Source organism: Amblyraja radiata, chromosome 2, assembly GCF_010909765.2.
Source record: "Amblyraja radiata isolate CabotCenter1 chromosome 2, sAmbRad1.1.pri, whole genome shotgun sequence".
In the NCBI taxonomy this organism is placed as follows: Eukaryota; Metazoa; Chordata; class Chondrichthyes; order Rajiformes; family Rajidae; genus Amblyraja; species Amblyraja radiata.
The window spans coordinates 11996020-12140198 of NC_045957.1; the positions used below are offsets into that span (position 1 = coordinate 11996020).

General features: G+C 44.9%; 2 protein-coding genes, 1 long non-coding RNA gene and 1 other non-coding gene across 4 annotated transcripts; 1 reads left to right on the top strand and 3 right to left on the bottom strand.

Moving 5' to 3' along the window:
• Nucleotides 1-336: 336 nt before the first annotated feature.
• On the top strand, nt 337-11217 carry gjd4 (gap junction protein delta 4). Its single transcript, XM_033042149.1, has 2 exons — nt 337-632; nt 9434-11217. The coding sequence occupies exons 1-2, from the start codon at nt 569-571 to the stop codon at nt 10672-10674; spliced, it is 1305 nt and encodes a 434-aa protein (XP_032898040.1). The 5' UTR covers nt 337-568; the 3' UTR covers nt 10675-11217.
• Nucleotides 11218-27750: 16533 nt separating this feature from the next.
• LOC116984035 lies at nt 27751-33115 on the bottom strand. The gene is made up of 3 exons (XR_004414863.1): nt 33106-33115; nt 29069-29074; nt 27751-27792 (listed from the first exon to the last, which is right to left on the bottom strand). It is a non-coding gene; the product is annotated as an uncharacterized LOC116984035 (long non-coding RNA).
• A 9344-nt stretch (nt 33116-42459) lies between these two features.
• Nucleotides 42460-59013, bottom strand: fzd8 (frizzled class receptor 8). Its single transcript, XM_033042150.1, has 4 exons — nt 56563-59013; nt 55449-55454; nt 48029-48034; nt 42460-42470 (listed from the first exon to the last, which is right to left on the bottom strand). Exon 1 carries the CDS (start codon nt 58348-58350, stop codon nt 56569-56571), a length of 1782 nt encoding a protein of 593 aa, XP_032898041.1. The 5' UTR covers nt 58351-59013; the 3' UTR covers nt 42460-42470; nt 48029-48034; nt 55449-55454; nt 56563-56568.
• A 13810-nt stretch (nt 59014-72823) lies between these two features.
• Nucleotides 72824-73015, bottom strand: LOC116970570. Its single transcript, XR_004411189.1, has one exon. It is a non-coding gene; the product is annotated as a U2 spliceosomal RNA (small nuclear RNA).
• Nucleotides 73016-144179: the final 71164 nt, after the last annotated feature.

Sequence of the window (144179 nt, forward strand, 5' to 3'; positions counted from 1 at the left end):
ATAACGGAACATCAAGAATATAAACTACCCTGCAAACGGAATTCACTCCATGGAAAGCATGCTCATTTCACCATGACTGACTTAACTGCCAAGGAAGGTTTGAAGACTCGGTTTGGGGTTTTGTCTGGGAAACGAGCTATTTTCTGTGTTGTGTGACGTTCATAGGGGAATACCCCAGTAATCCGGTCTAATCCCGCGGATTGTATTATTTTTTCCCGAAATGGGCTGCACCAAAATATCCAGGTTCTGTCAGGGTGCTGGAATGCCTTTGGTCGGTAAGAATAGCCCAGAGTGGGAGGGATGCGTGAAGTTCTATTGTCTGTGCAGTTGTCACCCGGGAGGGAGCCTGTGAAGGTGATGAGTGGAGTTGCTTTGCCTCTGCGGACTTTGCGGACAGATGCCACAGCGACAATCTCCCGTGACCCTGTACACCAGTACGAAAGAGCAATTTCCCAACCACGCTAATGCAAAGTCAGACCTCTTTCTCTTTCAGCTGCTGTAGTCCAGACGGGAGACATCACTCTGCAAGGACTATCTGTTGGACGGTGACCTGGCGACCCGCTTGGCGATGGGAAGGCTGGACAACCTTGGCTTGGTGACTCTCGCCCTTAGGCACAACCTGACCATAGTCGGTGAGTGAGACACAGTGAGATGCTGCCACGCGATTAACGGCAGAGTGTCTGTCCCATGTTATGGTCCAACTCTAAACCAGATTTGATTTAATTGTTGAAAATACCAAACTGCAGGTGCTGGTTTACAGACAAAAAAAGACACAAGGTGCTCGTGTAACTCAGCATCTCTGGAGTGTTTGGATAGGCAACATTTTGGATGAGGACGTCTTCAGACTGATTGTAGAAAGGGAGGGGGGTACAGGTTGGGGGGGGGGGGGGGGGGGGGGGCTGGAAGAGGGATGGGGTGGGACAAGGTCTGGCACTTGGTAACATGTGTTGGAAGGATATACAGATGCTGGTTTACACTGAAGATATACACAAAATGCTGGAGTAACTCAGGCAGCATCTCTGGAAAAAAAGGAATAGGTGACGTTTCGGGTCGTGACCCATCTCCAGACTGAGAATCAACGGAGAGGGAGTCTAGGGATGTGAAGAGGTACAATGGATGAAGGGTATGCAAAAAGGACAAATCAAAGCCAGCAACCATGATCAAGGAAAGGTGGAGCCCACAATGGTCCATTGTTGGCTGTGGAGAAGGTGATAACGAGTGAAGGCGGACCTAGCGAATGTACTCAGCTTTATAATGAAAGGATAAAAGGAGAGATGAGGCATTACTCCAACATTTTGGGTGTAAACCAGCATCTGTGATACCTTCCTACCCATTTGTTTCTTACTTAATAATAAATATTTAGCCATTCACTCATTTCATCACCATTGTGACTTCTGTCACAGCATAGTAGGAAAGTTGAGGATACTTTCTCATTTCTGTATTTATGCAATAAAAAAAATTAAAAATAGGAATTAAAATGACTATTTCCTACTGACTTGAAAGCCTGTTGTGGGAACTCAGCTCTATAAACTGGTAATGAGAGGATGTTTGCATTTGAGAGTGAAGGCGTTGAACGTTTGGTGGTATAGATTTAACCAGATGGATGTTTAACAGATGGGTGTAAGAATTGCCCAGTGTAGGGGAATCGAGGACCAGAGGACATAGGTTTAAGGTGAAGGGGAAAATATTTAATAGGAATCTGAGGGGTAACCTTTTCACACAAAGGGTGGTGTGTGCATGGAACAAGCTGCCAGATGAGGTAATTGAGGCAGGGACAATGTAAAAGAAAGGGTATGCAAAAGGACAAATCAAAGCCAGCAACCATGATCCAAGGTGGAGCCCACAATGGTCCATTGTTGGCTGTGGAGAAGGTGATAATGAGTGAAGGTGGACCTAGCGAATGTATTCAGCTTTATAATGAAAGGACAAAAGGAGAGATGAGCCACTCAAGGTGAAGCCAGATGGATATATGGACTAGTAGTTTAGTTTAATTTAGTTTAGGGATATGGCATGGAAACAGGCCCTGACTCCCCGCTGACCAGCGATCCTTGTACACTAGCACTAACCTACACACTGGGGACAACTCACAATCTTTACCGATGCCAATTAATCTATAAACCTGTGCGTTTTTGGAATGTGGGAGGAAACCAGAGCTCCCGGGGAAAACCCACAGGGAGAACGTACAAACTCATAAGGTCATAAGATCATGTGATAGGAGTAGAATTAGGCCATTCGGCTCATTGAGTCTACCCCACCATTCAATCATGGCTGATCTAGCTCTCACTCCTAACCCCATTCTCCTGCCTTCTCCCCATAACCTCTGACACCTGTACTAATCAAGACAGCAGACAGCACCCGTAGTCAGGATCGAACCCGGGTCTCAGGCGCTGTAAGGCAGCAACTCCACCCCTGCACCACCTTGTGGCTGTATAGTACTTGCCACCTAGCAGGGTGATACCAGCGGAATTTGTCAGCACCTTTAAAAAGGAGCTGGACAAACACTTGAAGAGTAGTAGCCGAGACTCAGGAGATGAGAGGAGCCTCCATCATTCAATATGTTGGCGCATGTGGACATGATGGGGTGAACAGTCTCCATCTGTGCTCTAAAAATTCCACTGTTTGTGCAAATTAATTATTGCACCAATGTTTTTTACTTGGCTGCTTGAGGAATGGTTCTGGTGATCAACATTTCCACAAGACTGTTCCCATGGATAGTGTTATCATGGTGCAACTCTTTCACAGGATGTTTTGTGTTTTTACAATAATTAATAAGCACAGCTGGAAATACTCAGGTCAGGCAGTAACAATGTGCAACAAAAAGAAAGTTTGTCCGCCAATGTAAGATGTTAACTTTGTGTGTGTGATAATATGTATTTTTGATTCTATTTAATTAAAGATAAGGACCCAAGTATTTAGAAAGTGTCAAGATTAGCGAGGATCGTTTTTGCAATATTATTGTAAATACATTTTATAATCTCCTGGGGTATTGAAGTCCTTCCCTCAACTGTTTTTTGAACCCAGTTTTCTGACTAGTTTCCCCTTTTGTAAGTCATTTTGTAGAATCATGGGTATGCCATTTAGGACTGAGATGAGGAAAAACTTTTTCACCCAGAGAGTTGTGAATCTGTGGAATTCTCTGTCACAGAAGATAGTGGAGGCCAATTCACTGGATGTTTTCAAGAGAGAGATTTAGCTCTTAGGGCTAATGGAATCAAGGGATATGGGGAAAAAGCAGGAACAGGGTACTGATTTTGGATGATCAGCCACGATCATATTGAATGGCGGTGCTGGCTCGAAGGGCCGACTGGCCTACTCCTGCACCTATTTTCTATGTTTCTATGTTCTAATCCTAAAATGACACCCACTGTTTTGTCTATTTTTTTATTATGTCAAGTTGAGATCAAATGTTTTTCCCCGATCTCGTTTGAATACACTCAGCTTCAGATTCAATGCTAGTACTGTAAATGGAACTGAGGGAAACACAAAACCCATTCCTCTCTTTGCTTTGTTGTCCTAGCCAACAATAATCTATTCTACAATTTCCTTGATTTACATCGCTTTTGATGTCTCATTTTGACACCTTACCCTTCCTTATCTCTGTGTCTCCCTCTCCCCTGACTCTCAGTCTGAAGAAGGGTCTCGACCCGAAACGTCACCCATTCCTTATATTCAGGGATGCCGCCTGTCCCGCTGAGTTACTCCAACATTTTTGGGTGTAAACCAGCATCTGTGATCCCTTTCTACCCATTTGGTTCTTCCTTAATATTAAATATTTAGCCATTCACTCATTTCATCACCATTGTGACTTCTGTCACAGCATAGTAGGAAAGTTGAGGATGCTTTCTCATTTCTGTATTTATGCAATTAAAAAAATTAAAAATAGGAATTAAAATGACTATTTCCTACTGACTTGAAAGCCTGTTGTGGGAACTCAGCTCTATAAACTGGTAATGAGAGGATGTTTGCATTTGAGAGTGAAGGCGTTGAACGTTTGGTGGTATAGATTTAACCAGATGGATGTTTAACAGATGGGTGTAAGAATTGCCCAGAGTAGGGGAATCGAGGACCAGAGGACATAGGTTTAAGGTGAAGGCGAAAATATTTAATAGGAATCTGAGGGGTAACCTTTTCACACAAAGGGTGGTGTGTGCATGGAACAAGCTGCCAGATGAGGTAATTGAGGCTGGGACTATCCCGACGTTTAAGAAACAGTTAGACAAGTACATGGATAGGACAGGTTTGGAGGGATATGGACCAAACGTGGGCAGGTGGGACTAGTGTAGCTGGGACATACTGCCCGATGTGGGCATGTTGGGCCGAATGGCCTGTTTCCACACTGTTTCATTCTATGACTGTGAGGTCAGTGTTGGCCTTTCCACCCATTTACAATGGTCGCATTGGCCCCCATTGGGTCCATATCCTTGCCAGAGTGAAGCCACACCCAAACTGGAGGAACAACACCTCCTATTTGTAAGGTGAGGGGGGAAAGATTTAATAGTAACCTGAGGAGAAACTTTTTTACACCAAAGGTGGTGGATGTATGGAATGAGCTGCAAGAGGAGGTAGCTGAGGCAGGTACTATCGCAACATTTAAGAAACATTTTGACAGGAACATGGATAGGTTAGGTTTAGAGGGATCTAGACCAAATGCAGGCTGGTGGGACTGATGTAGATGGGGCATGTTGGTTGGCATGGTCAAGTTGGGCTGAAATGCCAGTTTCCACACTGACTCCACAACTCTATGTCAAGGACTCTGGAAGAAGCAGAAATTTGGTAATGACTTCATGCATTAATAAGGGAGTGTGCACTCGAGCCAGTTAAAGTTAGGAACACTGCAAACCGACATGCTTACATGAGTGACCGTAATTAAAGCCTTCTTAATTTAGAGTAATTACATTATTTTTAAACTAATGCTGTCACCTCATGAATAGAAACATTAGCAGCAAAGCAACACTAAATTGCAACACTATAATTAAACAATCTTGTAGCCATCCAGAGTATGGGCGTTACATCTCTCTCTTGCATTAGGTTTAAGTACTTATTCAAAAGTCAGATGACTTCATCATTAACCTAATTTAATGTGTGAGCCAATTGCCATGAAATTCATAACAACCACCAATTGACCCACATAAAAAGTTATGAACAGTTGTAATTAATGTTACACCCTGTCGATCAAACACCTGATCTTGTGGTTTAGGCTGGTTTGATGCCTAAGATGGATGTTTGACTGATCCACGTGGCAGTTTAAGAAGGTTTGGACATTTTGCCAGCAGCATAATCAAGGACGAGTCGCACCCTGGCCACTCCCTCTTCCATCAGGCAAAAGGTATAGAAGTGTGAAAACCTCCAGATTCAGGGACAGTTTCTTCCCAGCTGATATCAGGCAACTGAATCATCCTACCACAACCAGAGAGCAGTGCTGAACTAATGTCCGTCTCTTTAAATTAATCTGCCAACAGTCATAAAACACAAGATATATGAAACATGAAATTAAAGTGACGAGTGGAAAGGATTGGGGGTGTGCAAAGATTTTGGGAGGGGGTTGGAGTGGAGTCAGTCTATCCCACGACAGAAGTTGTACAGTTTGATAGCTACAGTGAAGAAGGATCTCCTGTGGCGTTCTGTACTGCATCTGTGCAGCATTATTTCCCTTACCATGTATCTGTACACTGCAAATGGATCGACTGTAATCATGTATTGTCCTCCGACACGCAACAAAAGCTTTTCACTCTACCTCAGAACACGAGATAAGAAACTAACCTAAAACTAAACTTATGCTCAGAATTTTACTTTTACTAAACACTGTACATTTTTTTCTGGAGAAATACTCTGCTTTCATCGGGCAAATTTGTTGCAGTTTCTGACTCAATGAAGAACATTTTCAGAAATACCTAGTGAAACAAAAACCAGAACCAAATGATGTTCTGCCTAAGATTACTTTGTCCAGCTGCACATCTCTTCTTATAATCCGAGTTTGAAGAAAGGTCCCGACCCAAGACATCACACGGAGCTACATAACATTACTCAGGAGATAGACATAAAAAGCTGGAGTAACTCAGCGGGACAGGCAGCATCTCTGGATAGAAGGAATGGGTGATGTTTCGGGTCGAGACCCTTTTTCAGCTTTCTCAACACCACCCATTCCTTCTCTCCAGAGATGCTGCCTGTCCCGCTGAGTTACTCTAGCATTTTGTGTCTATTCCAAACATTACTCAGGCCCTGCTAAAGATCACAGGCCATTGCATCTCCTGCATTGCCAACCTCTTTGGGTGTTTCTGACTCGTTTTGCGCCCTGTCCCTGTAAATATTGGGGCGCCATTACCTTGCAAAATATTTATAACATAAATATAAGATGTAGATTCATTTTTGACAGAGTATTGAAGGGAATATGGGGAAAATTAAACAGGATTAACATAATAATAATAGTAAATTTTATTTATGGGCACCTTTCAAGAGTCTCAAGGACACCTCAAGGACAACATGGCTGGGTCTTTGGTGATTGGAAGAGACTCAGTGTCTTAAGGAGCTTGTTTCTGTGCAACTCTTCCATTCTAAATCATTTTAGTACTTTCCAATTGAAAATGATCCAGAATTTGTTGGGAAAACTTTTCTTTTATTTGTTCAAGTCGGCGGAAAAGCTAGCGTTTATTCTCCATCACTAATTGCTTGTAGTCCAGACCAATGGGGTGAGATTTGCAAATTTCTTTCCCCAGATTTGATTATTGAATAAGGTAGATTTTTTATTACCAGCTGCTTCATAGTCACTATTTCGGATGCGTTTATAATTAAAAAAAATACCCATGTCTTAAATCCCAAGCTATCATTATGGTTATCAAACACACACTGCCGGATCAGTAGTTCAGGATTCTAGATATTAAACCTTGTAACTTAGCCACTATCCATCCGACTGAATGCCACTGTGCTAACTCATAGAGGCACAAAGCATGGAAATAGGCCCTACGGCCCAACTTGTTCACACCAACCAAGTTGTCCATCTACAATAGTCCTATTTGCTTGCATTTGAACCATATCCCCCCTAACCTTTCCTATCCATATACCTGTTCAAATGCCTTTTACATGTTATTGTACCTGCCTTAACCACCATCTGCAGTTGCTGCCTACACATTGTGTCTATCTTTCCCTCTCTCTGGCAGTTTGTTCCATACACATACCATTCTGTGTATCAATTGTCCACAACACAACAGCAACGTCACGATAAATGGTTCATTAACTGTGAAACACTTTGGTGGATCTTGAGTATGTGAATGAATTATTTAAATCCCGGTTTGTTCTTATACCAAGCTATCACGCCAGACTTGTTACATGTATAACAACACCATTTGGGACGACAGATGGCACAATGGGCTAAGTGTTCGGCTGGCAACCGGAAGGTAGCCGGTTCGAATCCCGCTTGGAATGCATACTGTCGTTGTGTCCTTGGGCAAGACACTTCACCCACCTTTGCCTGTGTGTGAATGTGTGTGAGTGATTGGTGGTGGTCGGAGGGGCCGTAGGCGCAGATTGGCAGCCACGCTTCCGTCAGTCTGCCCCAGGGCAGCTGTGGCTACAGAAGTAGCTTACCACCACCGAGTGTGACTGAGGAGTGAATGAATAATGCGATGTAAAGCGCCTTGAGTATTAGAAAGGCGCTATATAAATCCCATCCATTATTATTATTATATGTATTCTGGTTGCTGAGTTTTCATCTGGCTCCATCTCAAGAATAGAGAACATTTTTCCAGTGAACATCTTCCATTGTCCACTGTGTCTGTGCCAGCACTTTGAATAAGGTTATTAACTGGCCCCAACGTCCTACCTTAGAAATCATATGTTCCTGGAAAGGTGCCTTAAGCATGCAGGCTAATGAGGGTTTCATCACAACACCATTGCTGTGAAGTACTGTGGCTCTTTAGAGCCCTGGGAATCTTGCAACAGACAATAGACCAGCAGCTGAAAGACATTCCTTCTATATGCCTGCCTTTGGGGAGTACTCAATGGAGCACAGGTTGGGTCTAAGGTTTGGTTAATAACCAGCAGATATGGGGAGTGGCTGTGGAGAAAGAGGATGGGAGAAGGTGAGGCATCTGCTGGGGGTGATCTGGACATTGAGGGTTAGGCCACCTCAGCAGGTATTTGCGATTTCAGATGGTGACCTGGATCAGCCTGGGAAAGCATGGAACAAAATGATCAAAGGGGATATGCGGATGTTGTCAGGACTCGAGGGCCTGAGCTATTGGGGGAGGTTGAGTAGGCTGGGACTCTATTCCTTGAGGTGCAGGAGGTGTAGATGCACAGAGTCTCTTGCCCAGAGCAGGTGAAATCGAAGACCAGGGGACATAGGTTTAAGGTGAAAGGGAAAAGATTGAATAGGAATCTGAGGGGTAACATATTCACACAAAAGGTGGTGGGTGTATGGAACGAGTTGCCATTGGAGGTAGTTGAGGCTGGGATTATCCCAACTTTTAAGAAAGATATAGAAAAGTCCATGGGTAGGACAAGTTTGGAGGGATATGGACCAAACGCAGGCAAGTGGGACTAGTGTAGCTGGGACATGATGGCCAGTGTGTGCAAGGGGCCGAAGGGCCTGTTTATATGCTGTATCACTATTAGTCTTTGACTCTATATGATAGAGGATCTGTGAGATTGAGGTAGTCAGGAAATAGGTGGGAGAACAGGAGTTTGGTTTGACATACGGGGTGTGAAGGAGAGTATTGCTCTGATTGGTGTCGAAGGCTAGGATAGCAAATTGTAGCTGGGCTGAAGGTGTTTGAGGAGTTTCGATGGAGTGCTGACATGGCAGGTAATTATCATGCTTAAATATTAGAGGCTATAGCTTTAAGGTGAATGGGGTAAAATTTAAAGGGGATGTGCAGGGCAATTTTTTTAAACAGAAGGTGGTGAATGGCTGGAATGTGCTGCCGGGGGTGATTTAAATGTTTGTAGCTGGTTAGTTGCATTAAAAGATTTTTGGATGAATGAATTAATGAAAGAATGAATGAAAGAATGAATGAATGAATGAATGAATGAATGAATGAATGAATGAATGAATGAATGAATGAATGAATAAATAGTTTATTGTCACATGTGAGGAATCACAGTGAAATTCTTTGTTTTGTATACCCAGGGTATGCAAAGAGTCGCTAAATAAAGGGCACCGACAAAGTTACAAAGTAACCCTTTATTTTTCCCTCCAACCCCACCTCCATCCATCCCCATCCCCAATCCTTTCCACTCGACACTTTAATTTCATGCTTCATACATTTTGTGTTTTATGACTGTTGGCAGATCAATTTCCCTCCTGGGATAAATAATGTTCTATCATATTGTATCATATGACATGATTGCTTCCCTATTTATTTTTGGATATCAAATGTCGTCTATATAAACAGTACTCTGAATGTAACAGCACAATATTTGCTCTGTTTTTTTTCAGGGAAGCTCTGGATTGCAGTAATCGTGTTTCTGCGTCTACTAGTTGTACTTGGCATTGGCTACCCCTTGTACCAGGACGAGCAGACTAAGTTTACCTGTGACTCCATGCAGCCAGGCTGCTCCAACGTGTGCTACGATGCCTTCTCTCCCATATCCCACTGCAGGTTTTGGTTTGTCCAGGCTGTGGTACTGTGTTTGCCTCTGGTGATCTTCATAACCTATGTCACTCACCGGCTGCCCCCGCAGAATGTTGGATGCCCTTGCCAGCATCCTCAAAACCCGGCAGAGCCTCCGCCCTTCAGAAAAGTGCCATCGGCAAGAGCGCCTTCAATGCTCAAGGTTGGCGAGACAAACCCCGACTTAGAGGAGTTCTGTGGTGAAATCCTGGTGATAAACGAAGACCTCGGCACAGGGCGAAGAGTTCACAACTTTTGTGAGGCGTATGTGCTTCAGTTACTTCTGAGAGCTTTACTGGAGGCTGGATTTGGGGCCGGACAATATTATTTGTTTGGGTTTATGGTCCCCAAGAAGTTTGTTTGTTCCAGGTACCCGTGCGCCAATATCGTGACATGTTACCCATCCAGACCCACTGAAAAGACTCTCCTGGCCAACTTTATGTTTGGGGTTACTGCCCTCTCATTTTTGCTGAACTTTGCAGATCTGATTCATGTCATTAAGCAGGCAGTGAAACAGGGCAAGAGGAGGAAGATGCTGATGAGGAACTTTTACCAAGAGGAGCCTTACCCTGACATGCCAAGTGACCCCCATGTGCTGCCCGAACACAAAGCGCTGCAAGATTACGGTTTGCAGGCTCGGCAAAGGCGCGAGAGTGGCGGGAGCGCTGGCGGTGGGTCGGTCTCCAAACCAGGGCAGGAGAGAGCAGCCTTGAAGCAACCGGGGGAGGGGGTGTTGGACCACATGGCCCTCTCCAACACCAACAGCAACAATGCGCACCTCAACGTGCTTGCATCCAACCAGGCCCTTGCGGGCAGAATGGCCGGCGAGTGCGGCGGGAAGTGTGCGGGTGACCAGGGACTTGCTGCTCGTTCTTCAGCCGAGAGGTGCGGAGAGGAGGTGCCGGATCAGCAGGGCTCCAGGTTACGCCAGCACGCATTGCAGTCCAAGTCCAGCGGGTCTCCGGCGAGCAGCGACAGTCGCCAGATGATAGAGGAGTACAGGCTCGTCCATATGCGGATTACAGACAACGTGGAGAGCAGGAAAAAGAAATCTGAGTGGGTTTAAAGGGCAGAGGTCAACATGAACAACTAACTTTTGCTGAAAATGCTTCTTTTAAACAGCGGTGTGCGGTGACAATAGTTAGGGATTTGGTTGCTGTAAATGGGATGGAAGGGCACTGTCCCAGTAGAACAACAGATGGTGCTGTATGTGTAGTAATGGCAAGTTAAACAGGGCCATAGCAGGCTGTCAGCGTGCAAGTGTCCAGTGAATGACCCGATGGTTATCTGCTTGAGTTTGTTCTCATGCAATGGAACTGAAGGGATTGCCTTAAAGTGCTTTTGAACACCAGATGTCTTGTAAGTAAATCTGGTTGTCTCAAATGTTAGCATCAAATTCCAGTGGAAAATAACACTGTGTGCTTTAATAGTGCAACTTTGACAGCCCCAGGACATCCTGTTGTGCTTCATAGTGATTAATGCAGCCGCTGAATTGTAATTACTGTTCTAATGTAGGAAATGCAGTAAACTCCCACAAGCGAAAATTGAATCATAAGTTCATATGTTATACAGTAGGAGCAGAATTAGGCCATTTGATTCATCGTCTACTCCGCCATCCAATCATGGCTGATCTATCTCTCCCTCCTAACGCCATTCTCCTGCCTTCTCCCCGTAACCTCTGACACCCTTAGTAATCAAGAATCTATCAATCTCCACCTTAAAAATATACACTGACTTGGCCTCCACAGCCTTTCGTGGCAAAGAATTCCACAGATTCACCACCCTCTTTCTGACTAACAAAATTCCTCCTCATCTCCTTTTTAAAGGAACATCCTTTTATTCGGAGGCTACGGCCTCTGGTCCTAGACTCTCCCACTAGTGGAAACATCCTCTCCACATCCAGTCTATCCATGCTTTTCACTATTCATTGTTTCAATAAGCCCCCCCCACCCTCATCCATCTCAACTCCAGCGAGTACAGGTCCAACACTGTCAAATGCTCACCATATGTTAACTCAATCATTCCTGGGATCATTCTCGTAAACAACCTCTGGACCCTCTGAGGAGTGTCCTCAGATATGGGGAATGGCTGCAGATCTGGAATTTCCGTCCTCTTCTTGCAGATGCTGACTGACCTGCCGAAGATTTCCAACATTGTCTAGTAGTCCATAGTGGGCACCTTTCTGTATTAACATCTCCCAGCACTTGCACAAAACCTTCTACGCCATAACATTTTGTGCTCGTCTGCGGTGGAGTTACTGCCTTACAGTGCCAGAGACCCGGGTTCGATGCTGCTTATCGCTGCTGTCTGTATGGAGATTGCACGTTTCCTCCCACACTCCAAAGACGTAAAGGTTTGTAGGTTAATTGGCTTTGGTAAAATTGTCCCTGTTGTGTGTGGGGGGTAGTGTTAGTGTGTGGGGATCGCTGGTCGGCACATACTCGATTTGCAGATTTAGGAATATTTGACCGGTGGTCCCAAAATTGCAGTGAATTTGATTCACATTGGCTCACAATGATAACATTGATTTTCCTTCACAAATCAATTGAAGATATGGGGCTGGGGATCCTTGCCCTAGTTTGCCTCAATGTGCCAGTGTTAATGGGACCTGCTCCAGACCTCCAGTCAATATATTCACAACAACACAGGGCAACTGGGCCACTTTATTATTTCCTCTTGACACCGAATTAGTGAGTGAAAATACATGTGTATTTTACACCATTTTGACCCAATCACTTCTTACAGAAACAAGAAATAACTTTTTTTTAAATTGTGTAGGAAAGAACTGGTTTAAATCGAAGATAGACACAAATTGTTGGAATAACTCAACGGGACAGGCAGCATTTCTGGAGAGAAGGAATGGGTGACATTTCGGGTCGAGACCCTTCTTCAGACTTTTAAAACATTCTTCAGACTTAAAAAAAAATATTTGGCTGGGTGCATAGAAACATCAGCAGATGTAGAAACGAGGGGAATTATATAGGTGGTCATCAATTTAATTCTGCTAAAACATGCCCAGAGCAATACTTACAATGTATAATATAATCGTTATCTCAAACTGCTTTGAAAATGAGTGCATGTTCCCCTTAACTGCATTGCCAACAGATCATCCTGCTCTATGCATCCTTTAATAAAAACATTTATTCAAGCCTGCAGTATCCATAACAATATATATTTCCAACACTTAGCAAGGATTATTAAGCAGTAGGTCATGACTCAGAAATGCTTTCAAATGACAAAGATATATCTCAATGTTTACATTGTATGCAAAAATGGTGCTGTATTTGTTAATTGTGCAAATATAACAAAAGCTTTCAGTGGTATTCCTTAGTACTTTCATAATAAAATGGCGTCAAGCAGTTTTCAAGAGACCTGCTTATTACATATGGAGATGGAGTTAAATATTCCTTTCTGTTACAGTAGATTCCTGTGGATCACGCAATGTTTGAACTGGCACAAAGGGTCTTGAGAATCAGAGTCAGAATGGAAGATGGGCACAAAAATCTGGAGTAACTCAGCGGGTCAGACAGCATCTCTGGGGAAAAGGAATAGGCTACTTTTCGGGTTGAGACCCTTCTTCAGACTTCTAGCACAACTCATCCATGCCAATCGACCTGTCTAACCAAGACACTAGTCAATGGAAACTTTTAGCCGCATATCAGTGATTTACAGAACATAGGTATGCATCAAAATCCTAATGGACCTTATCTACCCTTGTCAGGAAGACCGCAGCTATCAAATACTGTCTGTGATTGGGCATGGAACCTGAGCCTTTGCATTTGATTATATAAGTTTCTCTTCATCTCGTGGCGCAGCGGTAGAGTTGCTGCCTTACAGTGCTTACGGCGCCAGGAGACCCGGGTTCGAACCCGACGAAGGGTGCAATCTGTACGGAGCGTGCACGTTCTCCCCGTGACCACGTGTGATTTCTCCGAAATCTTCGGTTTCCTCGCCCACCCCAAAGACGTACAGGTTTGTACGTTAATTGGCTTGGTAAAATAGTAAATTGTCCCTAGTGTGTGCAGGAGAGTGCAAGTGTGCGGGGATCGCTGGTCGGCGCGGACCCGGTGGGCCGAAGGGCCTGTTTCCGAGTTGTATATCTTAAACTAAACTGAACCAAACACTCCAAGTGGCAAAACCTTATTCTGAGACCTTGAACCCTATTCCAGACATCACATGTTCACCTGGGAAAATATTCTCCCTGCTTCCAATTTGTCAACCGAAAAGGCTCAGTGCAATCACTTTCTATTCTTCTGACATCTAGAGAATAAAGGCAGAGTCAACCCAATACCTCCAACAGAACTATTCTCCACCCATGATCATCCCACTCCTTTGTGCCCCACACTGGGGCAGTATCCGTGAGCTTTCATTGTACTCCCTCCACCATATATGTATCTGGAATGGCAATTTCTTAACTTTCCAATGTCCAACTTTTGGTTGCCATTACAACTCGGAGATGAGGTGGAGATTAATCAAGAAACAACGACTGGAAGATTTATTTTGCACTCGCCGACAGCAAAAACGAAACTTCCAGTCGTTGTTTCTTGATTAATTAGTCTTTTTTTGAAGTAGTACAAAACTAAAAAATGATTCATATAACTAGTCGTTCTAACTAACTGTTTCATCCGTGTTGTGTGGTGTAAAGTACAAGTGAGTCTTATGTTAGGCATCGTGGTAAAAAACTGTTGTCTTCACCATCCCTCGAAGCTAAACTGAACTCCCAATCTACGTTTAAGAAAGAACTGCAGATGCTGGAAAAATCGAAGGTAGACAAAAATGCTGGAGAAACTCAGCGGGTCAGGCGGCATCTATGGAATGAAGGAATAGGTGACGTTTTGGGTCGAGACCCTTCTTCAGACTGATGTGGAGGTCGGGGGGGGGGGGCGTCTGGAAGAAGAAAGGAAGAGGCGCAGACAGTGGGCTGTAGGAGAGCTGGGAAGGGGAGGGGAGGGAGGGAGAAAGCAAGGACTACCTGAAATTGGAGAAGTCAATGTTCATACCGCTGGGGTGTAAACTGCCCAAGCGAAATATGGGGTGCTGCTCCTCCAATTTGCGGTAGGACTCAATCTATGTGTCTGTGCTAGCCTCCTCAGCTATAGACACGCTCTTCTACGTATCAAACCACACCCACAAGCCTACAAAAAAGATAAAACTAGAAATATCTAGATATGGCTATAATGTACTAACAGTAACTAACTTAAGCATAAATGGCTCATACAGTATCTTTTATTCCGAAGAGACTAAACATCTCACAACCAATGGATCTGTTTAAAGCTGTTTAAACATTGGAAAATGATCACCAATGTGCACGATTTCTAGAGCCACTTCCTTAAGTACCCTGGGATGCAGACCACCAGGCCCTGGGGATTTATCAGCCTTTAGTCCCATCAGTCTACCCAACACCATTTCTAGCCTAATGTGGATTTCCTTCAGTTCTTCCGTCCCCCCAGATCCTCTGGCCACTAGTACAACAGGAAGATTGTTTGTGTCCCTCTTAGTGAATGCGGATCCAAAGTATCTGTTTACACTTACACCCGAGTCTGAAACGTCACCCATTCCTTCTCTCCAGAGATGCTGCCTATCCCGCTGACTTACTCCAGCAATTTGTGCCTATCCACACTTCCTCATATTGCACATGTTATAGAAAATGGAATGGAGGTGGAATCTGTACTTTGGGAGAAACTGGGCATGAAAGGCCTGCAGCCAGGGATGGGTGAGATGAGTGGACATTTCTGCTCTGCATTATTCCAGTCGAAGTTCACTTAACTTCACGCACAGACACTTGCCAATGTGACACCTGGTAACGTTTGCCCTGACGTCACCACGGAATCATAGAAAATGAAGACATTTACAACACAAAAGAAAACCTGTTTTGGTCCATTGTGTTCATGCTAATCAATAAGATTAAATATCTGGCTTAATGCCTTTTATAGCACTTGGTTTGTAGCCCCACAGGGCACAGACATTCAAACCCACATCCAAGTGCTTTTTAAATGTGTTGAAGGTTTCTGCTTCTCCCACGCTTTCAGGCACTGTTCTAAATTCCAAAGATAGACACAAAATGCTGGAGTAACTTAACGGGACAGGCAGCATCTCTGGAGAGAAGGAATGGGTAACGTTTCGTGTCGAGACCTTTTTCAGACCCAACCTGAAACATAGAAACATAGAATTTAGGTGCAGGAGTAGGCCATTCGGCCCTTCGAGCCTGCACCGCCATTCAATATGATCATGGCTGATCATCCAACTAAGTATCCTGTATCTGCCTTCTCTCCATACCCCCTGATCCCTTTAGCCACAAGCGCCACATCTAACTCCCTCTTAAATATAGCCAATGAACTGACCTCAACTACCTTCTGTGGCAGAGAATTCCAGAGATTCACCACTCTCTGTGTGAAAAATGTTTTTCTCATCTCGGTCCTAAAATATTTCCCCCTCATCCTTAAACTGTGACCCCTTGTTCTGGAGACGTTCCTTCTCTCCAGAGATGCTGCCTGTTCCACTGAGTTACTCTAGCATTTTGGAGTACTCATATCTTTGGTGTAAACCAGCATCTGCAGTTCCACATTTTCAAATCCCAACCATGCTTTAGTAAAAATATCGATGCCCGTCGGGGAATGTTGTCGAATGGCCCATTCTAGACTGCATGAGTACGTGCTGTGGGACGTACCGAAGCTCGGTGCAGCCAACGGCAAGGCTTAGTGGGAGAGGACCACAGAGTTACAAATGTGAGTGTTTTTTCAGATACAGTAGTGAAGATTGCAGCAAGATTTGGATCAATGGGCAGAAGAAATAGTTGATGGAATTTAATACAGAGAGGTGTGAGGTGTTGCATTTTGGGACGTCGAACAAGGGCAGGACCTACACAGTAATTGCTAGACCTCTGGGTAGTGTTGTAGAGTAGAGGGATTTAGGAGTACAGGTGCATGATTCCTTCAAGGTCAAGTCACAGGTAGGTAATTGGTCAAAAAGGCTTTTGGAACTTTGGCCTTCATCAGTCAGAGTATTGAGTATAGAAGTCGGGAGGTCATGTTGCAGTTGTAAAAGACGTTGGTGAGACTGCATTCAGAATATTGTGTTCATTTCTGGGCACCACGCGCAGCACATCATCGGTGCCCCGCTGCCTGCCATGGATGCCCTCCACCGAAAACGGTGTCTGAAACGGGCTGGGAAGATCATTAAAGACCCCTCCCACCCCAACCATGGACTGTTTGCCCTCCTCCCATCAGGGAGGCGGTACAGGAGCCTCAGGTCTCGTACCAGTAGGATGAGGAACAGCTTCTACAATCATACCGTCGCATTGCTGAACTCGGAGTCCCGCCGATAGATTTCTCCGGTCCCTCCGTCCCCATTGTTTAATTATTCTGTATTTTTTATTATTCTGTATCCTCTTTTTTTTTTTTTTTCTATATTGCACTACTGCTACGGACTGACGCAAAACTGCATTTCGTTGTACCCATACTCAGTATTTGTGCAATGACATTAAAGTAGAATTGAATTGAATTGAATTGAATTGAATTGATGTTGTAGGAAAGATATTGTCAAGCTTGAAAGGGTTCAGAAAAGATTTATGAGGATGTTGCCAGGGCTAGAGGGCCTGAGCTATAGGGAGCGTAGGCTGGGACTCTATTCCATGGAGTGCAGGATAATGAGGGGTGATCTTATAGAGGTATACAAAATTATGAGGGGAATAGATCGGGTAGATGCACATAGTCTCTTGCCCAGAGTAGGGGAATCGAGGACCAGAGGACATAGGTTCAAGGTGAAGGGGAAATGACAATATGAATCCGAGGAGTAACTTTTTCACAAAGGGTGGTGGATGTATGGAACAAGCTGCTAGGGGAAGTAGTTGAGGCTGGGACTATCCCAACATTTAAGAAACAGTTAGACAGGTACATAGATAGGACAGGTTTGGAGGAATATGGACCAAGCACAGGGAAGTGGGACTAGTGTAACTGGGACATGGTTGGCCGATGTTGGGCAAGTTGGGCTGAAGGGCCTGCTTCCACACTGTATCACTATGTCTCTACGGTCTTTCCGCTGCTGGACATTGGGGGGGGGGGGGGGGCAGAGTGTGGTGGCGGGTAGGGATATCACCCCTGGGGGGGGGGGGGGGCACATGAGTGGCAAGGGTGCCGGGTATAATGATAGTTTTTGTGAACACTACCAAATACAACGCCAATTAATATAGCCGCTGAGAATATAGGAAGATTTTTTGCACAGTTCTTGTTTTGGATGTATCTTTTATTCTGAATAAAGTATATTTCTTGAGGGAAAAAAAAATTCCAGGGTTTTGATATTTCAGATTTGATAGGCAGAGATGTGAAAGAGTGCAGGTTTCAATGGGTGGAGGTTGGATTACTCATTAGGGAGAATGTCACAGCTGCACTAAGAGAGGACATTTTAAACTTCCCCCAATAATAACTGATACCCCCTGTGTGCTAGGGCCTATGGGGCAGAACTTGTGAGGTGCTTCCAAGACGGATTCTTTTTTTAAATTTTTTTATTATTTTTATTAGAAGTACGGTAAGTTACAATAATACACAACACATATGTCTTAATACATTTTTTTGTACCGCTTCATGTTTTGAGCTTTAAGAAAAAGATAGAAGTAAAGGAAGTAAGGAAAGTGTGCAAGAGTCGTGAAGGTGCAAGAGAGTGTTGAGAAAAGAAAGCCCCTTAGAAAAGAAGTTAGAGAAGGAAGTAAAGAAAGAAAGTAGACCCTAGAAAAGAAGGAAAAAGAAAGGAGAAACAATCGCTCTATTATAACATTAAACTCCGCAGAAAGGGGACTACCAACCAAGTCTGTTTTTGTTGTTTTACCCCCTGTTGCCAGATCCTAGTATCATTTATTTATTTATTTATTTATTTATTTTTAAAATTACTATTGCACCTCATGCTTGTAATAGTTCCAAAAACGTAGATCACGTCTTTTGGAATTGGTCTGCTTTGCCTGCTAAGAGGAATCTCATCTCTGACGGATTCTTGAAACTGTATGCAGGCAGTCAAACTAGGACCAGACAATGTAATCGAAGATTCAGTGGGGGAACATTTGTGGAACAGTGATCATAATTCTTATATTTTAAGACAGTTGTGGAGAGGGATAGATAGGGACAGGGCAGTCTCAGAGGGACAGACAGCACCTCTGGAGAGAAGGAATGGGTGACGTTACGGGTCGAGGCCCTTCATCAGACTGAGAGTCAGGGAAGAGGGAGACTTGGAGATATGGAAGGGTAAGGCGTTACTCCAGCATTTTGTGTCCATCTTCGGTGTAAACCAGCAAGTGCAGTTCCTTCCTACACCAAAAACCACTTGGTTGCCTGAACAATCTTCTTCCAGATGAACTATTCGTTTTATCCATTTTCACAAATCGGTCTGAAGAAGGGTCCCGACTCGAAACATCACCAATCCATGTTCTCCAGGGATGCTGCCTGACCCGCTAAGTTACTCCAGCACTTTGTGTCATTTTTTGTTTAACCGGCTCATCATTTTGACTGCAACTTTAATATGAATTTCCAGCATTTGTCTGCACCTGACTGCCTCAGCCTAGCTGTTTCTTATGCTACTGCTTGCTATAGACAGAAGGTACAGCTGATAGTGAGTGGTGAATATCTTCACAGCTCTGTTGTCAATGCTTAGAACATTTCCTACATCCCTTATGTCTAGAAATCTTTTTCATAGCTTATTTTTACTTGAATTGGACTGTTGCCAGGACTCGAAGGTCTGAGCTACAGGGAGAGGTTGAGCAGGCTGGGACTCTATTCCCTGAAGTGCAGGAGGATGAGGGGTGATCTCATGGAGGTGGATAAGATCATGAGAGGAATAGATCGGATAGATGCACAGTGTCTCTTGTCCAGAGTAGGAAATCAAGTCAAGTCAAGTCAAGTCAAGTCAAGTTTATTTGTCACATACACATACGAGATGTGCAGTGAAATGAAAGTGGCAATGCTCGTGGACTTTTGTGCAAAAGACAAACAACCAAACAACCAAACAACTATAAACACAATCATAACACACATATTCTTTTACATAATAAATAATGGAAGGAAAAACGTTCAGTAGAGTTAGTCCCTGGTGAGATAGGCGTTTACAGTCTGAATGGCCTCTGTGAAGAAACTCCTTCTCAACCTCTCTGTTCTCACCGTATGGCAACGGAGGCGTTTGCCTGACCGTAGCAGCTGGAACAGTCCGTTGCAGGGGTAGTAGGGGTCTCTCATGATATTGTTGGCTCTGGAGTTGCACCTCCTGATGTATAGTTCCTGCAGGGGGGGCAAGTGAAGTTCCCATAGTGCGTTCGGCCGAACGCACTACTCTCTGCAGAGCCTTCTTGTCCTTGGCAGAGCAATTCCCAAACCAGATGGTAATGTTCCCGGACAAGATGCTTTCCACCGCCGCTGCGTAGAAGCACTGGAGGATCCTCGGAGACACTCTGAATTTCCTCAATTGCCTGAGGTGGAAATTCAGAGTGTCTCCGAGGATCCTCCAGTGCTTCTACGCAGCGGCGGTGAACCAGAGGACTAGATTTAGTAGGAATTTGTTTTTGTAACTTTTTCACATAAAGGATGGGGGTGTATGGAATGAGATGCCAGAGGAGGTAGATAAGGCAAGGACTTTTGCAATGCTTAAGAAACAATTAGACATGCACATGGATATGACAGATTTTGAGGGATATGGGTCAAACGCAGGCAGGTGGGACTAGTGTAGATGGGACAAGTTGGTCGGCATGGGCAAGTTGGACTGAAGGTCCTATTTGCACACTGTATGAAGCTATGACACTGTGAATTAACACAACTGCTAAACTTCCACAGACCTTTGAGATTGATGAAGAATTCTAAAAGTTTAGTATTGTCTGACTATCTCTGCCATATAAATATTCACTGACTTGGCCTCCCCAGTCTTATGAGGCAAAGAATTCCACAGATTCACCACATTCTGACTAAAGAAATTCCTCCTCATCTCCTTCCTAAAGGAACGTCCATTAATTCTGAGGCTGTGACCTCTAGTCCTAGACTCTGCCACGAGTGCAAACATTCTCTCCACATCCACTCTATCCAAGCCTTTCACTATTCGGTAAGTTTCAATGAGGTCCCTCCCTCATCCTTCGAAACTCCAGCGAGCAGAGGCCCAGTGTTATCAAACGCTCATCATATTAAAACCCAATCATTCCTGTGGTCATTACTGTAAACCTCCTCTGGACCCTCTTCAGAGCCAGCACATCCTTCCTCAGATATGGTGCCTAAAATTCCTCACACTACTCCAAATGCAGACTGGCCTGCGCCACTGTGCCACACCAAGTGCAATGTTTCTTGGCATGGCTGTGACCCAAGAAGTGGTAACATCAATGTTACTTTAACACAAGACCCAGAGGTGAGATTGTCCTCGTGTCACCGAAAAGTTCTTGAGCGCCATTTCTTGTTGCAATCCCATTTTCCTCTGGCAATGTCTGACACATCAGCCATGACCATATTGAATGTTAGGGCAGGCTTGAGGGGACAGGTGATCTACTCCTTCTCCTATTGTGTTCTTGTGTTTTGTAGATTCCCTCTCATTGTAGACATTGCATTGGTAACATTGTTTTGATTTGTTGCTCTGTGTTTGAATTTGCACGCTGTTGCTATGTACCCTCTCTACTGGCACATTTAGCATCAAACTCTCTCACTGATGTCTCCATACATGTGCATTTTCAAATAGCATAATTGTACACCTCTGTTCTACTGAAATAGCTTGTCTGACCTTGAGTCACCATTTTGACTTGATCCTTGTCAGGCTGAAGAAGCATCTGCAGTCTCTTGTCTTTTTTTCATTTGGGGTCCCCTTGGTGACCAACACTCTGGTTCCACGGAAACAATGTTAACCGGTTTTTCATGCGGATCTGTTTCAGTAGTTTATGAACTATTTTCACAACACTGGTATACACTAACCTTAATAATCCCTGATAGACAACAAGTGCTTCAGATGACTTTACCGCATACCAACACCAATTGACAATTATGTTTCGATCACATGGACAATAACATTATTATATTCACAAAACTTTGTTCCATATTTATCTGTTTGTATTTCACACAGAGGGGAAATTAGACCTGGGGACTGTGGGCTGAAATTATGTTTGATCCACATGATTAGCTATTATCTTATTAAATGACAGATGGACACTGCTTGCGTGTAGGAAAGAACACCACAGATAGACACAAAATGCTGGCGTAACTCCCTGGGGCAGGCAGCATCACTGACGTTTCGGGTAGAGACCCTTCTTCAGTCTGACCCGATACTAAACGTCACCCATTCCTTCTCTCCAGAGATGCTGCCTGTCCTGCGGAGGTACTCCAGCATTCTGTGCCTATGGATGCTGCTTCTATTCCCCATGTTCTTCTGGTTAACAGTCTGCAAGTGAGGATTGTAACATTATTTGAAGATAAATTGGATAAAGATTTGAAAAATCAAGAATTTAAGTGGGTATGGGAAAGGCGAGGAAATGGAATTAAATTGTTTCAGCTGCAGCTTGCCCAATTATACTAGTCTGAATTACTTCCATCTCTGCTGTAGTTTTTATGATTCCACTTGAAGTACGGGGGAAAAAACTGAATCACGTCCCTTCAGCTTTGCAAAGGGAAGTGTTGGTTTAATGTGACAGGCGTAGTCCCATTAGAATTCAAGTGGAGAGTCTTGCCAATGAGGAGACCTGGCACCTAACGTAATTGCAAAATTCTGCTGCTTTTATTAAACGCCTCGGAAATCTCGAAGCGAGAGCAGTAAATAACCGACTCGGTGGGATGAGTCACAGATGTGCAGTGGAGGGACACTAAAATAACTGGAGTTGTGACTGAATACACCTATGACCATTCATTATTTAACTCCATGTATAAAAGATACCTCACTCTGCAGTCTCAGTCACAATTAATCGGAAACCCAGCTGTTGTGGACTCAGCTTCGATATTAACCACCATAGGAGGCAGAGATACAAAATCACGTACACGTAATAACATCTATGATTACATTGTGCTCACGTGGCTTCCACTATATATTTCTTTGGAAATATTACTTAGTTTTGTCGCTATATTGTGGTGAGTAATGATATTATCATAAGTAATGATAAGAAAAATACGCAATTTGGGGGAACAGCATCTCATATTTTGCTTGGGCAGCTTACAAACCCAGCGGTATGAATATTGATTTCTCTAACTTCAAGTAACCCCATTTTCCCTTCTCAGGGCGGCACGGTGGCGTAGTGATAAAGCTACCGGGTACTGGATTTGATTCTGACCACGGGTGCTTGTCTGTATGGAGTTTGTACGTTCTCCCCATGACCTGTGATGGTTTTCTCCGAGATTTTTGGTTTCCACCTACACTCCAAAGACATAGGTTAATTGGCTTGGTGTAAATGTAAATGTAAAAATTGTCCCTAGTATGGTGGGTGCACACCCAGGAGGCCGAAGGGCCTGTTTCTGCGCTGGATCCAAAAACTAACCTATGCCCCCTATCACTGGGCTGCTCAACCCTGTGGCTCTGCTGGTTTTGTGTTCATCTATAAGTTCACCCCTCAGCAAACGATGTTCCAGGGAAAACAGTCCTGGCCTAAACAGCCTCTCATTATAACTGAAGTGACTGTGTCCTGGTGACATCCAAGTGATTTTTCTCTGCACACTTTCCAGCTTTGTGACATCTAGAGGAGGAGCCATCTTGGTGAACGGCTGCTAGCCAGCAGCCGTCCGTCTTAAATTCGTTTTTTTAAATAGTTTTTAGTGAGTCCTGTTTTTTTGTTTGTAGGGGATATGGTCTTTTAATGTAGGGGGGTAGGTGTTACTTTATTTATAGGTCCCTACCTGGTCGGTGTGGCAGCCTTTTTTCCGGGCTGCCCGTCGACCCGTCCTCGTGGCCTACCAGCGGGCTTGGAGCGCCGTTTCTTGGCGGGAACCACCCAGCACCTCGGCCTGCGTGGCGGCACTGCATTGGAGTGCTGGAGCGGAGCGGGCGATGCCTTGCCTGGGTCGCCGCGCTGGAGCTCTGGCGAGCTGGACCGCCGTGAGCAACATCTCCGGGCTGCGGGTTTGCGGAGCGGAGAGGCGGCGTGCGGAGAGACGGCATGCGTAGAGGCGGCAAGGCGGCAGTGCGGAGAGCGGGCGCCGACTTTTTCATCTGGAGCCTGGGAGCGCCAAACCGGCGCGGCCTTGTCGGCTTCGGCAGCTGCGGGCTCCAACCAAGAAGCGGCCGTTCCAAGTGGCCCAGCCGCCGAAAGGACTCTCCCGACGCCGGGGCAAGACCACCCGGTGAGAACGGCCAGGGACATCGGGCCTCCGTACAGGCAATTGCGGTGGCCTCAATAGGCCTGACTTTGGGGTGATCATGGGGTGGGGACTGGACATTGTGCCTTCCTCCACAGTGCTATCCACTGTGGGGGGATGATTTTTTTGTCAAATTGTAGTCCTGTAGGTCTGTGTCCAAGATGGCTGCCATGAAGAGAGAGTGGACGCTGGCGCGCTTTGGCTGCTGCTGCTCTCTTTTCACACTGTGTTTTTGATTTTCTGTTTTTGGATTGAATTCTGTTTTTAATTTGTGTCACTGTGATGTCTTTAATTACTTGTTTAATTCCGATTATATGTTTTTATTCCGATTACTATGTAAGGTGTCCTTGAGATGTATGAAAGGCGCCCATTAAATAAAATTTATTATTATTATTATTATCTATCCATAGCACGGTGACCAGAACTGTACATAGTACTCCAAATTTGGTCTCACGAGCATGCTGAATGGGTTGTATTGTAGCATCCCAACTCCTATACTCAATAGGTAGACACGGAATGCTGGAGTAACTCAGCGGGACAGGCAGCATCTCTGGGGAGAAGGAATGGGTGACGTTTTGGATCGACCCGAAACTTCACCCATTCCTTCTCTGCAGAGATGCTGCCTGTTCCGCTGAGTTACTCCAGCATTTTGTGGCTCATCTACGGTGTAAACCAGCATCTGCAGTTCCTTCCTACACTCAATACCGCTACCAATGAAGGCAAGTATGTCAAATGCTTTTCTCACCTGTGCTACCTGTATTGCCACTTTCAGGAATCTATGTACAAGTCTCTCTGTCTCTCTGTTCTACAACACACTTTAGGGCCCTTCAATTTACTACGTAAGTTCTTCTCTGGTTTAACTTTGGAAATTGCATCACCTCATACTTGCCCGGGTTAAATTCCATCTGCCATTCCTCGGCCCACTTCCATGGTTGTTCCAGAGCCTTTCCTAAACTTAGAGAGCCTTCCTCAATGTCTACCATATCTCCAACTTTGGTGTCATCGACAAATTTACCAAACACTTAGCTGCGCTGCCATCCAAATTGCTGAAGGTAGAAAAAATGCTGGAGAAACTCAGCGGGTGAGGCAGCATCTATGGAGCGAAGGAATAGGTGACGTTTCGGGTCGAGACCCTTCTTCAGATTGATTGATTCAAATTGCTGATATGGATGGCAAATTTATAGTAAATATTGAATAATTGGAATGTTGCCCTATCAAAACATGAAATTGTGTTTGCAAGTAGCCAATGGAATCAAACCTGGAAAGGATAACAGAACAGAGAGAGTTGGATTGGAAGGCAAGGTTGGATAAATAATACACTGGGAATAACAAACATTAGGAAGTCTGAAGAAGGGTCTCGACCCGAAACGTCACTCATTCCTTCTCTCCTGAGATGCTGCCTGTCCCGCTGAGTTACTCCAGCTTTTTGTGTCTATCTTCAAGGTAAACAGAGTGTCAAGTAAACCTGACAAAAGCTTCACTGGCCAAATGGGAAGGAGATTCCTCAACCAGCTCTGAAAAGGCTTCTAATTTGATGTGAGATACAGCAGCAGAAACATGCAGGAAAAAAGCGAGTTCTGCAGATGTTGCAAGATGGTAATAGAACTCTACAAAGGAAAGCTTCCCTCAAGGAGCATTAATAATAAATACATCAGGAAAACTTACATTGTGATCCAATATGATGAAGAACGGAATATTTCATTGTTCAAAGATTTTCAGGGGAAGGAAGACCTCGTTAGGACCCCATTAGTTTGCCAGCTAAAGAAATAATTCTATGGAAATTCAGTTTAGTCTAGTATAGAGATACAGCGCGGAAACAGCGCGGAAACAGGCCCTTCGGCCAAATGAGCCACGCACATTAACACTATCCTACACACATTAGGGACAATTTACACTTATACCAAGTATAAGTTTCTTGATTAGTACGGGTGTCAGAAGTTATGGGGAGAAGGCAGGTGAATGGGGTTAGGAGGGATAGATCAGCCATGATTGAATGTAGACTTGTTGGGCCGAATGGCCTAATTCTATTCCTGTCTCTTATGATCTTATGATCTTATAAGTGTACACTTAGTCCACACTTATACCAAGCCAATTTCACTACAAACCTGTACGTCTTTGGAGTGTGGGAGGAAACTGAAGACCTCGGAGAAAACCCACGCGGTCATGGGGAGAAGGTAATAATAATAATAATAAATTTTATTTAATGGGCGCCTTTCAAACATCTCAAGGACACCTTACATAGTATATCGGAATAACATATAATCGGAATATAACAATAAAGACATCACAGAGACACAAATTAAAAACAGGATTCAATCCAAAAACAGAAAATCAAAAACACAGTGTGAAGAGGGAGCAGCGGCAGCCAAAGCGCGCCAGCGTCCACTCTCTCTTCACGGCAGCCATCTTGGACACAGACCTACAAGACTACAAATAGACAAAAAAAAAATCATCCCCCCACAGTGAATAGCACTGTGGAGGAAGGCACAATGTCCAGTCCCCACCCCATGTTCACCCCAAAGTCAGGCCTATTGAGGCCACCGCACTTGCCTGTACGGAGGCCCGATGTCCCTGGCCGTTCTCACCGGGTGGTCTTGCCCCGGCGTCGGGAGAGTCCTCACAGCGGCTGGTAAAACTCCACACCCGGATCTCTGGCGCTGCAAGCGATGTGAGGCAACAACTCTACCGCTGAGCCACCGTGCCACCCTTAAATTTAAGCAAGTGATGCTGAGAACTAAACTCCGATAGTGTTTATTGTCGGTGCACATTATGTGGACTTTCGAGTCAGTACTTCTGGTGCAATCTTTGATCTTTCATCCCACAAGCCTCTGCATTCAATTATTCTAATCTTTCTCTGACATTTCGTCCACTTCAAACGTGATCCCTCCACCAGTCACATCTTCCCATCCCCACCCCTTTCTGCCCTCCACAGAGACCACTCACTCCGCAACTTCTTGGTTCACTCATCCCTTCCCATTCAAACCACCCCTTCCCAGGTACTTTCCCTTGCGACCACAGGAGATGTTGAAACCTGTCACTATAACTCCGCCCTCACATCCATCCAGGGACCCCCGCAATCTTTCCATGTGAGGCAGAAGTTCACATATACTTCCTCTAACCTCATCTACTACATTCAGTAATCCCAATGTGGCCTCCTTTACATCGGCAAGGCCAAGCATAGCCTGTGTGAGTGCTTCGCCGAACACTTGCACAAGGTCCACCAAGGCCTGCTGGGGATCTCTCAGTTGCTAACCATTTTAACTCCCATTCCTATACTGACCTTGCTGTCCTGGGCCTGCTGCATTGTTCTCCATAAATAGAATTAGGCCAAACTGGAGAAACAGCACCCCATATTTCACATGAGCCCCTTACAATCTAATGGTATTGTTGATTCAGGATCTAATACTTTCTCCCTAGTCTGGTTCAGTAAACCACTGAGTCGAACACTGGTGTCCAAACCCTTCTTTATTTGGATACAACTCCGTGGGGCCAGCCTCGATCCACTCACTCGAGCCCTCAGCAGCCTCTCGCAAACAGAACAGAAGGAAAGACAACCGACACGCCCAAACAAATTACATACACTTTTATACCCCTAAACGGAAGCAGGGACACTAAAAGCACGAAAGTGCAATGGGGTGGCCATCCCTACATGCCAATCACTTCTTACAGATAAGAGATCACATTACTTTGCTTACTTACAATACAATGTATACAAAAACCTTTTAACGCCCATATACTATGTATAAACACAAAATCCACTACCCAATCACAGACTTGGGTTTAGAGTCTGTTTAACAGAAACCTAGATCTAACTGTGAAAGTTTAAAGATTTAAAAGTCACAAAATGGATTCTGCTGTAGATTTAGAAGCAATAAAATGGATGCTTAACCTTTCTCCTATTAACACTAGTGAGAGTTCAGAACAATAACAGAAATGTTTTCGCCCTTCTTCTATAACACTAGCGAGATTACAGCACTATAACACTCGATATTTTTGCTCTATGATATAATCAATCAGAAGAATGTTCAGACAATGGTTCTTTCCCTCTCCTCTACAGATTGCAATGTACAGACAATAATAGATCAACAAGGTCAAAAAACAAGAGTGCTCGAATCTGCAAAATATAGCTCCTTCAGCATAACCATATATGGGCTAACCTTTCCTCTATCGGATGAACCTGTCAATCCTAACAGGCAAGAGGCTGTACAATGCTCTGTAAGATAAAAACTTGCTGAAATGCTGATTATTGGGGTATAAATATATCTGATTGAACATTACCTCTGTGTGTGAGGATAGAGTGACTCTATAGTCTGTATTTTACATACTGTGAGAGTTGTCTGCCACACCCAGCCTGGGCGAAATAAAGATTTTACTGCTTTATTACAATCTTTTGTGTTGTTATCTGTTTGAAGTAAAAACGAACCTTAACAACAGCACCTATGGCTTCACACGAACAGAAATTGTTGGGAGCTTCTTCGGAAACCCAGACTTGATGGCACCATTTAGATCACATGGGCCTCCTGCACCTGGTGTCCCTTTGTCACCTCAGCAAAGCTTGTCCTTTTTCCACAGAAACCTGCTGTTTCCAAAGTACACAAACCCCTAAATATTAAGTATGAACATTGAATTCTCCAATTTTAGGTAACTAACCCCCTCCCCCCTCCCACCTTCCAACCTCCTATTTTTCCTTCTCTTATTGTGTCCAACCTATATTCACAAGCATTTTTTCCCTTCTCCCTGCCCCCATTCCCTTCCACCTACATTCCTCTGGATTTACAATCTCACTTCAACTCCTTGTATCTTTTCATTTCTGGCCTTTGTCCCCCCACCAACCACCCTCCCCCCCCCCCCCCCCCCCCCCCCCCCCACATAAAAAAGCAAGAACTCCAAAAGCAAAAAAACTAAACTAACTAAAAATAAAAAAAGAGAGAAAAAACGGACAGCTGCAGGCTGGGCAGCCATACCCGTACAGGATGGCGCCCCCATCATCTCTTGCACATCTTGCTGAATTGCTGAATTGCTGATTATTGGGGTATAAATATATCTGATTGAACATTACCCCTGTATGTGAGGATAGAGTGACTCTATAGTCTGTATTTTACATACTGTGAGAGTTGACTGCCACACACGCCTGGGCGAAATAAAGATTTTATCTCCCCCCCCCTGTCACCTGTATCCTACCTATCACTTACCAGGCTTTAACCTGCACCACCTCTCCTCCAGCTTTCTTTGCCCTACCACACTCAGCCTTGAAAAAGGATCCAACCCAAAACGTCACCTATCCTTGTCGCCCACTGATGCTGCCTGATCCTTTGAGTGACTCCAGCACTTTGTGTCTTTTTTTTGGATTGGTAGGTGAATTACTTGACAGTAGGCAAGTGGCAGAACCTGGGGGAAGAGACAATTGATGGGAATGGGAGGAGAACAAAATGGACAAAGTGTAGATAGACACAAATAGCTGGAGTAATTTAACGGGACAGGCAGCATCTCTGGGGAGAAGGAATGGGTGACGTTTCAGGTCGAGACCCTTCTTCAGACCAGTCAGGGGAAAGGGAAACGAGAGATATAGACGATGATGGAGAGAGATAAAGAACAATGAATGACAGATAAGCAAAAAAGTAACGATGATAAGGGAAACAGGCCATTGTTAGCTGTTTGTTGGGTGAAAATGAGAAGCTGGTGTGACTTGGGTGGAGGTGGGATAGAGAGAGAGGGAATGCCGGGGCTACTTGAAGTAAGAGAAATTACTATTCATACCACTGGGTAAGCTGCCCACGCGAAATATGAAATGCTGTACCTCCATTTTGCGTTTAGCCTCACTCTGACAATGGAGGAGACCTAGGACAGAAAGGTCAGTGTGGGAATGGGAAGGAGAATTAAAGTGTCCAGTTACCGGGAGATCTGGTAGGTTCAGGCGGATTGAGCGAAGGTGTTCAGCGAAACGATCGTCCAGTCTACGTTTGGTCTCGCCGATGTATAAGAGTCCACACCTTGAACAACGGATACAGTAGATGAGGTTGGAGGAGGTGCAAGTGAACCTCTGCCTAACCTGAAAGGACTATCAGGGTCCATGGACAGAGTTGATGGAGGAGGTGTATTAGTGTAAATAGGTGCTTGATTCCATGACTCAGTGTGTTGGCCTGTTGCTGTGTCGTGCTGTGCCTCTCTGTGAGTTTGGAAAGAGGCCAGAGGTGTTTCAAAATACTTTGACTTCATCTCGGACGATATCTACAAGTGAGCCCCTCTGTTGAGCTGCAAGCTATTCTGCTCCTGATTTTCATTGGGTCTATTTTAGGCTATTTTGAGGCTGTTGCATCATTGCTGTTTGGATCAGAGAATTTCAAATGAGATTTTGGTCAATAATAAGATTATAAAGTTTAAATTATTTTTTCAGCTGTCAAGATAAGATACATATTCTCTAAAATATTCTTTAATATATAGCAAGCATTAAATAATCTGTCTGTGGAACTCAGATCCAGTTGAACCAGTTGTGGAGAAAGTTCACACCCAAAATACAAACCTGTCGCTCTGACACACTTTTTCCAAATTTTCAGATTTGCTTCACAGAAGCATCATCTACACTCGTCCCACCCGCCAGCGTTTGGCCTACTTTCTCTATAAAGATTTCCCATCCATGAACATGTCCATATGTTTTCGTCACCTATGCCTCAGGGACCGGTGCTGTTTGTAGTTTATATCAGCGGTTTGGATGAGAATGTACAAGGCATGATTAGGAAGTCTGCAGGTGACAGCAAAGTGGGTGGTGTCATAGACAACGAAGATGGTTATCAAATATTGCAGCAGGATCTTGATCATTTGGGCAAATGGACTAAGGAATGGTTAGTTTAGTTTAGTTTAGTTTAGAGATTTAGTTTAGTTTAGTTTAATGGAAACAAGCCCTTCGGCCCACCAAGCCCGCACTGACTAGCTTAACTTACCTCTGCCTTTGACTCTTAAACCTTTGTACTAAAATCCCCATTGAAATCAGTGAGGTTATGATCCTCTGCCAGATCTGATGCAATGCATGCTCGAACAAACAATTTCTCATGGTAATGATGGGATTTAATTGCTTCTGACACTCAAAGAAGGTTGACAATGATTAAAAGTAAAGTTAAAAAAATGTTATCAAAAATTGTTGACTTTCAAAAAACATAGTTAACTAAACATAGTCAGATAAAGCACTTCCAAAAACATTAAAGGACGGAAAGATACTTTATTAAATGTGAGCTAATCCCTTGCCCTATCATCCGCATTGAAGTATATGGATCTTCAGTCGGGTTCATCAGTTCGTTAGTGATTGGAGCAGATTTAGGCCATTCGGCTCATCAAGTCTAGTCTGCCATTCAATCATGGCTGATTTATCTCTCCTCCTCAACCCCATTCTCCTGTTTTCTCCCCATAACCCCTGACCCAAGTCTGACCCAAGGTGGGATCTGAGAGGCAGTTGTCCATTGTAATGTTGAGGAGTTGTTAAGAGGAGAAGAGTCACTGAGCAGATCCGACTTACTGCAAATGCTGGACTTTTGTGCTTTGCAGCATTTCTCTCGAAGGACTTACTTTAGCTGAAACAGGTGAGCATTGCTAGGTTAGATCAGATTTGTCTTCAACAAGATCTGGCTTTGCTTTACGATCTGTAATATCTTAATTACTCACCTGAGGATGAATGGAAAACAAGTTGCAGAAATGCATTTTGCTGACAGTTTTTGTTAAATCTTCTCCTCAGAATCCCCATCTGCGCTTGCTTCCCCTAAAAGTATTGACTCCTTGCACTGATTTGCAATTCAATTTGGTAGTAAGGAAGGCAAATTCAATGCTAGCATTTGTATCAAGACTGAAATACAAAAACAGAGACAAGAAGCTGAGGCTTTATAAGGTGCTGGTCAAGCCGTATTTGGAGTCCTGTGAGCAAATTTGGGCCCTGTACCTGAGGAAGGATGTGCTGGCTCTGGAGAGGTCCAGAGGAGGTTTACAAGAATGATCCCAGCAATGAGTGGGTAGCATATGATGAGCGTTTGACAGCACTGGGCCTGTACTCGCTGGAGTTTAGAAGGATGAGGGGACACCTCATTAAAACTTACAGAATAATGAAAGGCATAGATAGAGTGAATGTGGAAAGGATGTGGAAAGGTGGGAGAGTCTAGGACCAGAGGTCATAGCCTCAGAATTAAAGGGCGCTCTTTTAGAAAGGAGGTGAGGAACAACTTCTTTAGTCAGGGGGAAGTTAATCTGTGGAACTCGTTGCCACAGAGGGCTGTGGAGGTCAAGCCAGTGGATATTTTTAAATGGGATTAGGAGGCAGAGATCAGCCATGACTGAATGGCGGTGGACTCGATGGGCCGAATGGCCTAATTCTACCCCTATAAACTGTGAACGTGAACTTCTGGGCCAGTGCCTTTTTATATCTTGCCCAATGGCCCGATCTCATGCCTGAAAGGTGTTTGTGAACACCCTTTATTATTCAAACAAGCAAACCTCTTTTCATCTGATATTCATGTGACGTCACTTTACCATACAGTTTAATGATCAGGACTTCCAACTGGAAAGGCAAAGGCAATTTCAGGGCCTCTAACAAGATAATCTATCACAGCACATGCTCGGAACTGGACCTAACACAAGCTTTGAAATTACTTTAGACCTTACAGTACAGAACAGGCCCTTCGGCCCACCGAGTCTGCACAGACCAGTGATTCCCATACACTAGCACTATCCTACACACTAGGGCCAATTTACAATTGTACTGAAGCCAATTAACCTGCAAACCTGTACGTCTTTGGAGTGAGGGAGGAAACTGGAGCACCCGGAGAAAACCCACGCAGTCACAGGGAGAACGTACAAACTCCGTACAGACAGCACTCCTCGTCAGAATCGAACCCAGGTCTCTGGTGCTGTAAGCCAGCAACTCTACCGCTGCACCACCGTGCCTCCTTGCCACTGGATAAATTTGTGCACACAGTGGAAAATTTGTTTTTTCCTATTTTATTATATCACAAATGTTATTGACTTTTTTTGAAAAAAATTAACCAAGAAGGTTGAAGGAGGCAGGTTAGTGGACTTAGTACATATGGACTGCAGCAAGGCCTTTGGGAAGATGACACTTGGTAGTTTCAAGGTGTTTTTATTATCACTTGCACCAGGTACAGTGAAATACATTTTACACAAACAGCTCAGCAGGACTATCCCCGTGCAGAAGTACAATCATCCTAGTTAGTCGAGGATACAGAATACAGCCCACCAAGTCCATGTGAAAGACGTACCATTTTGGCGCCATTTTACAGTCCCAGCTGCATCTGGCCATAAAGGCCCGTTGCAGCCTTCGCCTCCATCCCATGAACTGTCGGCCCTCTCCACACCTGCCCCTGTTCAGCCCTCATTCTCCTGGGAAGGGCGACCCTCCAGCAGCCAACCTCGAGGGTGCGGAAGGTCAGACCTTTGTTTGTTCTGGAATGTTCGATTGCATGGGATTGCTGCAAGTAAGGATTTCATTGCTCCGCTTTGGGACATATGACAGTAAAACACACTTGACTTTGTGAGGGATAAGATGATTAAACCACCACCATTGTGAGGGGCCGAGTGATTGTAGTCACCGACCTTGTGATGGGCCGAGTAGCTGGAATCACCAACCTTGTGATTCGAACAAACAGTCAGACCTTCAGAGCTGTTGATAACATTGTAGAATAACAAGATGAGGTAAGGAATGTAGCTGACAACACAGAAGCTATTCTTTAGGTCAAAGGCAATTAAATAGGTTAGGCCAACAGATACCGCGCATGCTTAATAAGTTAAATGAATATTAACTTTACGCCCCTCATGACAAAGAACCTAATTTAAATGTACATGCGATGTATGATGTGGGAGGAGAGGGAATGATTGATGACGCACGGAGGGGAGGGTTGGAAGATTGTGAACCTCGGTACCCTGATTGGAAGGGGTCAGAAGGGGAGTAGTCCGATCAATAAAGACTGTATACTGAATTGTATAAAAATAGACGTTTTTCCTTAGCTCGGTGTGTCTCAACTTGGAGAGGCACCCGATTCTGCAGACTCGCAAATAAAACATTTCTTGTTTCCATGATTTAGTCTCTGAGTAGTGATTGTGAGCACAAACAATATATCTCACAACTTCAAGGAGAGCTGCTAGACAATTAGATCATGTGATCAGGGCCGGCGTTAAGCCGATTTGACCGATTGCTCCCAATTGGGCCCCGCGCCTAATGGGGGCCCCGCACTAATGTTCAGTATTTCGTACGGAAATACGAATTCTCTTTGTTAAATAAAGATTTTTTTTAATTCGCCATCCGGATTTTTTTAAACGAACATGCATAACAACCGCTGCATGGCTATCATACACAAACGATTTGTTAACTAGTGCTGTTAGCACTTCTTAACGGTAAGTAGTTAACACCTTGTTATGCGATGTCATGAATCTGCATCTATCCACATTCCTCAGTAAATGTTATAGTGTTTTGAACAAGTATTAATGACGCCGTGTTCAAAAGGGAACTGCAGATGCTGGAATATCGAAGGTACACAAAATTGCTGGGGAAACTCAGCGGGTGCAGCAGCATCTATGGAGCGAAGGAAATAGGCGACGTTTCGGGCCGAAACCCTTCTTCAGACTCATTTAATGACGCCGTGTTCCTTTGAATAAAATTCACGCGGCGTCATTAATACTTGTTTAAAACACAATTACATTACTGAGGAATGTAGATCGATGACACGTTGAGAATTTCATTTAACTCACCATCATGAGTGAGGGCCCCGGACCGCGAGAAGGGGCTTCTTCCTGGTGTGCAGGTTAGTCATTCACCTACCGACCCACGTTGTGTCTCTGTCTTTTGCTCACTCCCTCCCTCCCTCTTTCTCTCGCGCTCTCTCTCCCGCTCCCCGTCTCGTCTCTCTCTAGCTCTCCTACTCCCTCTCTATCACCCTGTCCCCTCAGCATTCCCGGAATCATTGATGTTTAGCGGTAGACAAAAATGCTGGAGAAACTCAGCTGGTGAGGCATTCGCCTGGCCCGCTGAGTTCCTCCAGCACTCTGTGTTTTTTGTTTGGCTCTGAAGTTGAAGGTGGCTCAGCGGGACGGGCAGCGGCTCTGGGGAGAGGGTTGTGTTTCTGGTCGAGACCCTTCTTCAGACAATCACAAGTACTCTCACCGACGCGAGTTCAGTTCGGTCTGAAGAAGGGTCTTCTCTCCAGAGTCGCTGTGCTGCCTGTCTGCTGAGTTACTCCAGCTTTATGTCTATCTTCAATTTCAGAGAAATACAATTTCTCACGGGGGGCTTATAACGTCTCTAAACCCCTCTGGGACCCTCTGCACACCTCTAAACCCCCTCTAGCCCCCCTATTTCCCTCTATTCCCCTCTAAACAATTGTAAACACACCTGAACCCATCTGAAGCCCTCTAAACATCTCTAAACCGTTTAAACCCCCTAAGGCCGGCCATGCACGCACACACACAGACGCATACACACAAACACACACGCTCAGTCACACAGACACAGAGACACAATCGCATACACTCATAAACACACACACACACACACACATTCAATCTTTCAAAGTGCCGCTCATTTTATTAGATGTGTGACACTTTCATATAGTTTTTCAAAATTTTAGTATATCAAGCATTTAATGTTTTTTTTGGTTAAAGACGAGCATACTACACGAAATATAAACATACATAAATTTTTACTTTTCTAGAGTAGGGGCCCCACCATCAATTTTCTAATTGGGCCCCGCAATTCCTAGCACCGGCCCTGCATGTGATAGGAGAAGAATTAGGCCATTTGACCCATCAAGTCTTCTCTGCCATTCAATCACGGCTGATCTATCTCTTCCTCCTAACCCCATTTTCCTGCCTTCTCCCCATAACCCCATGACACCCCTGCTAATCACAAATCTATCAATCTCTGCCTTAATAATATCCATTGGCCTCCACAGCCTTCTGTGGCAAAGAATTCCACAGATTCACTAGAGAAATTCCTTCTTCCGAAAGGAACGTCCTTTTATTCTGAGGCTATTACCTCTAGTCCTAGACTCGCCCAATAGTTGAAACATTCTCTCCACATCCACTCTATCCAAGGCGTTCACCTTATGTATGTCTCAATGAGGTGCCCCATCAACCTTCTAAACTCCAGTGTGGAATAGTCAGTGAAGAAAGCGAATGGCATATTGGCCTTCATAACAAAAAGAGTTGAGTATAGGAGCAAAGAGGTCCTCCTGAAGTTGTACAGGGCCCTAGTGAGTATTATGTGCGACTTGAGGAAGGACATTCTTGCTATTGAGGTGGTGCAGCGTAGGTTCACGAGGTTAATTCCTGGGATGGCGGGACTGTCATATGCTGATAGATTGGAGTGGCTGGGCTTGTATACTCTGGAATTTAGAAGGATGAGAGGGTATCTTATTGAAACATATGAGATTGTTCAGGGTTTGGGCATGCTAGAGGCAGGAAACATGCTCCTGACGTTGGGGGAGTCCAGAACCAGGGGCCATAGTTTAAGAATAAGTGGTAAACCATTTAGAACAGAGATTAGGAAAAACTTTTTCAAACAGAGAGTTGTGAGTGTGTGGTATTCTGTGCCTCAGAGGGCAGTGGAGGCTGGTACTCTGGATGCTTCAAAGAGAGAGCTAGATAGAGCTCTTAGGGATAGCGGAGTTGAGGGATATGGAGAGAAGGCAGGAACTCCAGCTTTTTGTGTCCAGCTTCTGTTTCCAATTATAGTCTGCCTCACTTCACCTACTTACACAATGTTTTTTTTTTTAAAGCACAAACATAATTACTGATACAATGCACTGATATAAAACAAGACAGCACTGTGGCACAGCCAGTAAAACTGCTGCTTCACAGCTTGAGCAATCGAGATCAATCCTGACTTTGGCTGCTCTCAGTGTGGAATTTGCATCTTCTCCTTCAGAATTTCCCCAGGGTGTTTTGGTTTCCTTGCATGTCCCAAACATGTGATGGTGGGAAGGGAGATTGTCCACGGTTAATTACCCCAAACGTGCAAGTAAGCGGCAGAATCTGGGAAAGAGTTGGTGAGAATAGCGGAAAAATACGAGGTTATTGTAGAATCAGTATAATTGGGTACATTCTCTGCCACAGATTGTAGTTGAGGCCAGTTCATTGGCTATATTTAAGAGGGAGTTGGATGAGGCCCTTGTGGCTAAAGGGGTCAGGGGGTATGGAGAGAAGGCAGGTACAGGATACTGAGTTAGATGATCAGCCATGATCATATTGAATGGCGGTGCAGGCTCGAAGGGCCAAGTGGCCTACTCCTGCACCTATTTTCTATGTTTCTATGTTTCTATAATAGGCACGGACCTGGTGCTCATGCTATATGACTCTATGACTCCATATCTCTACTGCAATTGAGGTTGGTGTAGAAATGTCCTTTCCCCTGACTCTCAGTCTGAAGAAGGGTCTCGCCCCGAAACGTTACCCATTCCTTCTCTCCAGAGATGCTGCCTGTCCCGCTGAGTTACTCCAACATTTTGCTTCTGTCGTGTACGATTTATAAAATCGCATTAAAAGTAAAGATTTGAAATAATTCAGAATTTCCCATGACATCAGCAAGTTGATGAATTGCACAGGAAAGATTGAACATAAATATAGCAATTCCATTTCTACACTCAAGGGACATGTGAATTGATTGCCAACGTTTATAAATCTGTTGTACATTGCAGGTATCTGAAATGTTTGAATAAACTGGGCTTTATTTTATTTGGATAAAATCGACTGCTGATAAAGCATACAATTACCCAATAAAGGTTAAGGAGTGAGCAAGCACTAATATTCCAGCTAGTGTATTATTCTATTTGTTGGTTACTTGGCAGAATCCTGTTCCTTGGATGCAATCCATGAGAGGAAACCACTGAAAAGCAGCAGGATAGTGGTGTAATTAACTGCAGCGGAAACTAACTTTGCGTTGTATGGCAAGATAACAAGGGAGTTATGAACTTGTCTAAGAAGGAACTGCAGATGCTGGAAAATCGAAGGGAGACAAAATTGCTGGGGAAACTCAGCGGGTGCAGCAGCATCTATGGAGCGAAGGAAATAGGCAACGTTTCGGGCCGAAACCCTTCTTCAGACTGATGTAGGGTGGGGAGGGGCGGGAAGAAGATAGGAAGAGGAGGAGCCAGAGGGCTGAGGGAGAGCTGAGAAGGGGAGGGGACAGTGAGGGCTACCGGAAATTGGAGAAGTCAATGTTTATGCCGCTGGGGTATGAACTGCCCAAGCGAAATATGAGGTGCTGCTCTTCCAATTTCCGGTGGTTCTCACTCTGGCCATGGAGGAGACCCAGGCCAGAAAGGTCGGATTCGGAATGGGAGGGGGAGTTGAAGTGCTGAGCCACCGGGAGATCAGGTTGGTTATTGCGGACTTGCCAATGTGATATGTTCTTCCTTGATGCAACAAAAATGTATGGTGGTGCAGCGTTAGAGCTACTGCCTTACAGCGCCTGTAGCCCGGGTTCGATCCTGACAACTGATCAGATATGTCCGAGGACATTGCGGAAAACTAGAGAGCAAATTGCGGGAGCCCTGGTTGAAATTTACGAGGCGTCCTTAAATACAGGAGAGGTGCCGGAAGACTGGAGGGCGGCAAATGTCGTGTCTCTTTTCAAGAAGGGCTGCAGGGAAAATGCCGGGAACTCTAGGCTGGTGAGGTTAACATCTGTAGCTAAAAAGTTACTATAGAGTACTCTGAGGGATAGGTTATTCAGGCAGTTGGATGGGCAAGGTCTGATTACGGATAGTCAGCATGGTTTTGTACATGGGAGGTCGTGTCTCACAAATCTGATTGTTTTTTTTTGAAGACATGACCAAAAAGGTTGATGGGGACAGAGCTGTAGACGTTGTGTACATGGATTTTAGTAAGGTATTCAACAAGGTTCCACATGATAGGCTGCAGTGGAAGGTTAGATCGCATGGGATTCAAGGAGAGATAGCTGAATGGATAGCCAATTGGCTTCATGGAAGGAAGCAGAGGGTGATGGTGGAAGGTTGCTTCTCGTACTGGAGGCCTCTGACTAGTGGTCTGCCTCAGGTTTCGATGCTGCGCCCATTACTATTTGTCATCTACATCAATGATTTGGATAAGAACATACAGGGCAAGATTAGTAAGTTTGCTGATGATACAAAAGTTCTGTGGGGGGGGACCACAGAGTTACAAAACTGAGTGGTTTTGCAGATAGTGAAGATGGTTGTGAAAGATTGCAGCAGGATCTGAATCGATTGGCCGGGTGGGCCAATGGTTGATGGAATTTAATACAGAAAACTATGAGGTATTGTATTTTGGTACGTCGAACAAGGGCAGGACCTACACAGTAAATGCTAGGCCTTTGGGTAGTGTTGTAGAGCAGAGGGATCTAGGAGTACAGGTGCATGGTTCCTTGAAGGTCGATTCGCAGGTAGATAAGGTGGTCAAAAAGACTTTTGGCACTTTGGCCTTCATCTGTCAGAGTATTGAGTATAGAAGTTGGGAGGTCATGTTGCAGTTGTATAAGACGTTGGTGAGACCACATTTAGAATATTGTGTTCAGTTCTGGGCACTATGGTATAGGAAATATATTGTCAAGCTTGAATAGGTTCAGAAATGATTTACGAGGATGTTGCCAGGACTAGAGGGTGTGAGATATCGGGAGAGGTTGAGGAGGCTGGGTCTCTATTCCATGGAGCGCAGGAGGATGAGAGGAGATCTTATAGAGGCATACAAAATCATGAGAGGAATAGATCGGGTAGATGCACATAGTCTCTTGCCCAGAGTAGGGGAATTGAGGACCAGAGGACATAGGTTCAAGGTGAAGGGGAAAAGATTTAATAGGAATCTGAGGGGTAACTTTTTCCACACAAAGGGTGGTGGGTGTATGGAACAAGCTGCCAGAGGAGGTAGTTGAGGCTGGGACTAACCCATCGTTTAAGAGACAGTTAGGTAGGTGCGTGGATAGGACAGGTTTGGAGGGATATGGACCAAGCAGAGGCAAGTGGGACTACTGTAGCTGGGACATTGTTGGCCAGTGTGGGCAAGTTGAGCCGAAGGGCCTGTTTCCACACTGTATCACTCTATGACTCTAACTGATGCTGTCTGTACGGAGTTTGTACTTTCTCCTTATGACCTGCGTGGACTTTCTCCTGAATCTTAGGGTTCCTCCCACATGCCAAAGATGTACAGGTTAGCAGGTTAATTGGATTGGTATAAATGATAATTGTCCCTAGTGTAGGATAGTGTTAATGTGTGGGGATCGTTGGTCGGCGCAGACTCGATGGGCCGAAGGGCCTCTTTCTAGGCTCTATCTCTAAACTAAACTAAACTAAAACAGGCAAAACACTTCATAATCATTTTTATATTTTGCTTAGTCCCATGATTCACAAAGACCGAGTGAAATTATATTTCCTCTGCACAGCCTAAAGTTGTAGGATAACTTGTTCTATTTGATCTTATTTGATTGTGCACGCCGGGTTGATTGCATTCATCGAAACAGGGCGGACCACGTGAAGGTTGCAATCTCTCACCCCATCATCTGCATGTTGTTTCAGAGAAAATGGGAAAGGCTGGTGTAAGTTCTTGATCTAGGGCACTTTGAACCATGAACAACTTTAGAGTCAATATTAATAGAGTATTTCTCCATATACTGTAGAACCCCATTCCTTTCCTTCTGTTGAATTGAGTGTGTTGTCTTATGCCCCATGGTTTCCCTGGTTTCCCTGGTATGGAAACATTTAATGTGTAGGAAGGAATCGCAGATGCTGGTTTAAACCGAAGATAGACACACAAAGCTGGAGTAACTCAGCGGGGCAGGCAGCATCTCTGGAGAGAAGAAATGGGTGACGTTTCGGGTCAAGACCCTTCTTCAGAAACCTTTAATCTAATTAAAACGATAGTGGGCTTTGTCGGGATATATCACCATATCCTTGTAGGCGTCTTCAATGCGACATGTCACATTTATGATACATTGGACCAGTGTCTCCCAAAGTTTTGATACCTGTGTACCCCTTCATAAATTTTCGTAACGATCTTGTACCCCTCGTTAAAAGCAATCGTATTTCATTGTAAAAGTCAATAGAAAATTGTCGTGTGCGTGTCTGCAAAGTACCCAAATGCAGCAGCAATCACAACTTGAGTAGGAGAGTTCATACGAAATATATAATTTATTTGCAAATATGTATGTATAAAATAATTCGTAGCCACTGTGTTTTTTTCTAATAATGAATCTATGTTTCAGTAGTAACCACATAGCTGAACCCCCTGAAGCCCTTTCGCGTACCACTGGGGGTATGCGTACCCCACTTTTGAAAACACTATATTAGACCACTCGAGAGAATATAAATGCACTGAAGATTTGGGCTTGTGTACTTTACAAATCAGTCACTAGATGGCACTATTGACTAAACATTGAATCCTACTTGCTCAGATAAACTTTCCCACAGATTCTCATAGAACCGTTTCCTGGATGCTGGAATGACCAATTGATTGCTTTTATTCTAATGTAACCAGAAACATTTTTATTATTAGTTTTCCCACTTTCAAATTCCAATGCTCTGTTCAGTGTCTTACTCGACAGGCCGTTTGTCCCTCTCACAGTGGTCATGTGGGACATCGTCACACCCGTCTTAGCTTGCAACAGGAGATCAACTCAAGAAAATGTCTTTCTAATTATAGCCATGAAAAGTTTATCGACGACCTAACCTTAAATCTAGAAAGTACTGGCAGCAACACAAGCAACCTTCATCTTAAAGGTCAAGTGCGAAGGTCTGCCGTTTACTTTTCTGCAAGAGTTAACTCCTTTCTTGCTGTACATTCTTGCTCCCTAAATGTTACATGCAATAAATGCCATTCCTAATGCAAGACTAGCATATTGCATAGTGCATATTGCATATATTGCAGCAAGTCTGTGAGAAGGATCCCAGGAATGAGTAGGTTAACCTATGATGAGCGTTTGTCGGCACTGGGCCTGTACTCGCTGGAGTTTAGAAGAATGAGGGGGGACATCTCATTGAAACATACAGAATAGTGAAAGGCTTGGATAGAGTGGATGTGGAGAGGATGTTTCCACTAGGACTAGAGATCATAGCCTCAGAATTAAACAATGTTCTTTTAGGAAGGAGATGAGGAGAAATGTCTTTAGTTAGAGGGTGGTGAATCTGTGGAATTCTTTGTCACAGTAGGCTGTGGAGGCCAAGTCAGTGGGTATTTTTAAGATAGATTCTTGATTAGCATGGGTGTTCGAGGTTACGGGGAGAAGGCAGGAGAATGGGGTTAGGAGGGAGAGATAGATCAGACATGCTTGATTGGTGGAGTACACCTGATGGGCTGAATGGCCTAATTCTACTCCTGTCATTTATGACCTTGTGACCTTATGTTAAATCTGGGGGGGGGTTTACGCAGCCCGTCCAACTATAATGTTTTGCACCAGTTGATGAAACAATGTCAGGCGATCTGACAAGATAATTATTTCACAATCGTATGTCAGTTTACATATCAGGAGCATTCATCTGTTTATGTGAACCAATGCCAATAAATTGTTCTAAACAGGAAACAAATACCTTAGGTTTTACTTCCAAACAACTTGCTGGCTTGGGGTTTGTATCTGGGAATCACAAATATGTGTGATAATTTGTCTAGCAGTCGAGAGCATCACACACACACATTCATTCAAGCTCACACCATTTACACACACACTCTCATACAAGCTCACACCCATATACACACGCACATTCATACAAGCTCACATCTGTATATACACACACTCTCATACAATCTCACACCCATATACACACACACTTTCATTCAAGCTCACACCCATATACACACACACTAATTCAAGTTCACACCCACATACACACACACACTCATACAAGCTCACACACATATACACACACTCATACAAGCTCAACCCATTTACACACACACACTCATTCAAGCTCACACCCATATGCACACACATACTCATTCAAGCTCACACCCAGTGGCGGACTGGCCAGGGTGTCAGCTTGCCCGATGGCAAGTGTGCCCCTGATGAAGTGGGCCCCCCTTGTCTCCTGGCGACCAATATTTTTAGACCCAGTCCGCTACTGCTCACACCCATGCACACACACACTACACTGAATATCACTCCTACAGTCGTTAAACAGAAACATAGAAAATGGGTACAGGAGTAGGCCATTCGGTCCTTCGAGTCAGCACCGCCATTCAATATGATCATGGCAGATCATCCAAAATAGTAAGATTAAAGGAGAACTTACCAGTTTGATCTTGATTTTATGAGGAGTTACGATGAGCGATTACGTGAAGAAGGGCCGTCCGTCTGCGTGCGCGTCAATCTTCAAAGCAGCGGTGTTAAATCACAGATAACTAAGAAGACCTGAGAATAGTAAGATTGTGAAAAAAAACTAGAACTTCCATGTGACCTTGATAATATGAGGGTGGGAGCGGAGGGCACGTAATCGCTCATCGTAACTCCTCATAAAATCAAGATCAAACTTAAAACTGGTAAGTTCTTGTTTAATCTTACTATTTTACTTCGGAGTCACGTGAGTGACTACGTGAAGATTTCAAAGCTCTGTGATTTTACGCCGGCTACGAATCCAGGCGTCACTCACTGAATGGATTGACCATGGATGAGATTATTGTTAAAGCATTCAGACATAACGTAGTTAGTAATGACACTGATGCTTTAAAATAAAGGAAAAAATAAATGTTTTATTTGCTTCCCCTCCGAACCTGTGGGAAAGCTAGGTCTGGGCGGCGCGACTTTCGTCAGCAGCGGCCTCTGCAGTCCGTCTGCGTTTTTATTATTTTATGTCTTATGTTTTTATGTAGTTTTTGTTATTTTTGTTGGGGTATGTGTGTGGGGGGGTGGGGGTGGTGTGGGGGGGAGGGGGTAACTTTTAAATCTCTCCCTGCACGGGAGACCCGACCTTTTCTTTGTCGGGTCTCCATTGTCGTTGGGGCTGCAACGAGGAGCGGCCTCCAACAGGAAGACCGGGGGCTGTGGTGCCGACTACTCACCTCACCGTCGCGGAGCTGGCTGAGTCCAGAGCGGGTGGAGCTGTGGTGGACGCTGCTGCGACCCGACCCCCGGAGATTCGGTGGCTGCAACTGCGGGTTTGGCGGGCGGCACCAGGAGCCCGCGGGTCCCTGGAGGGAGACCGCTTTTCAGGGCTTCCGCAACGGCGACTTCTCCCACCCGAGTTGCGGGGTTGAAGAGCACCTGAGCGGGGCTTTACAGCACCGTCCCGCGCGGCTTGGAATGGCTGCGGGACACCGGGGGCTCTAACACCAAGAACCCGGTGTGCGACCTTGCATCACCCGGCGTGGCTTTAATGGCTGCGGGACAATTCGCCAACGCCCGCCGGGGGCTTTGACTTTGACTTTGACTCTGACATCGGGGGGGAGAGTGCAGTGGAGAGATAAGTTTTTTTGGCCTTCCATCACAGCAATGTGATGGATGTTTATGTAAATTATGTTGTGTCTTGGGTCTATTTGTTTGTAATGTATGGCTGCAGAAACGACATTTCGTTTGGACCTCAAGGGGTCCAAATGACAATAAATTGAATTGTATTGTATTGTATTGTATTGTAACAGAACTTAAGATGGCACGAGCAAATACCCCTGGTCCGATTATGGGTTTATTATAAAACCGCTGGAACGTTCTTTCGTTCACCCATCCTGCAGCTGCTAGGATGTCATCAAGGGGCACGTCCATCGTTCTTGCTGCCGACGTAGATGCAGCCCTGGTGGAGTGAGATTTAAAGATATGAGTATTTATTCCCGCTACCACCATTACCTCCTTTAACCATCTGGAGATAGTTTGTGTCGACACCTTTCGGTGTGGTTTCTTGTGGCTGATGAGGAACGATTGTTCTGAGCCTCTGAGGTTTTCCGTGACTCTCAGATAGTGGTGTAAATGTGTTACCACACACAATCGTTGGTCCTCTGGATATGCCAGGAACTGGATCTTCATCCCTGGCATTCCTGGCCTGCTCTGTTTGATCAGGTCCTTAACAACGAATGTTATATTATTCGTGTTGCTGGTCATGTAGTCCAGTCGTAGTTTTTGTAGTGTCTGGACTCTTTGGGCTGTTATTGGCGCCATCAGCATTACCACTTTCAATGTTAGTTTAGACAAAGATAAGGCCGTTGGCTGTCACCACTGACGAAGTAAGGTCAGTACCATGCTCACATCCCATGTGTCCGTGTACCTAGGCCTTGGGGGTATCGAATTGTAAATTCCCTTCATTAATTTTATTACGAAGGGGTGCGTTCCTATCGGCCCGTGCCCTGCCTCCAGTGTCAAATAGGAGGATAGTGCACATCTGGCACTGTTGATTGCGCTATAACTTAATTTATAGTCATAGTACAGGGTTGATAGGAACTCCAAGACATCCGTTATCCGAACTGTGTTGTATGCTATATCGTTTGCATGGCAGAAAGCTTCCCACTTCTTAATATGAGTGGCGTACTGTTTTTTGGTACTGTCCCTCCATGCCTCACGTGACTCCGAAGTAAAATCAGTACCCCGCATCTGCTTTCTCCCCAGGTCCCTTGATTCCGTTAGCCTTGAGCGAAATCTAACTCTCTCTTGAACACATCTAGTGAATTGGCCTCTACTGCCTTTTGCGGCAGAGAATTTACAGGCATTCCCTCTCTCTATCCCTCCCCCACCCAAGTAGCACTAGCTTCTTGTTTTCACCCTACAAACAGCTAACAATGGCCTGTTTCCTTCATCATCATTACCTTTTTGCATATCTTTCATTCATCGTTCTTTATCTCTCCACATCACCGTCTATTTCTCTCATTTCCCTTATCCCTAACCAGTCTGAAGGGTCTCGACCTGAAACGTCACCCATTCCTTCTCTCCAGAGATGCTGCCTGTCCCCACTGAGTTACTCCAGCTTTTTGTGTCTATCCACAGATAGACAGTCTTATTTCAATTTTCAAACAGTTTCTCTCTTGAAGTGAGACTCTACTTCGGCCCTCGTATTGCCATAACATAGAAAGATAATTCACTGGGAGAAAGGCATTGATGAATATATGGATCTGCAAAGGCCAGAAGATGGTATTACCAGTGGTCAGCAATGTTAAGGCACACCGCACAATTAGTTCCTTGTTGCAAAGCATATCATCAGAAATGAGTGTCTCCAAGGCGCCCCATGTACAACATGAAAAGAATCACATCATTGTAGAGTGATACGTTTGTCGAGAGTATGTTTACAGCGACTACATTTTTCACATGATTAATTTTGACAGTAGCTACAACTTGTTTAAACAAAACTAATTGCATCGCCTGTGTGCCAAAAAAATGCCTCCACTTATCCCGCCTGTGATTGCTTGAATGTACAGTTTACAAATGCTTTTACCATTCTGGTTTGTTTTTTAGTTACACAGCAAATTGTAAATATACAGCCAGTTTTTCAATGCAAATAACCAATGGAAGAATGAGGAGGTTGTAAAATATGACTTCTCGCAAAGTTTAATAAAGGTATAATTTAACTCCCGGTCTGGGTTATTTATGAATTGAACTGTTTGTTAAATGCTTTGAACTCTGGGTGACACGATTTGGAATGTGCGTGAATGTAAAGAACTTTCACATTACATCATGGGTTTAGCTCATATTGAAAGCCTTTAACCTCCTGTTAATGAGTAAATCATGTATTGCTTCTGTTGCTTGGGTCACTGGGATCATCATTAGTATTTTGAGGGTCGCTGTGCTGCAGTTTGCAGTTTTCCCCACAAAATTCCCCACAGGGCCATTGCTTGTGACATCTCGACGTTCGTTCTTTCCATTTTTCGCAGGTTGCTAAAAAGACAACACGGGGAGAAAAGATGAAATACGAAGGTAAGCTAGCCAATAACATAAAAGAGGATGGCAAGAGTAGTTTCATTGTATAAAGGGCAAGAAAGAGGCAAGAGTGGACGTTGGGTCGCTGAAGAATGATGCTGGAGAAGTGATAATGGGGAATAAAGTAATGGCAGAGGATTTGAATAACTTTTTTGCACCAGTCTTCACAGTGGAAGACACCAGCAATGTGCCTGAAATTCAAGAGTCAGCCTTGATTGAATGACGGAGTAGACCTGATGGGCCGAATGGCCTAATTCTACTCCTATTCCTTATGACCTTGCAATTGTAATGCATTTTTATGGGATCTGACCATACCTGACAAGGCCAGCATTGCCCACCCCCTAACTCTGCTGAAGATGGTAATGCTAAACTCCCACCTTAAACTGATGTGGTCTTTCTGTTTGGACCAGGGACTCACCCGGAAGATCTGGTTCTCCCGCCACGGACTGAGGGCCCTCTCGCTGTGGACAGTGGATGGAGGACCCTCCTGGTGGGCCCTGCTCGCCCACCCAGAGTGAAAGGAGTCAGGCAGAGGGCCCTGTAGGCGGACTGGCTGCGGGACGGGTTGCAGTGACTCGACGGTGGAGTGGGCCGCTGGAGGCCCTGCAACAGCCTGGTGCTTGGCTGGTCTGGGCGCCGCTCCAAGAGGCCGAGCGAGCGGACCACACGCGACGTCCCGCCATGGAGCACTGTGCGGCTATGCTTAGCCAGCCGGACCCCGCAACACCACTTGGTCGATGGACCTTCATGGTGAGGTCAAGAACCTTGCACTTACAAACAGGCACGGAACTCGCTATCAAAACATGGAGGGGACCGGGGTACAGGAGGGACACAATTTTTTGGCGGCCGCACGCGCATGCGCACACTCGCACACGAGGCTTCAGAGGCTCAGTCCAGCGCTAAATGCAGCTCAACTCTGCCTGTCTCGCCGGGTAAACCTACAGCCCTGCCTGTACTGACGGGCGCTGCTTCTCCGCGCTGGCCATATTTCCCACAAGCCCAGGCAGGTTAACCTGGCGGGACAGGCAGAGTTGAGCTGTGGGCCTGGGGGTACAGCTCGCGTCTGACTCCCGACCTCTCTTGCCACCTGTGTGGAGGGGGGAGGGGGCACTCGGGTGGGGACGGGACAGCGCCGGAGACCCGGCCGGGATCAATCCTGGCTGCGGATGAGGCGCAGGTCTGTGCCGCGTCTCCCTCCTCCAATCACCGCACTCTATCCTCAGTCCCACCCCCCCCTCCACTCCTCCCTCCTCCAATCATAGCGCTGAATCATCATGTCCCGCCCCCATTGCCTGCTGACCGACGTCTCTCTCATCCAATCGGCGCCCTCGATCAGCAGTCCTACCACCACTGTCACGCGGAAAGCGGAGATTTTAAAATCCGGATGACAAAAACTTGGGGGGATGTCTCCCCTCATCACAAAACATGGGGGGGGGGACGTGTCCCCTCTGGTCCCCCCAGGTTTTCCGCCCCTGCTTACAACAACTGGGACTTGAAAATGGCGCCAAAAACTGGAGACTCTGTACTGTGTCTCAGTGTACCACTGCCACACACCTGTACTGTATCTGGGATGCTTATGTAAGATATATCTCAGTGCTCAGTGTAGAGGAGGAAGTGGGTTTAAGTGTTAATGTGTACGTGACTGGGGGGGTGGATGACAAAATGTGTTGCTACAGATTGCATGGTGCGCGTGAGTCTGCTTTACTTACTTAGAATTGCAAGCTCATGAATAACAGGAGGTTTTTCAGAACTGCAAAGGGCGTTGTGACTAAAAAGGGACGATGCCCGATACCAAGTCGAACCTCAGAGAAAAACAAATCTGTTCTGGACATGATAAGAACCGGTGCAGGAAATGTGCTGACTGGGTGATTTGCTGGACCTGCGACTACTCATGTACTGTGTCCTCCATAATGTTTGCGACAAAGACCTATCATTTATTTATTTGCCTCTGTACTCCACAATTTGAGATTTGTAATAGAAAAAATTACATGTGGTTAAAGTGCACAATGTCAGATTTTATTAAAGGGTATTTTTATACATTTTGGTTTCACCATGTAGAAATTAAAGCTGTGTTTATACATAGTCCCCCCCATTTCAGGGCACCATAATGTTTGGGACACATGGCTTCGCGGGCGTTTGTAATTGCTCAGGTGTATTTAATTGCCTCCTTAATGCAGGTATAAGAGAGCTCTCGGCTCCTAGTCTTTCCTCCAGCCTTTCCATCACCTTTGGAAACTTTTATTGCTGTTTATCAACATGAGGACCAAAGTTGTGCCAATGAAAGTCAAAGAAGCCATTATGAGACTGAGAAACAATAATAAAACTGTTAGAGACATCAGCCAAACCTTAGGCTTACCAAAACCAATTGTTTGGAACATTATTAAGAAGAAAGAGAGCACTGGTGAGCTTACTAATCATAAAGGGACTGGTAGACCAAGGAAGACCTCCACAGCTGATGACAGAAGAATTCTCTCTATAATAAAGAAAAATCCCCAAACACCTGTCCGACAGATCAGAAACACTCTTCAGGAGTCAGGTGTGGAATTGTCAATGATCACTGTCCGCAGAAGGCTTCATGAACAGAAATACAGAGGCTACGCTGCAAGATGCAAACCACTGGTTAGCTGCAAAAATAGGATGGCCAGGTTACAGTTTGCCAAGAATTACTTAAAAGCAACTACAGTTCTGGAAAAAGGTCTTGTGGACAGATGAGACAAAGATTAACTTATATCAGAGTGATGGCAAGAGCAAAGTATGGAGGAGTGAATTAACTGCCCAAGATCCAAAGCTTACCACTTCATCTGTGAAACACGGTGGTGGGGGTGTTATGGCCTGGGCATATATGGTTGCTGATGGTAATGGCTCACTTATCTTCATTGATGATATAACTGCAGATGGTAGTAGCATAATTAATTCTGAAGTGTATAGATACATCCTATCTGCTCAAGTTCAATTAAGCTTCAAAACATTGGCCGGCATTTCATTCTACAGCAAGGCAATGATCCCAAACATACTGCTAAATCAAGTTTTTCAAAGCTTAAAAATTGGTCAATTTTGAGTGGCCAAGTCAATCACCCGATCTGAACCCTATTAAGCATGCCTTTTATACAGTATGCTGAAGAAAAAACTGAAGGGGACTAGCCGTAGACTGAACACTGCTATAATTTATACACGGTGAAACCAAAATGTATAAGAATGTATAAATATTGCCTTTATTAAAATCTGACAATGTGCATTTTAACCACATGTGATTTTTTTCAAAATGACGGGTCTTTGTCCCAAACATTATGGAGGGCACTGTATAAATGTACTGCCTGTGCACAAAATAATTCAGTGGGACTGCAAGCAGCTGGCAAGTGTGTGACTCTCCCACTTCCATTAGCTTAATAAAGTTGTGTTTTTACTGTGAGCATCAATGTCTGACGGCATTTATTACTCCAGAGCTCGGGCGAGCTTTAACATCTACAGTGATACTTGCACTGAACTCTATACAAAAATGAATTTCACTGTACATCGGTACATGTGACAAATCAGGTACCATTGAACCATTGAAGCATTGAAAGTGCTGCTGGATTTGGATCCACCATTGATAAAGGGATAAACTTGTATTTCTGAAGGCATACTGCCACAGTAATAATGGCAGAAGAGTTCCAGGATTTAGACAAAATGATGATGAATATCTGGCATACATTTATAGACTTCCGTTTAAACCAGCATCTACAGTTAATTTCCTAAACAAAGGCCCCAGCACTGAAATCCGCATTAGACTAGAAATCACAAACTTCGAATCATAAAAGCATCTTTCTACCACCATCCTTTACCTCCTATCACCAAGCCAATTCTGGACCCAATTAAACAACCTTTTGGGAAGTCTAACATGGGCAGGAACTACACAGTGAATGGTAGGCTCTGGGGAATGTTATAGTGTTATAGAGCAGAGGTATCTAGGAGCGGTGGTATCTTGTTCCTTGAAAGTGGCATCACAGGTATATAGGGTGGTCAAAAAAGTATTTTGGCACATTGGTTTCGAGTATGGAAGCTGGGAGGTCATGTTGCAGTTATATAAGACTTAGGTGAGACCGCATTTGGAGTATTGTGTTTAGTTTTGAGCACCATGTTATGAGAAAGATGGTGCCAAGCAGGAAAGGGTGCTGAGATTTACAAGGCTGTTGCCAGGACTTGAGGGCCTGATCTATAGAGAGGTTGAGCAGGCTAGGGCGGTATTCCTTGGAGCGCAGGAGGACGAGGGGTGATGTTACAGAAGTGTACAGAATCAGGAGAGGAATAGATCAGGTAAACTCACAGACTCTTTTGCCCAGTGTAGAGGAATTGAGAACCAGATGACTTTGTTTTAAGGTGAGGAGGGAAATATTTAATAGGAACTTGAGGGGTACCATATTTAACAAAGGGTGGTGGGTGTATGGAACGAGCTACGGGAGGAGTTCATTGAGGTAGGTTATATCGCAACGTTTAAGAAACATTTGGACAGGTAAACATAGAAACATAGAAAATAGGTGCAGGAGTAGGCCATTCGGCCCTTCGAGCCTGCACCACCATTCAATATGATCGTGGCTGATCATCCAACTCATTATCCTGTACCTGCCTTCTCTCCATACCCCCTGACCCCTTTAGCCACATCTAACTCCCTCTAAAGATAGCCAATGAACTGGCCTCAACTACCTTCTGTGGCAGAGAGTTCCAGAGATTCATGGTACATGGATAGGATAGGTTTAGAGGGATATGGGCCAAATGCGGGCAGGTGGGACAACTTTGTAGTTGGAACATGTTGGTCGGCGTGGTCATGTATGGCTGAAAGGCCTGTTTCCACGCTGGATGACCTGTCTTGGATGCTATGTGCATTAGCCTTCTTGACCAGCCTATCTTCTGGAACCCTGTGAAATGCCTTACTAATGTCGATAAAGACGACACGCCATGACTTTGTAAATCTTCTTAGAGTTATCTCCTCAAAAAACTCTTTCAAATTAGTGGTGGGATTCACCACAAAGCCATGCTGACTATCCCTAATCAGTCGAAATGTAGGAAGGAACTGCAGATGCTGGTTCAATCTGGATGGACACAAAATGCTGGGGTAACTCAGTAGGTCAGACATCGCAGGAAAGAAATGAATTGGTGAAGGAGGGTTTTGACCTGAAACGTCACCTAATCCTTTTCTCCAGAGATGCTGTCTGACCCGCTGAGCTACCCCAGCTTTTTGTGTCTAATCCTGATCAGTCCCTGCCTTTCCAAATGTACATAAATCCTATTCCTTAGGATTTTCTCCAATAAAGTTCCTATCACCATGCGAGGCTCACCAGCCTGTACTTTATCTGTCTTATCCCCACAGACCTGCTTAAATAAAGGAACAACATTAGCTGAGTTACTCCAGCATTTTGGGTCTGACTTTGGTGTAGCAGTCTGAAGAAGGGTCTGGATTCAAAACGTCACCCATTCCTCCTCTCCAGAGATGCTGCCTGAACCGCTGAGCTACTCCAGCATTTTCTGTCTAACATTACTTTCTGACACCTTACCTGTGGCTAATGAAGATGCCACAAATCTTTGTCAGGGCCCCAGTTATCTGTTCCCTTGCGTCCAGTACCATCCTGGGCTAGATCTGGGGATGGGGAATTGTCACCCGCTGTATATCCCACAACATCTAATGAGATGAGAAAAACATTTTTCACACAGAGAGTGGTGAATTTGTGGAATTCTCTGCCACAGAATGTAGTTGAGGCCAGTTCATTGGCTATATTTAAGAGGGAGTTAGATGTGGCCCTTGTGGCTAAAGGGATCAGGGGGTATGGAGAGAAGGCAGGTACAGGATACTGAGTTGGATGATCAGCCATGATCATATTGAATGGCGGTGCAGGCTCGAAGGGCCAAATGTCCTACTCCTGCACCTATTTTCTATGTTTCTATGTTTCTAACACCTCTTCCTTAATCTGAACTGCTCCACATTATCCAGGCACCCATCTCCAATCTTTATTTCCCTTGGTGTAGAGAGGCCGGGCGTACTTACTTAGGACGTGGCCCACTTTGCCTGGTTCAACACCAGCATTACTCCTCGAAGGTCCTACTATTTCCCCTGCTACCTTCACACTCCTGATATACTTTAGAGAACATCTCGCAGTGGCAGCCAGGAAGAAGGCTGGAGTCAAGTGGTGATGCTTGGGCGAACTAAACAGAGTGCCTTGACTTTGGCTGACATTCGAGCGAAGGAAGGAAGTTTGTCTCACGGCGGGCCGGTGGTGCTTGCGACAGCTGCAGAGGCTTGGTGACACTAGCGTGCGTGTGAAAAGTAACCCCCGGCCCCCTTCCTCCAGGTGAGAAAATGCCAAAAGCCAAATCAACGGCTGGCGAAAGTGACACGATATTGATGTCGGTAACCGTAGAGAAGGCAAAACCGTTGAGAAGGCAAATCCGAACTATTTTAAAGAACGCACGGCATGGAGTTGCTGCTGTGGAGGAGATTCATCCGACCAGCTGGCACTTGGAACAAGGGAGGCTGCAGCTTTAAGAGATTCGCACCGTTGAAATTATATCCACCGATATGCAGAGCCAGCAAAGGCGCTCAATAAAGTCAGTGGCTCTCTCACCTTCTCGGATTGCAACCCCTATCAGTGTTACCGGGGGTCATCTGAGTTCTTGATGTGCACGTTAACACGAGGCTTTAAGGTGACCGTAATTATTTCTAAGCACAAAAAAGAAGAATCAATGATCCCACAGTATTCGAGGAATGCAGCTGGCTGGACCTAGATTTTGGTGGAAGTCCATTCTCAAGATTCCCCACATTGCATAAACTAACATCGCCACGCCAAGCGGCGACATGGAATGTAAATACTGGAACTTGCCTCCAACGCAAAACCTGCACACGGGGAGGGTTGCAAAGCCTTTACACAGAGTGGGGGGTTTTTTTTTTTTGGAAGGGCGAAATTTTATCGTTTTAAGCTGATAATGCGGTTATTGATGCGGAAGGAAAAGTTAAAAACAAAAATACTGGTCTATTACCTGTAACCAGAAAATGGAAGAGTTAAGCAGTAGGAAAATAAAGGATTCCCTCCCCTCCCCTTGCCTGTTGCCATTCTCCCTACCATTAAAAACAAGACTGCAATGCAGAGCAGACTACCATCTGCATTTGACGAACTGAAACACATGGGGATCACGTTCACTCTTTTAGATGTACTTTCGTGCAAACTGATGACTTTGCATTCATTATTGAGCTGGGAACTTCCAAAGACGTACAGGTTAACCAAGTAGGTTCTTTTACTTTAGTTTGGTTTAGAGGTACAGCACGGAAACACCACCGAGTTCGCGCCGACCGGCGATCCCCGCACACACTAACACTGTCCTACACCCACTAGGAACAATTTACACTTACACCAAGTTAATTGTACGTCGTTAGACTTGTCTTGTGTAATTTACAAGTGTAATTTGTAAAGTACAAGTGTAATTTGTAAAATAAAATGTGTAATTTTTTCCTAGTGTGAGTAGGGTAGTGTTAATGTGCAGGGATTGCTGGTCGGTTCCCTTCAGCCTGTTTCCGCGCTGTATCTCTAAACTAAAGTAAACTATCCTCAGGGGTGTGCAACTGTAATCACCTTTGAGACCGACTCGCGAGGTCGCAACCTTTAGACTGCAAAGACCAAGGAACTACTGCACGTTACGCCGATCGCCAGGGCAAAGAGCCGGAGAGGAAGTTTCAATGTAAATAGGTCAATTAAAAAAAATAAAGGATTCTTCAGAGCCGCCATTCCAGCTCTTCCGCCGTTCGTTCCAAGCCGGCTTGTGTTTGTCATTCCTGAGTAGGTCTTTATTTACTTTGCCGACTGTCTGATTAAATAATGTGGTAAAATGTACACGCGCCACCCACAGAGCTGTGTGCACTGCTTAGCTTCACAGCGCACATAACACGGCAAGAAAACTGTTAATATGCAAGAATTGAGAGGTTTAACACACATGTCGTTGTTAATTATGGAACATGAGTACCAATTTTAAAAAAAAGGAGTAAATCGTCTCGTTCGCCGAACTGTAAAATGGTCAGTGGCGCAAGCCCATAGTATGAGTGAGTTCTTATAGGAATTTTACATTTTAACATTTTTTATTTTTTTTAAATTGACTTTCAATGAACCCTCTCCTCCCCGAAAATTCAGGTAGAGTAACCTCGTACTACCACTCAAGTTTACGGTAACATTGCCTTGTTAAACTTGAGGAGGCCATAAAACCGTCGTATGTGCTGGATGAGCTGCCTTGATTAAGTGAGACTGACCCACAGAGATGGGTCTAACTGTCCCACTTCTAACCCTGATTGACAGTCTAATGCTGGTCCCGGGGGGCATCTTTTCAGCACTAATGTGCAGCCTTCCCAATTACTTTTAAATTATCCCTAATCTGCCATAAAATTACTGTGTGTATTTGGGCAGAGTTTCTTTTTATGTCGGCCAAAAACTGCCGCTAAATTAAATAAAAAAAGAATAAAATGCCCTTTTATGAGGAGCGTACATATGCCTGAACAAGGCTGAACTGCTTGCAACTATAGGTCGGAGCAATTGCCATGGAGTTTTTTTTTACAGCTTGTAGTCTATAATACTTGTCCATCGCTTCAATTAGGAGCAAAAAAGAGAGGGCTTTGTAACGCAATTGTCTTGCTAAGGAGAGCGCCTTAAATTGGGGGATTATGTGAGTTGGACCACCTGTAGGGCATTCATGTGTATTTCTATATGTCCGGGCCTGTGCCTTACTGCCTGCAGTCTGGTCAACAATACAGAAAAAAACTGTTTAAAAGACTGTCCTTCGTTCCCTTCATGCTCACTAACTGTTACAACTCGTCCCCCCGTTTAAACGAGTTAAGTCCAAAAAAAAACCCCGTCCCTTTTACTACATTTGAAGGCACCACGGTGGCCTTGAAAACAAGCAGGAACCAAGGACTGATGAGAGAGAAAGACGGGAGGGGGGAAGTACTTCAAGCTTGGAAACGAGACATCAAAGTTATTGGATTCAAAAGGCTCACCTACAGATTAACCCTATTGAATTAGCCCTCGTTTAAGAAATTATGTACTCAGGCACTGGGCAGGCAGGTAAAAAGTCCAACAAATACCAAAACAGTTTTCCTCCTAAACTAACATTCCTCCACATCCTTCTCCCATAAGTAAATGTACAGGTTTCCCGCTGAAATAAGAGTCTCCAGAGAGGATGTCTGCAAACGTGATTAAATCAAAAGATGTTTTATTGTCAAAATAGAATAATTGCTTCAAATATTTCTGTTGCTCTGGCTGAAGTAACCACTAGATTTTTTTTAATACAAAAAAATTTACATACTCTGTATATACTTAAAAAAACACTTTTGTTATGTACACAATTTACAAGTTTGTGTTCATAGTACAAATAATTATATAAATACAACTTTTTTGCAAGAAACCCGTATTACATGGGATATTTTTTTTTAAACAGGATTTTTTAAGGCCGATTGATGCACCCAATGTGTTAAGATATGTCAAGCACGCCATTTTTATTGTCCCTCGGTTTAAAGTTACTTTAGCAAATAGATGCCAGCAATTACGAGGGTTTGACTCTGCAGGATAAAACAGAACTCCAGATAGTTTTTTTTAATATATAAAGTCCCTGCTCAGGAGCAATACGCAGCAGACAATGCTTGTCCTCCGACATTTTAACATCTCGTGGATGTCCTGTGCATATAACACGGTTCTAAGATTTAGAAGCATTAGTTCTGGTCAGTCCTTCACTTCTGACTAATGGATACCATTAGACGTTCATTAACGTGTTAATAAAGATGTTGGGTGAGAATCTTCGAGGAGAGTGAGGGGGGTTAAAAGGGTCTTGTGACGAGGTGTCAGACCTGGGACAGTGGCACTTGCTTAGGGTAGGACATTGAGCTCGCCGTGCCTGACCTCCAGGTTAAGCCGGTGCTGGCGTCGCTGTACAAGGATCCGCCTGTCCCTTTTCTGCCCCAACAGCAACGCGTGCAGAAAGCCCTCCACGACTCCAGCGTCTTGCCCGACCAGATCCACACGCCCGACGTGATGCCCACCAGTAGACACATGAAGTACTTGAGCATGAAGACGGCGTAGTCGGGTTTCCTGGCCGCTTCCCCTCCCTGCCCCCTGTCACCGGGGCACCGGCAGTTGTGGCTCAGCTCCCAGCTCGGCCGGTTATGCTGCTCGTAGAAGTAGCAGGCCACCACGATGGTGGCGGGCACGGTGTACAGCACGGTGAACACCCCAATGCGGATCATCAGCTTCTCCAGCTTGTCGGTCTGGGCTCCCCCTCCTTGTTTGATGACCCTCCGGATGCGAAAGAGGGAGATGAAGCCGGCCAGGAGGAACATGCTGCCGATGAGCAGGTAGATGACCAGCGGAGCCAACACGAAGCCCCGCAGGTTGTCCAGGTTCTGGTTGCCCACGTAGCAGATGCCGGCCACCGGATCGCCGTCCACCGAGCTGAGAGCCAACACGGCGATGGACTTGACGCTGGGCACCAACCAGGCGGCCAAATGGAAATACTGCGAGTAGCCGGCGATCGCCTCGTTGCCCCACTTCATGCCGGCAGCCAGGAACCAGGTGAGGGACAGGATGACCCACCAGATGGAGCTGGCCATGCCGAAGAAGTAGACCAGCAGGAAGACCACGGTGCAGAGGGCCGGCCCCGTCGTCTCGTAGTGGACGTGCTGCTCGGAGCCGAGCTGGCGGCGGCCGCAAGCCACACTCTCATGCCCCGCCACCAGCCTCACCAGGTAGCCGGCCGACACGAACAGGTAGCAGGCGGAGAGGAAGATGATGGGGCGCTCGGGGTACTTGAAGCGCTCCATGTCGATCAGGAAAGTGGCCACGGTGGTGAGCGTGGAGGCGAAGCACAGCACTGACCACAGGCCGATCCAGAAGGCGGCGAAGCTGCGCTCGTCCGCCGAGAAGTAGGGGTCGTAGCACGGCACGGCGCAGTTGGGCAGGCGGCCGGTGCTCACCCGGTTGTAGAGCGGGTGCCTCTCGCTCTTTAGCTGCACCATGGGGGGCCGGCACAGGCAGCCCGCCTGGCAGGAGGTCGGCGGCTGCGGCTGAGCCTGTCCTCCACCACCACCTCCACCCCGGCCTCTCTCCGGCTTGTCCGGCCTCCTGGTGGGTTGTAGCGGGGCGGCGGGTGCGGGTGCGGCCGGGGCAGCGCTGCGGAGCTCGGTGCGGTTGTAATCCATGCACAGGGTGTCGGGGCTGTCCTGCCGCGGCAGCCGCTCACACCTCATCCTGTCGGGCCAGGCGAAGCCGTACTGCCGCATGAGGGGGGCGCAGCCGGCCTTGGCCCGCTCGCACACGCTGCGGCACGGCGGCAGCGGCTTCTTGTAGTCCTCCAGGCAGATCGGCGTGTACATGCTGCACAGGAAGAAGCGCAGGTCGGCCGAGCACTGGATCTCCACCAGCGGCCAGAACTGGTGCACCTCCAGACCCGCCTCGTCCTGCGAGTCGTGGTTGAACTGGTTGGGCATGTAGGTGTAGTTGTAGCCGATGCCCTTGCACAGGGGCACGGTGATCTCCTGGCACGATAGATCCTTGCCCGCGGCCCCGCTCGATCTGTGCATTAATGCCAAGACGTACAGCAGGTAGACCTCCAGCAAGCAACTCTCCATGTCGCCAACAGCCTCTCCCCGACTGCTCGCTGCTTATTTTCTTTCTCTCTCTCTCTCTCTCTCCTCCCACCCCTCCTCCTCTTTTTGCCCGGCAGACTGTTTATAAACACCACCAATATAGATCCTTAAATAAACGCAGAGTGTGACTGTGAGCGTCCCCCCACCCCCCACCCCCCCCTGTTCCCCCCCCTCCGGATCTCAGCACAACATGCGGATCAGATTCGGCACATTTTAACTCCTTCAGACTTGGCCACGGAGCGACAGTCCACTGTATACATTGGCGACAGGCAGGGGCGATCAAACATTAGCCTTGCAGGCGTGAGAGCAAGATGGCTGGACACCACCTCTTCTCGAATTTTTTTTTTGTTTAAATAAAAAGCACAACTTCACACAGTTCCTCTCCTAACTTTGTGTTTTTTCCCCCTTCTTTTGCTTGGAGACTGGGTTTTCCCTTTCGTTGGAGCCGGTCAGTGGCGATTACAAGCGGAACCTCGGTGGTGCAACCTTCCTGATGCACAGATCCTCGCTGCCTGCACTCTCTCGCAGCGAAATAGAAGAGCTCTCGAAATCAATTTCAGCGCCGCGTCTCATTAGTGTGCTCCGAGTGTGCAGAGTGCCAGCGACTGCTGTGTATTTATAATAGCTGGCAGGCCAAATCCCTCCTCTTCCAGAAGCAAATCCCCAATCGCAGGGGGACAGAGGCGGGCAAATCCCTCGTCTCAACCCTTACCCATTTTACAGGGTGACTGGCTGTTCCCAGAGGTTCTAGGCGTTTAGCAGGTTAATTTTCGCTTGTTAGGTCTTCGCAGGGGGTTGTCCTAAATCTCCACCCCCCCCCCCCCTCTCGAACGGGAGTTATGCGTTTTTTTTTAACATTTTAAGTGAAGCACTGATGTTTCATTTGGCATTGCCTGGGATTTCACGCCAGGGTTGGAGTTGTTGGATCAGGAGACAGGAACCCTCCAGGTTTGTCGAGAAAGCGAGTGGCGAATTTGAACAAAACAAAACAACAAAACAATAACAAAAACGCCACACAAAAAAAAGAAGTGGCGGGTTTCGCTCGTCGCTCTGCGAAGTCGCGGGGACTCCAGTCCGAGACGAAACACACACACGCACACACACACACACAGTAAAAGGCGATAGAGAGAGAGAGAGATTGCAAAGAAACGGATCGATTATCCCGCCAATCTTCTCGTGATTCTCCCTGCCTCTGCACATTGCTCACTTTATGATCGGACGAGTTTCAGTAAAGGCTTTTTTAGGAATTCAGAGTATGATTTCTAAAACAAAAAAACCTCGGCTCGCCTCTGTCACCAGTGAATCAACTTGACTGGTAAAACTTTATGATAAAATTAAAATCTTGTTTATTTTAATATGTTCTTACATTTTAAATTGCCCTCGAAGGCGAGGACCCCCCCCCCCGTGTTATATGATGCAATGTACATATTACTTTAAAACATGTTCCCATTATATCGTTATACTTCTGAAAGCGCAAAACAACAGCAGACATCTCTTGACCGAGCATGTAATTGGGCGGTTTGGGTGGTTAGGTTAAGGGTCCCGAGGTTATCCGAATATGACATCTTTATTTTCTTTGTTGCAACCTCCCAGCGCATAAATAGAACTGATTTTTTTCTTTCAAACTTCCAAAAAAGCTACTGAAATTTGCAGAGCAACATTTCAGTCTGAAATCTCCAGAGTCTTGTAATATTATTAGAGTTTTTTATTAGAATACTATTAGAAGCATGCTAGTAAACATATCTTGAGCACAAATATAGCTTAAAATTGGGCATTCTGAATAGTTAACTGCACCCATGTGTTTAAGATTAAAACAAATATATTTACTCAATCTTGTGGTCAGGAGCCAATTTAAAAAAATAATTCTGCTGCACTCCCTCCAACTGAAATCAAGTGACTGTGAACCATAATGTTTCCTTTAATTTTTAATTTTTGCAGAAATATTACAAAGGATTTAGGTTAATGATCCTGAATACTGTAAAACATGCTGGTATAATCCATTGCCTGTGATTAATAGGAGCCATGCTGCTCAGACATATTACTACACAGTTAGTAACATTAGTGGAAGCGCAAAAATAGCAAGGCTTTGCAGTTTGCAGGAGCAACAGAAGACTCTTGATTCCTGACGTCTTAATCTTTGAAGCAATATTTTTAACAGACCTACACTTTTTAGCCTGGACTGTGGATTTGATAGCTGGTTCCACCCAAGTACTTCTGCATTGATATGTTGGGGACACATATTCTACAGTCACAAAAAGCTGGAGTAACTCAGGCAGCATCTCTGGAGAGAAGGAATGGGTGATGTTTCGGGTCGAGACTCTTCTCCAGATTGTAATGACTCTCACATTATGACAGAAACTGTAACACTACCGAGTGGTAGGATTTTGGAAGGGTGTCGGAGGTTTTGGGGAGAAGGCAGGAGAATGGGTTTAGAAGGGAGAGATAGATCAGCCGTGATTGAATGGCGAAGTAGACTTGATGGGCTGAATGGCCCAATACTACTATCACATGATCTTATGACATTTGCTACAAAGCAAAGAAATAAGCCCTATTATTTGAATGTGAGTCTGAAGACAGTTTCCAACCTCAAACATTGTCTGTCCCTTCCCTCCTCAGATGCTCCTGATCCGCTGAGTTCCTCCAACATTTTGCTCAAGATTCCAGCACCTGCAGTCTCGTGTGTCTGTCTCTACGGTCATAAGTGATTGGAGTAGAATTAGGCCATTCGGCCCATCAAGTCTACTCTGCCTTTCAATCATGGCTGATCTATCTCTCCTAACCCCATTCTCCTGCCTTCTCCCCATAACCTCTGACACCCGTACTAATCAAGAATCTATCTATCTCTGCCTTAAAAATGTCCACTGACTTGGCCTCCTCAGCCTTCTGTGGTAAAGAATTCCACCTATTCACCAGCCTCTGACTAAAGAAATTCCTCCCCATCTCCTTCCTAAAAGAACGTCCTTCAACTCGAGGCTCTGACCTCTAGTCCTAGACTCTCCCACTAGTGGAAACACCCTCACCACATCCACTCTATCCAAGCCTTTCACTATTCTGCATGTTTCAATGCGGTCCCCCCCCCCTCATTCTTCTATTATTTAAACAGGCTCATCTATACCAATCATCAACTAATATCAGTCTTAGTTTTCCAGTAAGTCATTTTGGGACTCTCAAGGAGGGAACACGAGATAAGAGGGAGACTGGAAGTTTTTTTTAATGTAATAAAATTGTTGATTTAAAGTACATTGAAGATCAATACTGGATTTCCTGCTTTAGGGTCACAACTTGGTTTTGGACTGAATTGTTTATACATGAGGTAAAATGGCAAACTTTCCAGACTTCTCAACGTAAACCTCTGAAAAAGCGTTTCTGCAGTGTAGTCAAAGTTGAGTCCTCTAAGGTTAAAATGTTATGTGTTTTTTCAGGATGAGACGAGGCCAGTGATGTATGTGGATTGTTCCCCAGTTTTGTTTGGATTAATTATTGCCATCAAATAGTCCATAGTTCAACCCAAAAGGTTCAGTTTGCATTCTGGTTTGATGTAGCTGAGATTAGGCAGCATAGCAGGTGGGAAACTACATTTGGTATCAAAACCTGTGGCTATCAAACTGTACAACTCCTCCTACTTCTGTATGGTATCGTATCGTAAAACTCATATGGGAGGATTCGGTTCAGATCAAACTCAATTAAATGGCTTTCTCATTTTCAAAATCCTATGTCTGAAAAAAAGGGATAGTTTGCAAAAAAATCCGGAAGTGAAACATGAAAAGAGATTCTGTTGCAATACTGTCATAGATTATTTTATATCCTTGACTTGAGAATAAAATATCTTTTATGGTGGCATTCATTTAGTAGCTCTCCCTGACACATACATTGTCCACATGCAGTTTAGGGAACTAACTCACAAAGTAAAGTGATAAGGAGAAAGATTAATTTATACGATGCATCATATAAGGCTTGGATAGAGTGGATGTGGAGAGGATGTTTCCACTAGTGGGAGAGTCTGAATAAACGCACGTCCCTTTAACAATATTTGTTTTACTTTGTGCTATGGCAGTGGGTAGTTTTGTATTGCAAATATTACTCTTGTAAAGAATTGATTCAAATTATTTTTGGTTAAAAAAAAAAGGAGGAATTTCTTTAGTTAGAGGGTGGTGAATCTGTAGAATTCTTTGCCACAGAAGGCTGTAGAGGCCAAGTCAATGGACATTTTTCAGGTAGAGATAGATAGATACTTGATTAGCATGGATGTTAGAGGTTATGGGGAGAAGGCAGGAGAATGGAGTTAGGAGGGAGAGATAGGTCAGACATGATTGAATGGCGGAGTAGACTTGATGGGCCGAATGGCCTAATACTACTCCTAACACTTATGACCTATAACCATATGATTATTATGACCTTACAATCTATTTGGTGTACAGCGATTAGATAAATATTTATTAATTTCGTACTGGTTGAATATAGAACCTGGTCACCAGGGAACTTCCTACGTTTTCTCAGCTAGTTTCATATAGTGTCCATGAATCAGCAACTGGACCATAAAGTCAACATCTCTTCCAAAGAACGATGTTCTGATAATGGTGCACATGATATCAGCCTGGAATATATCTTTTTGTTTACTTAATGGGATGTAAACCCACACCCTTCATAACTCTATGGTAAGGGTGACAATAAAATAATCAAACTAACAACAGTGCATGATAGATAAATTCGATCCTGACTGCAGATGCTTTCAGTATGGAGTTTGTACTACATTCTCCCTGTGACTCTGTGGGTTTTCTTTGGGTTTCCTCCCACATTCCAAAGGTGCATACGAAGAAAGACTGGATAGACTCGGTTTGTACTCGCTAGAATTTAGAAGATTGAGGGGGGATCTTATAGAAACTTACAAAATTCTTAAGGGGTTGGACAGGCTAGATGCAGGAAGTTTGTTCCCGATGTTGGGGAAGCCCAGAACAAGGGGTCACAGTTTAAGGATAAGGGGGAAGTCTTTTAGGACCGAGATGAGGAAAACATTTTTCACACAGAGAGTGGTGAATCTCTGGAATTCTCTGCCACAGAAGGTAGTTGAGGCCAGTTCATTGGCTATATTTAAGAGGGAGTTAGATGTGGCCCTTGTGGCTGAAGGGATCAAGGGGTATGGAGAGAAGGCAGGTACAGGATACTGAGTTGGATGATCAGCCATGATCATATTGAATGGCGGTGCAGGCTCGAAGGGCCGAATAGCCTACTCCTGCACCGATTTTCTATGTTTCTATGTATCTATGTGCAGGTTTGCAGGTTAATTGGCTTCTGTAAATTGTCCCTAGTGTGCAGGATAGACCCAGCATACGGGTGATTGCTGGTCGGAGTGTACTCGGTGGGTTGAAAGGCCTGTTACCCTCTGCATCTCTAATCTCTACACTAAACTTTGTGTAGGAAGAAACTGCAGATGCTGGTTTACACCAAAGATAGACACAGAATGTTGGAGTAACTCAGTGGGACAGGCAGCATCTCTGGGGTGATGTTTCGGGTCAAGACACCTCTTCAGACTGAGAGTCAGTGGGGAGGGAGACACAGAGATAAGGAAGGGGAGCAGCGAGAGAGGATGTTGCAGAACTCTCGTCGGAGAGAGGAGAACTTCTTCGAAGTAGGTCTACCTTGAGGAGGCTTTGCAGTGCAGCAGACAACACGTGTAGGAAGGAACTGCAGATGCTGGTTTACACCAAAGATGGACACAAAATGCTGGAGTAACTCAGCGGGACAAGCAGCATCTCTGGAGAGGAGGAATGGGTGATGTTTTGGGTCAAGGCCCTTCTTCCGACTTGCTTATCTGTCTCCCTCTCCCCTGATTCTTACTCTGAAGAAGGGTCTCGACCCGATATGTCTCCCATTCCTTCTATCCAGAGATGCTGCCTGTTCCGCTGAGTTACTCCAGCGTTTTGTGTCTAAACTAAACTAAACTGCCTGATTTGATTGCAGATTGACGTTCTACACTTTCGGGACGACAGATGGCACAATGGGCTAAGTGTTCGGCTGGCAACCGGAAGGTAGCCGGTTCGAATCCCGCTTGGAGGGCATACTGTCGTTGTGTCCTTGGGCAAGACACTTCACCCACCTTTGCCTGTGTGTGAATGTGTGTGAGTGATTGGTGGTGGTAGGAGGGGCCGTAGGCGCAGATTGGCTGCCACGCTTCCGTCAGTCTGCCCCAGGGCAGCTGTGGTTACAGAAGTAGCTTACCACCAACGAGTGTGACTGAGGAGTGAATGAATAATGCGATGTAAAGCGCCTTGAGTATTAGAAAGGCGCTATATAAATCCCATCCATTATTATTATTATTACACTCCCACATATTCCGAGTAAAATTGAAGACTTGACTGAAGCAACGTTCTGGATATGCAATGAATCACCGTAATTAAGCAGCAATGGCCAGTTAAGAAGAACAATATCAAAAAAGTATGGGGGAGGAACTGGGAAACGAGTTTTGAGTGGAGAGCTCTGCGTTAGGATTAGCACTCACATTGTCCCAGATTATTGACATTTCTACTTCCAAGCTGAAATGATCAATATGCATCGAATTCCATCTAAAACTGTATCAAAAAGGAATCACGAGTATCTGAACTAATTTGTATTCATTGGATTCAGGAATTGCAGCTTATGAGAAGAATATTGAAAAGTTATGACATATTGCTTGCTCTGAAAGCTAGGTGTTCCATCCGTGGTTTTACCCTTGCAGCGTTGCTGCTCAATAGGTTGGAAAAGCAACTAAAGAGAAAAAAACACAATATCTGCAAAAGTACCGTTTAAAATTGACTGTGTCTTCAGTGAACTGCGTATGTCATTCAATTTAACATTAACTGGTTTGTAAACCTTTAACTTGGTGTTTGTGATCTCAGTGGCATCAGTCTCACATATGAGTTCAAAGGCTGTGGGGGTCAGATCTCCATATGGACTGACAGTCAAATTTGACGTGCCAGCATCTCACTGTTGTGAAAGCCGGCTTTTAGCTGCGATATTAAATTGAGATTACAACCGCTATTGTGGGTGGACATAAAAACCTCACAAATGAAAATCAAAAAAGCTGCAAATCTGAAATAAAACCATAAACTGCTGGAAAATAAATACATTTCATATTCACAGGCCAGTGCATAGGTCAAATACTCCTCATCAGAACTAACCTTCTGAGTGTTTCCAGAACTTTGATTATGTTCATTATAAAAGTCCCACAGCTTGGTTTCAATATTTATTGGTTAATCAACATCTCTTAAGGGCATATTTGCTCCCATTTCCACATTACCTTACCACATAAGAGGAGGCTATTTTGATCTATCAGATCTATCCCAGCATATGGAGTAATCTTACTCCCCAATAATTTTCACTATAACATAAATTTTCCATATTCCCATCAATTTGCTTCAGAAACTTTTTATTCTGCAGTATCATACCCAGGAATGAGTGGATTAACACACAATGAGCATTTGATGACACTGGACCTCCACGCGCTGGGGTTTAGAGGGATGTGGGGGGACCTCATTGAAACTTACCGAATAGTGAGAGGCCTGGAGTGGATGTGGACAGGATATTTCCTCTAGTGGGAGAGTCTAGCACCAGAGGGCAGAGCCTCAGAATTAAAGGATGTTCCTTTAGGAAGGAGATGAGGAGGAATTTCTTTAGTCAGTGGGTGGTGAATCTGTAGAATTCATTGCCACAGAAGGCGGTGGAGGCCAAGTCAATGGATGTTTTTAAGGCAGAGATAGATAGATTTGTGATTAGTACGGGTGTCAGGGGTTATGAGGAGCAGACAGGAGAATGGATTAGGAGGGAGAGATAGATCAGTCATGATTGAATGGCAGAGTAGACTTGATGGGTGGAATGGCGTAATTCTGCTCTTATCACATGAGCTTCCGATCTTATGTAACTAGCACTCGCCAGGGCAATGTGCAATGGTCAATTTGCATATCTTTGGAATGTTTGCTGCTCCACATCCTCTACAAAGTCTCCTACAATAATAACCAGAGGTCATAGCCTCAGAATACAAGGACGTTCCTTTAGGAAGGAGATGAGGAGGAATTTCTTGAGTTAGAGGGTGGTGAATCTGTGGAACTCATTGCCACAGAATGCTGCGGAGGCCAAGTCAGTGGATGTTTTTAAGGCAGAGATAGACAAATTCTTGATTATAATGGGTGTCAAGGGTTATGGGAAGAAGGCGGGGAAAATGGGATTAGGAGGCAGAGATCAGCCATGATTGATGGCGGAGTGGACTCGATGGGCCGAATGGCCTCATTCTACTCCTCTAACTTGTGAACTTGTGAAGATAGTGACTGCAGTACGAGCTCAAATGAAAACCCAGCTGATGGTCGAGCAAGGCTTGTGTCCATCTGCTGAGAGGACAGCTGACAAATACGGAGTTTCCAGCAAGAATAACATTTGCATAATTTGCACAATTAGGGGGCGGTTATGAGGTTATGTTAAACCAGTTAGGGCAGCACAATTGCAGCATCAGAGACCCCGGTTCGATCCGGACTACGGGTGCTGTCTGTACTGAGTTTGTACGTTCTCCCTGTGACCTACTTGGGTTTCTCCGAGTGTTCCGGTTTCCTCCCACACTCCAAATACGCACAGGTTTGTAGGATAATTGGCTTGGGTAAAATTTGTAAATTGTGCCTAGCGTGTCGGATAGTGCTAGTGTATGGAGCGATCGCTGGTTGGCACAGAGTCGGTGAGCCGAATGTTCTGTTTCCCTGCTGGATCACTAAACTAAACTAAAGTAAAGAGAGCTGCAGTCACATGGAGCTACCCATTTCGGAGTCTAAAAATAATATGTTACTTGTATAGGCATGTAGTAGCTTAAAGGGGTAACCAACAAAACTGGTTTGTTGCTATGAACTACACTTGTTGATGAACGGCAAAACCTTGAGGTTCAAGCCCATTGTCCCCTGAAAGTGGCAACACAAGTAGGATAGTGAGGCAGGGCATAGAATATAAAACGTGGACATTATATTATAACGTTACATCTTTATAAAACACTGGATAGGCTGCACTTGCAGAACTGTGTGCAGTTCTATTCATCATATTAAGGATGGTGAGAGTGCTGGGGAGTTTCACTAAGATATTGGGGGAATTGGTGGATTGGGGTGAGATTGGATAGGCTGGGCTGGTTTTACTGGCGTGAAAGGAGGCTAAGGGGTGACAGATAGGATAGATAATCTGAATGGTTTTCTCATGATAGGGATATCAGAAACCAGAAGGGCGTTGGTTTAATGTGGGGGGAGGGAAACTATTTTGCACAGAGTTGATATCTGGAACTCATTGTCAGAGGAGGTGGTGGAGCTAGATACAGTTACCATGTTTAAGAAGACAAGGCATAGAGCAGACAGATGGAATGAGAGCAGATGAACAAACAAAGGTCGCCATGTACTGTATGGTGGGCCAGGGAGGCTGCGAGACTCTACAACTCACTGCGAGACTGGCCAAAGTTGAATTTAGGTTGTGTGGATGGAGAAAAGCTGTTCCCATCAGTTGAGGGTTTAAGGACTAGGGGGACATAGATTTAACATTTTGACCAAAGGAGACAAGGAGGAACGTGAGGATTATTTCTTTAAATTCAGTGACCTAGAATTGATTGCTAGCAGTGATGATGAATCAGAATCAACCCCAACCAAATTGGATGTGAGAATTTGCTAGGCCCTGGGGAAAGAGTGCAGAACTGGTACAGGTAGAACAGTTGCAGTCGGTGTTGGCATAAATCCAATGTGTCGATAGACTCTGAAGAATCCTATGGGTCTATAGACTCTGAAGAAGGGTCTCGACCCGAAACGTCACCCATTCCTTCTCTCCAGAGATGCTGCCTGTCCCGCTGAGTTACTCCAGCATTTTGTGTCTATCTTGGGTCCATAGGCTCCTCATGTGTCCTGATATTTATTTGATTCAATGTTAAAAGCTGTCATGTTTTGGCATGTAGATCGGAGGAGGGCAGCACTGTCAGGGTTGAAGAACACGAGCTCAAAAAAAAAGGCAGCATCTTTGCCAGAAGATGCCAGCACATCAGCAAGACCACACCTCGCAGAGTAGGTCAGGCCTCAGGCAAAGGAAGAGCGTTACCTACATCTTGTGAAGTACATTGTACAAATTAGGACAGCTAATTGTTCCAAGATGCAGGACAGAATGCCACAGGAGATCCTTCTTCCCTGTGGCTATTGAAATGTACACTCCTCCCCCTTCTGTCGTGGGGTAGGACCAACCCCCCCCCCCCCCCCCCCCCCCAATATTTGCACATCCCCGAGCCTTTCCACTCGTCACTTTAATTTTATGTTCCATGTAATTTGTGTTTTTATGACTGTTGGCAGATAAATTTCCCTCCTGGGATAAATAAAGTTCTATCGTATCATATTGTATGGTATCGAAATTAATGCACCTGAAGAAAACCCACGCGGTCACAGTGAGAATGTACAAACTCCGTATAGACAGCACCCGTAGTCAGGATTGAACCTGGGCCTCCGGTACTGCAAGCGCTGTAAGGCAGCAACTCTACCACTGTGCCGCCCGAACTTGCACCCACTCTGTGGCCCATTGACCCTGCTTCAACATCAATGCACACCTTGGTTTCTGATGGTGGAAACATGGCTCATGTACTTGCTTTTTTAGAACATAGGGCAGTACAGCACAAGAAGAGGCCTTGAGGAAAATGCTTGCCTTCCATGTCCGTCACGACTGCCTTCCCCTGGATGCGTGCCGTCATGTGCAGGTATTCCTTCTCACTGGTTTCCGTGCAAACACCTCAATAAAACCCGACATGGAGTTTAGTGGCATGGTGTGTGCACCTGATATCACAAACTCCATTCTCCGTTTACTTATGTTACCTCCCTTGGTGGCACACAGAGGCAATTTCTACCTTTTCTCCCGTCTTTTCTTCAAGGAAGACGGCTTATAACAGGCAGACATGCTTCTTTTGCCAGACCTTACACCAGCTATGCAATGAAAGTAAATTGTGTCTCACTCAATTGTTGATGAAACTCAAAAGAAATGTTGATGCTGGGGATGTGAATTTGAATGAATGGTCTTCAATATCCGTTTCCTTTTCCACGGATGCTGCCTGACCTTCTAAGGGTTTCCTGCATTTTCTTTTATTTCTCTACCTCAGCCTATTGTTTTGGAATTAACACGTCGGAAGATGGGCACTGCAGACTAACATACTAGGAACAATTTAACATTTTATACCAAGCCAATTAACCTAAAAACCTGTATGTCAGTAGCGTGTGGGAGGAAATCGAAGATCTCGGAGAAAACCCACCCAAGTTACTGGGAGAATGTACAAACTCCATACAGACAGCATCCATTGTCAGGATCAAAGCCGGGTCTCTGGCGCTGTAAGGCAGTAGCTCTACCATTGCACCACCGTGCCGCCCAGCTTATTGTCAACTAACATAAACTTAATGCATGTTTGTATTGAATAAATGGTCTTACCACAGTGATTAGAGAACCAAAATCTGCAAAGCACACGTAACAATGTTCCTCACTGGTCTAAATGTGCAGGCAGTTTGTACGTGAAATTGATTATCCTGGCATTTAGAACATAGAACAGTACAGAATAAGAATGGGCCCTTTGCACAATGTTGTGCTTAGTTAAACAGATCTCATCTGCCTGTACATGATCCATATCCCTCTATTCGGAAGGTAGCGGGTGAGGAACAAGTTGTATGAAGATTCAGCGATATGATTGTATTATTCTAAGCAGAGATGTATCTGTATTTAGCTGGCCCCTTATGTTTGTTCCATTAATGTATTGATAGTTATAGGGACGACGGATGGCACAATGGGCTAAGTGTTCGGCTGGCAACCGGAAGGTAGCCGGTTCGAATCCCGCTTGGAGTGCATACTGTCGTTGTGTCCTTGGGCAAGACACTTCACCCACCTTTGCCTGTGTGTGAATGTGTGTGAGTGACTGGTGGTGGTCGGAGGGGCCGTAGACGCAGATTGGCAGCCACGCTTCCGTCAGTCTGCCCCAGGGCAGCTGTGGCTACAGAAGTAGCTTACCACCCCCGAGTGTGACTGAGAAGTGAATGAATAATGCGATGTAAAGCGCCTTGAGTATTAGAAAGGCGCTATATAAATCCCATCCATTATTATTATTATTATTATTATAGGATAAATGTAACTGTAAATCAATAAAACAAGACAACTGACGCATCAAAATAGTAAGATTAAACGAGAACTTACCAGTTTGAAGTTTGATCTGTATTTTATGAGGAGTTACGATGAGGGATTACGTGAAGAACCCGCTCAGTGCGCAGGCGCGGCATACTTCCAAGCAGCGGTGTGGAATCACAGATAGACACAGTTATTTGAAGTAAACATAGTAAAGATAAGGAGACATCAATTTATTAGTTTGATCCATATAATGAGGGTGGGAGCGGAGGGCACGTAATCCCTCATCGTAACTCCTCATAAAATACAGATCAAACTTCAAACTGGTAAGTTCTCGTTTAATCTTACTATTTTACTTCGGAGTCACGTGAGTGACTACGTGAAGACTTCAAAGCTCTGTGATTTCAAACCGTGTAACAGTTCATACTTCACTCGCTGCCGAAGTCATTCGAGGGAGGAAGTATGTTATCGTAATCAACCATGAATCTGTTTGTAAAAACAATAATGGTGTTATTAACAACAACAAGACCAATTGCTCCCCCGGGCTTAAATTATATATTTTTTGCAGATTCTTTTTCTGCAAACGATACAGGTTCTGTCAGTGGTTTGTTATAAAAGTTTGGAACGTATACTCCCTAGACCACCCTGCAGTAGCCAGGATGTGGTCCATAGGCTCGTCCATCCTCTTAGTTACTGACGTGGAAGCTGTCCTGGTGGAATAAGATTTTATACACGTTAGTATTTACTCCAGCAACTCCCAGTACCTGCTTGAGCCACTAGAGATAGTTTAGCTCGTCACCCGACCATGAGGTTTCCTGTGGCTGACCCATAAGGCTTTTTCCTCTCCCTCGGTATTCCTTATTGTGTCGATCTCTAAGTGGGTCATGACACATAAAACGTGGTTCAGGTGGGTATGCCCGGAATTTCATGACTGGACCTGATGTTCCTGGTCTGTTCTGTTTGGCCAACCCTTGAATGGGCATGTGACACTATCTGGTGTTATAACCATGTTGTCCCATCGCAGTAGATGGGAGAGCTGGCTCTTTGTGTTGATGTAAGGCCACCAGCATGTCCATCTTCAGGGTAGGCTGTTCCAGGGTGAGTGACCTGGCTGGTGATCATCCCCTAAGGTATGTCAGGATTTCACTGACATCCCAATTTGGGTGTACCTATTTCTGGGGAATGGATTGATATACCTCGCCTGTATCTGATCACCAGTGAGCGGTACCCAAGTTGAGTAGGCTGACAGAACATGTCCTTCATTGTGGTGAAGACCTGCCAGGAGCTCCAGTACAGTTTTTTGTTATAGTTGAATGTGTAATTCCTGTTTTGGAAAACAGTGTACCATTTCTTGATGCTCCTCAGGTATGTTCCCTAGGATATGCGACGGAATGCTGTCATCAGGTTGATAGTGCTCCTGATCCAAGCACAGCAATGGTCTTCCCAATTCTGCAATTCTTTTAATGACCATGTCGAGGATCACTGGGAACCATGCTTGTGGACTTGGTCCACTGTAATTTGCGTAGTACCCAACTGATGAAGCCGTAGTACCTATTGAAGAGGTAGAAGGAAAGGAAAACATAGAGATTAGGTTCCCCCCACCCCTCAATACGCGGGAATGTCTCCATTGCCGCTGCCTTGAGATTGGTTTCATGTGACGTAAGTTAGTACGTGGTGATTTAATTGGATATAAGGAATCGATATCTGGTGTCCATATTGCTTAGTGATTTCAGCAAATATTTTTGGTTTAAATGTATGTTTACAGTATTTAGCTCACCTGATAGGTGAGTTACTGATGGTCAAACATGTTTGACGACATACGGTTTGCAATTGTTAATAAATTGTCACCTAATATCGATGTTCTCCGCCCAAGTGGTTTGTCATATGCCACCACTGATGTTGTTATCTTATAAACGAACATGCAAATTTGGTGGATTACTGAGCAAATGCTTCACTAGAATTAAGTAAGTTAATATATAATATGTTTAAGTCAATTCATATTGGCATTAAGTATTACAAGCTCAGTAACACATCAGGACACATAAGATGTTACTCAAAACAGGTGGAAGTGTACAACCATAATCCTTCCTGCCGATAAATTCCATGATAACACTACAGATTAATCCATTTGCCCCCATATTACAGGTATGGAGATAGTTTTGAACACTAGTATCTCAGCTCATAGGAAAGGTACAAAGTTCAGTAGCTGGTAATGCTGCTATATCCCAATTACTTTGCCACGTAGTTGATTGGTGGTTAATGCACCATGACTGATAGTCTTAATGAATACCAGATAACTACGTTGTGGATGGTCAACGTAAATATCTGGATATATATTTTGTGCACCGTTCCCAGAGGCACTGCAATACTGGGTCGATGCGTGGAGTGGACGGAGCAAGCCCCTATTCCATCTCCCTGTTCCAAAATTCAATTTAATATATGGTCCCTAGATAAGGGACGTATCAGATTATTAAACTGATAAGAACAGATACTACACTTGATCTTAGCCAAAAGGCCGAGAAGCGATGCAGCTAAAGCTGTATCCAAGGATAGTTTGTCGTTAATATATAGACATGCCATGACGGAATGTTTCTAAGTGTCAGGGCTAGTTGATTCTGGATAACTTTGACTTAAATGCCGCAACGCTCATCATGGTTACTCCATCCAGGTAATTGCGGTATCCGAAACTTATATGAGAAGGTACTGAATAGTGTGCATCTTCAAGGTCGATGTCTACCATAAAGTATCCTTGGATCCATGGTAGTAGTTACAAATCCCATGAATGGGTATACCTGGTGAAATACTCAAGTGGTTTATCAACGATGGTGCGACATTCACCATCGTGGGAGGGTAGACCACTTGGGGTGCTTGCTGAATTGGTGGCAAGATATTAATTCTATTCCCCTTGTATTTATTTTTTGGTATATAACCACCAAGAGTGATAGCTTCCTAACCAGGCGTGATTCATCCACCCCTTGTTAGTACAACCCTTAACCTTTATGTGATGGTAGGAACCATACTTATCTGTCTTCATTGTTGTTTTCTTCGGTTTCTGGTTCCTTGTTCTTGTAGGGACGATGTTTGTTGGGGGGTGGCGCATTTTCCTCTGGGGCCTGCTCTGGGCCGTGGCCTAAAATGCTACGGGTTTGGCATGCAGGCCCCGAGCTTTCACCAGTACCATGAGGTAGGCGCCCCTGGTGGACACGTAGAGGTACTGCTGTCTGGTTTAGTGTGGTGCTCATTCCAGACTCTGCCCTCTTGTGCCGAATAGTTTGAACACTTCGTCCAGTTTTTTTAGGACTGGTTTGGTAAGTGCCAGGTAGCAGGATCTGTGCTTGTGAGGTCGGCGTTCTCATAGTCCTGTTAATTTCATAGATTGAGGGCAGGTTTGTGAGTTCATTTCAGAAGTTATGAGGTATACCGTTGAACAGTAGGGTCAGGTGTTTTGCCATACTACCCTGCCCTTCTGGAATGAGCAGGTGGACATGATAGCCGACGTCAGGGTACCAAATGCATTTAAAAAATATTTAGGTTAAATGCGCTGCTCAATGTATCCCCCAATAATGGCGGGCACTTTGAGTAAATGCAATTTAGGGGAGGCGTGATAAAACCAACGCCTCATGGCTACCTGTCTTGGAGAGGTTTTTTGGAAAAGACAGGTAGTAAGCTGGCCATCAGTTGAGACTGAAAAGCCATCTCGCTAGTGGTGGAGCCACATAGCGGCCACACCCAGCAGCTCTTCCTGATCCTGTACCTCAAGCATACTCCCGATATTGTTCAGCCAGTGACCCCTCTTCATGACCAGCCCAGCCACTGGTCACCCCAAAGCTAACCACACTAAGGAGGAAGCGATGGGCAGTGCCTAGGCACTGTGGAGGGTATGCCTGAACCCTCCAGCGAGACTGCCCCTCACGTAGCGTGTCTCGCAGGAGCTCCTGCTCCAGGAGCCGCTCCAGCGGCTCAGGCGGCTGTCTCTCTCCCATGCGGGTGGAGAGACGTTCCCTCCGACAAGTCGGAAGCCACCGGCCGGATGCCTCTTCGGATGGCTGAACATCCAGCCCGCAGCTCAGGCACTAGCGGGACTGGCTTCGGCGCGGCGTGGGGATAGCGGAACGCCCGGTAAATGTTCCTACCGCCTTCTTCTGGAGCTTTTGTGCCTTGTATTAGCGAGAGCGCCCCTCAAGCAGCGCGTCTCGCAGGCACCTGCTCCGAGAGCCGCTCCAGCGGCTCAGGCGGCACTCTCTCCCCCCGTGCGGGTGGAGAGACGTCCCGTCCCAAATCGGGAACACCTGCCGGATGCCTCTTCGGGTGGCTATACATCCAGCCCGCTATCGGGCTGGCCTCGGCACGGTGTCGGGGAATTGCGGAACACCGGGTCGCTCCTACCGCCTGTTGCTGCCCCCCTTCCCCCCGACGGGAAACGTTCCTCCTCGAACGGGGGACAGTTTTGTTCCAGAGCCTTTTTCTCTGCCTGTAAAACACAAGCAGAAAAAGGGGCTCCCCTGTAAAAGAAACCCGACCTCAGGATACTCACCTGATGGTCCGTTTCTCTGTTGCGGGACAGCGTAACTCCCGCTGCCGCTGTTGCACTGCTGGCGTAATGCCGCACCTGCGCACTGAGCGGGTTCTTCACGTAGTCACTCACGTGACTCCGAAGTAAAATTGTACTATGGCCTGTCAGGTTACTGAAGTTTGCTCCGCGTACTCAAATGAATTGCTGCTATCTCATGTGACTTCACGATATTTTTGTGGTTAATAGTTGACACGAATGTCACTAACTGAAAGGGAGTGAGGGATACCATTTTTAGACAATAGCCAATTGAAGCTGGACATGCACTGAGAAAGACAATGACTGCTCTCTAATCTGTGGCTGTAATTTCCATGTCATTAATTTCAACAGTTCAGAAGATTGACTAAACCAAGCAGAACTAATCAGAGTTGTTTTTGGCTCCCCCCACAAGAATGAAGCCCTCTTTCATTTTCATATTTACAGTCACAAGGGTTTAGTGTGCATGCAGCTGCAAAAAAATAAATAAAATGAAGATTGAAAGAAGTAAGGTTTGCAAGGACATCACAATCTGGACAACAGTTCAAAAGAAGGGTCGCGACCCGAAACGTCACATTCCTCTCCAGAGGTGCTACCTGTCCCGCTGAGTTACTCCAGCATCTTGAATCTATCTTCAGCCCAAATCAATTTCAGTTCAATTAATTGTATTTGATTTTAAGTAACAACCAAGTTTTTCATCATTTCACGAGCAACATAAAATGCTGCTTTCATAATAATTCATAGGATTGGCATTTGGATGTTTTGTGGATTTAATACTTTGTTATAAAAAAATGTAATTGGACGAATATGTAGAAAATTTGCATAAGCACAAATAAGAAAGGTTAAGGTCTAAAATATGTTTGAGTTTTTCTATGAAAAACTGATCAACAAATATGTTATGCAGGCTTAGAATATTTTTCACGTGAAAAAATTAGCGACACCATTGTCGTAACTATTGCTTCCAAATAATCTTTGAGAAACAAATATATGAGGATATCAAAGCATGTGGAAAGAAAACAAGCAGCTACTGATAATCCTTGGTACTGCCATGTTAACTGGATGACAGATAGCCTTGATAATGCCAACAAAAAAGCTACTATTCATAAATTAATCTTTGTTTCTAAATAAATGAAAGTTCATAAATGATCCTTGAGTATGAAGAAGGGTCTCGACCTGAAACGTCACCCATTCCTTCTCTCCAGAGATGCTGCCTGTCCCGCTGAGTTACTCTATCATTTTGTGTCTATCTTCCCTCTAAATCCTTCCCATCCATGTACCCGTCCTAATGTCTCTTAAACATAATTGTACCCACTCTACCATTTCCTTTGGCACCTCTTTCCACGTATCCACCATCCTCATGCTCCTCAGGTCCCCTTTAAATCATTGCCCTCTCACCTTAAATCTATCTAGTTTTTAGACTCCCCTACCCTGGGGATATGACTGTGACCATTCACCTCACCTCTGCCCCTCATGATTTTATCTACCTTTACAAGGTCAGTCTCCTATGCAAGTTGATGGATATGTGAGGGTGAGAACAGGATACGTGGCGGTGTGCGTCTGCCTGTTTTGGGTTGGATTAGAGAGTTCCTGATAGTCATAATCTTTTTCGAGGAAGAAAAAAATCAAATACTAGAGGACATAGTTTTAAGATGAGAGGGGCACACAGAAAGACACAAACTGCTGGAGTAACTCAGCAGGTCATGCTGAGTTCATCTTCAGTGAACCTTTCGAGTCATATCTTACCTATGCTTACCTAATATGCACACAAATTTACTCTTAGTGTTACTGGAGCAGAAATCGTGATCAGGTTTTCCTTGACAATTTCTATAACACTTTTCCAGTCATTAATTTACATGGTATAGAGGTCACCAGCTTTAGTTTAGTTTAGTTCAGAGGTACAGCGCAGAAACAGGCCCTTCGGCCCAGCGATCCCCCGCACATTATCACTACCCTACACACACTAGGGACAATTTATACTTTAACCAGGCCCATTAACCTACAAACACGTACCTCTTTGGAGTATGGGAGGAAACCGAAGATCTCGGAGAAGACCCACACGGTCACGGGGAGAACGTACAAACTCCGTACAGACAGCACCCGTGGTCCCGTAGTCGGGATTGAACCCGAGTCTCTGGCACTGCAAGTGCTATAAGGCAGCAACTATACCGCTGGGCCATCATGCCGCCCAAGCTATGGACATTGCCCATGTGTAATTGACCCATGAATATTTCAAAGAGCAGTAAAAATGTAATGAACTTGTGGGTCTTGAATCACCTACAAGACAGATGGTGACCATGTCAGATTCACTTTCCTGAAGGACATTAGAAAAGCAGATGCTTTTTTAAAGACAACACTGCCATTTTAAAGCAGCTTTTTTTTTTGTTCCATTTTAACTTAAATGATTGGAGTTAAATTCCACAACTGTCAGGTTGGCATTTGAGGTCATGTCTGCTATTAAGTCACCCAGCCCTTTAGCTATAAATCCAGTAACTTAACAACTAATATATTTAAAAAAACAGTAAACGCTGGAACGCTTGCAGAAAGGGAAACTGAGTTAATGCTTCAGGATCATGTCCTCCCACCAGAACTTAACTGTCAATTTAATTCAGGATAGACACAAAAAGCTGGAGTAAATCAACGTGTCCTTCCTACACAAATTAATTCAGGAAGAGCGGAAGCCAGTTGGTGCACCTTTACAGTGACTGCAGGTCAAAAGTATTTAACTGAGTCTTTGGTAAACCCAGAGGCTGTGAAAAATCCTATGTAAATGCACAAGTTTCTTTTATGCCACGACACCCTGTTTAAATTAGATAGTGGAGCATAGACCAGAAAGCCAATGTATGACCTTTGTTATTTGTATTACTCAACTACTGACTCAATAAACTTGCTGGGTTTACATGGAATCTCAGCGGCCTTTTCAAGTATGTGCATAGATCAATAACTCTCAATCCTGATCTCATGTCCATCTGTGATCCCGGTGCAGATTTCAGCATTGATGCACACTCCAGTTTAAACCTGTTTTTTTAAAAACTCCATCCTGTCAAGATTCAGGCCAGTATCAGTGGCCAAGCCTGCCACAACTTTGGAGACAAGATAATTGGGCAAACGCCACTGATGAAACTGTATGTTCTACTGGTCAGATAAACAGAAAATGCTTGAGTAACTCAGCGGGACAGGCAACGTATCTGGAGATTATGGATAGGTGACGTTGAAAGGGAAACAGGGGGAAGGAGGAGGGTGAAAAATGGATGTGAATTCAGAAATGTATTGCTTTTAGGAGCGTTCCCTACTTCGGCTTGTAGCACATGATGGTATTTAGGAATCGTCACGGTCACTTGGCATCTTGGCATCCATGACTTGTGGAGATCATAGACACAAAATGCTGGAGTAACTCAGCGGGACAGGCAGCATCTCTGGAGAGAAGGAATGGGTGACGTTTCAGGTCGAGACCCTTCTTCAGAACCATAAATGGAATCCTCACGCACAAGGGTTAGGGTCAGGGTTCAGTTGCGTTCAAAACAGGATTGATACATTTCTTCTCATCCAGGTTTTATTTCTGCCCACCCATGCAATCTGTTTGAAGAAAGGTCCTGACCCAGAACACCACCTATGCATGTTCTCCTGGGATGCTGCCTGACCCGTTGAGTTACTCCAGTATGTTGAGGGGCTGCCCCACTGCGGCGACCTAATCTGCGAGTTTAGAAGAGTGTCTTCGACCTTCAAACTCGCAGCATGGTTGACACGTGGACCTAGGAGGTCCTACGAAGTCGCTGGAACTCTCCTTCATGCTCGAGGGAAGTTCCCGAACACTCGTGGCCTCAGCTAGGTCGCGGAAAAAATTTCAGCATGTTGAAAATGTTTCCGTGAGTAAAATTTAGTTTGCATGGTTCTTTTGAACTTTATTATACTTCATAAAAGTGGCTCCACTCCTTTTCCCCCCCTTCTCTCCCCCTCTCTCCCCTTCTCTCCCCTTCTCTCCCCCCCTCCTCCGCGCTCTCTAAAAGACTTACCGTACAGTGTGGCAGCCGTTTACCTTCCTCTTCGTTGCGCAGAGAGCGCTCCCCCGCTTTCCCTGGCCCCCGCCTTCGTGATGTGTGTGTGTGTGTGTGTGTGTGTGTGTGTGCGGTCGGTCGATCCAGCTTGATGCTGCCTGACCCGTTGAGTTACTCCAGTATGTTATGTCTTTCCTTGGTAAACCCAGCATCTGCATAGACTTCTTGATCATGTTCATCAAGACACTAACATTTTGAATAAGGAGCTGGGCTCAAGCCGCTAAATGTTCTGCTCCAGATCCTGTTTCGTTTTTTCCTATATCACTACCATTTCAGAATTGATTTAGTTTAGTTTAGTTTAGTTTCTTGTCACATGTACCGAAGTGCTGTAAAAAGCTTTCGTTGCGAGCTAACCAGTCAGAGGGAAAATAATACATGATTACAATCGAGCCATTTACAGTGCATAGATACATGATAAGGTAATGACGCTCAGTACAAGGTAGAGCTAATAAAGACCGATCAAGGATAGTAGAGGGTCACCAACAAGGTAGATAGTAGTTCAGGTCTGCACTAGTTGTGGTAGGATGATTCAGATGCCTGATAACAGCTGGGAAGAAACTGTCCCTGAATCTGGAGGTGTGCGTTTTCACACACTTCTGTACATTTTTCCTGATGGGAGAGGGGAGAAGAGGGAGTGGCCAGGGTGCGACTCAATAGACAATAGACAATAGACAATAGGTGCAGGAGTAGGCCATTTGGCCCTTCGAGCCATCACCGCCATTCAATGTGATCATGGCTGATCATCCTCAATCAGTACCCCGTTCCTGCTTTCTCCTCATATCCCCTGACCGCTATTTTTAAGAGCACTATTTAGCTCTGTCTTGAAAGCACCCAGATAACCTGCCTCTAACGCCCTAACGAGGCAGAGAATTCCACAGACTCACCACTCTCTGTGAGAAAAAGTGTTTCCTCGTTTCCGTTCTAAATGGCTTACTCCTTATTCTTAAATTGTGGCCCCTGGTTCTGGACTCCCCCAACATCGGGAACATGTTTCCTGCCTCTTAACAATCTTATATGTTTCAATGAGATCCCCTCTCATCCTTCTGAACTCCAGAGTGTACAAGCCCAGCTGCTCCATTCTCTCAGCATATGACAGTCCCGCCATCCCGGGAATTAACCTTGTAAACCTACGCTGCACTCCCTCAATAGCAAGAATGTCCTTCCTCAAATTAAGGGACCAAAACTGCACACAATACTTCAGGTGTGGTCTCACTAGGGCTCTGTACAACTGCAGAAGGACCTCTTTGCTCCTATATTCGATTCCTCTTGTTATAAAGGCCATTCGCTTTCTTCACTGCCTGCTGTACTTGCATGCTTACTTTCATAGACTGATGTACAAGGACCCCCAGATCCCGTTGTACTTCCCCTTTTCCCAACTTGACGCCATTTAGATAGTACTCGTCATTGATTATGCTACTGGCCTTGCCGAGGCAGCGTGAGGTGTAAATAGAGTCAATGGAAGGGAGATTAGTTTGTGTGATGGTCTGGGCTGTTTCCACAATTCACTTGTTAACATCTGGTAACCATGGTGGCATGGTGGTAACTATGAAATTAATCAACACTCACAGACCCACTCAGGATTTGAATCCTCAATATTGGTGGAATAGTATGGTTATGCTGATGCTGTAATTGGCCCACTGTGCCCAGGACTTATAGGTTCATAAGGTCATAAGTGATAGGAGCAGAATTAGGCCATTCAGCCCATCAAGGTCACTCCACCATTCAATCAAGGCTGATCTATCTTTCCCTCCTAACCCCATTCTCCTACTTTCTCCCCATTACCCCTGACACCCAACTAATCAAGAATCAATCTATCTCTGCCTTAAAAATATCCATTGACGGCCTCCTCAGACTTCTGTGGCAATGAATTCCATAGATTCACCACCCTCTGACTACAGAAATTCCTCCTCATCCCCTTCCTAAAGGAACGACTTACATTGGCTACTAGCGCTATGGTGACAAAATTAACTCACTGAGTTTACATGGAATCTCAGCAGCCTTTTCAAATATGGGTATAGATCAATCTCTCAATCCTGATCTCATGCTCATCTCTCAGTTTAGGTCAAAATTAACCATGTGTGTGAAATGTAGCTAATAAGGCCATAGCGTTGTACAGCACAGACACAGGCGTTTTGGCCCAACTCATCCATGTCAACCAAGAGGTCTAACTAAGTTAGTCCCATTTGCCTATGTTTGGCACATATCCCTCTAAACCTTTACAGTTCATGTACCTCTCGAAAAGTATATTAAACATTTGTAAATGTACCCACCTCTACAGCTTCCTCTGGTAGCTCGTTCCATATACCCAGCACCGTCTATGTGAAAAATCTGCCCCGTAGGTGCCTTTTAAATCTTTCCCCCATCCTCTCAAGCCTCTACCTTCTAGCTCTGGACTCCCCTATACTGGGAAAAAGATTGTAAACATTCACCTTTTCTATGTTTCTCATGGTTTTATTTATCTCTATATGGTCACCCTTTAGCCTCCTACACTCCAGGGAAAAAAAGACCAAGCTTATCCAGCGTGTCCATACAACTCAAGACCTCCAGCCCTGGTCACATCCACATGAATCTTCTCAAAACCAAGGAACTTGTGGACTTTGGAAGGGGTAGGATCGGGACCCACAATCCCATTTATATCAATAGGACGATGGTGGAAAGGGTCAACAACTTCAAATTCCTGGGCGTGCATATTTCCAAAGATCTTTCCTGGTCCCAGCACACTGATGCAATTATAAAGAAGGCACATCAGCCCCTCTACTTCCTGAGAAGATTACGGAGAGTCGGTATGTCAAGGAGGAGTCTCTCGAACTTCTACAGGTGCACAGTAGAGAGCATACTGACTGGTTGCATCGTGGCTTGAACGTCCAGGAGCGGAAAATAACGCATAAAGTTGTGACCACTGCCCAGTCCATCACCGGCTATGACCTCGCCACCATCGAAGGGATCTATCGCAGTCGCTGCCTCAAAAAGGCTGCCAACATCATCAAGGACCCACACAACCCTGGTCACTCACTCATCTCTCGTTGCCATCGCGAAGAAGGTACAGGAGCCTGAGATCTGTAACATCCAGGTTAAGGAACAGCTACTTCCCCACAGCCATCAGGCTATTAAACACAACTTCAAATGAGCTCTGAACAATAACAGTCTTTTATTATTATTGCACCATATCTGTTTATTTATTGTGTATATATGGTGTATGGTCCACAGACACACTGAACTTTCATTTCCCGTTCTGTATTATGTTTACATATTCTGTTGTGCTGCAGCAAGTAAGAATTTCATTGTCCTATCTGGGACACATGACAATAAAACATCTTTTGACTCTAGACTCTTGCACCATTCCAGATTAGTGACATCCTTCTTATAGCTGGGTGATTAGAACCATGCATATTACTCCTAAGTCCAGTCTCACCAATGACTTGTACAGTTGTAACTTGCCATCCCAAATTCTCTACTCAGTACTTTATCCAATGAAGGCAACTGTGGTAAATGCCTCCTTCGCCACCGGAGTTATCACTTTTTTTGCACCTCTCGATCTCCCTTTTTGACATCACTTTCTAGTCCCTACCATTTAACTTACGAAAATGCAACATCTTGCACTTGCCAAAGACAGACACAAAATGCTGGAGTAGCTCAGCAGGAGAGGCAGCATCTCTGGATAAAAGGTCTGGGTGACGTATCGGGTCGAGACCCATTCCTTCTCTCCGGAGATGCTGTCTGTCCCGCTGAGTTACTCCAGCAATTTGTGTCTATCTTCAGTGCAAACTAGCATCTGCAGTTCCTTCTGACACAATTTTGTATCCAATTCTCTATCTCACCCTGGATCTCATGTGATCTGACTAGCCTATGATACGCGGCCCTAATCTGGTCCATTGTATAAAACGGTGGTGAGGCCGCATTTAGAGGATTGGGTTCAGTTCTGGGCACCGTGTTATAGGAAAGATGTTGGAGGGTGCAGAGAAGATTTACAAGGATGTTGCCAGGGCTAGAGGGCCTGAGCTATAGGCAGAGGTTGAGAAGGCTGGGACTCTATTCCTTGTAGCGCAGGAGGATGAGGGATGATCTTATTGAGGTGTATAAAATCATGAGAGGATTACATCGGGTAGATGCACAGAGTCTCTTGCCCAGAGTAGGTGAATCGAGGACCAGACTACATAGGTTTAAGGTGAAAGGGAAAAGATTTAATAGGAATCTGAGAGGTAACATTTTAACACACAGGGTGTATGGAACAAGCTGCCAGAAGAGGTTGTTGAGGCTGGGACTATCCCAAGGTTTAAGAAACAGTTAGACAGGTACGTGGTTAGGACAGGTTTGAAGGGATATGGACCAAACGCGAGCAGGTGGGACCAGTGTAGCTGGGACATGTTGGCCGGTGTGGGCAAGTTGGCCTGAAGGACCTGTTTCCACACTGTATCATTCTATGACTCTATTTCAGTACGCACAGTGGATCTCTTCCTAAAAACAGAGGATTTTTCCAAATGTAATGTTGCTCTTTTGTGATTTGTTAAAAAGAATAAGAGGTGAGGCTCATTTAATAATAACAAGAATTTAAAACTAAATACCTGGGGCCCACTGAATTAAATGGAAGGAGAATTGTTTACACACCTTGTTGCCAACCAGCAGCATTGCATTGCAGGCAATGCTAGTGATTGAGCTCAGGTGCAAAGCTCCAGTTGCCAAATGGCATGATGACATTTGCAATATGGGCTCACATGTGAAGAATGGCTACTTCAGCAAAGCTCAGGGGGTTGCCAATCATTCCATCTTAAATCACACAGCAGCAGCGGAGAGGAACACGGGAGCACAAGATTTGCAGCAAGTTATAAATCATTTTCACTTTCCAAACAACATAGGAATGTTGGCCAGATCGCTTGTTAATTTGTATTTAATCAACTGCCTTAACTTTAAGTTAAAGTTTATTTGTTAAGTTGAAGCTTTTGGTTAAAATCATTAGAGCAAAGTTTGCATTCCTCCTCAGATTATAGTAAGGAAAGAAAAACAAGCCTCTGATCTTAATTTTGATTTAAATTATCCCTTTGGAAAACAAACATAAATGTGATTCAATGTTAATTTTCTAAGGAAGTCACCACGAACCTTAATCACGTCACACTGTTTCAATTTTGGAGAGATTGCTTCTATCCCCTCTTAGCTGTCTTTTTTCATTAACCATCCCGCTATTTATTTGCTCTTGGTTTTCTGTTAATCAGTCGTAAGTGGAAGTGCGCATTGTTAAAGCCTCTTGCCTGGCCCCATGCAGTGTTAGCACCATGAGGTCATGAAGTGTGCACCTTGTGAATTAATCCACCTTTAGCTCGTTAATTCCATAAACACTGGGATCTTCTTTTCTGAAGAACTAACAACACAAACCAGCACAGACGGAGGATCTGATATCTTATACATGCCCCTGATTGTTGGGTGAAATTCAGGTTACTTTGTTTATTTCACATTTGGGTGAAATTCAGGTTGATTTGTTTAATTCACATTTGGGCAGTGTATTTTTGGGACCAGTGAATCTTTCTAATACTGGTGCTCCCTAAAGGGTGGGCTGGATGGTCAGTGTGTAGAAGACCAAGACAGACACAAAATGCTGGAGTAAATCAGCGGGACAGGCAGCATCTCTGGAGAGAAGGAATGGGTGACGTTTCAGGTCGAGACCCTTCTTCAGACCAGGCCTGCTAGAAGACCAAGGACTGCTTTGGTTTTGAGTCCCTGGCTGGAGACATCAGTAGCTTATCTGGGCACTTTTTCCCCTGGAGTGAGGGAGGTCAAGAGGTGACCTGATAGAGGGGTATAAAATTATGAGAGGCATAGATAAGGTAGGGAGTCAGTATCTTTTTCCCCAAGAGGGCAGAGTTTTAAGGTGAGAGGCGTCCTATAAATGCTTGCATTTATTTCGAGAGGGCTTATATACAAGAACAGGGATGTAATATTGAAGCTCTATAAGGCACTGGTCAGGCCACATTTGGAATATTGTGAGCTGTTTTGGGCACCATATCTGAGGAAGGATGTGCTGGCCCTGGGGAGGGTCCAGAGGAGGTTTACAAGAATGATCCCAGGAATGAGTAGGTTAACATATGATCAGCGTTTGATGGTACTCGCTGCAGTTTAGAAGAATGAGGGGGGATCTCATTGAAACGTACAGTATAGAGAAAGGCTTGGATAGAGTGGATGTGGAGAGGATGTTTCCACTAGTGTGTAGGATTAGAGGTCATAGCTTCAGAATTAAAGGACGTTCTTTTAGGAAGGAGACAAGGATACATTTATTTCATCAGCGGATGGTGTATTTGTGAAATTCTTTGCCACAGAAGGCTGTGTAGGCAAATTCAATGGATATATTTAAAGCAGAGATAGATAGATTCTTGATTAGTACAGATGTCAGTAGTTATGGGGAGAAGGCAGGGGAATGGGGTTAGGAGGGAGAGATCGATCAGCCATGATTGAATGGCGGAGTAGACTTGATGGGCCTAATGGCTTAATTCTACTCCTTTTGAAGGCCTTATGAAGGGGACTTACTTGTGATCTTAGCGGCAAGTTTTTTGCACGGAGAATTGTTGATATTTGATACACGTTGTCAGAGGAGGTGGGGGAATCAGATATAATTGTTACATTCAAGAGTCATTCAGACAGACACAAATACATAAGGTGTTGGAGGATGCGTTCTGATTGTGAGCATATGGGATTGATGTAGATGGGCATAAAGGTTACAGTGGGCATTCTTACTCTTGTAATCAAATCCTCTTCCAATCAAGGCTATCAAACCTCACTAATGGCCTGTAGCATCTGCATGATATGCTTCAGCATAAAACACACTGAACTTAGCAGCTCATGGGAAGCTTCGATGCTTATCTAGGGTGTTGCCATAAAATGATAGAACCATGGTTGCGGCAGGATGAACGAGTTGCCTGAGCTGTTATCAGGCAACTGAATCATCCTACCACAACCAGATTGCAGTGCTGAACTACTTCTACTATGTCTGAAGCAGGGTCTCAACCCGAATCGTCACCAATTCCTTCTCTCCAGAGATTCTGCCTATCCCGCTGAGTTTGTGTCTATCTTCGGTTTAAACCAGCATCTGCAGTCCCTTCCTACACATACCATCTACCTCTTTGGTGACCCTCGGACTATCCTTGATCGGTACGTTGCTGGCTTTACCTTGCACCAACTGTTTTTCCCTTATCATGTATCTATACACTGTATTTGGCTCGATTGCAATTATGTATTGGCTTTCTGCAAGAATTATGTATTAAGCATGCAAGAAAAGCTTAATAAACAGAACTGAAACTGAAAACTGACAGAATGCACAGAATCGGGCCCCATCGACCTACAGTACCTCACTCATGATGAATGTGATACCTATTCACATTTGTCCCACGCCTGCATTAGGCGTGCCACCTTTTGGATCCGTGGTGTCAAGGTGATTTCAATGTTCATGGAATCTATTACTCATTTAATAGGTTAATGAGTACATTTTGAGGGAGGGAAAAAAACAAATAAAAGGAGGCTGTAAAAAGTATGTCAGAACTGCGGCTGAAGTTGGAACCAAGAGAAGAAAGTTGGAGAGTGAGGACATAGACAGAAGAACATGGACGAAAGGGTTTTCTCTGGGATCTCTGGTTTCACCCCACACTCCAAAGACATCAGGTTTGTAGGTTAATTCGCTTGGTATGAATTGAAAATGATCCCTTGTGTGTGTGGGATAGTGTTAGTGTGCGGGGATCGCTGGACGGCGTGGACTCGGTCGGCGAAGGGCCTGTATCCGTGCTGTATCTCTAAACTAAGCTCAACTAAACTAAAGATAGACAACAAATGCTGGTCTCGACCCGAAACGTCACCCATTCCTTCCCTCCAGAGATGCTGCCTGTCCCGTTGAGTTACTCCCGCATTTTGTGTCTATCTTCGGTTGAAACCAGCATCTGCAGTTCCTTCCTAAACTAAACTAAACGAAACGTCACCTATCAAGGGATGTTGCATGACCCGCTCAGTTACTCCAGCACTTTGCACCTTTTTTAGACCAAATTGATATAGGTATCGATCTGGTTTTGATGCAATCCATCCACTTTGCCCAACTCCCACCCCCCATAATGACCAAAATGGGGCACAACAGTGCAGCTAATAGTGCTGCTTCCTCTCAGCTCCAGCACCTCCTCTTTTCTGCTGCTGTCTGTGTGGAGTTTGCAGGTTCTTTCTGTGATTGTGTGGGTCTTTCCTCGCAGCTCCAGTTTCCTCCCACATCCTAGAGACATGCTGTTGGATGAATTGGCCACTCTAATCGTGTTCCCCCCATCTGCAAAGCACCCTCCCCCCACCTCTCCTGTATCCACCCATCACTTGCCAGGCTTTATCCGGCCCCCACCTCTCTTTTCCAGCTTTCTCCCCCCCCCCCTTCCCTTACACAATTAGTCTGAAGAAGGTTCCTGACCAGAAATGTCGCCTGTCCATGCCCTCCACAGATGCTACCCGACCCGTCGAGTTCCTCCAGCACTTTGTGTTTTGCTCAAGATTCCTGCATCTGCAGTTCCTTGTGTCTGTCTCCTTTTGTTGGTGTGCGGCAGAAAAATGCGAATGGATTGTCTATTGCAAGGGATGAGATAACAGATAAATAACGTCGACGGAGATTGATGATATTGCTTCCAGAGTCGCTATGGACTTGATGGACCGTTTGGGGTGGGAGATTGCAACCTTCACGTGGCCCGCAATGCAATCAACCTGGCGTGCACAATCAAATAAGATCAAATAGGACAAGCTGTCCCACAACTTTAGGCTGTGCACGCCATACGCAAGAAGAAGAGGATGGACCACTTGGCTACTTTCATAAGAAATTATGAGAATTGAAGGACACTTTCCTACGGCAGAAACACATTCATCTGCAGTAGGCCTCATTGTTACACTCACTTGTATGTGACTCAAACTAAATACATCTGAAAATGCTGACAATACCCTGTAGATCACATCACATCCACGCAAAGAGAAGTAGAATTAACATTTTTGGTCAAAGACCTTTCATCACAAAATGTTAAGGAGAAAACATAGAAACATAGAAATTAGGTGCAGGAGTAGGCCATTCGGCTCTTCGAGCGTGCACCGCCATTCAATATGATCATGGCTGATCATCCAACTCAGAATCCTGTACCTGCCTTCGCTCCATACCCCCGATCCCTTTAGCCACAAGGGCCACATCTCTTAAATATAGCTAATGAACTTGCCTCAACTATCTTCTGTGGCAGAAAATTCCAGAGATTCACCACTCTCTGTGTGAAAAATGTTTTTCTCATCTCGGTCCTAAAAGATTTCCCCCTTATCCTTAACCTGTGACCCCTTGTTCTGGACTTCCCCAACATTGGGAACAATCTTCCTGCATCTAGCCTGTCCAACCCCTTAAGAAACAGGTCTTTAAAATGCAGAGAAAGGGGGAAGGGTGGAGAGAACTCCCAAGATACTTCCAAGATGGTGCCTAACCCAGGTGATTATTTGCGTGCTAGCCATCGAAGCAGATCTGCACACTCCTATTACAATCGCTCCAAACTCATCAATCTCTATTCCTACAGCAACATTTCTTAGTTTACACTAAACATTATTCCTTTATAATGTATCTGTGCACTGTAAATGGCTCGATTGTAATCACATATTGTCTTTCTGCTGACTGGTTAGCACGCAACAAAAGCTTTTCCCTGTACCTCGGTACACGTGACAATAAACTAAACTGTAAACTGTAAACTAAACTGTAAACAAAAGGAATGTAGTGACAATGTGGAGCGGGAGAGATTAATTAACTAAAGCAGTGCAAGGTAACAAAAATACAGAGATATTGAAAACACACCACCAGGAGTAATCTCGAAGTTACTCATTTTTAGGTCTTGCCCAATGATCCCTTTCCAAGCAATATTTGCTCCTTTCTTCTTCAGGCAATGGTCTGGGACCGATCTGAACCACAATCTCTGGACGCTAACGCTCTTCCTCTCGGTCACATTAATTGGACTGGACCTTATAAATGAGACAAAATATTCCTGTCATAATTGTGAAATATTTGAAGCGGCCACGGTGGCACAGCGGTGGAGTTGCTGCCTTACAGCGCTTGCAACGCCGGAGACCCGGGTTCGATCCCGACTACGGGTGTTGTCTGTGCGGAGTTTGTACGTTCTCCCTGTGACCGCGTGGGTTTTCTCCGAGATCCTTGGTTTCCTCCCACACTCCAAAGATGTACAGGTTTGTAGGTTAATTGGCTTGGTGCATGTGTAAGTTGCCCCGTGTGTGTGTGTGTGTAGGGTAGTGTTAATGTGCGGGGATCGCTGGTCGGTTTGGACTCGGTGGGTCTAAGGGCCTGTTTCCGCGCTGTATCTCTAAACTAAATAAAAAATGAAATAGCTCAGTGTCGGCACGTGGAACATTGGCCCGATTTTGGCTCCCAGTCACAACATCAATCACGCTGAAGACAGGTGTAAATCGAGTAAAACGATGAGTAGAGCTTCCTCTGAACAGCTCCAATGATAGCGAATATCCTAGTTCCAGGAAAGTAACGCAAGGACATGGTAGTGTTTATTTTCCACCCTGCCGCTGAAGTGTCAAAGCGAAGCCAGCTGAGCTTTGCTGAAAGTTATGCTGACTGACCCCGTGCAATTTCCCCAAGGCCTGCCTGATTATCGTTCAAAGCCAGCTTCCTGCCTGATGCTGGTCTGCTGGTGATAGCTGGTGTCCAGTTGTGGTGGAGCAGTTCTGTGCACCAGTATCTGGAATTCAATACAGAGAAATGTGAGGTGTTGCATTTTGGAAAGTCTAACATGGGCAGGGCCTACACAGTGAAGGGTCGGGCTCTGGGGAGTGTTGTAGAGCAGAGGGATCTAGGAGTGCAGGTGCATGGTTCCTTGAAAGTGGAGTCGCAGGTAGATAGAGTGGTCAAAAAGGCATAGGGCACATTGACCTTCATCAGTCGGAGTATTGAGTATAGAAGTTGGGAGGTCATGTTGCAGTTGAATAAGACGTTGGTGAGGCCGCATTCAGAGTATTGTGTTCAATTCTGGGCACCATGTTATAGGAAAGATGTTGTCTAGCTGGAAAGGGTGCAGAGAAATTGTACAAGGATGTTGCCAGGGCTAGAGGGTCTGAGCTACAGGGAGAGGTTGAGTAGGCTGTAAGCGAGTTTGGTATTTCAACTGTGCATGCCCAGGTCATAGGTCACTCGAGATAAACATTCTCGGCAGCTGAGCTGCTGTGTGTATACAGACCTGCGTTTCACCCATGGTCATGATCAAACCCGGGTCTCCGGCACTGCAAGCGCTGTTGAATTGCTACTGGATTTGGCGACACTATTTCTCCCTTCTCCATACTTACTGTTTTAGTAGTGGCTACATTTTTTTGAGAGATACCGATTCCTAGATCTGCACAACCTCCACTGGGCACCATCTCTCACCAGCACAGTTTATGGTGTTCTTTCCAAATTATTTGAAGGTTTCAAGTGTCTGTGTCTTGCGCTTGTTTCCGGCTGAGCTTTTTTTTAGTTTAGTTTAGTTTAGAGATACAGCCTGGAAACAGGCCCTTCGACCCACCGGGACCGCACCGACCAGTGATCCCCGCACACTAACACTACCCTACGCACAGTGGCGGACTGGCCAGGGTGTCAGCTTGCCCGATGGCATGTGGGCCCCTGATGAAGTGGGCCCCCTATATCAAGTGGGCCCCTGAAGAAGTGGGCCCCCTTTGTCTCCTGGCAACCAATATTTTTAGACCCAGTCCGCCACTGCCTACGCACACTAGGGACAATTTACAATTTTACCGAAGCCAATTCTACCTACAAACCTTTACACTTTGGAGTGTGGGAGGAAACTGTTGGTTCTCAGAGAAAATCCATGCACGTCACAGGGAGAACGTACTAACTCCGTCCAGACAGGACCCGTTGTCAGGATCGAACCCGCGTCTCTGGAGCTGTGAAGCAGTAGCTCTACCGGTGCCCCACCGTGCCGCCCACATTTGTTGTAGCTGTTGTGGTTTTCTATGTTACATGTCATCATGATGCCGGAAAGATTGCAATTTACTGGCTTTCAAGAGTGAACCAATTCCATATTTCAATGTAGCAATATGTCTCTTCCAGCTAAGTTAGATGGTTGTTCTCTATGAAGTCCTTGGTAAATTTCAATACGATAAGCCTCAGTTATATGTTGCGGTTTGGGCATGTATGAAAATACAAGGTAAACATTCAAATGTCGAGATTCCTCTTAGCAGATAAAGCAAACCAATTCCAAAAGACGTGGTCTACGTTTATGGACCTATTACAAGCATGAGGTGCAATAGTAATTTAAAAAATAAATAAATAAATAAATGGTATCAGGACCTGGCATTGGGAGATAAAACAACAAAAACAGACTTGGTTGGTAGTCTTTCTGCGGAGTTTAATGTTATAATAGAGCGATTGTCCTTACTTTCTTTTTCTTTCTTTTCTAGGGTCTACTTTCTTACTTTACTTCCTTCTCTAACTTCTTTTCTAAGGGGCTTTCTTTTCTCAACACTCTCCTGCACTTCACAACTCTTGCGCACCTTCTTTACTTTCCTTACTTCTATCTTTTTCTTAAAGCTTTAAAAAAAAAAAAAATGAAGCGGTACAAAAAATGTATTAAGATATATGTGTTGTGTGTTATTGTAATTTACCGTACTTCTAATAAAAAAAAAAAAAAAAAAAAAAAAAAAAAAAAAACATTCAAATGTCTGGAACGTTCAAGACTAAGATCAATGTTCCAAAGGCCAATATCCCAAAGGCCACATTCCAAAGGGTGGCGCAGTGGTAGAGTTGCTGCCTTACAGCACTGGAGACCCAGGTTCGATCCTAACTACAGAGTTTGTACATTCTCCCCATGACCGCGTGGGTTTTCTCCGAGATCTGCGGTTTCCTCCCGCACTCCAAAGACGTAGGTAAATTGGCTTTGTATAAATGTAAGTTGTCCCTGGTGTGTATAGGATAGTGTTAATGTATGAGGATCGCTGGTCAGTGTGGACTAGGTGGGCCAAAGGGCTTGTTTCCACGCTGTATCTCTAAAACCAAACTAAACTAAACTAAACACGAGAAAATAAGGGCAGAAATAGACTACCTGGTCCCTCAGGCCTGCACTGCCATTCAATGTGATCATGGTTGATCAATGCCAAAACCCAACTCTTCCTTCATGTGGATCTCCACAGTCATCAGTCTCCGAATTTCTAAAAATGTATTTTCCCTCTCTTTAAATGCTTTTAGTGAACCAGCCTCCACAACTCTCTGGCACAAAGAATTCTCTGTGAGAATAATTTTCCATGTACCTCATCTCGGGCATAGAAATAATTTTCTATGTACCTCATCTAAGATAGACACAAAATGCTGGAGTAACTCAGCGGGTCAGGCAGCATCTCTCGAGAAAGGGAAAAGGTGATGTCTTGGGTCGAAACCCTTCTTCAGATCTCATCTGGCGCATCTGAAGAAGGGTTTCGGCATGAAACGTTGCCTATTTCCTTTGCTCCATAGATGCTGCCTCACCCGCTGAGTTTCTCCAGCACTTTTGTCTACCTTCAGATCCCATCTACCGCAGTGGTGCAGTGGTAGAGTTGCCACCTCACAACGCCAGAGACCCGAGCACAATCCTGACTCCAGCTGCTGTCTATATGGGGGGGGTTGTAAGTTCTCCCTATGACTGTGTGAATTTTCTCCGCGTTTTTCCGGTTTCCTCCCACATTCCAAAGACATGCAGGTTGTGGGTTAATTGGCTTCAGTAAATTGTTCTTAATACAGAGGATAGAACGAGTGTATGTGGGGATCGCTGGTCGGCATGGACCCGGTGGGTGTTTCTTGGCTGTATCTATAAACTACACTAAGAGTTGGGTGGCACAGTAGTGCAGTGGTAGAGTTGCTGTCTCACAGCGCCAGAGACCAGGGGTTCGATCCTGCCTATGGGTACTGCCTTTACAGAGTTTGTATGTTCTCCCTGTGACCGCATGGGTTTTCTCCGGGTGCTCTAGTTACCTCTCACACACCAAAGAGTACAGGTTTGTAGGTTAATTGACTTTGGTAAAATTGTAAACTCACCCCTCGTGTGTAGGAAAATGTTAATGTATGGGGATTGCTGGTCAGTGCGGACTCGGTGGGCCGAAGGGCCTTTTTCCCACATTGTATTTCTAAATTAAACTCAACTCAACTCAACTAAACGCAGCTCAACTAAACTTTGCTCAACTAAGCTGAACTGAACTCAACAAATCTAAACTAAACTAAACTAAACTAAGAATAACAACAATGAGAACATACTTTGCCAATTTAGTCGGATCGGTTATTTGACAAAGCAGGAGTGAGTCCTTGATCCAATCCTTCCCACAGGGAACAGTCATATTGAAAAGTAGAGGCCATGAAACTGTCAGCATTTTCTCAGCTAGAGGTTCCTTCACGCAACTCCTCCCAAAAAGTCTTGCTGCGCAGTTGAAAATTGGCTGAGTCTGGGTGTCTTCCAGCCCATCGGGAGATTAATCCTCTGAATTTTTGGTTGGATTTTGGCTCACCTTACCTTTTTCTTTCTGGTGCAAAGTTCCTCCAAATGACATCAATTATAGAGCAAGCGGTATTTTGAAAAACAACAGATCTTATTCACTCATGGATCGATCATGTTTCACTAAGCCATGTTCCTCTGTAACTGTAGGAAAGAACTGCAGATGCTGGTTTAAATCGAAGGTAGACACAAAATGCTGGCGTAGCTCAGCGGGACAGGCAGCATCTCTGGAGAGAAGGAATGGGTGACGTCGCACATTCATTCTCTCCAGAGATGCTGCCTGTCCCGCTGAGTTACTCCAGCATTTTGTGTCTACCTTCGATTTAAACCAGCATCTGCAGTTACTCCAGCATTTTGTGTCTATACTCTGTAACTGTGCTTATTAAAGGGCTTATTCAATGACCTTTTCCCTTTATCATCGTTACTTTTTTGCATCTTTCATCCATTTGTTCTAAACTTCTCTGTATCTCCAGCTATATCTCTCATTTCCTTTCCCCCTGACTATCAGACTGAAGAAGGGTTTGGACCCGAAACGCCACCTATTCCATTTGTCCAGAGATGTTGTCTGACCTGCTGAGCCACTCTAGATTTTTGAGTCTATCTTCTTATTCGAAGGACCAACGCCTGAACTGCTCTGTGCCCTTCTGCAACCTCGAATACAACTGTACATGTGTGGCTTGACTGCTGTGTGGGTGGAGTTCAGAGTCACAGGCATTTTCAGTCCACTGGCCCCAGGAATAACTCCAGGCTGTTCTGCTGCTGATCTGTGCCAAGTCTCTCTGCGACCAGCTTACTGCTGCATCCACGTTCCATACTCAGTGCGAGGAAACGTCATACATTTATCGGTTGGCCCACAGGAGCGGCATGAGTAATTTCCCTTTGGGCAGTAAGACAATTAGATACAGGCACGGTGATGCAGCAGGTAGTGCTGCTACCTCACAGTGCCAGGGACACAGGTCCCACCCAGACCTCGGATGCTGTCTGTGTGGAGTTTCCACATTCTCCCTGTGACTGCATTGGGTTTCCTCTGGGTGATCTAGTTTCTTCCCACGTCCCAATGACGTCCAGGCTTGTAGGTTAATGCTTGCCTATAGTTGATGCAAAAGTGGGATAACATGGTATGAGTGTGAATGAACGGGCAGTTAATGGTCAGCATGGACTTGGTGGGCCAAAGGGCCGGTTTCCATGCTGTACTTTTCAATTCAATCTATTAGTTGACATGGTCATTTGTTTACATCCTTATGCCCCTGTCCCACTTCGGAAACCTGAACGAAACCTCTGGAGACTTTGCGCCCCACCCAAGGTTTCCGTGCGGTTCCCGGAGGTTGCAGGTGGTTGCCGGAGGTTGCAGGTAGTGGAAGCAGGTAGGGAGACTGACAAAAACCTCCGGGAACCGCACGCAAACCTTGGGTGGGGCGCAAAGTCTCCAGACGTTTCCGTTCAGTTCAAAGTCTCCCTACCCGTTTCCTAAGTGGGACAGGGGCATAAAAGTACAGGCTTTCTAATACTGCCATTTCATCAGGTACATCGTTCTGGCGATCTCCTGCCAGGGACACCTGACTGTAGCCTGAGGAGTGTTTGTAGAAACATAGAAAATAGGTGCAGGAGGAGGCCATTCAGCCCTTCCAGCCAGCACTGCCATTCAATATGAGCACGGCTGTTCATCCAAAATCAGTACCCCGTTCCTACTTTTTCCTTATAACCCTTGATTCACTTAGCCTTAAGAGCTAAATCTCTCTCTTGAAAACATCCAGTGAATTGGCCTCCACTGCCTTCTGTGACAGAGAATTTCACAGATTCACAACTCTCTGGGTGAAAATGTATCTCTTCATCTCAGTCCTAAATGGTCTACACCTTATTCTTGAGCATGCGAACATCAGGAATATTGTTCCTGCATCCTTCTGCGGTCGGCGGTCGATGGGAGCGTGGGGGAACTGCCGTGAGGAAGGGGGAAGAACAATGGATAATGGAGAGGGAGGTAGAACAATGGACAATGGGGACCTGGCGTGGGGGGATCGCCATGAGGAGGGAGGGGAGAACAAAGCAGGGAACATTTTTCCTGCATCTACCCTGTCCAATCCTCTAAGAATTTTATGTTTCCATAAGATACCCTCTCATCCTTCAAAATTTGAGCGAATACAAGCCCAGTCGGCCCATTCTTTTAACATACGTCAGTCCCGCTATCCCGGGAATTAACCTGGTGAACTTACGCTGCACTCCCTCAATAGCAACAATGCCCTTCCTCAAATTAGGAGACCAAAACTGCACACAATACTTCAGGTGTGGTTTAACCAGGGCCCTGTACAGCTGCAGTAGGACCTCCTTGCTCCTAAACTCAAATCCTCTCGCTATGAAAGACAACATGCCATTAGCTTTCTTCACAGCCTCCACTGCCTTCTGTGGCAGAGAGTTCCACAGTTTCTTCATTGCCTGCTGTACCTGCATGCTTATTTTCAGTGTTTAAGAAGGAACTGCAGATGCTGGAAAATCGAAGATACACAAAAATGCTGGAGAAGCTCAGCGGGTGCAGCAGCATCTATGGAGCGAAGGAAATAGTCAACGTTTCGGGCCGAAACCCTTCTTCAGACTGATGGGGGGTGGCGGGGAGAAGAAAGGACAAAGGAGGAGTAGGAGCCCGAGGGCTGAGGGATGGGAGGAGACAGCCCGAGGGCTGAGGAAGGGGAGGAGACAGCAAGGGCAAACAAAATTGGGAGAATTCAATGTTCATGCCCGCAGGATGCAGACTCCCCAAGCGGAATATGAGGTGCTGTTCCTCCAATTTCCGGTGTTGCTCGCTCTGGCCATGGAGGAGACCCAGGACAGAGAGGTCGGATGGGGAATGGGAGGGGGAGTTGAAGTGCTGAGCCACCGGGAGGTCAGGTGGGTTCTTGCGGACCGAGCGGTGGTGTTCGGCGAAACGATCGCCCAGCCTCCGCTTAGTCTCACCGATGTAGATCAGCTGGCATCTAGAGCAGCGGATGCAATAGATGAGGTTGGAGGAGATGCAGGTGAACCTCTGTCGCACCTGGAACGACTGCTTGGGTCCTTGAATGGAGTCGAGGGGGGAGGACTTATTTTCAGTGACTGATGTTCAAGGACACCCAGGTCTCGTTGCACCTCCCCTTTCCTTAATCTTAAAGAATACTATGCAGAGGAACACTGTTCCAGGAACTACGCTGATGAAGGTCTTCATCTTTATGTGTTTTTCACAAACAGATTTAAGATGACTGACAACAGGGCTTTATAGCTGTGAAGAAAATCTCAAGCCATCTGTTTATTAGAGTACATCTATGCTATCACATAGTCAACTCTTCAATTTTTCTGCAGCAACGCCTGCCACTGTGCCAAACATTGCCACTTCTGATGAAATGCTACGCACTATACTCACCAACTTCAGATCCGATATTCTTCCCAGCAGATTTCTGAATTCAATCCTTTCCCAGTCTTCCACATCTAACACCATCAATATAACCCTCGATTTGCATCTCCCACAAACCGTTTTCTAGCCTGACTTCAATAAATTCACGTTATTCAGTTGTGAGCCACATTCTTAACACCCCCTGGGTGAAGACTATTCTTCTGAATTCTCTCTTTAATCTTTAGAGAACAATCTTACAATGAATATCGCAAGTTTAACTTTTTAATGCAAATGGAAGCATCCTGTTTGTACCTACTATGTGAAAGAAAGTCAAGCTTCTATTAAAACATCCTTCAGCCTTTTCTTTCCAACTTGGCATGCCTGGTATCATGCATTTATTTTTTTTACAACCTCTCGAATGTCCTTATTATTTTTCATAACATGATGATTTGATATGTACGTAATACACCAAGTATGATTTAGACTTTTAGACTATACTTTAGACTTTAGGGATGCAGAGTGGAAACGGGGCCATTTAGCCCACCAGTCTGCGCCGACCAGCGATCACCCCATACACTCACACTTGCGTTGCCAACTTTCTCACTCCCAAATAAGGGACAAAAGGTCAAAAAAAGGGATAAATTCCCGATGGCAATTTGTTGACCGACTCGGCCGTGGCTGGGTGAATGATGAGTTTGCCCGGGTGCTGGACTGCACACAAAGCCCAGCCGGCAGGCCAGCTGAGGAGTTCTGGTCTGGGCACCGGACTTTGCGCACAAAGTCCGGCACCCCATCCAACTCATGTATCGATGATCGGCCATGAGAAGGAAGGGTGGTGGTGGTGTCGGCTGTAAGCAAAAGCCCGAAGGTTGGATAGCTGGCCGGTCGTTGACCGACGGGGCCACGGGCGAGGCACTACTGCTGCACTCCATGGGCTGCACTACGCTGGGACGGGTGAGGTGGGACCGGACGTGTCGCTCCGACCCGACAGTCCCCTCAACCCGAGTCGTAGCAGTCAAATACGGGACAAGGGCGGTCCCGTATGGGACAAACCAATTTAGCACAATATACGGGGATTCCCGGCTAATACGGGACAGTTGGCAGCCCTAGTTGGCAACCCTAACTCACACTATCCTACACACTAGGGACAATTTACAATTTTACCAAAGCCAATTAACCGACAAACCTGTACGTCTTTGGAGTGTCTGAAACTGGAGAACCCGGAGAAAACCCACACAGTCATAGGGAGAACATGCAAACTCTGCACAGACAGCACCCGTGGTCAGGATCGAACCCGGGTCTCTGGTACTGTAAGGCAGCAACTCTACCGCTGCACCACTGTGCTGCCCTAACTGCGTTAACATAACCTCTCGAACTTTCAGTTCTGTCCCTTTTTAAATGCACCCTAATCATATTGTAAGGCCATTTGAGTCTTTGTGCACCTCTCCTCCACTCGTTTCTAATTTTCCGTGTCATCTGTGGCGTCCTTATCTTTCTTACCAAAATGTGTCAGGTCACACTGTGTTGAAATAGCTTTTCCTGTTTTATGCTTGAAGTTTATTAAAAACATGTATTTCTTAAACCATTCTTTTTCAGGATGTGGGCATCAATGCCAGTGTAAAGCAATAATCCCTCTTGCTCCAATGTCACATATAGACTACAGAATCTAAGGAATGCTGAAGATCGACACAAACTGCTGGAGTAACACAGCGGGTCAGACAGCATCTCTGGAGAAAAGGCATAGGTGATGTTTAATGTCGAGACCCTTCTTCAGAAGAAACAAAGCAAACTCTTGCCCAAGATTCCAGCATCTGCAAATGCTGGTTTAAACCGAAGAAGATAGACACAAAAAGCTGGAGTAAACCAACGGGTCACACAGCATCTCTACAGAAAAGGAATTCTGAAGAAGGGTCTCAACCCGAAACATCACCTATTCCTTTTCTCCACAGATGCTGTCTGACCGGCTGAGTTACTCCAGCTTTTTGTGTCTATTTTTGGTTTATACCAGCATCTGCAGTTCCTCCCTACACATAAGGGAAGCTGATTTCTTCCTCAAAAGAGTATGAAGCAAAACATCTTTAGCTGCCACAAGACCAATAATGTTGTGGTCATCATTTGTGAATTGCGTAATAGATGCATTGTTGGGTCTGGAGGGCAGGTAGATCTGGGCATGCTTGTGCCCAGGCCTGGTGACTCACACCAAGATAACATTCTCATGATAAGGGTTGGTAGCTCAGGAAATGAGATGAGAAGAAATGTCTTAACCCAGATGAAAGTGAATCTTTGGAAACGGCTCAGTCACAGTTTCAGAACATACTCAAGAAAGATTTGGAATAATTAGAAGAATCAAGGGATATGGACTTAGTGGCACTGAGCCACACAAATGATCAGCTGCTGTTTTATTGAATGGCGGGGAAGGAATAAACGGCTGTTTCTGTTTCTCATCTCCTATCGTAACTGGCCATTGATGAAGGGTGCTTTCAGAGACAAGTCATTGCCATCTCCCATCTTTTTTTTAGTTTAGTTTTAGTTTAGATATACAGCGCGGAAACAGGCCCTTCGGCCCACCAACTCCGTGCCGACCAGCGAACCACGCACATTGACACAATCCTACACACACGAGGGACAATTTACACATACACCAAGCCAATTAGCCTACACACCCGTACGTCTTTGGAGTGTGGGAGGAAACCGGAGATCTCAAAGAAAACCCACGCAGGTCACGGGGGGGAAAATGTACAAACTCTGTACAGACAGCACTCACAGTCGGGATCGATCCCGAGTCTCTGGCGCTGCAAGCGCTGTAAGGCAGCAACTCTACCATGGCGCCACCATGCCACCCTCTGTGCCACCATGTCGTGGGATCGCACCGGGCCACCACCATCTCTGGGAGTAACATGGTTAGGCCTGGAAACAACAGAATTATGCCACACAAAGCCAAGTCGACTTGTTGCCCACTTCCACCATTGCGCTGTAGAATATTTTATTCTGTTATAACAACTTCTGCAAGGGAGCACGCATGAATACAGATTGGTTATTAGTTTCTCCCAAGCAAATTACCCAAGCAAAATATGAAGTGCTGTTCCTCCAATTTGTGCTGGGCTCCTTAGGAGCATTGATGCACAGAGGGATCTTGGGATGCAATTAAATAATTCCCTGAATGTGCAACAAAAGCAGATAGGGTAGTCATGAAGCCAAATGACATGGACACATTCAGTAGTTGGTGTGTTGAGCAATGAAGGGAGAGACTCTTTTTGCAGCTGCACAGCACTTTGATTAAGCCACATTTGGAGTATTGTACGTAGTTCTGGTTCCCACATTCCAGGAAGGGTGTGAAGGTTTAGGAGAGGGTGTGGAAGAGATGGTCATTGTTAATGGCTCTGGGTGACAGTCATTGAGCTTGTCTCTTTGCTTTTTGGGGGTGATGGAGACAGAAGTTTGGTGAAGTGAGGCATTAAAGATGTTGCCAAAGACTGGCCAGTGGATTGGCCCACCTAATTTTGACATCAGATTGAACCAGGTACAACGAGGAATGTCATTTTGGTGCAAATGTAAAAACAAAATCTGTCAGTGCAAGAAATAAATATACAAATGTTTGAAGTCCGAAGAAGGGTCTCGACCCGAAACGTCACCCATTCCTTCTCTCCAGGGATGCTGCCTGTCCTGCTAAGTTACTCCAGCATTTTATGTCTATCTTCGGTTTAAACCAGCATCTGCAGTTCCTTCCTACACTTTTTGTCTCCGCAGGTCTGGCCAGTTACTGCCTCATGCATAACATTGGCAGATTCTGAAAGCTGATCTCCTCGGCTCGAAACTGGAATGACACCCAAGGTCATCAAAGGCAATTGGGGGAAAACATGATTCTTGCAAACTTGAACAAGAGGCAGTTTCTTTTTCAGCAAGTTTAGCAAACACCATCAAATTCTAATCTCCACCCAGCTGCAAAATTTCCGATTATTTTTGATGGAGAGAGCAATATTTGGTCCGGATTATCGTTTACCATCTTGAAATAATTTTGAAAATACCATTGCACTGCATCTGTTGTGTGAGCACTCCTCCCAAGTAAAACGACCAGCAACATTCAGAAATAAAATATCATTACCTACTTAAAAAGTGTAGGCCAGCAGTGTAATTTGAACTCCTCGTTACTATTTTTTTTTTTATCACCTCCTGCGGCCTTTCAGATGTAAGCCATAGCTTTTCTATTTCTTCCCTTTCCCCTTTCTCGACTTCAGCGATACCAAGTGTTGTGTCTTCAGCTGTGCTCCGAAGCTGTGGCATTTCTCCATCCACTGCTATTGCTGATTCAGGCTAACTCTCTAAATATACATCTGCCTAGGCACGATATCTTCTCCAAGACCCTTCTCCCTTTGGTCTTGCTGGAAGTGTACAGCATTCTGACAGCATCTGAAACCCAAGGACCCTGGATGTGATCCTGCAACGTGATGCCCCGGCAGCCACTCCGGGGAATGTAGGATTTCTGGGAATTTCACTTGTGCGGCTGGAAAATACTGGAATGTGTTCACACCAGTTTAAAAAAATTCTTACTTATTTTTCATTTACATACCCATTGGCCGGTGCTTTTCAAACGGTTTCCTTTCTGCAGTCCCTCTTTTAAAAAACTCTCATCTCACCATATCTTCAGTTTGGACTTTGGAAATACAGCGACGAAACAGGCCCTTCGGCCCACTGAGTCCGCGCCGACCAGCGATCACCACGTACGCTAGCACTATTTAGGGACGACAGATGGCACAATGGGCTAAGTGTTCGGCTGGCGACCGGAAGGTAGCCGGTTCGAATCCCGCTTGGAGTGCATACTGTCGTTGTGTCCTTGGGCAAGACACTTCACCCACCTTTGCCTGTGTGTGAATGTGTGTGAATGTGTGTGAGTGATTGGTGGTGGTCGGAGGGGCCATAGGCGCAGATTGGCAGCCACGCTTCTGTCAGTCTGCCCCAGGGCAGCTGTGGCTACAGAAGTAGCTTACCACCACCGAGTGTGACTGAGGAGTGAATGAATAATGCGATGTAAAGCGCCTTGAGTATTAGAAAGGCGCTATATAAATCCCATCCATTATTATTATTATTATCCCACACAGCACTAGGGACAATTTACAATTTTTACCGAAGCCAATTAACCTACAAACCTGTATGTCTTTGGTGCGTGGGAGGAAATCGAAGATCTCGGAGAAAACCCACACGGTCACAGGGAGAATGTACAAACTCCATACAGACAGCAGCCGTAGTCAGGGTCGAACCCGGGTCTCTGGCGCTGTAAGACAGCAACTCTACCACTGTGTCACCCCTCTCGATTGGAACTCTCAACCAGCAATGAAATAGTGGCAATGAAATTATTGAGAAATATTCCGAGGGGGAAGATTAATCTGTACTGCAGAGGCAAGGACTAATCATCAATAGGCAGAATGTATTTATCAAGGGGACATCTGTCTGAATAAATTGATTGTATTTTTACAGGAGGTAACTAAATATACTGCCGTCCACTCTATATGCTGATATCCAATTTAAACCCTGCTCTCACATGTATGTGGTGCATCCCTGATACTTCCCTTTTCTCTCTTGATTTCTCTTTCTCTAACTCAGGAGATAAATTAGCTGCGAACATGTCCTCAGTCTGAAGATGGTCCACGTCCCAAAATGCCTCTTATTCATTCAATCCACATCTACTGCCTGAGAGGGCACAGAAAGCAGGTCATTCAGCCAATCATGTCTATGCCATTCAATCATGGCTGATCTATCTCTCCCACCTAACCCCATTCTCCTGCCTTCTCCCCATAACCCCTGACACCCGTACTAATCAATAGTCTATCCATCTCTGCCTTAAGAATATACACTGACTTGGCCTCCACAGCTTTCTTGGCAAAAAATTCCACAAATTCACCACCCCCTGACTAAAGAAATTTCTCCACAACTCCTTCCTAAAAGAACATCCTTTTGCTGCCTTTTTGAGGCAGTGCATCCTATGATAGTGGGAAGGTCAGTTCCCGCGATGGTCCAGGCATTGTATCACTCTCTGGGGCCTCGTTTGTTCCTGGGCGTTTGCCTTCCTTAACCAGGCCATGATGCAACTCATCAGTATTGACTTTAATACTTGAATTGAATTGAATTGAATATTTGTGCCAAGTCACAGTGAAATTCTTTGGTTGCATACCTTGCCAAGGTATGCAAATAGTCACCCATAAAGGGCGGTTATAAAGTTACAACCCCCCCCCCCCCCCCCCCCCCCCGCCAGTACCCCAATTGTTCTTCCCCCCACCCTCCTCTCTCACGGTGGCCCTCGCATGCCGGGTTCTCCATTATCCATTGGTTTCCCCCCCCTCCCTCCCCCACGGTGGTCCCCCCATGCTGGGTCCACCATTGTTCCTTCCCTCGTCAGTGGCGTCCTCACTCCACATGTCCATCCTTGTCCGTCAGTTAGCGGCATCATCTCCACTAACGCGCTGCCAGACCTGCTCCAGACACCTCCGTGGTGCGAGAGCAGCATCCTCTCCACTGTATACCTTTACGACTTTGATGGAGTATTCATTAACATATCGTATCTCCTTAATCCCATAAGGAAGTTAAGACTTAGATAAAGTGTCTGAAGAAGGGTTTCGGCCCATAAACGTCGCCTATTTCCTTCGCTCCATAGATGCTGCTGCACCCGCTGAGTTTCCCCAGCAATTTTGTGTACCTAAGACTTAGATAAGTTTAGTTTAGTTTAGTTTACTGTCATGTGTACCGAGGTACAGTGAAAAGCTTTTGTTGCGTGCTAACCAGTCAGTGGAAAGACTATACGTGATTATAATCGAGCCCATGATGAAGTGAATAACATTTCGTGCAAGATAAACTCCAGTAAAGTCCGATTAAAGATAGTCCAAGGGTCTCGAATGAGGTAGATGGTAGATCAGGCCCACTCACTAGTTGTTGATAGGATGGTTCAGTTGCCTGATAACTGTTGGGAAGAAACTGGCCTTGGACCTGGAGATGTGTGTTTTCACACTTTTGTGCCTCTTGCCTGATGGAGATGTTTCCGATCCACGCTGTGATGCATCCCGATAAAATGCTTTCTAAAGTGCATCTGTAGAAGTTGGTGAGAGTTGTTCAGGAGATGCCGAACTTCCGAAGCCTTCAAAGGAAATAGAGGCACCGGTGTGCTTTCTTGGTCATTGCTTCCATATGGGTGGTCCAACTCGACAAGTTGCTGGTGATGTTTACTCCGAGGAACTGAACGCTTTCAACCATCTCTCCTTCGGCACTGTCATTACATTCGGTATGTGTACCGCTTTGCTTTCTCTATCACTATCTCCTCTGTTGTGCTGATATTGAGAGAAAGGTTAGTTGTCTTAACACCAGGTCACAAGATTCTCAATATCTAGATGAGCCTTCTTTGTGATTATATTGATGTGCTGTGCCCAGAATAGATCTTTAGAGATATGCACGTCAAGGAACTTGAAACTGTTGACTTTCACCACTGCCGTCCTGTTGATCAAAACAGGTTTGTGGATCTCTGTTGATAGACACAAAATGCTGGAGTAACTCAGCGGGACAGGCAGCATCCCTGGAAAGAAGAAATGGTTGACGTTTCGGGTCGAGACCTTTCTTTTGAGCTGTTGTCCAGATTGTGATGTCTTTGCAAACCTTACTTCTTTCAATCTTCATTATTTTGCTGGCAGTGCATGCACACTAAACCCTTGTGATTATAAATATGAACATTCTAAATCAAGAAAGCCTTCGAGACACTTCTTCCCCTCAGTCTTTTCCCTTCCTGAAGTGAACGGTCGTCTCCATTGGTCTTGCTAACGTTGAGAGCAAGGTGGTTCTTCTGGCACCATTCAATTGGATTCTCAATCTCCCTTCCGCACTCTGACTCATCGTTACCTATTATTCCTCCAACAATGGTGATATAGTTGGTGAATTCAAAGATGGCATTGGAGTTGTGCTTGGCTACACATAGGTATAGAGAGAGGGGCTTGCGTACCTAGCCTTAAGGTGCACCCGTGTTGATGTTTATTGAGGAAATAAGGCTGTTGCCAATTCATACTGTTTGTAGTCAGCAGATGAGTACATTGATGATTCAGTTATACAGGGATAAGCAGAGACCAGTTCTCTGAGCTTGATCCTGAGGAGATGAAGGTGTTGAATGCCAAGTTGTTGATGATCAACAGCCTGTCATCCGTGGGTAAGGGGGAACTGCAGATACTGGTTGACACCTGGTTTATACTGGTTTAAATATCTGGGAGTCCACATCTCTGAGGATATGACATGGGCATCACACGCCTCAGCACTCGTGAGTAAGGCAAGGCAGCGCCTTTACCACCTCAGGCAATTGAGGAAATTCAGAGTGTCTCCGAGGATCCTCCAGTGCTTCTACGCAGCGGCGGTGGAAAGCATCTTGTCCGGGAACATTACCATCTGGTTTGGGAATTGCTCTGCCAAGGACAAGAAGGTTCTGTAGAGAGTAGTACGTTCGGCCGAACGCACTATGGGAACTTCACTTGCCCCCCTGCAGGAACTATACATCAGGAGGTGCAACTCCAGAGCCAACAATATCATGAGAGACCCCTTCCACCCCTGCAATGGACTGTTCCAGCTGCTACGGTCAGGCAAACGCCTCCGCTGCCATGCGGTGAGAACGGAGAGGTTGAGAAGGAGTTTCTTCCCAGAGGCCATTCGGACTGTAAACGCCTATCTCACCAGGGACTAACTCTACTGGACGTTTTTCCTTCCATTATTTATTATGTAAAAGAATATGTGTGTTATGATTGTGTTTATAGTTTGTTTGGTTGTTTGGTTGTTTGTCTTTTGCACAAAAGTCCGCGAGCATTGCCACTTTCATTTCACTGCACATCTCGTATGTGTATGTGACAAATAAACTTGACTTGACTTGACTTGACTTGACACCGAAGATAGACATAAAATGCTGGGGTAACAGCGGGACAAGCAGCATCTCTGAAGAGGAGGAATAGGTGACGTTCCGGGACGAGACCCTTCTTCAGCCTGTCATACAAGTACTTACTGTCCAGTGCAGAGTGGTCCAGTGCAGAGTGAAGAAAGAACAATGAACTAACGGATAAAGAAGAGGAGGAATTAAATGTAATACCGAAGGAAGGGACGTGGATGGAAGGGGACATTGGGGAGGAGAATGGGGAGGGGGGAAATAGACCAAATTGGGGACTCAAGGGTTGGGAGGGGTGGGAGATAAGCAGAAGGAAGAGGGGAAAAAACAGAGCCACTTTCAGGCCCCCTCTTCCCCTTCCCCATTATCCCCTTCCACACACGTATCTCTCTCCGGTTTTACATTACATTCCTCTTCTTCCCTTATCTGACACTCTATTGTCTCCATATCACCACTAGCCTTTGTCACTATTTCCACTCCCACCCCCCTCGCCTGTATCCACCTATCACTTGCCTGGCTTTGCTCCAGCCCCACCTCTCCTTTCCAGCTTTCTCCTTCCTTCTCCATCAGTCTGCAGGAGGGTCCCGACCCAACAAGCCGCCGTCTACCCATTTCCCTCCGCAGATGTGGCCTGACCCACGGAGTTCCTCCAGAACTTTGTTTTGATGCTGAGAAACGCTGTGGCATACAACCTTTTTGCCACAGCCCCTCTGCCAACCCAGCCTCGTTTAACAAATTAAAATACATTATTATATTTGCATTAATTCGGCCATGTGAACTTAAAAATAGACCAAGAGCTGCAGTTTATTTCCTTGGTTTGGTTTAGTTTAGTTTAGTTTAGAGGTACAATGTGGAAACAGGCCCTTCGGCCCACCGATGCCACACCGACCAGCGATCCCCAACAGGTAGCTCAGATCAGGGTAGCTGGCTGAATGTCTGGAATAAATGTGTTTCCACCCCGAAACCACTGAGGTAAATGAGCTCCACCTTTTTATTCAAGTCGCCCTTAAGATGATATCACTATTCCGTTGAAATTCTAGGTGCTTGTTGAAATTAAATACAGTATCATTGAGGTATTGGTATTGGTTTACTATTGTCATGTTTAGTTTAGATTTAGTTTAGAGATACAGCGCGGAAGCAGGCCCTTCGGCCCACCGAGTCCACACTGACCAGTGGTCGCTACACATTAATACAAGCCTACACACACTAGGGACAATTCACACTTATACCAAGCCAATAAACCTACAAACCTGTACGTCTTTGGAGTGTGGGAGGAAACCGAAGGTTTCGGAGAAAAACCCTCGCGGTCATGGGGAGAACGTACAAACTCCATACAGACGCCACCCGTAGTCAGGATCGAACCCGGGTGTCTGGCACTGCAAGTGCTGTAAGGCAGCGACTCTACCGCGGCACCACCATGTCACCCTATATCCTTCTGAAAAGATATAAAGAAAAAGTAATGTCCCTGTCCCACTTAGGAAACCTGAACGGAAACCTCTGGAGACTTTGTGCCCCACCCAAGGTTTCCGTGCGGTTCCCGGAGGTTTTTGTCAGTCTCCCTACTTGCTTCCACTACCGGCAACCTCCGGCAACCACCTGCAACCTCCGGGAACCGCACGGAAACCTTGGGTGGGGCGCAAAGTCTCCAGAGGTTTCCGTTCAGGTTTCCTAAGTGGGACAGGGGCATAAGGAAGTTGTGCTAAACCTGCTCCAAACCATAGCTCGGCTGCACTTACAGTTCTGCAAATGATGCTTGCCACCATTTTATAAAAGACTATAGAGGCTCGGTACAGAGGTTTTGCAGAGATGATACTTGAAGTATGAAATATATATAATCAGGAAAGGATGCAAAGACTGTATCTCTTTTCTCTCGAGAAAGAAAAACTGTGATGTGAACCACTGGAGGTCTTTTAAATTTTGAAGAGTTTATATTGAGTAGATGCCGAGAGAGTGCTTCTGTTTGTGGGGGTGAGAAGCATAACTAGAGGCCATCATTATAAGACAGCCACCAAGAAATCTAATAACTTCAGCAGAAACATCTGTCCAAAGAGTGGGTGAAGACATGGGACTCACTGCCATCGGGAGTGATGAAGTGAATAATATATTTACAGGGTGGCTGGCCAAGCACGAAGCAGAAGAAGATAAGGGGCTTTGTTAACACATGAGTAATGAGTAATGATGAAGGGTCCCGACCCTAAATGTCACCTATCCATGTCCTCCAGAGATGCTGCCTGACCCGCCGAATCACTCCAGCATTTTATGTTTGTAGCTAGAGAAAGTATGAGTTGTGCATAAATTGCAGCATAGTCTGACGACACAAATGCCCTATCTTTAGCTTAGAGATACGTCAAGGATATAAGCACTTTAGCTCACCGAGTCCACGCCGACCATTGATTATCCATTCACACTACACGCTAGAGGCAGGAAACATGTTCCAGATGTTGGGGGAGTCCAGAACCAGGGGCCACAGTTTAAGAATAAGGAGTAAGCCATTTAGAACGGAGACGAGGAAACACTTTTTCTCACAGAGAGTGGTGAGTCTGTGGAATTCTCGGTGGAGGCAGGTTCTCTGGATGCTTTCAAGAGAGAGCTGGATAGGGCTCTTAAAGATAGCGGAGTCAGGGGTTATGGGGAAAAGGCAGGAACGGGGTACTGATTGTGGATGATCAGCCATGATCACATTGAATGGCGGTGCTGGCTCGAAGGGCCGAATGGCCTACTCCTGCACCTATTGTCTATTGACTATTGTCATCACTAGTTCTATGTTATCCCGCTTTCTCGGCCACTCCCTACACACAGGGAGGGCGATTTACAGACGGCAGATTAACCCACAAACCAGCATGTTTTGGTGATGTGGTACAAAAAAAACCCAGAGCGCCCACAAACTCACACAGAGAACGTGCAAACTCCACACAGACTGCACCCTTGGTCAGGATCGAACCCAGGTCTCTGGCGGTGTGAGTCAGCAGCTCCACCAGCTGCCATACTAGATCTTGGGTAGTTCTTGCACGACAGAATAATAAATTCTGACTACTCCACCATCCTATTTTACCATTTTTAATGTTAATGATTTCACTCTCTGACATTTTTGACTTTTTTCTTGCCTTTTCATTTTTTTAACTTTACATTCTTTTCAATGCTTTTCCTCTGAACTGTTGAGTTAATTTAGGTCAGGATAACGATTCCTGTGTTCGCTCTGCTCGGCTTCATATCTTTCCCTCTGCACCAACCTCTTTATTTTTCTCGTAATTAAATTGCACGTCCACCTCTTGTCTCCACAATCCATCTCAATTGGAAACCAGTTCCCCAAATCTAATCTCCACTCTTTACAATCCTAATTATTAGGCAGCTTCAAATAAATACATTTTTTCCAAACAAAAACTCTTTGACAGTGCTCTACAATGAAGTGAATTTAGCCACTTTTCTGAAGCGACTCTCATTCAGTTTGGACGGAAAAAAGTGCTTTTAAGTATGAGTTCGGCCTGAGAATTGCTGTGAGCTGTAATTGTCTCATTATTGCTTACAGTAATGCAGGAGAACTATGAAGAGGGTGCTATTAGTGGTCTAAGTAATGAATGGGTCAGTTAATCAGCAAACAATAGACAAGGCTCAGGAACCATTAGCCCAAAAGGAAGTGTTGCTATTGTCACAAGGACTAAGAATGCATGTGGAGAAACTTAATCTCGGATTCTCTGGAAGAAGCACATTTAGGAGACTTTGTCTTAATCATGTATTACTTCAATTCAAATTGATTGAGTTTCCAAACTTCCTGCCATTTCTATATACTTTCAGTCCTAAAAATAAAAATCACAAAACCAATGTCTTTGGATGAAATTTATATTCCAGACTTTCCTGTCAATTTATTCCCTCGGTCTTTTTTTAGCAGCCTCTTCCGCGATACATCGATGTTGTTTGCTATTCCCATATGAATGGGTCTGTTGAAAGAAAATTCCAAACATTCTGTATTGCTAGATAAAGAAACAATGGCATGATCATCAGATCAGTATACATGGTTTAACTGAGCGCCGTTAATTTATGTAAATGGAACATGTGTCTCAATGTTTTAAAAACCTGTTCTGCATTTGATAATATTTTCAAGTCAAGTCAAGTCACTTTTATTTCTATAGCACATTTAAAAAACAATTCTCGTTGGGCAAAGTGCTTTTACATTGGTGGAGGTACTAACGTTATATAACAGTGGTTCATGGATTAAATACAAACATCACTACATACATATAGCCCTCGCTCAGAGGACGTAAAGAAAGGCTTGGGAGTAGAGATGAGTTTAAGTCTTGACTTAAGGGAGTCGATGGAGGGGGCAGTTCTGATGGGAAGAGGGATGCTGTTCCACAGTCTAGGAGCTGCAACCGCAAAGGCGCGGTCACCCCTGAGTTTATGCCTAGACCGCGGGTACTCTTCAGGAGACTCTTCAGGAGACTGAAGCTACTGTCAAAAATATATATACGGTATAATTCTTTGCTGAATCACGCATTAAAAATACATTTCAGCTATTATTGAATTAATTCCAAAGGTTTGCTTTTAAAATTGATTAAAGATCAATTTGCAGTAGAATGGAATTGCTCCCCAGTTGAATTGTGGATGATGTACAGATTTGACCAGGTATCTGAAGTTGTGAAACGCTCTTGTGCTCTGGATATGTTTTCTGCACTAATGGTGTTCTCTGTGCAATTTGAAATGGATAAAAAATGGAATAACATTTTATTAGCCAAGTATGTACACATACAAGGAATTTGTCTTGGTGCTTTGCTCGCAAAAGGATAAAAACACGATACACAGCAGACAATTAAAAATAAAACATTATAATTTAAACATGTGAAAATAAAGTACCAGAGTAAAAAGAGGCTCCAGACTTTTACCTGTTTAGAGCTACTGCTCGTGGAAAAAATCTGTATCTATGTCTGGCTGTGGCAGATGCCCCTGTAGACCATGGAGCATCACCTTGAGTCACGAGTTATTGTGAATCTGAAGGCCATCTGCATCCCTTCCTGAGCGGGTACCACCCTGGCTTGTGTCATTTAGTTTCGTTTAGAGATACAGCGTGGAAACAGGCCCTGCGGTCCACCGAGTCTGTGCCGACCAGCGATCACCCGTACACTAGCTCTATCCTACACACTAGGGACAATTTACAACTTACAAAGGCCAATTAACCTACAAACCCGCACGTCTTTGGAATGTGGGAGGAAACCGGAGCACCTGGAGAAAGCCCACTTGGTTACAGGGAGAAAAGTCAATCTCCATACAGACAGCACCTGCCGTCAGGTTTGACCCCAGGTCTCCAACGCTATAAGGCAGCAACTCTACCGCTGCGCCACTGTGCCGCTTCCACAGTGGCAGGTAGCTCAGCCCCTGGTAACTGGCTGAATTTCTGGAATAAATGTGTTTCCCCACTGAAACTACTGGGGTAGATGAGCTTCCCCTTTTGGTTCAAGTCGCCCTTAAGAAGACATTACTATTCCGTTGAAATTCAAGGTGCTTGTTGGAATTAAAAACAGCATCATTGAGGTATTGGTTTACTATTGTCATGTTTAGTTTAGATTTAGTTTAGAGATACAGCGCGGAAACAGGCCCACCGAGTCTGCACTGACCCGCACATTAATACAAGCCTAAACACACTAGGGACAATTCACACTTATACCAAACCAATAAACCAACAAATCTGTACGTATTTGGAGTGTGGGAGGAAACCGAAGATCTCAGAGAAAATCCCTGCGGTCACTTGGAGAACGTACAAACTCCATACAGACAGCACCCGTAGTCGGGATCGAACCCGGGTCTCTGGCACTGCAAGCGCTGTAAGGCGGCAACTCTAACGCTGCTCCACCGTACAATGTGTACTGAGATACAGTGAAAAACCTTGTTTCGGAAGTAACTGCAGATGCTGGTTTACATCGAAGATAGACACAAAATGCTGGAGTAACTCAGCGGGACAGGCAGCATCTTTGGATAGAAGGAATGGGTCACGTTTCGGTTTGTGACCCTTCTTCAGACTGAGCCAAATGAATCATACTACAAATGAGTACAACTAATCCATTGACAAGCACAACAGATAGTGCCCAAGAGAAAAAAATCAGAGTTCAGTGTACAATTTTGTTGCGTTATCCCATTACAGCAACAGAGGAAGTGCAGATATAATAAAAGTTCAAAGGCCTCAATGGGTAGGTTGGGAGATTGGAATTGCACCCTTAGTTTATGGAGGACCATTCAGTAATCTGATTATAGCGGTGACAAAGCTATTCTTAATTCTGGATTATGTGCTTTCAATCTTTTGTATCTTCTGCCCAACGGCAGACGGGAGAAGAGGGAATAACCAGGGTATAAATGGGTCCTGTCTCGACCCAAAAGTCACCCATTCCTTCTCTCCAAAGATGCTGCCTGCCCCGCTGAGTTACTCCAGCATTTTGTGTCTATCTTTGGTTCCTGATTATGTTGGCTGTTCTTCCGAGGCAGCGGAAAATGTGATGAAATAGATGGGGGGAGACTGGTTTTGTACGACGGACTGGGCTACATCCATAACTCTCGGCAAGTTCTAGTGATCTTGGGCAGAGCAGATACCAGTGAGACGGACCTCAAACAATCAGCAGATGGAATGCAGGGAAGGTATAGGGAGCTTTGAAACATGGTGTCAAGACTACAACTACTCCCTCCGTGTCCGCAAGGCCTAGTTATTGACTTCAGGAAATGAGGTGGTGCCCATGTCGCAGTCAGCATCAATGGTGCCGAAGGGGAGATGGTCAAAAGCTTCCAGTTCCTTGATGTAACCACCAGCAACAATTGTTCCTGTACCAATCACATGGAAGCTATGGCCAAGAAAACACACTAGCACCTCGACTTCCTCAACATGATGTGAAATTAGGCATGTCTCCCACGACTCCAACGGCGGTACAAGCGGCGTTGCTGCCTTACAGCGCCAGAGACCCGGCTTCGATCCTGACTACAAGTGCTGTCTAATATGGAGTTTGTACATTCTCCCCCTGACCACGTGGGGTTTCCCCGGGTACTCCGGTTTCCTCCCACATCCCAAAGATGTGCAGGATTGTAGGTTATTTGGCTTTTGTATTATTGTAAAAATATTGTCCCTAGCAGGGGCGGAAAACCTGGGGGGGCCAGAGGGGACACGTCCCCTCCATGTTTTGAGAGGTGGGGGACATCCCCCCCAAGTTTTTGTTATCCGGATTTTAAAACCCGGTGAAATTTCCGCTTTCCGCGAGACAGTGGGGGTGGGACTGATGATCGAGGGCGCCGATTGGACGAGAGAGACATTGGTCAGCACGCAATGGGGGCGGGACATGATTCAGCGCGATGATTGGAGGAGGGAGGAGTGGTGGGGGGGGGGTGGGGTGGGACTGAGGATAGAGAACGGTGATTGGAGGAGGGAGACGTGGCACAGACCTGCACTTCATCCACAGCCAGGATCGATCCCGGCCGGGTCTCCGGCGCTGTCCCGCCCCCTCCCGAGTACCCCCCCCCCCCCCACGGATGGCCAGAGAGGTCGGCAGCAAAGATCATCCGCTATAGGATCTTTGGTCGGGAATCAGACTAGCCAGCGCAGAGAAACAGCGCTAAACCCAGCTAACTCTGCCTGTCCCGCCAGGTGAGCCTACAGCCTTCCTGGACATGCGGGAAATATGGCCAGCGCGGAGAAGCATCGCTGGTGTCCCGTCAGTCCAGACAGGGCTGTTAGTTAACCCGGTGAGACAGGCAGAGTTGAGCTGCATTTAGCGTTGGGTTGGGCCTCCGAAGCCTCGCGCGCGCACGTGTGTGTGTGTGTGTGTGTGTGTGTGTGTGTGTGTGTGTGTGTGTGTGTGTGTGTGTGTGTGTGTGTGTGTGTGTGAGTGAGTGTGCGCATGGGCACGCGGCCGCCAAACAATTGTGTCCCCCGTCCCCTCCATGTAGTGATAGCGAGTTCCGCTCTTGGTCCCGAGTATGTGGAATGTTGCTAGTGTATGGGGATCGCTGGTCGGCGGAGACTCAGTCGGCCAAAAGGCCTGTATCTCTAAAACAAAAAAAACAAAGACTATTGCCAACTTCTACAGATGCACTGTAAAAAACACCCTGCCCGGATGCATCACGTTTGGTTTGGCAACTGCTCTGCCCAAGACCGCAAGAAATTTCAGAGAGTTATGAATGCAGCCCAGTCCATCACACAAACCAGCCTCTCCCCATCAATCTCATCTACACTACCTGCTGTCTTGGGAAAGTTGCCAACAACATCAAGGAGCATTTATGTTCTGGTCATTCCTACTTTTCTTGGGCAGAAGTTACAAAAGCTTGAAAACACGCACCACCTGATTCAGGAATGGATTCTTCTCCACTGTTATCGGACTACTGAATGGTCCTCCCATGAGGCAAGGGTTTAGTTTAGAAATACAGCGTGGAAACAGGCCCTTCAGCCCACCAAGTCAACGCTGACCAATGATCTCTGCACACTAACACTATTACACACATTGGGACAATGTTTACAATTTTACCAAAACCAATTAACCTACAAACCCGCACGCATTTGGAGTGTGAGAGGAAACCAGAGCACCCGGAGAAAACCCACGCAGGTCGTGGGGAGAATGTACAAACTCCGTACGGACAGCACCCGTTGGTCAGGATTGAACCCCGGTATCTGGCAGCAACTCTACTGCTGCGCCACCGTGCCGCCCCGAGATTGTGGTTCTGATCTCCCAACCTACCTCATTGGGACCCTGGAACTTTTATTTTATCTGCACTTTCTCTGTAGCTATAGTGCAATAACACTGCAACACTATATTCTACACTCTGGCATTTTTCTATATACAGTTGTACTAGTGTATGGCTTGAGTGTACTCATATGTGGTATGATTTAAAAATAAATAAAGAATTCTAGATGCTGTTTAACACACAAAAGGACATGGAGTGCTGGAGTAACTCAGCAGATCAGGCAGCATCCCTAGAGAACACGGATAGGTGACATTTTGGGTCGAGTCCCAGACTGGTATGATTATGGCTGGTACGACTGGTACTCGGTACATGTCACAATAACAGCCCAATAACAATCAAAGTCAGGAAGTTATATTGCAGCTGCATTAAATATTGGCTTGGTGACATTTAGAACATTGTGCACAGACCTAAACAATAATGGGTACAACATTCTGTGCAAGATAAAGTCAGATTAAAGATGGGTCAAAGGTCACCAGTGAGGTAGATAAGAGGTCAGGACCGCAATCTAGCTGATGTGAGGCCGCTCAGTTGCCTGATCACAACAGGGCAGAAACAGTCCCTGAAATTGGGAGAGGGACGGATTAATTTGGCAGCAAGGTTGATATGGTAAAGGACCTGTTCTTGTGCTTTATTTTTCTGTCTCTATCTCTCATTATTTCTCTGCTCCCATAAGACTTGCTTTAACCACAGCCACTGACTGATTGCTTATCTATGTTGCAGGTAATATATAAATCATTCTGGTGCTTCAACCATCCCAGCGCCTCTCCTCCCCCCCACTCCACCAAAACCCAGGTGCACACACATATCTCCCACCATACCACCCCTCTTTCCAGTCCCCTTCTACCTATATCATGCCCTCTGGCTGTACTTCACTCCACCTCCCTTTTTACCCAACACCCTTTTGTCTTCTTTTCATTTCTAGTCTTTAGTTTTCAGGTGAAAGGGGGAAAGTTTAAAGGAATTCTTTGCCACAGAAGGTTGTGAAGGCCAAGTCAGTGGATATTTTTAAGGCAGAGATAGATGGATTCTTGATTAGTATGGGTGTCAGCGGTTATGGGGATAAGGCAGGAGAATGGGGTAAAGAGGGAGAGATAGACCAGCCATGATTGAATGGTGGAGTAGACTTGATGGGCCGAATGGCCTAATTCTACTCCTATTCCTTATGATCTTATGAGAGGTAACTTGTCACATACGCCACCCATCTAGCAACCAAACCCCTCTCACTCGAACCCACGGGTCATTTGCTAGTCAGTGTTCCCTTGTTTCTTTTCCAACTTTCTCCCCTACAATTAGTCTGAAGAAGGATCCCAACACAAAATGTTGCCTGTCCAATTTGTCCATAGATACAGCCTGACTTACTGAGTTACTCCAGCGCTTTGTGTTTTGCACTGTATAAACACAAGCCGTTGTTACTGTTCATGGGAAAATACAAAAATTCTGGGAATACTCAACATGTTAGACCGCATGTGTGGGAAGAGGGACAGAGGCAATGCCCTTCTTCACCTGAAGAAGGGTCTCCACCCGAAACGTCACGCATTCCTTCTCTCCAGAGATGCTGCCTGGACGGCTGAGTTACTCCAGCATTTTGTGTCTATCTTCGACTTAAACCAGCATCTGCAGTTCCTTCCTAGACGACAGAGCCAATGCGTCAGGTCAGAATATTCTTCGTTGAGTATTTCCAGTGTTATCTGTTTTTGCTTTTCCAGTGCAAAGAGCTGTTCACAACTGTTCATGGGCACAGCAGTAGTTGCTGCCTTATAGTGCTTGCAGCGCCAGAAACCTGGGTTCGATCCCGACAATGGGCACTGTCTGGACGGAGTTTGTATGTTCTCCCCGTGACCTGCGTGGGTTTTTTTCGAGATCTTCGGTTTCCTCCCACACTCCAAAGACGTGCAGGTTTGTAGGTTAATTGGCTTGGTGTAAATGTAAAATTGGCTCTAGTGTGTGAGGGATAGTGTTAATGTGCGGGGATCGCTGGTTGGTGGGCCGAAGGGCCTGTTTCTGCGCTGTATCTCTAAACTAAACTAGAGGTTGCAGACTGGTACATTCCAACTGTACACAATGTGGTGAGGGACGTGCTGAAGGGGTGAAATGGCCTAAAAGGCTCTGTGGGGGAAGTCCACATTCCTAACACATGGCACCGCAGAGCTGGGCTGCAAGTTTAAATTTGTCTGACTTGTCACCGGTGGAAAGTTTGGGAAAAGAAAAACTGTTGACTTGATGTGAATCATATTGTTTCCAAATATGCTGGGCACAGTGAAAAATGACAGTGAAATGTTCTGTGTTGTGTGACTGCAAATATCGTGAATAGAGTATATTTTGGGAGCACAACCTATTTTCAGCCAAGGATTGCAATGGTTCAGGATGACAGCTACCTGTGAACAATTGAGGGTGAGCATTTACTGGTCTTGTCAGGAACATCGATATCCAGTGCAAGAATAAGAAAAGCAAATCTAAACATTCGATGATTGAGCAATGAGATTTTAAATCCAAATATAAACTGGGAAACAGTGATAGATCACGCAACAACTCATCAATCCTGTCCTGACATAACTACTCGAACAAGAATGCATTGTTTCCAAGTTCCAAACTGGTTTCTCTTATTCATTTCCAGGCTTATCTTGAGTTCTGACAGCTCTGTGGTTAATTAAGTGCCTTTCATTTGGATGTATTTCAAGAGCTTTTGGAAGTTAAGGAAAGGTGTATAACGTCGTAGAGTTTACCACAGTTCACTTGGGTTATCACTTCCTCAAATAAATTGTTGAAGCAGTAGTATGCTCTCCAGCTAAATCAATGTTTACTATTGGTACGAGTATCAGTTTATTATTGTCACATGCACCAAGATACTGTGAAAACCTTTGTTGCGTGCTATCCGGTCAAATCATACTATAAATGGGTACAATCAAGTTGTACACAAGTGCAACAATTATTGCAAAGTGAAAAATACCAAAGAGCAGAATATAATGAAAAGGCGTTCCAGTTGCAGAGAAAGTTCAGTTAAAGAAAAATAAGTGCAAGGTCCACAATGGACTGTAGTTGGATGGTCACCAAACTTCTGAATTCTCTGGGGTGGAAGGAACCCTCTCCAAGACACACGTGAAGCTCACCGTTTGACCTGTTTTTACAAAATGTTAAATGGTCAGCTCGACATAGACTACAAGACCTACACCAAACCCAAACCAATTAGGAGCAGACAAGGGCATTCGATCCAATTTGTGATCCCAGCTACAAAGACAGACGTATACAGCAATTCGTGCTCCCCCCGCACAATTAAAGCATGGAATAATCTCCACCCAACTATAGTTACCCAACCAGATGCAACTAAATTTAAAGTAGCTCTTTCTTCCCAATAACCCTTTCTGGCTTAAGCCCTCCCTTCACCACCTCCAGTTTAAATTCCATTTGGAATATTTTGGAGGACCAAGAAACCAAGAACCAAGGAGTACATTACAGCTCAGGGAACATCCGTTTAGTAGTCTGACAACAGCTGAAGTCTGAAAAAGCTATTCCTGAATCTGATGGTACGTGCTTTTGAGTTTTTGTATCTTCTGCCCAATGGGCTGAAGACCATTTGATCAGAGTGTAAATGGTCCTTGATTAAGTTGGAAGCTTTCTCAAAGCAGTGGTGCAGATGAAGTTGATGGAGTGGAGGTGGGAAAAGGGAGCGGAGGAAGGCAAGGCAGTGCCTTTAACACCTCAGGCAGCTGAGGAAATTCAGAGTCTCTCTGAGGATCCTTCAGTCCTTCTACTCTGGGGCTGTAGAAAGCATCTTGTCTGGTAACATCACGATCTGGTTTGGGAACAGCTCTGCCCAGGACAGGAAGGCTCTGCAGAGAGCAGTGCGTTCGGCCAAACGCACTATGGGAACTACACTCGCCCCCCTGCAGGACCTATACACCAGGAGGTCCAGATCCAGAGCCAGCAACATTATGGGGGACCCCTACCCCCCCAGCAACGGACTGTTTCAGCTGCTACGGTCAGGCAAACGCCTCCGCTGTCACGCTGCGAAAACAGAGAGGATGAAACGGAGTTTCTTCCCACAGGCCATCAGGACTGTAAACTCTGATCTCACCAGTGGCTAATTTACTGTTGTGTTGTGTGTTTTTTTATTTTTCTAAAATGTAAATACTGGTACTGTTATGTTCTGTTTTGTTGTTCTGTTGTTTTGCACAATCCCGCAGGCATTGCCACTTTCATTTCACTGTACATCTTGTATGTGTATGTGACAAATAAAGTTGACTTGACTTGAGGTGGAAAAGGGGCTAGTTAGTGTGTAGGACTGAGACACATTCACATCTCTGTGGAAAAGGTCCTTCAGCCCGGTGAGTCCATCTCGACCAGCGATCATTCGTTTATGCTCGATCCGAAACGTCACCCATTCCTTCTCGCCAGAGATGCCGCCTGTCCCGCTGAGTTACTCCAGCTGTTTTGTGTCTACCTTCGATTTAAACCAGCATCTGCAGTTCCTTCCTACACATTTCGTCTGCAGATCCTTGTTTCTCCATTTTATTGCTCGACTGGCAATCCAGCCATCACCTGCAACATTCCACCCCCCCCCCCCCACACAAGTTAAAACGACACCGAGACTTTTGTGACTACACCTGCCAAATCTGTGACCCCGACCGAAATAAGATTAAAAGATAAAGAAAAAAATAACTTTCCATCACTCAGGATGGACGGATGGAATTCCCAGCAGGATGACAAGGAGCGGCAGAAGTTTAAAGCTTAGTTATTAAGTGATAATGATTATTTTGCACCTCACTGACAAGAATAATTAACACATGTTCCCTTGCAAATAGACAAAGTGCTGCTCTGCAAACAAGAGTTAATTGTCCTGTTAATAGGAGCATTGTGGTGACTGATTGTCCGACACATTTTAATTAGCAGGAAAGCTTGCAGGGAGGAATCCCAGTGGGGGCTCCTCTACTTTAAGCCAAAATACATTAAGTGGAAAGATGGTTAAACACAGATACCTTTCCATTGCTCATCAGAAAGTTGCTGGCTGGCTGGCAGTTTGGAAGCCGCTTTTTGTCATCGTTAGTAATTTTGTAATCTGCCGTCCCTCCTCCACCAATTGTTTCCATAATAACATGCAATTCAATCTAAAGCCTGTACACTGCGTGCATTTACTGAGGACATTTGTTCTCCCACAGATTTGAATTGTCCTGCAGTACTGTATCACTGGGCTAGACATGACTCACTTCTCTAATTGCAGACAGCGCGATCCAATACATTTATGCAGTCTATTCTGTCGGTCACACAAGAATATCAACAATGTTTTGCCAAATCTTGCCGCAACCCTGCACTGCAAATTGGAAAATGCTGCTTGTCCCTTTGTGTTGTGTAATGGCGTAAGGAATAAAATCCAGCTCGAAACCGCTCACTGAATGATTTTCATGTGGTGCGCACCTAAATGCAACCTTCATTGTGCATCTACTGCCTTGCCGTCATATTTTGCCAAAAGTGAATCCGAGAATAACGCATTCAGACCTTGCTTCTAGCTTATACTTAAATTCTGGAAGAACGCTCCTATACCAACATTAAATATGTGGAGTTCAAATATGTTTGAAACATTACACCAGAAGATATGAGACTCCTCCTTGCAGGCAAATCAGACCACTTCCAAAGGACGTGGTCTGCATTTCTCGACTTACTACAAGAATAAGGTGCATCAGTACTTCAAAAAAGAAATGGTGTCAGGATCTGGTAAGGGGGGAGGAAAAATATGAAGTTGGTATATCCCTTTTGCGCGGTTTTTATAATAGAGCTTTGTTTATTTTGGTTTTTTTTCCTTTTTCCTCCTTTCTTTTCTAGGGTCTATTTCTTAATTATTTTCTCTAACCAATGGGTCTCTTTTTTTTTTCTCTCATTGATCACTCTTTTACACCAACACAACTTTCTTTCTCTCACTTTCTCTACTTTCTTTATCTATATCTTTCCTTAAAGCTTAAGAAATGAAGGGGTACAATAAATGTAATAAGATATATCTGGCTTGTACTATTGTAATTTACTGTATTTCAAATAAATAAAAATATTTAAAAAAAAAAAGACCTTACATCTATCTTTGATATGTATTAATGTTCCCCGACAGCTGTGATGCTGCATATTAATTTAGTTTCGAGATACAGCATGGAAACAGTCCTTACAATACGATATGATAGAACTTTATTTATCCCAGGAGGGAAATTGATCTGCCAACAGTCATAAACACACAAAATACATAAAGCACAAAGAGTGGAAAGGCTTGGGGGATGTGCAAAGATTGGGGAGGGGGAGGGGGTGGTGGTGGTTGTGAGGGTGGGGGGGTGGGGGGGGTGGGGTAGCCTCAGTCTACCCCATGACAGAAAGGGGAGTTGTAAAGTTTGATAGCCACAGGGTGAAGGATCTCCTGTTTCGTTCTGTCCTGCATCTTGGTGGAACCAGTTTGTTGCTGAAGGTGCTCCTCAGGTTGACAAAAATGCTGGAGAAACTCAGCGGGTGAGGCAGCATCTATGGAGTGAAGGAATAGGTGACCTTTCGGGTCGAGACCCTTCTTCAGACTGATGTGGGGGTGTGGGTGGGGGGGGGGGGGGAGCGGGAAGAAGGATGGAAGAGGCGGAGACAGTGGGCTGTGGGAGAGCTGGGAATGGGAGGGAAAGGAGGGAGAAAGCAAGGACTACCTGAAATTGGAGAAGTCAATGTTCATACCGCAGGGGTGTAAACTACCCAAGCGAAATATGAGGTGCTGCTTCTCCAATTTGCGGTGGGACTCACTCTGGCCATAGAGGAGGCCCAGGACAGAAAGGCCGAGTAGTGAGAAACATCAAGAGCTGTATCTTTTCTCAGAAACAGGTGAGATGTCTTCAAATGTGACCACAATTGACTATTATCCTGTGATCAATTATCCCATCACGGAATTTAATACAGTTCAAGAGTGTTTATGAGCTTCTGAAGAAGCAAGTCATGAGGTTGGCCAAGAATATGTCATTACAACATTCGACTTGGGTGTCTGCATGAAGGCGTATCCTCTCATGTGGAGTCATCCTGCAAAGTACAAGAAACACATTGTGTTGATTGGCACATTTCATGTCATTTGTGCAGACTTCAAAATGCTTGGAAAGAAAATGGAAGGATTTCTTCATGGAATTGGGACTCATGTCTACTGGTTCTATGAAAGGTGTTATGAGAGGAAAGAACTACGACAGAAGTCTGCATTGCCACAAGACGATGGTGGAGTGCTTGGAGAGGCTCTTTCTTGATGAATTCCTGTCTATGGCTGGAAAAGATGCAGTGCTGTCCGATATACCCGAGGAATCAAAGGGCATCTTTCAAGAGCTAATCCGATCGCCAACAAAGCAGGCACTTGCTGAAGTCATGGCCCATGCAGATCTCAACACATTGATGGAGTCGTATGAGAGCTTCAAAGCTGATGTTCGAAAAGGATCTCTCGGGAAGACTGCACAATTTTGGTTGCCGTACATGGACTCTGTGTGGATTGCTCTCTCATTGATTAGGTCTGTGAAAGAGAACAACACTCCGTTGTACTTGCACTGTCTGTTTCTTATGCCTGATCTCTTCTTCACCTTAGGTGGACACAATTACTCCCGCTATCTGACCTACCGAAGAATCACATCCCAGTGCCCTGGCTTTCCTTGAAAGAGGTGCCATCACTAGGCCGTGCATACCATGAAATCGATGTGCTGTTGACAAAACGATTGAGGATTCGATCATGAAGCATGGCAAATCTCGAGGTGGTGGTAGTGGTGTTGGGCTCTCTGGCATCTTGAAGAATCACAGTGCTTATCAGAGATGGGTTCGAACTTCAACAGCAAGGGCACACTTTCCCTCTGCAACTCTCAGCCTCGCAGACATGACTTCTGGTACCAATCGCGGAAGCAAACACAGAGATCAACAACCAACTGAGATAAAGAAAAGTGAGGCATGTGTAAAGGAAGCCATTGATTCTGTAAAGAGCATCCTGAATCCTGTTGACGTAGATGACAAGACTGGGTTGTATGTACTCTCTTCTGGTGCACGTGTTCCGGCTGAAGTTGAGAAAGATGTCATAAAGATACTTACCAAGATTCAAGAGAGTTTATTGTCATGTGTCCCTGATAGGACAATGAAATTCTTGCTTTACTTCAGCACAACAGAACATAGTAGGCATGACTACAAAACAGATCAGTGTGTCCATATACCATTATATAAATATATACACACATGAATAAATAAACTAATAAAGTGCAAATAACAGATAATGGGTTATTAATGTTCAGAGTTTTGTCCGAGCCAAGTTACCACAGGGAAAGAACAGAAAGAGAAGTTCATCAGAGAGTGACTTGAGAAAAAGACAGCATTCTCCAAACTAGGGGTGGGGAACCTTTTCATGTTGGAATGCTGCATTAAGTTAGCTGTAATATAATAAAGCTGCATCCAAGAAACTTCAATTAGATATACTTCAAAATGTACATTATTTTGTTAAAATAGCCCTCATGACTTAATAATGTTTTAATTGTGGCCGTCAGTTGGGGATGATTATTTCGTCGAATCTTCTTTTACTCTTTGGTATTTTAAATACGTTCATTTTAAGATTAAAATAAAAATAATAAAAGACGAACAAAAACATATTAATAAATATAAAATGATTTGTTCTATAAAGTTTGGATTCATTCAAAAGGCCGCACTTAATGGCCTGGAAGGCCGCATGTGGCCTTAAGGCCGCAGGTTCCCCACCCCTGCTCAAAACCATGGCCGAAACAAAGAAAAGAGTGAAGCTGAAAACATCTGAACGAAAGGTAAAAGAGTACAAACAACAAGAAGATATTGCTTTTCAACTGATGGTCAAAGCACAAAGTTCTGGCAGTCAACTCAATCTACGGGAGATTATGAGGTACTCTCTAACCTCTGTACCCTACTCCATTGGTACATCAGACAACTTTGTTGCAAAGACTGATAAATCCAAGGGCCTACACTCCCTATTGAAAGATGTAGACAATTCGCAACCTCCTGCCAGTAACAAGACATTGATAGTGGAAGATGGCAATGCTCAAAGAGATTCCTGCAAACTTCAAAGAGATTGGCATCAAAATCATCAATGCATTGTCATCTAATGATGTAGTCTTCAGTACCGATATGTACAAACCAGATTCAGTGATGTTAAGTGAACGGATACGGCGTGGGTGTGCGGAGAAGAGAATAGTCAAAGGAGGAAAGACCAAAAAACCAAGAGATTGGAAGCAGTTCTTGACCAATGATGAGAACAAGAAACAGCTCATTGAACTTCTTCTTGATGTGTGGAGTGAGCATGACATGGCCACGAGGCTACATGGAAGGAAGGTGATCTTCATTAAGGAAGGAGAGGCCACACCTCTTACTTCTCAGAATGGGAAAGAGACACTGCAGTCTGAGATTCAATCCCTGAAGCCAAACCAAGAAGAAACAGACTTGTGGGTCATCCTATACAGCAACTATGGCAAAGAGCAAGGACATGACCACGTACAAGTCAAAAGCCCAGACAACGCTATCTTTTTCATATTGCTTCACTATGCAAACAACATTCAAGACACCACAGTGTTCTTTGACACAGGGAGAGGCAACAGGCAAAGGCTAATAGATGTCACCCATTTTGCAAAGCAGTCCTCCTCAGAATACTGCTCAGCATGACTTGGACTGCATGCATTCTCAAGCTGTGACTCAACAAGTGCTTTAGAAGGAATCGGCAAAGTCAAGCCAATCAAACTGATGCAACAGCGTAACAAATTTGTGAAACCTCTGGCAGAGCTTGGTGATTTTCATAGAGTTGAAGATGATATGGTCCTAATTTAGTGGATTATTTATGTATCATTACTAAGAAACAGACTCAATTGCAAGTACCAAATTCACAGACCCCAAGAAAGAGGGCAAAATGTGAAAAAACACAATATTGACATATATTGAAATAAGAAAACATTTCAAAAAAAAAAGTCCAAATGAGTTTTTTTCTTGGGAGCATCATTTTTCCAACAGAAGAGACACCAATGAACAAAATGACACCCAAGAAGTAGGGTCATAAGGGGGGTACACGGTAGGCCCCTCTGGCCCACGGACTAACACTGCTGTAGGAAAGATGCCAGTAAGCTGGAAAGAATATAGAAAAGATTCATGAAGATGTTGCCAGGACTCGAGGGACTGTGTTGTAGGGCAACATTGGGCAGCTAGGACTTTATCCCTCGAAGGGATGATCTTCTAAACTCATGAAGGGCATAAATCATAAAGGCCACGGACACGCCAACAGAATCAACAAGCTCATCAGGAAGGCTGGCTCCGTTCTGGGAGTGGAATCAGATTAATGGGAGGTGTTCTCAGTAAGGAGGATGCTCCTCAAACTGCAGAGCATCTTGAACAATACAGCTCACCCCCTCATGACACACTGGTCAACCTGAGCAGCTCCTTCAGCAATAGACATGCATGATTACAATAGAGACATTGGCCCATATCCCCCCAAGCCTGCCCTATCCATGTAAAGGGTGATGGGTGGATGGAACCAGATGGGGGTGGATGAGGCCAAGGGGTTAGAAAAGGTGAACCAAAGGAGAAATACGGAAATAGAGTAACGGAGCTGGCCTTTCTGCCCATAATATTTTGAGCTGAACTTGATGCCAAGTTAAATTAATCCCTGTCTGCAGAAATCGATATGGATAGGTAGTGAGTGGTGGGGAGATGGAATAGGGTGGGGGGAGAACGGCAATGTGTTTGTGCCTTCATTTCAGTGAATAAATGGCACTCGTTTGTTTTGTATGTGTAGGAAGGAACTGCAGATACTGGTTAAAACTAAAGATAGACACATAAAGCTGGGGTAACTCAGCGGGACAGGGAGCATTTTCGGAGAGAAGGAATGGGTGATGTTTCGCGTCGAGACCTGTTTGAAGAAGGGTCTCGACCCGAAACGTGACCCGTTCCTTCTCTCCGTAGATGCTGACTGTCCCGCTGAGTTACTCCAGCTTTTTGTGTCTATCTTCATTTGTGTTGTATATGGATTTCAAAAACTATGTCAATCCCCCTGGAGCAACAGCAGAAACATGTTTTTAAAGCAATCCGCTGTTTGTAACGAAAGCACACATTCTGAAACATATTTCACTGCAAGTGCCGAAGAGAGGAACCTTTCGCAGTCAGTGAAGGCTTATCACACCTGATGAACACAGCGGAATATTCAAATACTTTCACTGCAGACCACCAACAATAGCTTGAAGGCAGAGCAAAGCTGAGAGGTGTAATTAAAGAATTTTACATGTCAATTCTCATTCCATGATTGCACTGGCTCATCAGAGCATTGTAATGCTCATTGTAAAGTTCTGCAAAAGAATGTGATAACATGAATACCATCTGCTGGCTCGAATGTTTGTGACATTGTTGAGGAAATAACTGAGTGAACCAGATGGAAAATTAACAACGCAGGCCAGAAATGTTGCAAAACTTCCCAGAATGAAGGATCCATTAGGGCAGGTCTTCTTTCCTTAGTTGCTTCGTACCAAATCCCGATTCAGCAAATGTTTAAACATTTGGGGCAGGTTTTCTTCCACCCAGAGAGGCCCTTTCTCATCGTAACTCAGTGTGGAACCGCACCACTATGATATCTTCGGTAGACAAAAATGCTGGAGAAACTCAGCGGGTGAGGCAGCATCTATGGAGCGAAGGAAATAGGCAACGTTTCGGGTCGAGACTCTTCACTGTACCGAGGTACAGTGAAAAGCTTTTGTCTGAAGAAGGGTCTCGACCCAAAACGTTGCGTATTTCCTTTGCTCCATAGATGCTGCCTCACCCGCTGAGTTTCTCCAGCATTTTTGTCTACCTTCAATTTTCCAGCATCTGCAGTTCCTTCTTAAACAACTATGATATCTTCAGTAACAAGTGTTTGCTGTGGGTAATCAATGGATGGAGCGGACGTTTGCGGACATAGCTACAGGCAACAAAGGCGGTAAATCATAAATCTAATAGGCAAGGAAGGTGAATGGTGGAACCAAATAACAGAGGTAGGGTGGATAGATGGTAAAGGTGTAGTTTAGGAAAGAACTGCAGATGCTGGTTGAAATCGAAAGTAGACACAAAATGCTGGAGTAACTCAGCGGGACAGGCAGCTTCTCTGGAGAGAAAGTATGGGTGACGCTTCGGGTCTGAGGAAGGGTCTCGACCCGAAACGCCACTCATTACTTCTCCCCACAAATGCTGCCTGTCTCGCTGAGTTACTCCAGCATTTTGTGTCTACCAAGGTTTAGTTTAGTTTAGTTTAGTTTAGTTTAGTTTAGTTTAGTTTAGTTTAGTTTAATTTAGTTTAGATTAGTTTAGTTTAGTTTAGATTAGTTTAGTTTAGTTTAGTTTAGTTTAGTTTAGATTAATTTAGTTTAGTTTAGTTTAGTTTAGTTTAGATTAGTTTAGATTAGTTTAGTTTAGTTTAGTTTAGTTTAGTTTAGTTTAGTTTAGATTAGTTTAGTTTAGTTTAGTTTAATAGTTTATTTTCGTTTAGTTTACTATCAGGTGTACCGAGGTACAGTGAAAAGCTGTTGTTGCGTGCTAACCAGTTAGCGGAAGGACAATACACGATTACAATTGAGCCATTTACAGTGTATAGATAAATTATAAGGGAAGGTCATAAGATCATAAGTGATAGGAGCCGAATTAGGCCATTCGGTCCCTTCAAGTCTACTCCGCAATGCAATCATGGCTGATCTATCTCTCCCTCCTAAGCCCATTCTCCTGCCTTGTCCCCATAATCTCCGACACCTGTGCTAATCAAGAATAACATTTAGTGTGAGATGAAGCCAGTAAAGTCTGATCAAGGGTCCCCAATGAGGTTGATAGTAGTTCAGGTAGTGGCAGGGAAGAGGGGGGGGTGGTGGGATGTGGGGACTGAGTGGAAGCCGAGTGTGGACGCGAAGCAAATGGAGTGGGTGGGAGAAGCGGGAAAGAAAATGAGTGATAGGGGGCTGGGTTGAAAAGAAAGAGATGTGTGAGAGGACCTGGGTAGATCAGAAGGAGGGAGAGATGGACGGAGGTGGAGCAGGTTACTTGAAATTGGAGAAAACAATGTTCATGCCAGTGGGTTGTAGACCACCCAGGTGGAATAGGAGGTATATCCCTCTAGTTTGCTTTTGGTTTCTCTCTGGCAGGGGAGGTGGCCGAGGACAAGACAGATTGGTGTGGGAATGGGGTGAGGAATTATAATGGTGAGAAACGGGAGCTCCAGTTGGCCATGGTGAACAGAGCGCAGGTATCCAGCAGAGGGTTCTCCATGCCTTCAGCTACCAATGCAAGTCGTGGACCCATCTCCCTAAGCCCATCTGTCCGTCCGCCTTCAGGTCCATCTTTCGTTCACTCCGTTGTCCAACATTGGCAGCTTGATGGTTAGCTTAGTACGGCGCAGTTTAGAGATGCGGCGTACAGCGTGGAAACAGGCCCTTCAGCTGGTCAGGTCCGCGCCAACCATTAGTTCCACGTCATCCCACTTTCGCATCCTGCACACTTGGGGGGCAATTTACAGAAGCCAATCAATCCACAAAGCTGCACGTCTTTGGAATGCGGGAGGGAACCGGAGCGCCCGGAGAAAACCCACGCGGTCATGGGGAGAACGTACAAACCCAACACAGACAGCACCCGTAGTCAGGATCAAAGCCAGGTCAATGGCGCTGTGACGCCACCGTGCCGCACCCTGTTTTTGTGTGTTAGGTGTTTAAAGGAAGAACCTACCTTTTTAATTAATTCTCATATTTATCCACATACATTCCCAATCCCTGTATTCACATTAAGCCTTCCAGGCTTTTACCAATCACTACAGACAATTCACAGGGGTTAATTAACTTACCAACTCTCAAGCCTTTGGAAAATGAAAAGGACATTGAGGTATGTGGAGGAAATCCATGGGGTTATTGAGAGGTTGCAAGCTCCACATAGATAGCACCAGGGGTCAGGATCAAATCTTGGTCACTGGTGCATTGAGGCAGCAACTCTATTATGTGCACTACTATATGACTTTGTCTAACTTCAAGTAACCCTTGCTTTCCATCTCTCTCCATCCCTCCCCATTCCCAGTTCTCTGACCAGTCTGACTGTCTCCGACTACATTTTATCTCTGTTTGCTTTGTTGTTACCTTCTCCCAGCTAACAATGATCTATTCCACATTTACCTTGATCTCCATCCACGTTGTCCCATTTTCACACCTTACACTTCCTTATCTATGTATCTCCCTCTCCCCTGACCAGTCTGAAGAAGGGGCTCGACCCAAAACATCACCCATTCCTTCTATCCAGAGATGCTGCCTCTCCCACTGAGTTACTTCAGCAATTTGTGTCTATCTTCAGTTTAAACCAGCATCTGCAGTTCCTTCCTGCACACTTTGTCGCTTTTGCTATGGATTCCCTCAATTTGGGAATCAGCCAAATTGTCTATGCTTTCAACTCCCCCCTTTCATATTTCAATAAGATCACCTCTCACTCTTCTACGTTCCACAGACTGTCGGCCTAAACTCCCCATTCTTTTCCCTCAAGATGTCTCTTTGTGCCAGGAATTAGTGAATCATCTCTTCTTCGCATCCAATTAAGGTAAATCTCCCCTTAAATAAAAAGGCCAAGTACACCAGGTGTGGTCTCAACAATGTCCTGTACAGCTGTAGCAATAATTTCCAACATTTATATTCCATTCCTTTAGGGATAGGTAGGATGTGTCTTCCTAATTACGACGGTGTAGAATCAACCATGGAATTCTCTGCCACAGAAGGCAGTGGAGGCCAATTCACTGGATGTTTTCAAGAGAGAGTTAGGTATAGATCTTAGGGCTAAAGGAATCAAGGGATATGGGGAGAAAGCAGGTACGGGGGACTGATATTGGATGATCAGCCACGATCATGTTGAATGGCGGTGCTGGCTCGAAGGGCCGAATGGCCTACTCCTGCACCTAGTTTCTAACCATGTGGCAGACGGTGGTGCCGTGCCTATCACCCGGCATCAAGCCAGGCTTGCCCGCTGTGGAGCCGGGAAACCCATTGCCAAGGGACAAACCTCCAAGCCCTTCCCTGCTCGTGCCCGAGGCTGGAGAGGAGGGTGAAGGGATTCAAGATGGCGGCGGGACAGCGGTGGACACAAGAAACAAACGGCCAGCGAGCGGACCGCCTGCGGGAGGCAGTGTAGTGCACTTCATAAGGTCACAAGGTCATAAGGAATAGGAGTAGAATTAGGCCATTTGACCCATCAAGTCCACTCCAGCATTTAATCATGGCTGATCTATCTCTTCCTCTTCTGCCTTCTCCCCATAACATCTGACACCTGTACTAATCACTCCACTTTGCCCTGCAGCAGCCTGGGGCTCGGGTGGATCGGGCGCTGCTCCAAGAGGCCGTTAGCGCACGGACTGGATGAGACCTGCCATGGCACGGAGCGGCGATCAGCAGTGGAGGACACCAACGGCTACACTTGCCCAAGCTGACCCAGCAACGCTGCCTGGACAACACGCATTTATGGCCAGGTTAAGAACACTGTACTTGGACTTGAAAATGGTGCCAAACCTGGCGGCTCTTGTGCACGAAGATAGACACAAAAAGCTGGAGTAACTCAGCGGGAGAGGCAGCATGTCAGGTGAGAAGGAATGGGTGACGTTTCGGGATAAGGGATATAGGCGATGATGTGGAGAGATAAAGAACAATGAATGATATATGTGCAAAAAAGTAATGACGATAGAGGAAACAGGCTATTGTTAGCTGTTTGTTGGATGAAAAGGAAAAGCTGGAGTGATGTGGGTGGGGGAGGGTTGGAGAGAGAGGGAATGCCGGGGTTAATTGTGTGAGGTTACAGAAATCCATCTCAGTGTATTTTTCCTAATCACTTGTACTGAATCTAAGATGTGATTTAGTAATACATTTACTGAACTGTATGCATAAAAATAATTTCACTGTACCTCGGTAAATGTGACAATGAAATACCATTGAACCATTCAACCATAGAATTAGTACAGTTGCACAGGAGTAGAGTTGCTGCCTTACAGCGCTTACAGTGCAGGAGACCCGGGTTCAATCCCGGCTACGGGTGCTGTCTGTACGGAGTTGGTAGGTTCTCCCCGTGACTGCGTGGGTTTTCTCTGAGATCTTCGGTTTCCTCCCACACTCCAAAGACGTCCGAGTTTGTAGGTTAATTGGCCTGGTATAAATGTAAGTTGTCCCAGGTGTGTGTAGGATAGTGCAGGGATCACTGGTCGGCGCGGACTTTTTGTGCTTCATGTACAAGGACATCTAGATTGCCTTCTGCAGAAAATGTTTGGCTCCTATTTTTTTCCTGAAAGAATGATTTATTCCCCCATATTTTACATCTCATCTTCCAAATATTTGCCTACGCTCTTAATTTAGCTGCATGCTGTCACACCACGGAAGAGCAGATTCAGAGGAACTATGATGGCATTTGAAGCCAATGACCCTGGATCTAGGGAGATGGAGCAACTCTCCGATGATAGGGAGTGACCTGAACTGATAAAGGATAGATTGTTTATCTCCCATTTCTAAAATGTTTTGCATTGATTGTAATTCAGTCAATTGTAATGAATGAATATTGGATGCAGCAGGCTATGGAGAAGAATTGAATCTTATTGTTTGTCCTTTAAGCGTTATACCAGATGTGCCATAACCACCTCCTTCATATTCATTTGCTTACAGATGGTAAAGTCTAACATTTTCTGCCTTCTGGACCAATGGGAAAAATTTTTTTGTGGTTTTATTCCAAAAGAGGCCAGCAAGAAATTTCTGGGAACTGCCTTTCCTTAGCATAGCGAAAAGGTACAGCAATTTAGACGTTGAAGGAAGTGAGCAGGACTACCACGAGGGGTGTGGGAGACTCTGTTCTTTAATATAGTAACCATTTAAATAGGCATTGAGACACAAGGCACTGCAGATGCTGGAATCTCAAGCAAAACACAAAGTATTGGAGTAAATCAGATTGGTCAGGTAGTATCTGTGGAGGCCATGGATAGGCGATAGTTTGGTGGGGGCGCTGCCAGTCGGCTGCCCTGCCAGCACCGTGCTCGTTATATTTGACTTATTTTGGGTTTTTTGGTGTGTCTAATGTTAGTTTAGGTGTCTCTCGGTGTGTCTTGTGTGAGGGGTGTAGGGGAGAGGAAAGGGGGAAACTGTTTTTGGTCGCCTCCTCCACGGAGAGGCGATTTTTTCCATGTCGCCTCTCTCGCAGCCTAACTGCATGGATTGGAGCGGCCTTTCCCGGAGCATTAGCAGCAGGCGCAGCGTGAACTTTTCCATCACAAAGCAAGCAAACCCTTGCCGGGGGTCGCCAGAGAGGAGTGCTCCGATCGCTGGCCTGCTGACTTTGGCACCGTGGAGGCTGTGGTCTGCGGAGCTTCTAGCCGCGGGCGTGGCGTGGACTTACCAACCGGAGTCTGGGATCCCTTGCCGGGGATCAACAGAGAAGAGCTCCGACCACCGGCTCGCGGCTTATAACATCCTGAAGCCGCGGTATCCGGTAGGAAAGTGCCGATTCGGGACCTCAAAGGTGCGGAGGGTGTTTGACCATCCCGACGTCGGAGTTTTGATCATCCCGATGAGAGGGCCTGTACATCCGGCAACTACGGAGGGTTTATGGCCCCGACCGCGGTTGAACAAAGGAGGAGGACTGGCTGAACCTTGTTGCCTTCCACCACAGTGAAGAATGTTGTGGTGGATGTTTGTGTTATGTGCGGTTGTGGAGGGGGAGGCGGCATGCAGCGTCACACACTAACTACCCCCCCCCCCCCGCACTCACGCTAATGGGGAGGAGGGGGGAGAGAGAGAGAGAGAGAGAGAGGGGGGGGGGGGAGAAAGGGGGGAGGGGGGAGGAGAGAGGGGGAGGGGGGGAGGAGAGAGGGGGAGGAGAGAGGGGGAGAGAGGGATGTGCTGAGAGGGGGGTGAGATGAGGGGCGGGGGAGAGGTGGGGAGCAGGGAGGGGGAGGGAGGGTGGAGGGAAGGGGGTAGGGGTGTGTGGAGGGGAGGGGGGTTTAGGGGGGGGAGAGGAGAGGGGGGAGAGGGGTGGAGAGGGGGGGGGAGAGGAGAGGGGGGGAGAGGAGAGGGGGGGAGAGGAGAGGGGGGGAGAGGAGAGGGGGGGGGGGGGGGGAGGAGAGGATGAGGGGAGGAGAGGAGAGGGGGGGGGGGGGGTGAGAGAGAGAGAGAGTGCCTTTTTACTTCAACCCAAACCCAAACCCAAACCCAAACAACCATTTGCAGGCAGTGCTTTTTTTTTTACCTCTAACCATATTTTCATTTTCAAACCAAATTAAGGGTACTCACAGTGCTGTAGACATTTGTTCAGTCATTCAGAGCTCTGATTGAGGCACATCACTTGCAGAGACTGATTGAGGCACACCACTTGCAGAGACTGATTGAGGCACACCACTTGCAGAGACTGATTGAGGCACACCACTTCCTGGTTTTATAGTCCCTCCCTCCAGCAGGGGCAGCAGAGAGAACGGGGAATTTTGTAAAAACATTAATATCTCTGTCAATTTTCATCGACGGGAAAAATCCTCGGCACACATGTGGCGGAGGGGGGCTCTGAGCGAGGTGGCCAAAAATGATGGCCGTAGGTGGCGGCGTTCTCTCGGAAATCGCAGCACAGATGGCCAAAACCGGTCAAGAACAGACTTTTAGTAATATACTAGACCAAGGGCAGACCCGTTGGGTCTGCTCGCCCAACGCAGCCGTTCCCTACCCGTAGCCCCCACGGGAGACGTGGTCCTCCAACTCAAGCGGCTCAGGAATGAGCAGTGCGGCTGGTTTTAAATGGCGTCTTTGAGGCGAGATGCGGGCACCAGCAGCCGTTATGGTCGCCGGCCAGCAGGACAAAATGAGTGAGTGGGGGGGGGGGGGGGGGGGGGGGGAGAAGGATTTAATGAAAAATGTGGACATAAACATAACGAAATCTAATGAGGAGTGGATAGTTGGAATGAAAAGTGAAATGTCTACCGAAATGGCTGCTTCTATGGGTGAGAAGCCAGTTTAGTTTTGAAATATTGGGGGGGGGGGGGGGGGGGGGAGAAGGATTTGATTAAAAATGTGTACTTAAACATGACGAAATGTAATGAGGAGCGGATACTTAGAAAGGAAAGTGAAATCTCTACCGAAATGGGAAAGATCTCGACGATTGAGCGTCTGGATTCGGCGTGGCAATGAATCAAAGGAAGAAATGCAGCCGGCAGCCATACATGTAAATGGATCCATTCCGATTGGACATCTGCGAGCATCGGCCATTCCGATTGGACATCTGCGAGTATTGGGCATTGTGACATCACACGATGGAACGAATCAAAAGGCAGAAAGGCAGCCGGACGGCAGCCAGACGGCAGGCGGCAGGCACAGTTTTAATAGTATATAGATAGATTGTGTGTTTTTTTTGTTTTTTTAAAAATATTTTATTTATTAGAAGTGAGTACAATGCATTGGTACAAAAACGATGTTAACATATTACATTCTCTGTATAACTTCCCTTTTTTTTTAAAAAGAGAGGTGAGAAAGGAGAGAAGAAAAAAGAGGTTGTGAAAAGTGAAGAGTAGATTAGTGAGCGTGGGTGAAAAACCAATAAAGAAAAAGTGAAAGAGAAGGAATAAGTGAAGAAGGAAAGCAGGAGGGAGATTATTCCATTGCCACAGTGAGATGTTTTTTTAAATATTCTAAATCATCTTTCACCCATACCTGAAATTATTGGTTTTCATGATACTATGTCACCACATGAATCCAAGAAATCAATAAATGGGGACCAACTCTTTAAGAATAGGTCTTGTTTGTCTATTAGGAGGAGTATCATTTCTTCCAAATGTGCTGTGTCCAGCATATTACTGATCCACATTTTAAATGTTGCTATATTAGCATTTTTCCAAAATTTAAATATAAGTTTTTTTGCTGTTATTAACCTATAATTGAAAAATGAGTTTTGGTGTGTATTTAATTTGTTCCCATCTCCACTTACTCCAAATATAATCATTTCAGTGTTAGGTTCCATTTTGTCTTAAATAGCTTTGAGAATATATCAAATATATCACACCAAAATTTATAAAGTTTTGAACAAGAGACAAATGAGTGCGTAATATTGGCATTTTGAGAAAGACATTTATCACAAATGGGAGAAATATTTGGATAAAATTTATTCAACCTAGTTTTGGAATAATATAATCTATGTAATATTTTAAATTGAATTAAGTTATGTCTAGCATTGATCGAACATCTATGTATATGTATCAAATATTGTTTCTTTTGAGATTTTTATCATTAATTATTTTTCCCAGTCTTCTCTAATTGCCTCTGTTGATGGTAATTCTATATTTAAAATACTGTTATACAAGTATGATATTAATTTTGTTGAATCTGCATTGATATTCATTACTTCTTCCAGTGGGTCTAAAATTATACTTTGGAATCTTGGTATATATTTCTTCATAAAGTCACATACCTGTAGGTATTTAAAATATTGATTGTTATTCAATTTAAATTTTGATTTTAGTTGTTGAAATGATAATAAATTTCCCAATTCATACAAATCACCTACCTTTTTAATTCCCACTTTTTCCCATTGTTTATATGTTTTATCCATACCAGATGGTTTAAATACTGGGTTATTCACTATTGGTGTTAACACTGATAAATTTCTTAATTTTAAAGTTAATTTTATTTGTTTCCAGATTCGTATTGTATTTTGTATAATTGGATTCTTCTTATATAACATATTATTCAGCTTTATTGGGGAAAAAATGATCGCTCCTAGATCGTAGGGGGCACAATCCTCTTTCTCCATTCTTATCCATTCCAACTGTTCAGCAGAACTGTCCAACCAATAAATTATATTTTTAATATGCACTGCCCAATAATAGTATAGAAAATGAGGTAATGCAAACCCCCCCCACCTCTTTGGGTTTGCACAAGTGATTTCTTTTAATTCTATGTGCTTTATAATCCCAAATAAAATTTAAAATATTCGAGTCTAATTAAAAAAAAAGTGTTTTGGTATATATCGGTATAGATTGGAATAAATATATTATTTGTGGTAGCGCTATCATTTTTATAGCGTTTATTCTGCCGATTAGTGACAGTGGGAGCGTTCTCCAAAATGTAATCAGTGAATCAAATGTATTTAATAATGGTATAAAATTAGCATTAAATAATGATTTATACCTTTTAGTAACTTGAATACCCAAATACTTAAATTTTACCGTTGCGATTTTTATTGGAAATTTTAATAGGTGATTCGCTTTCTGGGGTTTTAATGACATAATTTCAATTTTATTCCAATTTATTCTATAACCGGAGAAAGAGCCAAATTCCTCTATTAGAATTAATAAATTCGGGATGCTCGTTTGGGAGTTTGTAATATATAAAAGTATATCATCTGCATATAGTGATATTTTATTAATAGTATCCTTAGTATTATATCCCTGAATATTCAAATGCTTTCTTATCCTTTCAGCAAGCGGCTCTATCATAAGTGCAAATAGCAGGGGTGATAAAACACAGCCCTGCCTATTGCCCCTCGATAATTGAAATTTTGAAGATAATATATTATTAGTTAGTATTCTTGCCATTGGTTTATCATATAGTAATTTAACCCATCTGATAAAATTCTCTCCATATTAAATTTTTGGAGTACTTTGTATAAATACTGCCATTCTACCTGATCAAATGCTTTCTCTGCATCCAGAGATATAACTGACGTCTTCCTTTTCCGTTTTGTATGAATACATTATATTAAAAAGGCATCTCAAATTGTTAGATGATTGTCTTTTAGGTATAAACCCCGTTTGGTCCGGATTTATCAATTTATTAATATATTTACTCAATCTTCTTGCTAAAGTTCTTGCTAAAAATTTCTGATCTGTATTTAGGAGTGAAATGGCTCTATATGAGCCCGGTTCTACTAAGTCCTTATCTTTTTTAGGTATTAACGTAAATGTGGATTCGGCTAATGCTTCTGGTAATTTATTTTCGGTAAAGGCATATTTATATAACTTAAATAACCGTTGTACCATTAACTCCTGGAAACCTTTAAAGAATTCATTATTAAAACCATCTGGTCCTGGCGTTTTCCCATTTTTCAGCTCTTTTATTCTTTCACTTATTTCTTCCCTTGTGATCTGTGCTCCTAATTCCTCTTGTTCCAAAATATCCAATTTTGGCAGATTACAATTATCTAAAAAATCTACAATTATATTGTCTTCTATTTTAGTTTTAGACATATACAAGTTTTGATAAAATTGGGCAAACCTTTTATTAATATCCTGGGGTAACGTTAATAGTTCCCCATTCTCTGATTTGATTTTAGTAATCATCTTTTCCTTCTCCTATTTCTTCAATTGTCTAGCCAGATGTTTATGTGGTTTATCACCAAATTCAAACTGTGCCTGTTTTGTGATCAGAAATAATCTTATTACTCTTGCCGATAATATTCGATTAAGTTTAAATTTCAATAATGTGATCTTATTATGTTTATCTATAGTTGGGTCTTTTGCGTTATCTAATTCTAATATTTTAATTTCCTTTTCTAAAGTCTCTTGTTCTATGGAGTTCTTTTTATTTTGGTAACTTTGATATGAGACTATAACTCCACGTATAAATGCCTTAAAGGTTTCCCATAATAAAGATGGTGAAATGCCTGGTGTCTCATTTGTATCAAAAAAGAATTTCATTTGTTGTTTTAAATACTCATAACCTTGTGGATTATTAATTACCTGTGTATTAAAACGCCAAAACGATTTTATACCTGGCGTTCCCTCTAGTTTTAAAGTAAAGGCCAATGGTGAGTGATCAGAAATAATACTATTGTGATATTTAGGGTTAATCGTATAAGGAATTAATTTTGTGTCCACTAAAAAATAATCAATTCTCGAATAAGTTTTATGTACTGCTGAGTAAAATGAGTATTCCCTTCCCGTACGGTTGACTACGGGTGTGTTTTTTTAAGTGTATCGCTGCTGGCAAATTCATTTCACTGCAACTTCGGGTGCATGTGACAAATAAAATAGGCTTTGATTCGGGACCCCTCTTCAGACCCGAAAACCACTTATCCATGTCCTACACAGATGTCCTGACCCTCTGAGTTACTCCAGCCCTTTGTGATTTGCTGAAATAACCATTATTCTTTCTGGGAAGCAAGGTGAAAATATTGTCAGACAAATCACCAGATAATTGTTCACTTGGTCCGATCGTTAGTTGGGCAATGTTCAATAGTACAACAGTGCTTTGTTTCTCGCATATGTGACTGCACAGTGAAATAGATTACACACGCTGGCGCTGCCATTTATGGCACCATTATTCAAAGTCTAAAGTCCAGTCGGCCAGCGCACCCAATGTAACAGAGTAGCTCCCGCAAACCTAATTCCCTCTCCTCGCCCGGCTATCTTTGTGTCCCGGGGGCAGCCGACCTTGAAGGCACTGGAGGCATTACCCCTGTTCGCCCTCCTACCGACCCACTGCTAGCGCCCGACGTCTCCAGCTTCCTCTCGGTTTACGCCGTCCGACTAGCCTTCGGGCGGGTTTCCCGTCCTGCCGACCAATGAGTCTGTAGCAGTCAGGGGCGGAAATCCCGGGGGGTCCAGGGGGGACATGTCCCCCCCCTGTTTTGAGAGGTGGGGGACGATCACCCCCAGTTTTTGTAATCCGGATTTTAAAACCCGGTGAAATCTCTGCTTTCTGCGAGACAGTGGGGTGGGACTGATGATCGAGGGCGTTGATTGGACGAGAGAGATGTCGGCCAGCAGGCAATGCGGGCGGGACATGATGATTCAGCGCGATCATTGGAGGAGGGAGGAGTGGGGGGGGGGGGGGGTGTGGGACTGAGGATAGAGTGCGGTGATTGGAGGAGGGAGACGTGCCAAAACACTCTCGGAACAGACCCGCACCTCATTCGCAGCCAGGATCGATCCCGGCTATCCGGCATATCCCGTCCCCACCCGAGTGCCCCCCCCCCCCCTCCCCCACGGGTGACCAGAGAAGCCGGGAGTCAGACGGGAGGTGTGCCCCCAGGCCCACAGCCAGCGCAGAGAAGCAGCGCTAAACCCAGCTCAACTTTGCCTGTCCCGCCGGGTTAACCTACAGCCCTGCCTGGGCTTGCGGGAAATATGGCCCAGGTTTACAGCCAGCGCGGAGAAGCAGCGCTGGTGTCCCGTCAGTCCAGGCAGGGCTGTAGGTTAACCTGGCGAGACAGGCAGAGTTGAGCTGCATTTAGCGCTGGATTGAGCCTCCGAAGCCTCGCGCGTGTGTGTGTGTGAGTGTGCGCATGCGCGCGCGGCCACCAAGAAATTGTGTCCCCCCTGTCCCCCGGTCCCCTCCATATTTTGATAGCGATTTCCGTGCCTGGCAGCGGTAACGTGAATGATTGATGTGAAAAGGAACTGCAGATGCTGTTTTAAACCAAAGATAGACACATAAAGCTGGAGTAAGTCAGCAGGTCAGACAGCATCTCTGGAGAAAAGGAACAAGTGATGTTTCGGGTTGAGACCCTTCTTCAGACAGGGGAAAGGGAAACGAGAGATATAAATGGTGATATAGAGAAAAATAGAACAAATGAATGACAGATATGGAAAAGCTAACGACGATAAAGGAAACAGACCATTGTTAGCGGTGGGCCGGTGAAAACGGGTTACAGACAATGAAACTCACCAGGACGAGATTGAAACTAGTATACTTCAACTACCATTATGACAGATGGCACAATGGGCTAAGTGTTCGGCTGGCAACCGGAAGGTAGCCGGTTCGAATCCCGCTTGGAGTGCATACTGTCGTTGTGTCCTTGGGCAAGACACTTCACCCACCTTTGCCTGTGTGTGAATGTGTGTGAATGTGTGTGAGTGATTGGTGGTGGTCGGAGGGGCCGTAGGCACAGATTGGCAGCCACGCTTCCGTCAGTCTGCCCCAGGGCAGCTGTGGCTACAGAAGTAGCTTACCACCACCGAGTGTGACTGAGGAGTGAATGAATAATGCGATGTAAAGCGCCTTGAGTATTAGAAAGGCGCTATATAAATCCCATCCATTATTATTATTACCAGTAAATTATTGAAAAAGAGGTGGCTTCTCTCCATGGAGACCCTAAAGACTGAAGATGCTGGAATACTGAGCAAATAAAAACAAAGTGCTGGAGAAACTCAGGGGGTCAGGCAGAATCAGTGGAGGGAATGGAAAGTCCGAAGAAGTCTGAAGAAATGTCCTGATCCGAAATATCGTCTGTTTATTCCCCTCCACAGATACTGCCTGAACCGATGAGTTATGTCTTCTCTCCACGGTTTGTATAGCCTGACCTAAAACCCACATTCTGGGCTGCACCCGTTACTGCTGGAAAAAAACCGTTGTGCCTTGATTATTAAATTTCCCAGAGCTGTGTTTTAGTCAAACAGCTGCCCCTCTGGGAATCGAGCAACTGAGATTAGTCCATTGCAAGTGTTACTCTCTATTAATTTCATAGCTTTCCCTGCTTTGCATCCCGTGTTTAAAATAATTGAGTGCAACACTATTTGAAATGGCTGTTTGCCTCTTCCAGAGATAAAGGAAATTCAGAAGAGACCAGCTTGGCACCAATCATATCTGATAGTTAGACCCTGCAACGCCGCCAGGACAACGGGCCTTCATGGTCAGGTAAAGATCCCTGCACTTACAACAACTGGGACTTGAAAATTACGCCAAACTGGCGACTCTGGCGATTCATCATCATCGGCGGTCACTCGAAATGAGTATGACTGTCCTCTCATGGAGGACGCCTGTGCGTGACTTTGTTTAACGTGGGGAGACTTGTGCACAGACAGCCACCACAAGGTCCTTGGTAGATCTTGGTCAGGATCCAGTGGCATGGAATCCAAGACGACGGGAGACCCTTTTCTGCTGCAGCCTTCATCCGCCTTCCCAGCTGTTGTAAGTTTCTATAAGATCCCCCCTCAATCTTCTGCTAGAATTCAGAAGATTGAGGGGGGATCTTATAGAAACTTACAAAATTCTTAAGGGGTTGGACAGGCCCTGCAGGAAGATTATTCCCGACGTTGGGGAAGTCCAGAACTAGGGGTCACAGTTTAAGGATAAGAGGGAAGTCTTTTAGGACCGAGATGAGAAAATCATTTTTTACACAGAGAGTGGTGAATCTGTGGAATTCTCTGCCACAAAGGTAGTTGAGGCCAGTTCATTGGCTATATTTAAGAGGGAGTTAGATGTGGCCCTTGTTGCTAAAGGTATCAGGGGGTATAGAGAGAAGGCAGGGATGGGATACCGAGTTGGATGATCAGCCATGATCATATCGAATGGCGGTGCAGGCTCGAAGGGCCGAATGGCCTACTCCTGCACCTATTTTCTATGTTTCTATGTTTCTATGCTCCACTAAAGTCAGCCATCATCCTCCGCCTGTTCCACCGTTGAGGTCTTGGTTGGATTGTTCTTTATCAAGGACCTCCCCCTTGACCGTACCGCCACGGGTGGCCCTACCAGGAGCATAGCTCCAGACGGCATCGCTCTCAGGATCTCAGGTCCACACAAGGTTCTCACGACAAGGTGACAATCCACGGAGAATCCTACTGTATTAATGTACTACTGCTATACATTTGAACTGTGCAGGAAGAACTGCAGATGCTGGTTTAAATCGAAGATAGACACAAAATGCGGGACAGGCATCATCTCTGGAGAGAAGGAATGGGTGACATTTCGGGTCGAGACTGAAGACGGGTCTCGACCCGAAACGTCACCCATTCCATCTCTCCAGAGATGCTGCCTGGCCCGCTGAATTACTCCAGCATTTTGTGTGTACCATACATTTGAACTGTTTCTGAGATGCTTATCTAATATGTATCTAAGTGCTTATGTATAGTGATACTTGTACTGAACTGTGTACAAAAATGAATTTCACGATACCTCGGTACATGTGCTAAATAAGGTATCGTACCATACCATCCAGTGAAAAGAATGTTGTTTAAGCTCTCCTTTCTGTTTATTTGGATGTAGGCCAGCAGGGACGGGCTGAAGAGGCAAATTAAAAGAAAACTCTGCCATTGCTGGAGATCTAATTCAAAAGTGGAAGATGGTGGAAATGTATTGTGGACTAGTCAACAAGGTCACTCTCTTCCACTTTTGAGTCAGCAACTAGTCAGGATGGTCGAAAAACGAGAAAAGAACAAGTTATGATTCCCACAACTGTTATTATCGGCTATATAACACTCAGACGGAGTCCGTAATGCTGCTTAACAAGTTTCCCGTGCTATGGGCCACATGTAAAATAGACTGTGGGGCAATTAATAATTATTAGGACAGCCACGGAGCATTTCACTGTGGGACAGGTCGCAAGGCAATGCTGACTTAGGGTGGGAGTGAAAGTGTGCATTAGTAGCTTGCTTTGTTGGCTAAGAACACGCATTGAAGTTGGAAGCTTTGGGGAAACTGCAGAGAAAGAAAGAGAAAAATAATGAATGTCATATGAAACCAAGCATTTACATCCTCCCGGGATATAATTCCTGTTTAATAGCGCTGATTAAAACTTTCAGCATCGATTTAGTTTGAAATATGTTACAGTAGGTAATGTCTGGACTTCATCCTGTGTTAAATATCCACCATAATACCAAGGTTTCTATTTCCACATTGACTATCAGTCTTTCTAAATTCTGCAAAATTGTGCCAAACCAGTTTGGCAATTTCTCAGGCAAAAGAACACAATGCAGACATGAATCTCAAGGCAGTCTGATGCTTTGTAAATAAAATCCAAATAACTTAAGCAGATAACAATCGCAGGGATAACTATTTTCTTCCAACAGGATGTACCGGCACCGAGTACAGAATGTGACTGACTCAGGTTGGATTATGAACGCTCTCTCATGAGCTATTAAATTCCATTTAACTCCTCACTTAAACAGCTGGGGGAGCAAGGATAAGTTTCACTCTGCACCGATTTGTTCCATCTGTACTTTGTAAATACATTGAATAAACTCACCCATTTCGAACGCCCTAGATCAGAATGAAAGGAACTCTGCCATGACAGGTGCAGTATGGCCCTATCCATCCAGTAGGAATCATAAGGGGCCATATAGTCGCTTGGAGCCAGTCAGAAAGACAGATCTGATTTATCAGCTTCAAATCCACTTTCCTGCTTAATCCCCATAACTCTCGATTCTCATGCAGTCTAGAATTTTGTCTGCATCAGCCATAAATGTAGCTGGTGGGACCGGGGGTCAACTCTGGCTCTTTGTTCCTTGGAGAACTACGAAAAGGTATTGGCACAGATAGAGTGGGTGTGGAAAGGATGTTTCCACTGGAGTGAGAGTCGAGGACCAGAGGTCATAGCCTCAGAATTAAACAACACTCTTTTAGAAAGGAGGTGAGGAGGAACTTCTTTTGTCTGAGGGTAGATAATCTGTGGCACTCATTGCCACAGAGGGCTGTGGAGGCCAAGTCAGTGCATATATTTAAGGCACAGATAGACAAGTTCTTGATTAGAACCGGTGTCAAGGGTTATGGGGAGAAGGCAGGAAAATGGGATTAGGTGGCAGGGATCAGCCATGATCGAATGGCCGAGTAGGCTCGATGGGCCGAATGGTCTAATTCTACTCCTCCAACTTGTGAACTTGTAACTTATGAACTTGTGAAGAACTGCTGGAGAAAGACTCTAGATGCAGGTGTAACTCATACACAAAATGGTCAGGCAGCATCTCCAGAGAAAAGCAATAGGTGACGTGTCGGGTCGGAGCCCTTCTTCAGACCCTGGAAATCTGCTGGATATCCCTTCCATGCTGGTTAGCTCATCTCTGATTTAGTATGCACAGTCATACAACTTGGATTGTTTTCTCTGGAACGTCAGTGGTTGAGGGGCAATGTGATCGTATATAAAATCATGAGAGGCATAGATAGGGGAAACCAGTCAGAACCTTTTTCTCAGGGTGAAAGTGTCAAGGACTGGAGGGCATAACCTTTAGGTGAGAGGGACAAAGTTTAAAGGGCAGGTGTTTTACACAGAGAATGGTCTATGCTGGGAACACGCTGCCATTGGTAGTGGTGGTGCAGACACGAGAGTGGGTTTTAAGAGGTTTTTAGACAGGCACATGGATATGCAGGGAATGGAAGGATCTGGGTCATGTAGTGGAGATTAGATTGACTGCATCATGTTCAGAATGGATATTGTGGGATGCAAGGCCTGTTTCTCAGCTGTACTGTTCTACGCTTAATATGAAAACAGGCATTTCGGCCCAACTCATCCATGTTGACCAAGATGCCCATGTATGCTAAGGAATAAACTGCAGATGCTGGTTTATTGTAAATCAAAGATAGATGGCCCTCTATCCTCTTTAGACCTTTTTATTTCCAATGCCGGCGTGACATCAATCATCCAACTTTTCTACTCCCCTTACCAACACTAACCTCTCCCCCGCCACATAAAAAGGTCTGAAGAAGGGTCTTTTATGGCCATATAAATCCTACCTGTGACAGATGTAACTCTGAAGTGGCCTCACTGACCCATACGTTTTGGTCCTGCCCAATTTTGGAAAAATATTGAAAAGATATTTTTGATACTATTTCTGGAGTTTTCGGTATTGATTTACAACTTCATCCTATTACCGTAATGTTTGGGCTACCAATGTTTGATTCTATTCATTTGTCCCGCTCCGCCCATCAGCTGATTGCTTTTGCCACATTAATTGCCAGAAGTTCTATTTTATTAAAATGGAAAGACT

What these genes read in the sequence shown, in the direction of transcription:
- gjd4 (XM_033042149.1), top strand. Translation starts at nt 569, where the DNA reads ATGGGAAGGCTGGACAACCTTGGCTTGGTGACTCTCGCCCTTAGGCAC. An exon ending in GCACAACCTGACCATAGTCG is followed by an intron (nt 633 to 9,433) that starts GTGAGTGAGACA and finishes GTTTTTTTTCAG; the next exon opens with GGAAGCTCTGGATTGCAGTA.
- fzd8 (XM_033042150.1), bottom strand. Translation starts at nt 58,350, where the DNA reads ATGGAGAGTTGCTTGCTGGAGGTCTACCTGCTGTACGTCTTGGCATTA.